The 133,160-nt window shown below is 37.8% G+C and overlaps 1 protein-coding gene and 1 non-coding gene across 3 annotated transcripts; one reads left to right on the forward strand and one right to left on the reverse strand.

The window, feature by feature from the left end:
* Positions 1-17,153: 17,153 nt before the first annotated feature.
* Positions 17,154-102,293, reverse strand: LOC114025897 (transmembrane protein 245-like). Of its 2 annotated transcripts, none has more exons than XM_027839411.1 (17): positions 101,583-102,293; positions 95,289-95,406; positions 94,178-94,279; positions 87,119-87,238; positions 82,182-82,400; positions 79,567-79,736; positions 71,634-71,738; positions 70,598-70,680; positions 68,663-68,753; positions 63,260-63,358; positions 58,563-58,694; positions 50,569-50,691; positions 47,348-47,493; positions 29,688-29,788; positions 24,262-24,436; positions 19,884-20,078; positions 17,154-17,648 (listed from the first exon to the last, which is right to left on the reverse strand). In XM_027839411.1, exons 1-17 carry the CDS (start codon positions 102,276-102,278, stop codon positions 17,615-17,617), a joined length of 2,709 nt encoding a protein of 902 aa, XP_027695212.1. In that variant the 5' UTR covers positions 102,279-102,293; the 3' UTR covers positions 17,154-17,614. The 2 variants fall into 2 exon arrangements, with proteins under 2 accessions (XP_027695212.1, XP_027695213.1); XM_027839412.1 differs by having other exon boundaries at positions 19,874-20,078.
* A 15,289-nt stretch (positions 102,294-117,582) lies between these two features.
* TRNAE-CUC lies at positions 117,583-117,655 on the forward strand. The gene has a single exon. It is a non-coding gene; the product is annotated as a tRNA-Glu (tRNA).
* The last annotated feature ends 15,505 nt before the right edge of the window (positions 117,656-133,160 follow it).

A 133,160-nucleotide genomic window follows, 5' to 3' on the forward strand; every position in this document is an offset into this window, starting at 1 on the left:
CTCTCTCTCTCTCTCTCTCTCTCTCTCTCTCTCTCTCTCTCTCTCTCGCCTCTCCTGTCCACTGACTTCTCTGCTGCCTTCAAACATGACCAAATGTTGCTCATCCTTAAAAAACCTTCATTGTGTCCTACCATCCCATATCTTTCCTCCTTTCATGGCTAAACTCCCAGAAAAAAAAAAAAGCTGTTTGCACTTGTTGCTTTTACTATCTTACCTCCCATTCATTTCCCAGCTCCTTACACCTTTCCACCTGACTTGCAGCTGAAACCTTCTATATGTGTTGTTTTCCCCTATTAGAATGTGAGTGCCTTAACAGTACGCATTGTGTTGCTTCTCTTTTGGTATACCCAACACTTAGCACAGCACTTTGTGCAGAGTAAGCACTTAATGAATGTTCATTCATTCCTTCCTTCCTACCCTGCAAGTGCCTCCACAAAACACTGAAGCTCATACACTGCACCTCCAGTTGGACCACAAACTAATGGGACATTGAAAGCTGTATGACATACTACTAAACCTCTATAACAATAAAGGTCTTGAATCAGTGTTCCCAAGTCTTGCTGCAACCATTAACAATTTATCAGAGATAATATTTCACTCATTTCCATTGTGGCTCTCTCACCACCCCAGTGATCCTGAATGAGGTTGATCTCTTCACCAAAATGGCACAAGAAACTCCAAAGAATCCAACACATGTATTGCTGCATGTGACTTTTACTTTCATGGGTCCTCTCAAGATATTCTTTCTAATCAAAGCCCACATTTACTTGGAGCTTCTGGAATAGGTGTTTATATATATCTATATATCTATCGATATCTGTAGATACATATATATACATATGCATACATATATACAGAATATACACACATGTGCACACATGTGTACATGCATATCATGTATGTGTGTATGTGTATATGTATATGTATTTGTCCAAAATATGCTAACCACAGGTGAGCAAATGGAGAGAGTAAATCAGATGCTCAAGGTTCCTGAAGGTATAGGCAGAATGACTGGTCTCTCAGAAATTTACATAATATTTCTCATTACCCTTCATAGCTCCCCTACCCCATTTACCTCCCTTTTGTGAACCACATGCTCCAAAGTATCATGTCTGATCTCACAGTATTGCTCATGTGGCAGAGCAAGGAAAGGTTGTGGCAAGCATGCTGGCTTACAGCCACAAACCTGTTAAAAGAACACTGCCTTGGGGAAGGAGGCTGTATCAGACAAAGCATTATTTCACCAACACCTACTGATTCCATATTAACTCCCCCAGCTTTAGACTACTGGTTTATGCCCTATTTCCTACCTTTTGGCTTGTCCATTAGATTAGGCATTTCCTGTGATCTCATATATCCTTTCATTTATCCTCTCTCAAATCATGGCTTGGACCACATCCCTTTTCCCCATAAGAGGATCTCTCCTTTGGTGCTGGTGATTGCTTCAGTCACTGTTGTTTTTTTTTTTACCTCATTTCTCTCTACTCAGCTAACTAGGAGTCAGGGATGAAATAGGCCTTTATAGAACAGGCCAGCTTGCAAACAAGGCTACAGTTTTCTTTGAGAAATGTGGTCTGGCTGTCTCCAGAAAGACAGTGAGGCAGAAACTCAAAATATGAATCTTGCCTATGACATCCTTGCCTACAACATCCCTTATTCCATTTGAAGATTCCTATAATAGGAAATTCAATATTCCATGAGGAAGACCATACTATTCTTGGACAACTATAATTGTTAGGACTTTTGTTTCCCTTTTGAGTCAGAGAGGAGTATCTCCCTGCAATTTCTACCAACTGTTCCTAGTTCTTTTTTCTGGATTCAAGAAGAATGAGTCTAATTCCTCTTCCAAAGAACAACACTTTAAATATTTGAATAAGCAACTATGTCCTCCTTTAGTCTTTTTTTAGCCTACCTATCCTCAACTAGTTGGTGCAGTGGCTACAGCTCTGGGCCTGAAGTCAGGAATACATGAATTAAAATATGGCCTCAGACACTTACTAGCTGTGTGACTTTGGGCAAGTCACTTAACCCTGTCTGCCTCAGTTTCCTTATCTGTAAAATGAGCTGGAAAAGGCGAACCACTCTAGTGTCTTTGCCAAGAAAACCCCAAATGGGGTAATGAAGAGTTGGACATGACTGAACAACAACCTATTCCCAGTGTCATTATAATTATTGTGAAAGTAGCCTTATCCATCTCTACAACATCTCTACTGATTCCATATGGTAGCTTGAACAAGGAAGCAAAGTAAACTTAAGCCTACACCTTTGGATGCCTCTGTGTTTCTTTGCCTGATTAATGGAGCATCTTTGCAGTCTGGGTTCTGACTTCATCATTCAACTGATGTTGGTCACTTCAAAATTAACAATGATCTTGGTTACACAGTCAATCAACCTCTTCTCACTGATTCTCTTCTCTCCAGGTTTACAGGGTCCTCACTGGGACCTGGACAAGCCAGGATTCAGAATGTTAACAAAAAGTACTCCAAGTAATTTTTGTGACTTTGTTGACTCAACTGAACAGTAATTCTAAAATGGATGTGTCCAGGCTTGAAGGCAGCCTTGTGAATTTGAGAGGCTGTGAGATCCTGGGTCCTCATTTGGTGATGGTTGCGCTGTAGCAGGCACCCTTTCTACATCCATTATAGTGCACATTGGAGGAGGTGGCATGAGAATGAGCCTAGCCCTTGGTTTAGCTTGCCTGAAGATACGGACCTAATGGGAACTATTTGGGTTGTGCAGAGGTGAGGTGAAATGTCAAGTTCTATTTCAGTAGTCCCACAAATGACTGTGTTTTTATGGTTTTAAGGTTTATAAATAATCACTGCTGCTTCTTTAAGGCATTTTTAGCAATGTGTGCTTATGAGTTTTTAGTATTTAGTGGGTTTTTTTGTGTAGAAGTAATAAACAATTATCCTCTGCTCAATTTACACTGAGCATATTTCTACTCCCCAATTTTGGGAAGATCACTGACATCAGCCAAATGTAAGTTTTAAGTAATTTTCCTAAGGCTTCGGATTGTAGAGTGTGAGAAAAGGAGCCCGATTTCTCTTTAGGGACTAGGACCCCAGGACTGAATTGAGCCTACTTGCAAATGCATGGGGCTGCTTACTGGAGAGGGAGAGAGTGACACTTAGGGCCCCTGGAGCCAGCAACCATTATAATGGTTAAACTAAGATATATAGGGCTGTAAGTATACTTGCTTTAGTGACTAATCCTTCTTTTATTTCAGTTGAATTTGGTTTCATGTTTTGTATTATTTTCACATTGGGAAATACACAGTTGATTAGATACCTTTGGGGTGCTTGCCACTGGCATGCTGTTTGCCCCAGGTGCCAAATTGCTACATTTGCTAGTTATAGCTCTGAGACACACAGATATATGTACACATAAACATATGCATACACACATACATTATTATCTATCTGTAATTTAAATAGATAAGTTTTTTTGCCCTAGATGTCAAGTTATGGCTCTGTGATATACATATATACATACATACATATATAGATATATACACACACAAAACTACAACCTTCTGGGATATTCACACATATTTATATTCACATGTTCATCTATATATAAATATAAACATCTCTAATCTCTATATCATTTAAATATGTGTATATGTATTTATATATGCCCACATTCTTATCCAAATAAATATAGATATATGGATGTGGAGGGAATTGGTTCCAGATTTCCTTATCTGGAAGTTCCCTATACCAATGCAATGACAGGTCCAGGTCCTATCCACATACCCATACTCCACTCCCAGCAACATACAACACACATAATATATGATTCACTATAGATAATATATCACACATGTATATATGTATATGCGTATATGTGTAGTATATATGGTGTTTATACATATACCTATACACATATAAATAGATCTGAACATGTGTGTGCCCCCTTCCCTCCCCATATATATGTGTGTGTACACATATACACAATATCATACGTACATATACATATACTTACATGTACACATGCATGTGTACTTCCAGATGAGGAAATGAAGAAATCTGGAACTAATTTAGATAAGCCCCAACCCTGCAACTTATTTGAGAACACTGAGTCAAGTTAAGAAGTCAACAAGCATTGATTAGGTACTTTCCAGGGTCACATAGCCAGTATGTGACAGAGGTAGGATTTGAAGCTAGAATGCTGGCTCCAAGGGCAGATTTCTGTTTACTGCTCCATTCTGCCTCTCTCTAGGGATACATACATATAAGTATTTACTTGTTTTGGGGCTGTGATATATAAATTGTGATTTGGTAGTCTTTGAGAGAAAGTTCTTCCCCACTGCCTTATGCCATTCAGATGTTAGACTGAATCTTGCTTCTGTCCATTAAGGTAAATATAGAGAAGATTAGCTTTTTTTCTCCCCCAACATCTTCTTTTGGTGTGCTCTTAGTGTCTAGATACTATTTACATGGAACCTGAATCACAGAGAGAACAAGTCTTGCAGAGGTCACAGGAGTTTGAGTTAGAAGCAAACTTAAAGATTTAGTCCAGCCCCCTCATTTTATATAGTTTATAAGTGTTCAAGAATTCAAGAGCTTGAAACAGTTAGAAATAACTGAACACATTTTCCCCCTCTTCAGAACAATTGTTAATTGTATGTCAGAAGAAATACTCTACAGAAGTGCTTCTAACAGCATTGAAAGAGGCATGTGGGAAGCTGGTCCCATTTTACTCATTAAAGGATTCTTTTACCAAGGCCAACTCTTAAAAATGACAAGCATTTAAAATAGAAAATATAGAACAGCAAAGGTGACACAACGAAGTCATTGTTGTAGCAGTGAAATTGGACTTAAAGTAAGGTTTTCAAATTCTAAAGGAGTCACATTTCCATTTTTAAGATGTAACTTTTCACCAAATAGCAAAGGCCCTCTGTAATTATATGTGAAAGCTGTTCTATTTTCCTTATGGTGTTCAACAGGAAAAGTAACGATGTTTCTAGGGCTAGGTTCCCTAGTGGGACTAGTTATCAGTAGTTTTAGGTTGCCAGTCAGGGTTACTGGAGGTAGATAGGCAAAAGTATAGGGAAAGGAGGTCCTTTGGACCTGGTCAGTCAGGGTCAAAAGAAAGTCAGTTAGCAGCAGGGTGGAGTAGTGTGGTTCCTATGGGTTGAATAACATGGCTACTTAGGTCCTTTCCGACTCTCAAACTTTGGGATTCTTCAAGGTTAGATAGGGACTTAGGGTGATGTAAAACAGCCTTGAACATCTGGCAGAAGAATTTGAACTTTAATTGGTAGAAAGCAAGGAGCCACTAAAAATTCTTGAACAGAGCAGTGACCAGGTTTATGTATGAAGATAGTTAATTCAGCAATATGAAGGATGGTTTGAAAAAGGGAGATAGTGAAGAGAAGATCTGTTATGAGGCTACTACAATTGCCCAGAGAGGTGATGAAGGCTTGTGCTAGACAGAAGGGAATATCTGTGAGGAAGATTATGAAGGAGAGTAAATTAGGGCTGTTTGTTGCAGCAGTTGGAATGAAGACTCCTTAAGTTTGAGTCTGGAAATGAAGACGCTTGATCAGTTTCTTTTATCCACTTTAATTTCTTTATTTGCAGCAAATGTTTCTCTGAAGAGGTCATCTATGTTGATGCTTGGGAGAGAAAAAGGAAACCCAAAAGACTTATGCATGAGTAATGTGTTAAATTTTTTTTTATTAAAATATATTATGTACAGCCAACCAAGGCCAGAGGAAGGATGGAGATGCGAATGGGATGCTATAGTCTTCACATTCATGTCTAAATTGGGGTGGTGACATGACGGTTTTAAAGATGGCTTCTCAGATTTCTCTTTTTAGTGTAGGAAAAGTCTCATCTCTGATGTATATTAGAAATGCTTCTTCCTTTTCAGGGTTCCCTGATGGTGACTGGTGGGGAGCAAGGTGTTATTTGCTGCCACTTCTTTCAGACCTATACTGGGATATTTGATGAACACAGTAGTTGTTTGAGAGGGATAAGAGTATAAGACTGGACCATTCCTTGATTTACTCAAGGCTGACTTACAAGGGAGATGTATAGGACCTTATTTGAACTTCCAGGTGTTATGATATCTATGATGTCATTATGAAAAGAAGAAGAGATCTTTGGTGATTTTAGGGGTGAAAACAAAAAAGCAAGGGATGATTAACACTTAAGGGACACAAGACAATTATCTATCAATTGCGAGGAGAATTGACTTGGCTTATTCTCTCAAGTGAGTAATCAAAGATTTTGTAGAGGTGCTTCTGGTCTCATTTCCTCCCCACATTCCATTTCTGCATTTGAAATGCTAATTCAGATTCCACTGGGGAGAGGGAGTAATCTTCAAATACACAAAGGGCCTAAAAAGGGAAAAATACCTTACTTATTAATATAGCTACATATAAATTTGTATAAGGATGTATATATCTAAAACAGATACTGCTCTTCTACAGTGTTTAAGTGTGGTATAGTATTCACAAGTTTATTCTAAGAGAGCCATCTGATACAGCAAGTCAGCTAACATATCCATGGTGTTCCTGGGGTATCCTGGGTCCCTTTACTTGTCAGGTCCTCGTAGGTCCCTAAGGGATCTGTTTTGTGTTTGAGGGGGAAAGTGGTTACAATTCAATAAACACTGGAATTTTACTTGTCTTTTTAAGGCTGTGGAAATAATGCGGGAATGATCAGTTCAAGACTTAATTTTTTAGGATATCTGTTTCACAAATGTAATGCAGGCATAAAGGATTTAGTAGCAGGGCTACCCTGGTTGACTATACCAATATTTTCTGACAGCTAATCATAGTGAGGCAGAACAAATTCTGTTCAAATCTTAACCCTTCTTTGAGGCTCTAAATGTGAGATTCTAATGCTTTTGACCATTTCTAAATTACAAGGCCCTAAGAGCTGACATTCATCTAGCATTTCACATACATTATTTCATTTGAGTCTTAAAATAACCTTCTGAGGTAAGTAACAGAAGTATTATCGGCCCCATTTTAAAGAAAACTGAGGCTCATAAAGGTTAAGCCTATGGTTTACTCAACTACTTTCAGAGGCAAGATTTGAAACCAAATCTTGCCTCCAAATCCAGCACTGTTATTGGATACCACTACAATCTCTGTGCTCCATTTTTAAATTTTTTTATTTTTAACATGTGTTTTTAAAACTTTGGGTTACAAATTTTCTCCCTTCCTCCCTCCCCACCCACCCTCATTGAAAAGGCAAGCATCTTGGTACAGGTTATAGATGTGTAGTCATGCAAAACACTTCCATAGTAGTCCTTTTGTGAAAAACTAAGTATATTTCCCTTCATACTATCCTACCCCCCATTTATTCTATTTTCTCTTTTGACCCTGTCCCTCCTCAAAAGTGTTGGTTTTTGTCAATCCCTATTTCTTGTCCACATTCTCTGAACTCAGTATATACATATATGTATGTATAATGTGTATGTATATGTATATATGTGTATATATGTGTATGTGTGTATGTATACATACACCTTCCCCCCTTTTTTTTGTCTATGCCCCAAAAATGTATGTCTAATTTTATACTCGGGTTCCATCATGTCTTTGGAACTATGGTGGGCCATTGCTTACTTCAGAGTTCTTAAGTTTTTCTTTATAAGTTTTTTTTCTTTAGTGTTTGACACTGTACAAATTATTCAACTGGTTCTGCTCACTTCACTGCATCCATTCATGTCTTCCCAGGTTTCTCTGAGACTATTCCTTTTATACTTTTTTACAGTATTATAATATTCCATTACATTCATATGCCACAATATGTTCCAGCTATTTTTCACTTGATGGGCATACTCTTAATTTCCAGTTTTTCACTATAGCAAAAAGAGCTGCTATATTTTTGTAAATATGGGTCCTTTTCCTCTTAATCTGATCTCTTTGGGATATAGGCCTAGTAGCAGTTATGGAGTATACATAATTTAGTGACTTTGGGGGCAGTTTTGTTTTTTAAAATTTAAATATTTTATTTTTTCCCAATTAAATTTAAAGGGATTTTTAACATTCATTAAATTTTTTTTAGTTACAAATTTTCTCTCCTCCCTCTTTCACCTCCCCCCTCCCTGAGACGGTAAGAAACTGGATATAGGTTATACAAGGGGGTGGGGATGGAGACAGTTTTAAATTGCCCTCTAGAAAGGCTGGACCAATTCATAGCTCGAACACTGTATCTATTTCCAAATCCTTCCAACACCTTTCATTTTCCTTTTCTGTCATCTTTGACAGTTTTATGACTGTGAAGTAGAACCTCAGAGTTGTTTTAAAGTGTATTTCTCTAATTCACAGTAATTTGAAACATTTTTTTTCATGTTGTTGATAGCTTGGACTTCTTCCTTTTGACAAATTGCCTGTTTAGAGCCTTTGACCATTTATTTAGCTATTGAGGAATGGCTGCCATTCTTATATATTTGAAAGAGTTGAATATCAGACCTCTATCAGAGAAACCTGGCACAAATATTGTCCCCAGTTAACTATTTCCTTTCTAATTTCAAATGCATTGATTTTGTTTATGCAAAAATGTTTCAAGTTTATGTAATAAAAATTATCCATTTTATCATTTATGTTGCACCCTATCTTTTGTCTGATCATGAACTCTTCCCTTACCCACAGTTCACAAAGGTAATTTTCCTCTAATTTGATTATGATGTGACCTTTTATATCTAGGCTCCATATCCATAGATATTATTATGGTATATGGTATGAGATCTTGGTCTAATAAACCTAATTCTGGCAGACTGTTTATCAGTGTTCCCAGCAGTTTTTGTCAATAAGAGGCCTTACCCCAGTAGTTGAAGTTTTTGGGTCTACTAAACACTATCTACCATGTTTGTTTGCTGTGGTGTGCTGTGTATCTAATTTGTTACACTGCTTGACTTTTTCTTTTTTTGTCAGTATAAATTGTTTTAATTATCATTGCTTCATAGTATAGTTTAAGACCTAGTACTGCCAGATGCCTTCATTTTAAATTTAGTGTCCTAGATCATGCCCTATATTTTCTCCCTTTATCTCCTGCGTTGCAGCACAATATACAAATGCAACCTGAGCAACAGGTGCTTCCTAACATAGTTACCATGTTGGGGAAATGTGGTTTGTCAGATTTCTGCCCTGAAATGCCTTCTCCCCTAATACCAATTGAAATCCTAACCATTCTTTAGTTCCTTCATGAACTGCTACCTGCTGATGAAGCTAGGGAACCAACCTGAGATTTCATCAAGGGGTTCCTTAATTCACTTCATTACTGGGTTGGCTTCAGGGTAATAGTTTGGCTGCAATTAATTTGTAGAGGAGGTACTGTCTTCACTGATATAGGGAGCAGACTTTGGTGAAATCATGACTTGAAATTTATCTTGTCTTCCTTTAACAGACTATGCTTTTGGATGGGGGAGGTGGGGAGGGTTAACACGTCTTATCTCCTCAGGTACTTAGTTATAGCATGGAGCTATATGTAGCCATGTAGTCACTCAAGAAATGTTTAAATGGAAAGCTTTCACTCGACTTCTCATCAGTTTCTTCCCTTCAAATACCCCAAACCCATCCCTACCACCACAAGGCTCCCCCCCCCCACATGGTCTCCACCAGAACCCTTGTACCACATGACTTCCTTACTCCTCATAACCACCTCCTCCAAAAGATTCTTATGTTAAAAAAAAAAGCCATTTCCAGTTACTAATATTATAGCAAGAGTATTGGTGGAACATGGAAGATGGACAAGAAGAGAAGCCAACGTGGGGCTAAACAAGACAGAAAGATGGATGCAATTGTTTAAGTTTTTCTTCATTAACTATATTAGAATGGAGCTCTTTTTTGGCCGCTTGAAACAGATGAGATTTCATTTAAATCATTGATCATATTTTAAACATTCAACATTGATAAATTTATTTCAAAATATAATTTTCATTTACAAAGAAGTGACACTGGCACCTTGTCAAAAGAAGTTGAAAGCTAAGAAATACCATTTGTGCAAAAAAGAGTGCTTTTGCTACCTTCATTCTGCTTTTGTTTCTAATTTCAGACCATGTCTTCTTTGTTTGAAATATGTTGACTCAGAGATGATATTTTCAAGTTGTTACATATGCAGTTACTGCTACATATCACGGTTTCAAAATCAAATGGTATTTGTGAACATGAAATACAAGGGTGTCATTGGAATGAACAACAAGAAGCATTTCTTCAAATTTGCTCAAAATAGACACAGGGACTCACACATATCCTTGGTCACTAAAAAATAGGGATCTCTGACAAACTAACTTCACTTGAGATTGAATTCCATGTCATTTGTGGGCCTTTTTTTTTTGAGCTGAACGAAAGAATAAAGTATGCTGGAAAGGTATCATGGTGCAGTGTAAGTAGGTCAAAATATTAAGTCAGACACTTGTGTTCCAATTAAATTCATTAGTTTAGTAACCTTGGACAAGTTATTTTACCATCCTTGTTTCTTCATCTGTAACATGAAGAAAATCATGCTTGAATCATTCTAACTCATGTGCTTGTTATGAGACTTAAATGAAACCATGTACATAAAAAATGCTCTGTAAACCATAAAAAGGTTATAGAAATGAATTATTCCTAAGCAATGAACACAAACCTATTCTGTTAAAAAGGGCTGAAGTTCTGAAAACTGTTCAAATATTTAGGAAATGAAAAATTTCTCCTAAAAAATGTCAACAGGAACAAACTGAAAAAGGACAGCTGGAAACAGAAATAAAATAGGTAGCACCCATACACAAGTGACCCTAAGCATAGCTTTCTCCTGGGCAAAGTTAAGAGAAATTCTGCCAATTATGGTTGTTGGTGGTGTAGGATTGTGTTTGGTTCTGTCACACTACTGCACAGGAAACATTCTCTGTCATCACTACTGACAGTATTCATATGGGTGGGCCTGTTTTCTAATCTGCTGTAAAGAGGTTGCATTAAGAGAATCTTTAAGAATGCCATAATGGCCTTCCCTGTAGTTCTAAAATACTATTCTATTAGTATTCTAATAGAATTTGTTCCTCTAAGATACATAAGGTTCTTTTATACTTATGAAAATCTGTAAAGTTATACTTCCAAACAAGGAATTCCCAGCCATTTTGAGGGGATCATAGACCCCTAGCAGTCTGATGAAGCCTATGGACCCCTTCTTAGAATAATTTTTTAAAATTCATAATTAAAAGATATTCTACATTTCACTTAGAGGTTAGTAAAAGTAAAGATATAATTTTTCCCCCTAAGTTCATGGACTCCCTGAAATCTATCAATGGAGATCCATGGACCTCAGGTTAAAAGTCCCTATTCTAAATATTTTTTTTCAAATGTGGAAACTTATGTCTAAATCTGATTCAGGTTTTCTGTTCGGACTATACAGAATATACAGTATATAGCTAAAGAAAGCTGTATACTGAGTTAACCAAATTTTAAAAATAAAATTCCATGTTAAAAATTGTTTGTAAACTTTCTTTTTTCCTTACTTTTAAAATTTATTCCAATTTGGTAGAGAGAGCTTCACCGGCATGCAACCATGCAATCAAACATCTATTAAATTTTTCCCCTCACAAAACAGCAATAAATAAGACTTAGTACATTTTCTTACTACACCATCTAAAATAAAAATCTGTTATCTCCCTAACTTGGAAGATAATTCAGATAAAGACCAAAGAGACAAAATCACTTACGTGGAAGACTTGTGTGAACTGAATAATTAGATGCCCTCTGGAGTTATGAATATGTTTCTTACTTTAAAATTACCATTAGGAATTCACATTGATGTCCTGTATGTTTTAGTTGCATTTTCAAAAGGAAAATGCAAACATTTTAAAAATGAAAATTGACTGTCAGAAGCAATCTTCAGCTTTAGTAATTTATGATGAGAAAAAATTCCATTAAATTTGGTGTTTTAGACATCACATTTCACCAAAACAATCAGTGATAATTTTACTCAAGAAAAAAAAACCCAGCAAGAAAAGCACAGAGGTCAGGGTGGTGGTAGGGGGAGAGGTAGAATGTCAGCTGTCCACAGATTAATAAGTGCTCTGCTAGACAAGGCAGCAGAAGAGTATAATGGGGAACAATACTGGACAAGGAGTCAAAAGAAAGACGCAGGCTTTGGTCCTAGCTCTGGCACTCAGACAAGTCGCAAACTCTGTAAGGAGAGATCAGATGGAGATAATGCTGCTTGCCTTACTTGTTATGAGGAACAAATGAGATAACTAATGTGTATAAAAAAGGATATGATAAGTTATCACAATGCTAGGACTATTATTACTGAAAAATCCCACAGTTCAATGAAATACCTTGCATATAATAAAGGAATTGTTCTTCATAACAGCTTAAGGATCTAACAACCAATATGAAAGTCTGAACTTAAACTACTGTTACCAGGAAAACCTATGAAATTTATTACAGGATTTCATAATATCACAGTAATGGATTCACTAAATCACATTTCCATTGTAGATATCTCACAAAAGCCTGATAAAGACTTACTTCAGATAGATACAAGGCATTAGGAAGTAGATGAAGTATTTTGGCTTAAAATAGTTTTGATTATTTTGAATAACTTAGGTAAAGAAAACATTTATTAAGTGCTTAGTATGTGCTAGGAAGTAGGTATCTTAATAGTTGGAAGGGGCCTCAGAGGTCATAATGGACAATGTGCTCCAAAGAGGATGCCATCCAGCTTTCTCATGAAAACCTACAGTGACAGGAAACCTACTATTAAATAAGGCAGCCCATTTCATGTTTGGGCAGTTCTAATGGTTAAGAAGTTGCCTCCTTAGAGATTCCTCTTATTGGTCTTAATTCTCCTCTCTGAGGCCAAAAAGACCATCTCATCTTTCCTCTAAACGGCAACCCTTCAGGATTTTTTTTAAAATTGTAAATACCCTAGTTATCCCTTGTTGCTTGGTTTTAAGCATCCTCACTATCTTAACTGCTGTCTCCTGGGTACTCTTTAGCTAAAATGTGATGTCTAGAATTGAATACAATACTCCAAATGTGGTCTGACTGTAGGAGAATTCAGGGAGGTACCTTTGTATACTAAACAAAGAAGATGCTTAGTGGTTTTAGATAGAATGTATGTTCAAATCATTAACTTCAAAAGATAAAACATTATTAAACCTAAATACATAATGACACGTTAAAAAAAATTAAAATGTTACTCCTCATTAGCTGTTACCTAAACTTAAAAGCACTGGCCAGAACTTTGGGTGCTTGAGAAAGTAACCTGCCCAGAAAATCAGAGGTGGAAGGCCATCTGAATCATCTTTGTTAGAATCTAATATTAAGGTGGTAGCTAGATGGTGTAGTGGATAGAGCACTGGCCCTGGAGTTAGGAGGACCTGAGTTCAAATCTCACCTCAGACACATAACACTCATTAGCTGTGAGACTCTGGGACTCAGAATCATAACACTCATTAGCTGTGTTACTTTGGACAAGTCACTTAATCCCAACTGCCTCACCAAAAGAAAAAAAGAAACAATCTAATATTAAGAACTAAGCACTGAACATGCTTCTTACAGGTAGGTAATTCTGTTTTGTTTTTTTGCTTTTTGGTGAGGCAATCAGGGTTAAGTGACTTGCCCAGGGTCATACAGCTAGTGTTAGGTGGGTAATTCTGAAGCTTGGTGTAAGAAAGGTGGAATTATTTTAAAGGTAATAACAGTGAATACAGGTACTTGGTAACATATTTTGGGTACTTCTGGATAGTCAAGAAACAATGACCATGTGAGTGAAACCACAGCAATAATAATAGCAGTAATAATAAATAATACTAATTCTACCTTATATCTGTACAGTGCTTTACAACTTATAAAGTGCTTTTACAAAGAGTCTTTCATTTGAGCCTCATGAAAATCCTGTAAGACAGGATAGGACTATCCTTAATTTGTAGATGAGGGATTTGAGGCTCAGAGTTTAAGTAATTTTGCCTAAGCTTGCAAAGCAAATGAAAGAACTGGGATGGGAACTCCATCTATGATTAATGATGCCTCACAATTATTCAACTCTCCTATAAGATGATTTAGGGATTTTTAATAGAAGCAAATAAAGGTCTTGTGAAAATAGTAACTATAGTTATATAATGTATAATATAGCAATTGAATATTAGAAGATGGGCCACATTTACTTAATATGGGGGTGAACACAAAGGTTATACATCATCTTCTTCCCCAATCTCTCATCTTGTTAGAACTTTCCTATCTGTTTATCTTGTTAGAACTTACATTACACTTCCTTGTGTACACACTTTTACCCTAGCCAGATTCAAAGCTCCTTCAGGGTAGGAACTGTGTTTTTTCATTTCTGAATCTAGCCCAACACTCAGTACAGTGGCCTACAGATATGTGGCAAGAACTCAATAAAAGGATTAGGGACTGGTTCTGTGATCTCACTGGTATAGAGATCTTCCAGGTAAGGAAACTACCTCTATCAAGTCAGGCTGATATGTTCATTGTAATTTATGGTCTCATCAAGTTGTGAAGAACACTAAGGTTAAGTGATTTGCTCAGGGTCCTTACAGGTATAATGCCAAAGGTAGAACATGAGCCCAGGTCTTCCAGGCTTCAAAGCTTGCTTTTTACTTACTGTGCCAGGCTGCTTCTTAATAAATGCTCAATTAATATAACCAATGTTGTGGGGACAGCTATTGCCATCTGTGTTTCTTATTCAATTTACAACTTGTTATGAAATTAAGTAATTCTTAAGAGTGGTAATAAAGAATGTTTTGTATGCCGTCTAGTAGTTCTATAGATGTACGTGTGTGTTAATTACCATTATAGAATCATCTGTAGTCACTGAACAAAATATTTGTATTTGAACCCTATTTATGTAGAATTAAAAATTTTGTCTTGAACAAAGGCCACTTTAAGATTAGAAACTCCTTGAGGGCAGTTACTTCCTTATTCATCTTTGTATCTTCCTTAGCCTAGAGGCTAAGAGCAGAGCTAAGGCCATGCACTCAGGTTGGAGCTCAGTAAATGAAGACTGAAGGGTGAAAGGTGGATAGACACTGAAAAGACCTTGGGCAGATCCCTTAAATTTACTCTTATATCATATCATTAGTGTAGAGATATGTGTGTGTGTGTGTGTGTGTGTGTGTGTGTGTGTGTGTGTGTGTATGTGCATGTATATACATATACACACGTACACGCACCCTGTCTACACACACAACACACACACACACACATTCAAAGTAAAAATACAAGAGCTGCATTTGGCATAGTATGTTATATGTACCAAGTAAACATCTGAAAAGTTCCAATTCATAGACCTCAGAAAAAGAGCACATTGGTAACTTCAGGCTATTTTAAAAAATTTAACAATTTCTTTTCTGCAGTAGCATAAAGGCATGTTTAACTGCTTCTTGGTGAGTTCTGATTTATCAGTACCAAACATGCCATCATTTTTATTTTTAAAAATTTTACAAGGAAATTCACGATACTTTTAAACCTGTTTTCTTTTCCTTGATATAAGAATATTGGAGACACGTATTTTGGACAACATATTAAGGTGAGAATAGTACCAACTGAAAAGCAAAGAATCATTGAATTGAGAACTAGGGAATCATCTAATTAATTAGATTACTTCACTTTACAGGTAAAAACGGAGGTCCACAGAGGTAATGTTACTTGCCTTAGGTCACACAGGCTGTAAATAGAAGAGGCATAAATAGAAAATGGGACTGCAGTCAGAAAGATCAGCCTGCTATTCTACAGTTGGGGACCTCTAGACAAGTCCTTAATGTAACAAATTTTCTATAGCCTAGTTTTGTGCAACTTTCAAGACAGCAAATGGAATATTTCTTTGAACAATTTTTATTTTGTCTGTCATTTATTTGATAACTTACCTGAAGTCTAAACAAACCCCTCATGACTGATGTACTAGAGTAGGATCACCTTTTGTAATTTTTGCACTCAACTGAGTATTATCTAGATGGAGAATTAAATTTAAAGGATCTAGTGTTTTGTGGAAGAAACTACAGAATGGCCATCTATTAAAATCTGGTTTAATGCTGATACCAACTGAGTAAATCATGAAGGAAGAAAAACAAAAACGCCATAGGCTTTTTAAACCAACTGAAAATATTATAAAAATGTCCGTTTTCTGAAATCCTCTTCCTATACTCCACTGTGGTAAGGAGATGACCCTGACTCTCAAAAGATATGCAAATGGAGTACAAGCCCTGGAAGGTTTTAGCCAACCAAAGACAAGCTCAACTAAATTCAGAGAGGCTCATCATCACCCGGAAGCTGGCTACTAGTTAATTAAAGTTTTATGGCCATAACACCTTATGAGACTCTTTTAATAAAGACTAAGATGTGGAAGTGTTATAAATTGGCAGGAAGTATCCATATTGATTAAATTATATATTCTGAAGCATTCACTAGGCAGTCAGTGTGTTATAGCAGAAAGTGTATCAGTTTTCTCTGTCAGAAGACCTGGATTCCAATGCCAACACCACTGCTTTACCACATATGAGAGGCTGGGCAATAACTATTCTGGGCCTCAGTTTTCTCATCTTTAAAACAAGGGGGTAGCATTTGATGACTGAGATCCCTTCCAGCCATAAAACGATGCATGCCCTTAATATTCTTATCTGTAAAATAGAGACAATAAATACCTGCTATACCTTATCTCAATCTGTGTGGATGAAAAATAGTAACAGTAATAACAATGCTCTAAAAAGTTATAAACTTAAGGCATTATTATTAAAAATAAATAAATAAAATAAACGATGTGAGCAGAATTTCAAATATGAAGAAAATCTGGATTTAGAAATCAAACCATTATTATACTTGAGATTCCCATTTAAAACATAGGGGAAAATGCATAATTGTACATTGTATTTTTAAAAATAATTGCAGGTCTAGCAAAAGCAGCCCAAAAAAGTACTTCATTTCAATATCAGGAATGTGGCTACATTTTTATCCTTGGGGAAATCTTTCTGGGTCACCTAGGAGTAAAAATTTAAATTCCAAGTCAGATGTTTTCATACCAGTTTGTTGTTTTTTAACAATGGTAAAGAGGAAGGGAAAGAAGATGGAAAGATTATCATCCTTCTTCTTCACACGGTTGAATGCTGTAAATCTCTTAAGTTTCTTGAAAGCACTCTTCATGGAAAAGTGGTTATTATAGAAATATTTTAAAACAAATTTCTTAAAGCAGAATAAATTAATTATGTTATATGCACTTTTAATAACAGGTACGTTAGAGCTCTTAAAATTACTGTAAGCACATATATCCTTCATTTCCCTTGACACTTCAGGAAAAAACAGCTATGATTTTGCTCTTTTCAAAGGCATTTGAACAAAACTGATTACCACAAAGGAAAACATCCATATTGGTTGTTCGAGCAGGTAACAGCCATGACTCCAGTGTATAACTTAAAAGCTTTCAAGGTCATTTTCTAAAAAATAAGTCATCAAATGAGTTTCTCTGTTGTAAAGTTGCATGTTAATAAACAAAGCCACCAGCAGCATCTGTTCTTTTTTGCAATAAGCCAGTACACACATTGTCTTTCCAAAATGCTTCTTCACTGGACCTTCCTTGATCATTACAGCTGGGAGGAAAGAAGTCCATTGCTGTTCTGAATTCAACTGAAGGAGAATTTCTTAAAGAAGTTGGTGCAAGTATCACTCTGATGATTTTGGATCTTCAGAAATTCTTCTGAAAGTAGTAACATAAGAAAATGTCTTTACTTCAAGGAAAATTGTTTAATTTTTTCTTTTTCAGGCAATTGGGGTTAAGTGACTTGCCCAGAGTCACATAGCTAATAACTGTCTGAGGGCAGATGTGAACTCAGGTCCTCCTGACTCCAGGCAGGTGCTCTGCGCCATCTAGTTGCCCCAACTGTTTATTTTTCAAGAGAAAATCTAACAGCAGGGAAAGAAACTCCTTTTTATATTACTATACTTATATTTACCTAAACCAAAACAGACAGTAAAGACCCAGTTTCCCCACCTATTAAAAAAAAAAACAACAGAGATGGGTTGGATGTCTCTTCCATCTCTGACAGATTATGAATCAATTAAAAATTTATAGTCCTTTTATACCTGTAATGAACATATCCAAAGGCTATTAAAATGGAAACTGTTAGGTGGGTGGGGGTGGAATTGCTTATGATGCACATGGCTTCTTTTGGCTTTAGGGAAGGCTGAGCTTGCCCTGGCAGACATTCTTGGTGAGGGAAAAGCACACTTGCTGCTACTTGTCTAATAGTCCCTAATGCCCTGCCAGGCATTCTCAGCATAGCTCCATCTCTTTGCCTATTTTCAGGTAGGGTGAATATACTAGGACTCAAGGACCACAGTGCTGAGAGATTTTGTGTTTATGGCCCTAAGAACCTTTCCTGAGTGAATTTTGTATCCCTACATATTTTTACATTCTGAAAAAAAAACAAAAACCTATTCATGTTTTAGGGAAAAAAATCATATTTAAACAGAGTTGTGTTTTTGCAACTAAAGGCAAATCTACTTATAAACTCTATCAGGCTTTTTGGGTACCATAGCTTTGGGTAGCTTAAATTAACACTTACTTGTATACCAGAACACTTGCTTATTAATGGCACTTCTAGATAAAAACACTTTTCAGGCACTCTTACCTTTGATGCCCTTTGAAAATACTAACGATATTTAACATAGGTAATTTTGAATTCACAGGTATTCCATCTAAGAGATACATAAAATATCCTGCTTGAGGTAAAGACGTAGGAAGAAGTTGATACAAAATATACAATATTTTAGGCCATTTGACAATCTTTTTGGAAATATTAATTATAGCTAAGGATAGGTGAATAAAACGTGGAATATTAAAGCTGGAAGGGGTTCATTTAGTTCAGCTCCTAAAGGGGAAATATATTTGGAGGAGGGAAGCATCTTCCTCAATATCATTCCTGGTAGAACCATGACAAAACCAGTTCAATACGATTTTTCCATCAATACTCATTCCAATATACTATACTACCTTTCACCCTTTTTCCAATACAGAAATTTGAAATCAAATTGAAGCAAACTGTGAAAGCAATCTGAAAAACCTCCTAGCTTCAAATTTATCACAGGGAGCTGAATATTCAGCCTAGTAACAGCCACCCCCCCCCATAACACTTATTTTTATGCAAATTAAAAGTACTTATCAGAGATACAAAAAAATGTGTGTGTAGGAGTAGTGCCTAATCCCTGAGAAGCAAGGACCTAACTAGATAGCAGAATTAATGAATTTTTAACTCTCTGGTTAGGTTACATGGGTAAGCTGGTCAAAATCTTTTGTAAAATTATTTTAATTTCAACCTACAACTTAGATAATGTTGTGTTAGATGTGCTTTTGGGATCTCACTTTTTTTGACCAAGGGAAAAAAGGCAGTGCCTTTTTATTTTATTAAATAAGGAATAGCCACATTTCATTTTATTATCGTTATCAAGAGGCAAAAGCAACAAAAGGGCCAGGTGTGAATTAAAAAAAAGCTTTTTGTACCTGAATACCTCTCTCTCCTTTTATTCTTTTTACAAAAACTTCATTTCTCTTTTCCTTTAGCCTATAAACTATGAGTTTAATGTAGACCCAGCTCTAAAACTCTAACTCACAGGGGATCTCTACACTCAATAATTTAATGAAGGATGCACAAACAGAACATAAATTTAAGAGGATTTTAAAACAGCCTCACAACAGATTTGTTGTTTGGCTTCAACTGAACAAGACGAACAAGACTATAAATTTCTCAAAAGCAGGGCTAGGCTACATATTTTTTTTTTTCACATTCTCTACAGCTCTGAATACAGTATAGACACTCAAGTATTTTATCTGCTGTTCGACTGACTAAATCAAATCTCATGGAAAAGAGCAAAAACATCAGTTATATTTCAATATTAGCACTCAGTTTAGAGATATTTCTCTACCTCAACTTACTGTTGTGTCTGTTGAGGACCCAGTGTCTGACTTGGGGTGGGCGTGGGGTTTGTAGGACTTAGTAACATGGCACTGTAGATATTAGAGGCAACTACGAGTATGCAGAGAAGTATAGGGCCAATGATCGCTCCTTCTAGGCCTAGGTAGTATGCTCCACCAGCCACTGCTAAACCCGTCAAGTAAGGATGGCCTCCTCTGGAATAATAACATAAACAGATTACATGTGAAAGGATATATCAGTTGGGCAAACATGGCTTTTAAAAACTTGACATCTAAAAACTAAGGAACTGTTAAAAAGTCAAAATGGCAATTTCTAGTCAAATAAATGGCCAAAGCATATGAAAAGAATTTTTTAAACAGGAAACAGACCATCCTGATAATCACTCAAAAAAAAACCCCCAAAAAACACAACTTTCCTAATAAACAGCGATGTAAATGAAAACTACTTTGAGGCATCACATCACTCATCAAATGAGCAAACATGATTAAAAGTAACTAAATGCAATGCTAGCAAGGCTGAGGAGGAACAGGTACATTTATCTATTGTTGGTCTAACTCTACATTTTAAATATCTTTCTGGAGAGAAATCTGACAATACATAGTACAAGTTACAAAATTAATCATATTTTTTTTTGAAATGGCTAATGTGGAAATATGTTTTGCATGTATAATGGGTATCATATTTCTTGACTTCTCAATGAGTGGGGGAGGGGATAAAGAGAGGGAGAGAATTTGGAACTGAAAATTAAAAAAAAAATTAAAAAAAAAATTACACTCTTTGACACAATAGTTCCATGGCTAGAAATATACCCTGAAAGTGTAATAAAAAACAAAAGAGCTATCTATAAAAAGATTTTCATAGCAATGTTATTTGTAAAAACAAAAACTGGAAGCAACATAAAAGTCCAAATGGAGTGCATTACACAGTAGATATTATAATGCAGTGGTTCTCAAATGGTGTACATTAAGTTTTAGCTAAGCGTGTTGGAATTGTGTAGAACTTATACTTACAATCTCATACATACTTAAATGTCTTGACTCTTTTATATTGTGCTGTGATTCCTATGGTCAGTTGATCAGTCAATAAGTACATATTAAACACCTACTATATGCCAAGCAGTGTACTAATCACTAGGGATACAAAGAAAGGGAAAAAAAATCCCTATGGGAATTAATACTGTGCTTTGAACAAAAAAATTTTTGAAAACCACTGCTATAATGTAATTAGGACTAACAGGTATGATATATACAGGGAAATCTGTTAAGATCTATACAAGGTAGTCTAAAAAAAATGAACCAGAAAAGTAAAATAAAAACTATCTACAACCCTAAGGGGAAAAGTAAATGAGAAAGAATGCTAAGGAGGTCACACAGGGAATTCCTGAAAAATCACTATAGTTTATGCACTGAAATTAATTTAAATGTCAATAATTACTAAGCAAGTTCAGCTGATTGTACTGTTGTTCAATATAAATTTACTTTTTAAGAAAACATTAAAAAAAAAACAACAAAAAATTCACGACAATTTGAAAACAAGCTATGTGATCTTATTCTACAAAAATAATGATATAAAAAGCATACATTTTAAGAGTAAATTTAAATCATGAATTCATTATAAAAACAGCATAGGAAATGTTTAATCCTCAGCACCACTATCTCTCCACTCCTTCCCCAATTAATGCAGTTAATTGAAATTTGAGAAGAAAGTAAGGAAATAAGATTGGAGTGGGGGGTGGGGAACTCATGGTGAATTTATAGGAGGACATGGGCAAGATTGGCACAGGATGGGACAACCAAGGATGAGTTGTGATATGCATTGTTGGAGAATTTTCCAAGTCAATGACATAACTGATTCATGTATGCATTTGAGAGCTGACTGTAATCAGGTTAATTTACAGAAGTTTCATGTCCATGAGGTCTGTGATTTTTATTATAACTTTATAAGTTTGAATGGGAAGATCAGTATTAGAGAAACTGATTATTTACTCCTAGGACATAACTTCTATGATTTGGATCATTGTTTCCAGTGGAACAGTGGTGTCTGAAGAATACAGTTGCATGGGTTAACAGGTCAGTATAACACAATTCCATTACGTTATTTTAATGGAAAAAGCCACAATAATGACCCACAATCCAGGCAAGTCTTCAAGGTTGTAAGCTGAAGAGCAGATATATTATTAGAGGGAGTTTATTCATTTGCAATTTCTTATGCAATTGAAATATGAATAAATAAATAAACAAATATGAAATTGCAGGCCCAGTCTCTCCAAAAAACAAACAAAAAAACCCACTTCCCACTTCTTTGATGATCAGACTTCTGGCAATTTGAACCATCCAGAATCAAGTAATGAAATTCAAGGTAAGTATGAAAAAGTCTTCAAAGCTGTAAATGACCACTACAAAGCTCAAGTGCTCTGAGACAGAAAGGTCAAAAGAGTATATTTCAATTATATAGAAAATTCACACATAAAATGCCTCATTCCCCAATGATGCCAGTCAAATACCATCCTCCTTTAAACATCTTATTAAAATAACAGAATAAATATTTATTATTTTCTAATTATAAGTAATATGATTCAAAATTAAGAGCAAGGTTTGAGGAAATATAATGCCAGGGTAAAAATGAAATATCCTTTTCCAGTATATTTTACCTGTTAAACAATCACTACTACAATTCTAGTTCTTTGTACTTTGAGAAACCTCTAACTTTCTTTTGCTTGTGCTCAATATATCAAAATTCCCCAGGCCTCGTGTGCTGCAAATCTGTGACCTATTCTCCTCCTCTGATTTTTCTTTAGAGCAATTTAGCAGCAAGAGTCTTTACTAGTCTATTTCCAACTTACCGGAGAGAAGTCAAGGCATTGATTTGCCTCTTTAGCTTTCCTAACCAGTTTAGAGCACTCTTAAATAATCATCTTTTTCTGTTCTTTATTTTAGGGGACAAGGATTCTTCCTGTGGTTTTCTCTGTTTCATTTTCCTTGGATGTAAGAAGGGTTACTATTGTGTGTGCACATACATAGGCAAGAAGCTGTGTAAGTCTCCAGATAAGAGCAAAACAATGTGGTGGTCTTTTTATAATCAAAGAGATGTTTCTCCTTGAACATTACATTGGTTCTAATCAACCTTCCCTCTCTGATTAATGCTCAATTAATATAGGAAATGTTTTCTTTGTTGTAGCAGGTTTCTAGCAGAATTTATAAACTATCATAGGCTTCTGACATAGACTACTTTTTAAAGTTTTCTGCCTTAAAAAAAATCCCCAAACTTTAACATTTACAAACACTTTAGAATAGAAAAAAAATATTTTTAAAAGAGAAATCCAGTTCTTTGTCCCCAGAAGGTACAATGTTATAAGAGAATATGGGCTGAAATGGAATTGCTACATGTCAGAATTAAATATTTATGTTGAAACCAAGAGATAGAGTAATGTAACAAATAAAAGGCTAGCCACGGAGTAAGGGAATGCCTGTGGCTTGCTTCTTTGACATGGGCAGGCCATTTAACCTCTGCTGCCCTGGGCAACTCTAAAACTGCAAGTTAAGTTGCTGATCTGCGTCAATGGAATTCCTATGTTTGGACTTCCTCACAGGTCAGGACCAAAATTAAACAACAACAAAACAGCTGAAATTATTAGATGGGACAAGGAAAATTATGTAAAGATGTGGATATTTGATTTTAAAAAGTTATTTTAATGGAAAGGTTCTGAAATAAAATATTGACTCTTCATTCTCGCATACACCTGGTAATATTTCTTTCTCCATAGAAAATACTACTAAAACATGAGTCTGCCGACAATTTTCACTTATTCTGACACTCAATTATATACTTTCTTACTTTAACTCTTCAATGGATCTGTGATCACACTGATGTGGGTAATTCACTCCAATGGTGCAGATTATAACTCATCCCCATTTTTTCAACCTGGCCAATTCACATCTGTATCTTCCTTTAAAGAATCTTTCTTGCATTCCCCCAACAAATAAGAAGTCTTCACATTTCAAGGGTAACTGCAGCACCCAATCTGTCTGTTATCTCTCACTCTTGGCACATGACTGGCTCATTTTACTTTCCAATTCAATGTCTAATACAATCCTTGGCACAGAACAGACATTTAATAAATGCTTGTTGATTCCTCATACATTCCTGAATGTTATTTTTTATGTCAACTTTTGCACATAATTCAGTATCACTGCAGTCTATTTATACACCAAATATGTTTCTTCAGTAACATAAATAGCCCTATTTTATGAAGTCAGTTTTCATTAAAATTTTACAATGGTAACAGAAACACAAGGGAGTAAAAAGAATTTTTATCAAGATGTGAAGACATTGATATAATTACAACTAATACTGCTTTCCCTTTTGTGAAATACTTACCCTGATATATCAGAGTAGATTGCAGTATCTACAAAGTAGGTTGGTAGGAGATGAAAAACCAGAAGCAAGACGGCTTTACATCCTTCTCCCTGAGTAAGCCACAGGTCCAGGACTGCCGGTATTGCTGCCCAATACGTTCCCAGAAATGGTACTGCTCCAAGGATTGCTGCTAATGCTAATAAAGTCAAAAGAAAATAAACTTCATACTACAGAAAAATAGTAAATAAAACTGTTAATTCTCTGCAATAGAACCCCCCCCCCAATTCACATACAGTAAAATAACCCAAATTCATTGGAATGTTCAAGGTATGTAGTGTACTGGATTAATGTATTTAAAAAATAAGTGAAGGTTAAACTGATTAACTGAAGTCAAGCTTCAGTGAACTTCCAGTTCACTGGAATAGTGTTTACTGAAGAATTCCCACACACAGAGCCTGCTGAAGTGGAAAGAACACTTGAAGTATGTTTTTGTCTCAGCCCTGCCACGCAAGTCATATCACTTCTCCAGGACTGAGTTTCTTCATCTATGAAATGGGGACAACATTCTCTGCCATGTCTATCTTAAAAGGCTTTTAAAAGAACCCAATGAGAGAAGCACTTGTGAGAGTTGTAACAAACAGGAGAGGCGCCAATCAATTAAATGCCAATAACAACTTTTCAGTAGCAGCAGGAACACCTTCCTTGCCAAACTGCTAATGACCAAGTTTCTTTCCCAGGCCTAGAAGCTGCCAACAAGGTATTTGGCACCGTTCTTTCACAAGTGACCCAAAACTTGTTTCTGACAAAGATGAAGATATATTCAGAATGTGGTAAGCTCCAGGTATCTCCTCGTGAAGGCGATCCCCATGGGCTACCTTACCTGGAGATGTAAGGGAGCAGAACCAGGGCCCTGTGTCAGTCTGAAGATTGCCTGTACCACTCTAAAACTGGGAAGGTGGAATGTGCTGGTTTTTTATAGTGCAAACTTTAAGCCAACCTGGAACTTAAAGTTCACAGGATTTAGAGGTGGAAGGGAATTTACAGCTCATCTAATCCAACTTTCTCATTCTACAAAGAAGAAAATGGAACGTCAGTGACATTATGTGACTTGAGTGAAGTTATACAGGTGACTCAGGAAATGAAGAAAGCTTGAACTAGACAAGAAGTCGACCTGGGCTACAAAGGATGAAGCACCTGACACCTGAAAACTAAACACCAATGTGTCATTTAACCTGTAGTGTTCCTACTCAACCTGCCATAGTCCCAAGCAGGAGATACTACCTTTGTTTTTGAAATGTTTGGTTCCATGAATCTAGTTACTGTCTCCTTGATCCTGTTTCCTTCATACTGGCTCCTCTCTTGGTAGCCACCTTTCCTCAACTATCACCTCTTATTCTCTCTAATCTTCAATCTCTCCTTATCTGTTGGAAACTTCACTGTTGCTTACACAGAAAAGCCCATCCTTATAAAATTCTTACTTAAAGCTACTGTCCCCTCATGTTATAATTCTTTTCCCTCCTTTTCACAGCCAAATCACCAGAAACACCCAGCTTCACTCACTGCCTCTTACTTCCTTTCTAAATTCCTTATAATCTACATTCTGACTTCATGACTCTCATCACCTCAAACTTCTTTTTCCAAAGTGACCAATGACATCAGTTGCCTCTTCTCAGTCTTCATTTTTCTTGACTTTTTTTGCATGAAGCACTTGACCCCAGTGACCACCCTCTCCTCCCAATTCATCTCCTCATACTCTTTCTTGTGTTTTCAAGATGGTTCTCCTGTGGTTCTCTTCCTACCTATCTGGTTGCTCCACCACTCCCTATGTGCATATGTAATCCCAAGGCTCTGTCTCCCAGATAACCCTCAAATCTATTTATATAATCTCAGCCTCTCTCCTGAACTCTAGTCTTTCACATCACCAGCTGACCACTGGACATTTCCAATTTGATGTCCTATAGGCATTTCAAATTTAATATGCCCCAAACTAAACTCATCTGCCTTCCTCCCCCCAACCCACGTCTCTTCTGACCTTTATTTATATCAAAAGCACTACTATCCTTCTAGTTCCCTAATTTCACAACTGTGGAGTCATTCTAGATTCCTAATTCTCCCTTCATGCCACATCTCCACTCATTCGTCAAATCCACAACCTCTCTTGCCATTAGTCTCTTTTTCTTTCCTTTCAAGGCTGTCAGCCTAGTTCAGGCCCTTATCACCTCTAGCTTAGGCTACTGCCACAGCCTCTTAATTGGTATCTCTTCCTCAAATCTTTCCCCATTATAATACAATCTCCTGAACTGAAGTGATATTTCTAAAGCCTAGGTTTGGCCATGTCACTCCCATGTTCAAACAAGCTCCAATGGCCCCCTATAATCTCTAGAATAAAATACAAACTCCTCTGCTTAGCAATGAAAGCCTTTTATAAATGTTGCAAAATTATAAATAACAAGTTTGGCTCTAAAGAAGAGATTTGAGAAGACATTCCCACCCTAACCCTCTGTAGAGCTGGGAGGTCCCCAAATGTTGTACATTGTATTTATTCTCAGACTTTTCCCAATGCGTTGCTGTTCTGCTGATTCCCCCCCCCCCTTTTTCTTTTTGTCTTTTATTTTATTTTTTTTCTTTTTGTCTTTTAAAAAATACTATTTGAAATAAGGGATGGCTCTCTGGGAGGGCAAGAGGGAGGAGTACTGAAGGAAACTATGGTGATGTCAAAAAAAGATATCAATAAAAACTTATTTTTTAAAAAAAGTAAGCCTTTTGTAATCTGACTCCGGCTTTTCTAGGAATATTGCACATTTCTCCCCGTCACACCCTATTTGGGTCAAATTGGCCTACTTGACACACGACATGCTGTATCATGTCCCCATGTATTTGTAGTCTGCCCTTCATGTCTGGACAGTACTCTTTCCTTTCATATCCTAAAATACCTAGCGTCCTTCAAAGCTCAGTTCAAGTGCCCCCTCCTACATGAGGCTCTTCTTGGTTCCCTTTGCTGCTAATGCCCCACTTGCCCCCCCACCCCCAACTTACTTTATATTTAATTATATGTATACAGATTATTTTCCTTAGTAGAATCTAAGTTCCTTGGTATGAAGAATGTTTTATTTTCATCTTTATATCCCTAACACTTAGCACATAGTGAGTACTTAATAAATGCTTATCGACTGATTCTTCTACTTCTCTAATCTTTTCTTTGGGGTCTTTGTCCATTTTCTGATCTCTAGATGTGGATGTTCCCCAAGGGTCTGTCTTTGGTCCTTTTCTACTTCTACATATTAAATCTATCCTTCCAGCCCTGACCTCTCTTTATGAGCCTCAGGTCAACATTTCTAGCTGCTTTCAGATTAACTGGACCTAGATATCCTACCAATACCTCAAGCGCAACATGTCTAGAGACTTTAAGCTTCTTTTCTTTCTAAACCTTGAAGTCATGAACCTGTTTGTAAAAAAGTATTCTGAAGACTACTTCAATATTGTTTTTCAGTTGTTCAGTTGTGTCCAGTTCTTCGTGATCCCATACAGAATTCTCCTGGCAAAGATATTGGAATGGTTTGCCATTTTCTTCTCCAGTGGATTAGGCAAACAGAGGTTAAGTGACTTGACCAGGGTCATGCAACTAGTGAGTGTCTGAGACCAGATTTGAACTCAGGTCTTCCTGACTCCAGGCCCAGTGCTCTACCCACTGAGCTACCTAGTTGCTTCCAAGGCAAACAGAGATTAAGGGACTTGTCCAGGGTCACAAAGTTAGTAAATATCTGAAGCTGGATGTGAACTCTGGTCTTCCAATACTCTATCCACAGAGCCATTTAACTACTTCAATATAGTTCTATGTGTTTCATGCATTTAAAAATATTATACTCAGAAGCAGTACACAGGCTTTACCAGACTGTCAAAAGGCTATTATATAAAATCCCCTGATTTAAACCTATTTTTTCATGTTTATAATCTTAGGGTGACCTTTGATTTCTGCTCCAGGTACTTTTTTGTGTTTCTGAACATAATCTTTACTATTTTTACTATTTCAGTAATGGAAATTATTTCTAGAAATGGTAATATTCCTAAACATTTATCATAGAATAAGAACATTTCTTTTTTAGCATAATATGATTATAATTTAAGGTAATGCCCCTATCGTTAAAGAGTAGTTTTTTTTGGGGGGGGGCTAGGCAATACGGTTAAATGACTTGCCCAGGGTCACACAGCTAGTAAGTGTTGAGTGTCTGAAGCCAGATTTGAACTAATGGTAAAGAGTATTAAAATCAGATTACTATGAAAAATAAAATTAATAACCCCTTTAAATTACAAAGAACTTTTGTATCTATACAATAAAATGGAATCCAAACGGTAGCCCCAAACAAAAGGTTTCTAGGTCAGGATCTCTCTTACAGGGTTAGAAGGCAAAGATCAGACAGAGCAGGATAATGAGAAAACTTGAAACCATGTCACAGGAAAAGGGAATGTTCAGCACACAGAAGAGAACACTTGGGAGTTAGACATGAAAACTGTTTTCAAGAAGAGAGTCCCTGAACCATGTGGCTTCTGAGGGAATAATCAGAATCAATGAATGGAAGTTAGGAAGAGGAAGATTCTGGTTTAATAAAAGAATTTCCTAACCATTAGGGCAGTCTGGAAATAGAAGGAACTGACTCATGAGGCAGTTGAGTTCTTAGTTCTATGTGCCATTTGGTTAAAATAGGGTGAGGTTAGGGTCACAAACACTGCAGAGCATGGATGAATGGAGAAAGAAGGTATTAGTGAAAGGTAGCTCTAGGTAAGGTCCCTTTAGGATGACAAATGTCTATAGAAAAGAAAAAAAATCTTTGAGAATTGAAGCCATTCTACACTGAGGAAAAAACTGGTGAGGGTAATATGGTATAATGGACAGAAACTCAACTGGGAAATCAAAAGAACAAGGTTGTGGTCTCAGTTCTTCCACTATCAGGCTGTGTGACCTTTGACAGTTACTTCATCCTTCTAAGTCTCAGTACCCTCATCTATAAAAATGAGGGGCCTGAGCCAGATCATCTCTAACTTTGTAACACACAGAATGAACTCGAAAGGAATTCAATTATAAAGAGGGTACTAGATGATCCCAGGAATTACCTGGAACTCAGATAAGATGTGTAGATAGCTCAAGTAGCAGTAGAGGAATAACGAATCTCGGCCCCCAGAAAATAGCAATAATAATAACAACATTCTGTAGGACATAATCACAAGGCTACTAAAATGTCTGCCGTTAGATAATCACCACAACAGTTTTAAAATATATGGCAAACCATACACCAAGTCTAACTCTCCAAAGATTTCTGAGACAGAATTAGAAAAAGTAATACTCCAAATCTGGGGAATAACACATGCCCCTAACCAAAATGTCAATTTTCTATAAAATGCTCTTAATATCTTTAAAAAGAACACAACTGAGTTTATGGTATGATGGTTACCTGATGGGATGAAGACAATATTGATTCCAAATACAGTGTGAGTCAACCATGTATACAATCCATAGAACCCAGCCATTTTCAGGGAAGCATCAAACACACCTCTAAAATGACCAAAAAGAAAACATAGGAGATAAAATTACTGTCACGCTGTTACTTGGAAAATTCAGTTACGATTTAGGTTAATGCCCTTATTGTTAAAGAGTATTAAAACCATGTTACTACAAAAAATAAAATAACTCCTTTTAATCAAAGAACTTTTATATCTATTTAATAAAATAGATTTTCTAGACATGGAGTTTCTAAACAACTTATTCCAAAACTAAAAATCTTAATTATTCCTCTTCTCATGTACCAAAGATTAATAATTCACATTGTTACCTAAATAATTGATACCATTTTCTCAAGTCCAAAGATTCATGTTCATTAGACTGTTGCTGCAATTTGTCTTTTGTCTTACTTTTTGGCTTCTTTATCTCATATGTGAGGTTAGTTCTTCTTAAACTTAGATGATGCCAGACATACAGATCTACCCTTTTGCATCTCTATGGTTCATTATTAATTTCATATAATATTTTCTTACAGACTAGGTCACATCCTTAGGATGAAATGAAAGAACAAAAACAAGGAAAGAACTCAACAGGGATTGGCAGTTAAGTAACTGCTTCTCTCTGATCACTGGTAGGCTAAATTTTTACAACTTCCCTGGAATCTTCTACCTTAAAAGGACCACTTGGATTAAATTACCTTTGAATTTTGAATTATTTTGTACTGAACCATTTGTATTTTTGTGCCTCAACATGAACATGGATAATCAAAAGTTGACCTAGAGAATCAGTGAAGGGATATAATATAGAAGATATAGTTTCTAATTTTAGCTTTACCATTAATTACCTGCTAAATAGCCATGGGCAAGTCATTTCCCATAGCTCTCTGGGCTTCCTTATTTATAAAATTCAGATTCCTCTAAATTTTTTTCTATGTTCTATAGTCTTAGATGATTTTGTTATAAAGTCTCTTTCAGCTCTAATAATCCATGATATAATGACAAGGAAACGCCAATTAAGTAAATATGTTACTTATTTACTTAAGTAATTCACTTACCTTGTTTTCATCCCAGCAGATATTTTATTGCCAAAACTATAATAAATTATTTTTATGTGGGTAACTTGACGCCGATGACACAGATGAACCCAAGGGATCCAAGCTGCAATATGTTACCCACAGCAAGTGAAAAAGTGAATGATACTTAATCATCTCTTCCTTTTATTATCTAACTTCTTCATCTCAATTAAGCTACAAAGCAATAAGCAATTGTCTACCAGGTATAAAAATCATGTGGAAAAAAAAAAGAATAGAGCCAAGGGAAAAATCTCATAAATTTAGTAGATTAACTGAAATCAGTCAGTCAATAAACATTTATTAAGCACTTACGATTTACCAGACAATCTGCTAAGTGCTAGGGATACAAGGAAAGATAAAAACATAGTCACTCCCCTCAAAGAAAGTGCACACTTCAATATGGAGATAATATGCAAACAACTAAATATGTACAAGATATAGAGTAGATGAAAGCTAATCTCACAAGGTTTGAGAAGGGACCAGGAAAGGCCCCTTGCCAAAGGTGGGTGAGTATTGAAGGAAACCAGAGAAGATGGGAAGGACAAGCGAGGAGGAAGAGCATTCTAGGAATGCAGTATAGCCAGTGAAAAGCCATGGAGTTGGGAGATTGATTTCTGTTTGGCAGGAACGGCTAGAAGGCCAATGTAGCTGAATTGTAGAGCAGGTAGAAGAGTAAAATGTAAGACTGCAAAGGAAGAAAAAGGTCACATTGTGAAGGGCTTTAAATGCCAATTATACCGAAGGTAATAGGGAGTCACTGGAGTTTATTGAGTAGGTGTGATATGGTCAGATCTAAACTTTAGGAAGGTCACTTTGGTAGCTAAGTGGAAGATGGACTAGAATGGGGACAGCCTTTAAGAACCCTATCCTGTAACACAGCAGGGGGTGGAGTCTGGTTTGGGCACAAAGCCTCAATTTATGAACTAAAGTTGGAGAGATCATTAAATCAAAGAAAACACTCAACAGTGTCAAAAACTAGTGCAAATTTAAAAATCCCCCACAAGAGTAACTATAACAACTGAAAACAGAGACTAAAGGAAAAATGGATTTTCATTGTTCAATTGTTTTGGTCATGTCCCACTCTTTGTGACTCCATTTGGGGTTTTCTTGGCAAAGGTACTAGAGCGGTTTGCCATTTCCTTCTCCAGCTCATTTTATTACAGATGAAGACCTGAGGCAAATAGGGTTAAGTAACTTGTCCAGGGTCACACAGCTGCTAAGTGTCTGAAGACAGATTTGAACCTGAGGAGATAAGTCTTTCTGACTCCAGGCCCAGCACTCTATCTACTGTGCCACCTAGCTGCCCCTCTATAAGGATTACACAAATACTTAAAAGAAATGGAGCAAGAGATAAAAAATGAGGGAAGAACTGGAAAGATAATAAAGAGCTTAAAAGAGAAAATGGTAAACCTAATCCAGTAATGGACTCCCTAATAACCAGAATAGACCAAACAAATCTAATGACTCCCTGGGACAGAATCTTTTCTTTCTTTTTTTTTTTTCTCTTTTCTTTCTTTTTTCTTTTTTTCTTTTTTTTTTTTTGGGTGAGGCAATCAGGGAAGTGACTTGCTCTGGATCACACAGCTAGGAAGTGTCCAGTGTCCGAGGCCGATTTGAACTAAGGTCCTCCAGACTCCAGGGCCAGTGCTCTATCCACCGCGCCATCTAACTGCTCCCAGAACCTTTTCTTTCAAGATCATAAATGAAAACATTTCAGATAGAGTAAAATATGAGGAAAAAGTAGAGATAGAAAAATTCCACCAATCACCATCTGAAAGGAACTCTAAAAGGAAAAGTCCCAGGGAAGTCAGTCAAAATCCAGAGGCTCCCACATGAAAGGAAAAAAAAAATTGCCAGCATCCAGAAAAAAGCATTTCAAACACCAAGGGATCGTAATTAGGAACACATAAGAATTGTAAGCTTCTACTAAAAATGAATGGAGATCTAGGAATACAATATTCCAAAGGCAAATGATATAGGCTTACAAACAAGAATAACTTACCCTGCACAATGTAGAGTATAACCTTACAGAAAAAAAAAATTATCTTTAATTGAATAGAGGACTTTCAAGTAATTTTGATAAAATGACCAGAGAACTTTGAAATGAAAACACCAGAGTCAGGAGAAACCTGGAAAAGTCAATGTATTTGAGAAATTGGTAGGAATTATGTGATGATATGGTACTAACATTCTAAGACATGAGAAGAAGAAACAAGTGTCCCTTTAGGATCTTAAATGTCTTCAAAGGATACTGAGGGAGTGAAATAAGAAAAATATGAGTTAAATGAAACAAAAAATCCCAGCGGGCACTTCCTGGGAATAAGAACTTGCCACAGTTAATTGTTTTCCTGTGACAGTGGCCAGAATAAGAAAAGTGACCTGAGCAACAGCTGCGCTTCAACAAAAGGAGCTTCAATGAAGACAGGCATCAACACAGGAGAAATGAAGTAATAATGGAAGGGAAAACAAGTCTGTCTAATATTCCTGGGCAGTGGGAAAGAAACAAACCAATCCCTAACCTTCTCCTCCAAATATAGGACACCAGCTTCTTAACTGCTTCATTAAGATTTACTCCCACCACATTCATTGATAAATACCTTCAAAGTATCATGGGGAATAACTTGGTATAAAGTTTAATTAAGCTTCACAACAGATCATGGGTCCCTCATATTTTCCTCATGAGGAACAATTTAAAGGAAGTACCATCATGTAATGAAAAGAACAGCAGATCTATAAAGTGACCTGGATTTTTGTCTGTTCATCTCTTTTGCCACTAACTGTGACCTTAGGCAAATAAGTTCATCTCGCTGGGCCTCAGCTTCTTCATTAGAAAAAGAGGATCAGACCAGATCAGAAGTCAGCAAACTACAGCCCTGGGCCAATCTGGCTCCCCACCAATACTTTTTACATTTCAAAATACTTTATTTATACTTTATAAGGTATTTATGCTGTATCTCATTTTAAAAGGTAAAAACCATTCTTAGCTTACAGTCTGTGAACTGAACTAGATGTTCTCTAATCTCTTTCAGCACCAAGACTTTATATATAATGTTCATCTACGGTTGACTTAAAGGTCTGTGACTGATAGCAGGACAGGGTGGGGTGATAGTGGTAGTGGCTGGAGTGGAGGTTAGAAGAATCTGTGTTAAGACTATAAACCCCTTATGAGAAATGTTCCACTTAATTTTAAAAAGTCGTGGTCTTTCTTAATAACAAACTATGAATAACAAGTCAACATGAACTGACTTTATTACTGCCATGTAAAAAAAAATACAACAATCCGAATTTGAACTATATGATGCTATGTATATTCACAGGACCGTAGAACTGGAAGAATCCTTGGAAGCAATCTAGTCCAACTTCTTACTCAATGAATTAATTCTCTTTATAATTTCCTTGAAAAACGATCCACAAATCATTGCTGCCCACTTCCAGACTTCGTTTGGACCTCAAAAACATCCCCTCCCCTCCTTTTCAGCTCCTTTTTGTTTGCTGTCTTCCTCCATTAGAATGTAAGCCTGTTGAGGGTAGGGACTGTTTTTCTTTCTGCTTGTATATGTATTCCCAGTGCTCAGCACATAGCCAACACTTAAACAAACAAAAGCATTTATTAAGCACTTATTATGTATCAGACATTGTTTTAAGTGCTGGGGATACAAAGACAAGAACAGTCCTTGCCCTTAAGACGCGCATGTTCTAATGGGGGAGACCACATATGAGTAATTTGGTATGCAAGATAAATATGGAGTGGATGGAAGGCAGTCTCAGAGGGGAAGGCACTAGCACCTATGGGGATGAAGAAGGACATACCAGGAAAGGCTTCCAGCAGAAGGTGGGATATTCTCTGATAGCTGGAAAATTCTTCCTTATACTGAATCAAAATCTGTCTCCTTGTAATAGGAAACCTACTACTTCATGAAGTACCCATTTCATCTGTAGATAGTTTTTTTTAGAAAGTTTTACCATATGTATGTTAAACTGAAGTCAATTTTACCATGATATTCCATTGTTCCTAGTTATGCCTTCCTGCTGTGGCATATTTGCAATGATGACTTCCTAGGAATGTGTATAAAAAACATTTTTCAGGAAATGGATTGTCAGAAAAGACTGGTCAAATAGTATAGGCTGAGAGATAATACATGGAAAAGCCAAATACTGCACATATACTCACAGAATGCTAAAAAACCTAAAGGAAGGTTCCTAGCACACTAGGCAGACCATCTACAGTAGATTTAAGGGAGAGCATGTAAAAGAAATGCACAATACAATATAGATAGGTTGTGATTTAAATTGTTGGAGGGACTACCCACATTAATGGGATGATGGAACTCAAGAATATTGAGTAATGAGACGGAAGACAAATTTATTTTCTTTAGAAAATATATTAACATTTTCTTATATTTTGATAGTCTATTTAAATTCTTTTAGCACCATCTTTAATCAAGTGGTTAAAAACCTATTATGTTTACTAATTTGATTATTTTAAAATAATTTCATTTCATTAATTTTCCTACATTGGTAAGATATTTGTACTATTCTGTCACTGCTAGAAGAGGTACTTGTTCCAATGAATTGGCATCTATTTCCTTGCTGCTTTAAACCTGCTGTTTACATTTCAATTTATGCAAACTTTACTCAGTAGATACTAAATTTCTTGAGTTTTTTTTAATGAAATTTTAATTTGTTCTAAACAGAAAGCAAAAAATCTTATTTCCTGGATAACTACCCTAAATGTATAATAAAAATTGAGCACTCTTGAGTTACCCACAAATGGAAAAAAAAAACCCCAAACAATAATTTCTCAAGTGGAAATGTTGTTTTAGCAACAAAACTTATGTTATGTAATATACATTTCTGTTAAGCTCTGAAAGGTACAGTGTAAATATTAACCAGGCTATTATACAATGCTTCAATTGGATTCATATAATGAAATTTCTCCCCCAACAAAAACCGAAAGCTATGATAAACTTTAAGCCACAGCCATACCCATGTGCATGCACTCATGTGAAAATATCACACATACTAAATTGCACTAAGGCCGTGACAACATGCAACTTAGTAATGTGCAATATCTCCACCAGAGCAAGCAGAATGAGAACATCAGGGAAGAAGGGTATGGTATGAACATTTAGGAGAATGACATGCTTCCAGGGGAAAGGAAAATGGCACAGGGAAAGATGTGCATGCCACTAACTCAGTGAGATTCATGAACTCAAAATCAAATCTCATCTTTATTCATTCAGCAAACTAACAATTAAAAAATTAGAATAAATTAAGATTCAAGATTCAATGAGGTTAGTGAGTATATAAAATAACTATGTACTCAGAATGGAAAACTTGAAGTATGGGGAAGCTTTCAATGTCTGGTCATGCAATTAACTCCCAATAATAATCTACTTCACTGAAATTATTATTGGGCTACAAATAATTCAAATTTTCTACTTTACTGAAGCATCAGGATTATTAATTGATTATGTACATCTGACATTATATTCTAAAGCCAAATGGTATAATGGAGAAATTACAATGGTAATTATCCACACGACATGTTTAAAGTCTTATTTCAACAGTTCCTCTTCCCCAACTTAAAATGATGCACCATGCAAACTTTCATGAAAGACAATTAGATTTCTCTTGAAAATGGATCTCCTTACTATCTTGGCCACAAAAGAGTTTTCAATGGTACGAGAGAAGATGCTTCAGTGGAATCCTCAATCTTCATGATATTGAAATTTTTCTAAATATATGTCTTCTATATAGCTAGTGAAAACATTAATCATAAAGTCTTAGGGACTGCTTAAATGATCTTTAATTACAATTCTGAGATTTATACAAACTCAGTCTCAAAAAAAAAATCTTAAAATTATCATCAGGACCCTCAAATTTTCCAGTGCTATGGCATGACACAGATGTATCTCATATAAATGAGCATCATTAATTTAAGAAAATATAGTTGATCATATTTTAAATGTTTATTAAAACTAATTGATCAAAGCATAAGAGGATTTTGCTTTGACATGATTTATGTCTTGGATTTATAGGCTAGCAGTGTTAAACTTCATACTTGGTGTATATAATTATATTATCAAGTTAGGGTATTTGGCTATTGATAATATTACTATATTAATTGGAAAAGAGATTGTCTAAAAAGCTTACTTGTCCCTTGTTCCTTACCTGAAGGGAAGTCTTTGGAAACACAGGTACACAATAAACATGAAATCCACCAGAGAACTTAAACTGGGAGATTTTGCACTAAAAAAACTACAGAGTTTCATTTTAAAGAATAATAAAAAAATTAAAACTTGGTTTTCTACTAGCACAGCATATGATATTTTTAATAAGCCAAAGTTTTAGTAATTGTCATTAATCATAAATTTCAGCTTAGTGAGTAGGAAAATCTTTGGTCTCCAAATTTTCAAGCTGATGCTTAAATATGCTATTTCATGTAACCAAAATGACCAAATATCTATCACAAATATAAAAAACAGAAAGCACTGTACATAATTAAAATCTTGCTTTAAAATTCTTATACAGAATATACATTTCAGTGACATTCAGTAAACCTGGTTTCTCTAAATATTTAATGTTTGTGATGTGCCCTATTTCCTCTGTTCTATTTATCTGAATCCTACCCTCTATGTTAAGGTCCATATGGAACCTTTTTCCATGAAAGTTTCACTCACAGTCTTTTCACTGAGATCACCCATTGAACGTCTACTCATCCTTTAAAGTACAATTCAAATTCTGCCTCCTATGTTAAGCCATCTGTAATTCTCCCCACTGGAAATGCTTTTCTTCTGGGAACTAGACATAGCACTTTTCTTCTGTTAGATACTCTAATGCATTCTTCCTGCATTATAACTTCTTATATGTATGTGGGCTATAGGGTCAATGGGGGTAGGGACTATATTTTATATAAATTTGCATTTCTTCCATAGCTTATCATAGTGTTCTGCAAACAGTAAGTGTTAATAAATGTTGGTTGAACGAATCTCTCACAATGACATCATTCATCTGAGAAAAAAATTATACAAGGTTTTGTACAGAATACAAAAATGCAAAGGACATAGTCTCTTGCCGCCTGGCAGCTTCCAATCTAGTGAGGGAGATAAGACACATGCACATATAATTATAATACAAAGCAACAAATAACCGTTTTATGAGAGCTACAGGTAATATATAGGTGTTCAGTACAGAGAAAGGTAACATCTGGATGAGGTGATCATGGAAAGCTTTATAGAGACATTATGTCATTGAAGCTGATTTTCAGTAGCTAGCAGAAGCAGACTGAGCAAAGGCAAGGAGGCAGGAAAGTTCCAAGCATGATCCAGTTTTGCTAGGCATGAGGACTCCTAACAAGGAATAATGGGAAATGAAGCTGGAAATATAGGTTAAGGTTAGACTATCAAGGGCTCTGACTGCCAGGGTAAGGAGTTTGGATTTTATCTGGTTCAATGGTTTTTTCTCTTTGTATAATAATGGCAGGCACAAGGTAGGAAAAAACAAACAAACCCCAAACCAGTACATTACCCCTTCATAACCACTAAGCACCCAGGTACTTGGGGAGGCCACTGTTGACACTCAGGCCCCTGCCCAGAAGTTTGCAATCCTATTTCTTCTTGGGGTCTACATGTGGACACTTGGTTGCTCAGGAACCTACTGCCACATGGAGAAGCATGATCTTTTTCACCCTATGTCACCAAACCATTGAATAACAATGTGTCAGCTCTCAATAAATGCTGAGTGTCCACATATAGACTTTTGCTGCCAAAGTCCCATCCAGGACCAAGAGTTGTACACCAGGTCCCAGCAGGAACAAAAAGTTTCTTTTCATCTTCCACTATTTTTGAGATAAGGCAAGAAACAAAACAAAACAAAACAAAATATGGCACTGAGTAAAAGTTCATTTAGGTCCTAGATGATCTGAACACCAAGTGCTTACCAAAACAGATGCAGGATCCCATGCCCTGTTGCCTCTAACCCTCCATTCATTTGTATTTAGAGAGAGGACAGCATTTCACTACTCTGCCATCACAGGTCGCTGGGGAATGGGATCCTCAGTCTTCTGGCTCATCTTATGACTAGCAAACTCCCACATTCTTTGTCCTTTATACTTGTTAACAGAGAGGAAAAATTATCTTCCCCCACTCCCACTCCCTGTGCTCTCTCTCTCACTCTCTCCCTTTCCTTATCGCTTGACCCTATCCTATCATTAACAAACTCCTCTTCATCATTTCTCTTCCTTTTGTATTCTTTCTCTCTTGCTTCTAAAAAATCTCTCTCTGGAAGCTACTGCATCTCTGGCTACCCCCTAAAGCACAAGATGTGCTCTCTTGTCACCTGACACACTGGAAAAAGAGGGAGAATAGTATGCTCCTTGCTATCAATTTCCAGAGCTCTTACTTCTATTACTATCATTTCTCTTTTGAGATTCATCAGTCTTTATCTCCCTGTTTGAATCCTTATTGGATCCTATTGGCCTCTAGGTCACTCCCTTCTTCCTCCCTGCCAAGTCTAGAATCTGGCTTACATTGTATCTTTCCACCCCAACCCCTTAAAGTTATATTTGGAGTCCTCAATATATACTAACATTCCCTAAAATACTTTGGTTTCCCAGTTTATTAACCATTCATCTGTGACCCTGAACTCTGAAATTGCACTCTCTGATCATAATCTCCTGTTCTCCTGTATCTCATTTCTTTTAAACCTATTCCTCATCCTTAACAAAATTTCTAGTCCCTTCATTCCTATACTCTCATTTCTCCTCCTCTTTGTCATAATAGAGGCTTACTTTCCTCTCTTCAGTCTCAACCCAGTAAACTATACACTGTTTCTTCCTACTCTTGAAACCCTACCTATGCAAGTATTCCAGAGTTCTTGTCCTGGGTCCTCTTTTCCCTCAATGCTCTCTCTCAGCAACCTAGTCAGCTCCTATGGGTTGAACTATCATCTCCAAGCAGATGACTCCTGAACTATTTATCTAGCCTCAGTTTCTCCCTGAAGCTTCAGTCCAATTGTCAATCGGGCATTTCAAAAAGGGATGTTCTGGGGACATCTTGAATTTAACATGTCTAAAACAACTCATTATCTTTCTTAGAATGTTATTTTTATTTATTTTTAAAGCACAGCAACTTTTTAAAAAATCTTTTTTTTTAGGGGCAGCTAGGTGGCACAGTGGATAGGGTACTGGCTCTGGAGTCAGGAGGACCTGAGTTCAAATCTGGCCTCAGACACTTGACACTTACTAGCTGTGTGACCCTGGGCAAGTCACTTAACCCCACTGCCTAGCAAGAAAAAAAACAACAAAAAACAAAAAAAAAATATTTTTTTAGTTCCAAATTCCCTCCCTTTCCCTACCCAACGAGAAGGCAAGAAAAACAAAACCTATTACAAATACTTAGTCATGCAAAATAATTTTCATTTTAGTCATGTCTCACAACATCCCTCACCACAAAAAAGGCAAAAAAAAAAAAAAATGCTTCAATCTGTACTCTGAATCCATCAGTTCTCTACCTCTTTCATCATGAGTCCTCTCAAACTGTGGTAGGTTATTATGTTGATAAGTTACCAAATCTTTCAAAGTTGATTATATTTACAATATTACTAATAGTGTGTAGACTGTTCTCCTGGTTCTGCTCACTTCACTTTGCATTAGTTTATAAAGGTCTTCTCAGGTTTTTCTGAAACCATCCCTTTCATTATTTCTTATACCACAGTAGTATTCTACCACAATCATATACCACAACTTCTTCTGCCTTTTCCCAACTGATGGGCATTCCCTCAGTTTCCAATTCTTTGCCACCAGAATAGCAGCTGCTATAAATATTTTTGTGCATATGGGTCCTTTTCCTCAATTTGCTCTCTTTGGGGAATAGCCCCAGTATGATACTGCTGGGGATGCACAGTTTAAATAGGCTTTTGGGCATATAAACTCATCATCCTTTCCCCAAAACCCTCTTTCAAACTTCCTTATGTCTCTTGAAAGCACCAATATCCTTCCAGTTTCTCAGGCTCATAAACTTGACATTATTTTTGACCCCCCACTCTCTCTTATTCCACATATCTCATCAGTTGCCAAATCTTGCCATTTCTACCTTTACAACATCTCTCACATCCAATTCCTTCTCTCTATTCACACGACTAGCTACCACCTTGGTTCAGGCCCTCCTCCCTTCCGGCCTAGATTATTACAGTAGCCTCTTGGCTCAAGTCTCTCTATTGTCTTCTACAGTCTTCTGCCAAAGTAATTTTCCACAAGCATAATTCTGACCATGTAACTCTCCCACTCAATCAACTCCAGGGGCTTCCTATTGCCTTTAAAATATAAACTCTTCTGATTAGTTTGCAAAGCACTAAACAACCAACCTACCCCATCTACCTTTCTAACCTCACTGGATATCATTGGCAGAACTTCAGTCTGCAACCCAGTCAAGCTGGCCTGTATTCGTCACTTACAACACTCCCATCTCTGGACTCTGCATCTTTGTACTGGGTATCCTCCATGCCTGGAATGCAATCCTTCCTTCCCTCTGACTCAGAGTCGCTTTCATCCTTTAAGATGTTACTCTGACACCATCTTCTGCATGAAGCTTTTCCCAATCCTTTGAACTGCTAGTGCTCCTTTCTCCCAAGGTATCTTTTACTTAGCTATTTGTATGTGTACAACATCTTTATTTATTAACTTTGTATTTATGCTACTTTTATTTATATGTAGTCAATCCATAAGCATTTATTAAACACCTACTATATGCCAGGTATTCTGCTAATAGCTAGGAGTACAAAGGAAGGCAAAAAGCAATCCTTGCCCTTGAGGAGCATATAGTTTAATGGGGTATTTCTAACTTGTTTCTTCCATTAGAAGTTAGCTCAATGTATGTAAAGATGGTTTCTTTTCTTTCTTTCTTTCTTTTTGGTACTTATATCCCTAGCAAAATGCCTACCATATAGTAGCTTCTTAATATATACTTGATTGACTGAATATTTTGTCTCCTTCTCCTATTAGCATTAACAACTTGTTAACCCGGAACTCTCAGTTACCCTCTCTACCGATTTTCTCTTATCCTGCTTTGTATGCTGCTAAATGGTGCTAGAAGAAGTCATGTAATGGCGCCAAATATTATAAATTTATGTGACCAAATCTCAAATGGGTTCTCACTGATGCATGACAATGTTTTATAATTAACTATTACATTCCCTTAAACAGCTCCTCCAAATCTTAACTCTGACTACTCCATTTTTATACCATCTCTCTCTCAACAGAAAGCCTTACCTATTATTTTTGTGAAAATAAAGACAATCTACTGAATACCCTCTTCTCAAACCTCAAAACTCTTCTGTATCATCCCCCATTCTTTCCTCTTTGAGTCTAGAAGACAGAGCTCCCATTGCATCTGGGGCCATCTCCGGTCTTCTTGATTTATATCTTACCACTCACTGAACCCATATGGCTCTGGAGAAGAAAGTGAGGCTGCTGACTTTGCATAGCCCTCCCTCACTTAAATCCAATTTACTTGCAAGTCATGGCATCAACTTCCTGATGCCACGGTCGTCTTTTGACAAGGACGTACGAACAGCAACAATAACAACAGAAGGCAGAGATAGTCCGTCCTACTTACCAAAGTTAACCACTTTTCTTCTGCCCTAGATCTCAACTCCTGCACTACCTCCACAGCATTTGAAATATCTGCCCCCTTAACTCCATTCACATAATCACTACCTATCATTAGTAGAATAATATGTAATGATCAAATGTCTAATGAAGCAATATTTCTTATAGCTTCTGAGCACTGAACAAAATTCAGTCCACCAATTCTTTTCTTTGCCTCTCTAAGAACTAAATACCTGTGAGTTCTACTTCCATTTAGCTGTCCTTCCTTGCTCTGGTATTGTTTATAGCAAGAATATCAACACCAATATTATTTACTTCTTTTGACAATGTCCATTCATTCATCATTGTCAAAGGACCTCACATTACTTGTATTTGGAGTACCAGAAGGCAAATTCAAATTTCTTGATCTGAAAACTGATTCTTGGCATCCTCCCACATTGCCAGAGTCATTATGGAAGTGAGTGACCCTAAAAAGCTGTCCACCAATACTTCACTGTAGTAAGGATGTGACGCTGAGTTCTTAGAATGTATTTCAGTGGAGTACAAGCTGAGGTTGGTCTTAAAAGGCTGGAAAGATTCAGAGTTTAGCCCTCATAACAAGTTTGTTTTTTGAGGGACAACAAGCTAATTACGAAAAGGTAGATACTTAATAAGCAGGGTGGTCACCTGGTAATAATTTTTTCTTTTTTTCCCCCATGGCAACTCATGCAACAAAGAAAAAAACAGTACAAAAATAACTGATATTGTTAATGATATACAAGAAATTTCTTCACTAAAACATACTTTTTCCCTAACTCTATAACATAACAATAGTTTAATGAATAGAGGAAACATTTCACTAAAATTTTTTGTGAAGCTCATCAAGTTTTGTGTTATAGAAATGTGCAAAATCAACTCAGAGGGAAGCAAAGTATCACCCTAAGGTTAGCATCTTTCTATGTTGGGTAGCTTACATTGGCTATGGGGGTAAGAGTGTCAAATTTAAGCATATGGGCTAAAGAGGCTTGTTTCAACTTCATCTGCAAGGATTAACAGAAAGAGTGACAACATCTAAAAGATTTACCTGAGCAGAATAACAACATAAAAGGATAATTTGCAAAGGATCAGTTAACAGTGTAAACAAAAAATTGAAAAAAGCTCTACTGAAGCTTGGCTCTGTCAACCCTGAGCCCTGACACTAGGCAATCAAGGGAGAAGTATTTACACCAACTTGTCTTCCCCCATACATTGTAAAAGAAAATCATGGTCAAATTACTAGTTCAAAACATATAGTAAAGCTATTTGAGCAGAGATTCGAGGTAACTGTATATACTTTAGTTGTTTAATAAATATTCCAGGGTAACTACAATGTGAAATGTGCCATATCGAAGATTTTTGTGATATAGTCTCTGTCACCTAAACGCTTGCTGCGTCACATATAAACTCGTTACAGAAAGATACTGGAGATGTGCAATTACTGAATAGGTTTGATAACTGTGCGACTTTTTCGTTCTATTCATAGTCTGGGAATTAGGTGTCATGAGCTTGTAAGGTTGTCCTAAGGGTTGCCAGAGAGGCTGGTGAAGAAATGAGATACCTTTTTCTTTCTGTATTTGATGCACCACTTTTGTAACCTTGCACTTCTTTCCAACCGATCCTCCCTTTTCTCTTGTGGGATATCATAATTAATAAGAGGGCAGAGTCAGGGGGAGATCGTAACACTTGCAGTTACTTTGAAAATCCTCCTCTTTCACAAAATGTTTCAAGAATGGCTTTAACCCTCCAGCTCCACCTAACTCCTACTCATCCTTTCATGAAAGGACCTCTGACTTTCTGACCTCTATTTACCCCAGGAAATGTCATCTCTTTCACAGCATTGTATTTTTATCTTTATTAATGAGCCTCCACATGGTACTGTACTACAACCACTGTGTAATCTTATCTCTCATACTAAATTGCAAATTCTTTGAGAGCAAGAACCATGTCTCTTCATCCTGTACTCCCCATAATGACCAGCACAGACTTAAGTGCTCAACCCCACTGTAGCTTAATTGTACACAAATACAAGCTTTTGAGTCCTGACCCCTACCTCCTCACCCCCTAGCCAGGATAGAACAGTCTACTCCACTTGACCTGATATTTTAATCTTTCTACAATGTGTACGTCCTCTATCTATCTCTTTAATGTGGCCTATTTCCCTACATGAAACTGCTACTTAGGCAAACTGGTCCATTTACCGCCCCCCAGCTACGCCACACGTTCCCACACCTCCATGCCTTGCTCATGGAGCTCCTCCAATCTGAAAAGATCTCTTGTCATCTTTGCTTATCTAAGCCCTACCTTTTCTCCAAGGCTTAATACAAATCCTAGTCTCTGCATGAAGCATTTCTTAATTACGCTTAAAGTCCAGAGTAGTCTCTCTTCTCTGAATTCCAATAGCGTTTATTAACTATACTATTCATTAGATATTTTGTATTGTATATCTCATATTGTTATTTCTCTTTTCTACCTATGTCTCATTTCCTCTACTCCTTGAGGACAGTGGATGTTGCACAAAAGTACTCAATAAATTATTTACTGTTGACACTGATACAGAAATCATGACCATTACATTCTCAGATGACACCATAATAAGAGGTTGCCTCTCCCTTGCATAATAAAATATGAATTTAAATTACCGTAAATGGAATAAATGATCAAAAATAAACATATTAAAAATGCTAGATGATTGTTTGTCTGGGCATAACTGAAAACAACCTGAGTTATAACAGAAACTGATCATTTTGTTACTGTATTTTTTAAAAAGCAAACTTGATAGTTTAACAAGGGGTCAAAATCTTACTGCAAATACCAATGTACAGTTCTGTGCTCCCATAACTTAAGAAGGATGTGGAAAATGTGGAGAGAACTTAAGGAGAGCAAAAAAGATAACCAAAGAACTGAAAAATAAACTAAGAAGGAATAAAAACAATCGAGGTTATTTAAGTTGAGGAAATTCTGAGAGGTGACTCAATAGTAAACACTATATAGAAGATGTGAGCTATCTGTTCACTTTCTATATATACAAAAAAAAAAAAGACACTACAGAAAGTGATTTAGATATTAGGAAGACATTTCTGACAGTAAGAGTAATAACAAAATGTCCTGATTTTTAAAAACGAGAATCTATCATATAAACTATTTGCCAGGTTGCTTGTCTTCTATTAGTGGCAAAATTTTAGAATGGATTATTTTCAAATTAATTTTTTATTGACCTTTTTTTAAAATTACACTTTGTTTTTTATATCACACTTATTTCCTACCTGAAGGTCTTTTGTGTTTTCCCTGTAAACAAGATGGAGAGGTGAAAGTGAGACAAAAAGTATGTTGGTAAGTTCAGAGCTGACTGAATGACCAGATTAAAAACAATAGAGATGAATGGGTGAAATGGGAAGTCTGTAAAAAAGCATCCTTGCCTCTGAACTAATCAACTTTTTCAAAATCAATGGTTTAGATAAGCATTAATGATGTATTTATCAAATATGCATAGCACATAAAATAAGGAGGTATAATTAATAAATTGTACGACAGAATAAGAATCCAAAATATTAAGAGCATAGAACATAGGGCTGAATCTGATGAAACTGAAGAGAAATAAATGTAAATTTCTTTAAATAGTTGAGTTCAAACAAATCATGTTAAAAATATCTGAGAATTTCAGTAAACTTCAAGCTCAGTATGACTCAAAAGTATAACATGGCAGCCAAAAATGCTAAAGCAATGTGATAATGCATTAAGAAAGGCATCATGTCCATAATAAGGGTGGTGATACTCTCATTCTTTGCTGCCCTGATCAGACCACAAGTGAAGTACTGTGTTTAGTTGTAGGCACCCCATTTTAGGAATAGTTTTATGAATTGGAGAGCCTCCGAAAGAGGAGAACCAGGATGGTGAAGGAGACCATGCTGCATGAGTACTGGGTGAAGGCACTGCAGATCTTTATCATGGAGAACAAAAGTCTTAAGGAGAAGAAAATCAGAGAAGAAAAGATTTAAGAAAAGTCTTAATGACAGTTTTCAAATAGTTGAAGATGAACTAAAATTGCTTTAGTTGGCTTTCGAAGGCACAGAGGAGAAAAGGGTGAAAGCAGCAGAGAGGAAGATTTGAGCTTAATATAAAGAAATTTTTCCTTAAAATTAGGGCTACTTGAAAGCATGATGGGCTGTCACTGGAAGTAATGAATTTCTCTTTTTCACAGATCTTCTAAGGAAGGATGGATGACTACTCAGTGGAGATATTGTATTAACGATTCTTGAAGTCCATTCCTAGTCTCAAGTTCCACGAAATGGGTTATTAAAGAACGTTATTGTGCTTTCTTTTTAGCAACTGTTTAAAGACAGGGCAGACTCTCATTTGTCTATGAGAGCTTAAGAGAAAAGGATATACTGTTTACATCCCCTAACCTAAGTTCCATGAAGGCAGGCACTGCTTTCCATTTTTGTCTTTCCACCTCAAGAAGCTAGGCATATTCTTGCCCTTGGTAGGTACTTATTGTTTGGTGAAATTAATTCTTACCTTGTGACAAGTTAAACAATGGGTTTCCCCCTATTAGGGTGCTATTAGCTTCTTGGAAATGTATTTTTATTTTCTCGCTAGACAAATGTTAGAAAAATGTAATATTCTTCGAATATATACAATGCTCCTCATTTTTTTCAGTATTCATGGCAGAAGCAGTTAATCCCATGACTAATTAATACCAGATCTAGGAGGAAAATGATTTGTGCCAAACTTTTTTTTTCTATTAAAGTTTGCATTTCTCATTGCACTGTTATATGAATGATTTTATAAATACAGCATGTAACTGCCTGTTGGGGGCCTCAATATGAGAGTATTAACAAGACAACAAAAGAAAATTAGTTTCAAATGATTAAATAGTTTTTGAATGTGATGAGAAAAGCAGATAATGCTTTCCTACCTTATGGCTTCTTCCACAGATTGACCAACTATGTTAGATGAAGGGCCTGGCTGAGACAGTGGTGTCAGACTAATTACCCACTTCACTGGTTTATAATATTCATCACTGGAACTTAATAAGTAAAACAGTGTGGTCAAGAAAATCACCTGTAAATCAAATCAGAGTTTATGAAGACGCTATGAAAATAATAACATGAAAATAAACACACTACCTAAGAGAGTCAGGAAATGTCTATGATGTAATAGCCATTTAAAATTATATGCTTCAAAAGATTTTTGAACCATTCTAATGAACTCCTTCATCCTTTCTTTCAGAGCTATTGAAGAAAAAAAATACAAAGTGCTTTCCAAATCTCAAATTTTATGATTCTGTGAAATTAAGACAATTATGGACATCATATCACACACCCATCAAATTGGCAAAGATGGAAATTGTTGATTTTGGAGGGGCTGTAGAAGAGAGGCACAATAACACATTGTTGCTGAAGCTGGTCTAATTACTCTAAAACACTATTTAGAATCATATAAGGAAAGTTACTAAACTCTTTCTATTGTTTGATCAAGTGATTCCACTACTAGGTATTACTTCCCAAGGTCAATCAAAAAAGAAAAGGTCTCACATATCTCAAATATTCACAGCAGTACTTCTTGTAGTGACAAAAAACTGGAAACAAAGTGGTATGTCTACTGATTAGCGAATGGCTGAAATGGTGGTATATGAATCATGAATGTAACAGGGGATAATTGTGCCTTAAAAAACACTAAGTATGAGGAACTTAGAGACACATTGGGAAGACCTACATAAACGATGCAGAATGAAGAAAGTAGAACCAAGAGCACATACGCAATCCCTTAAATAATACACATGAAGACAACAGTAAAGGATGACAGACTTCAGATCAAATAGTATAACCAAAATTTTAAAATATTTTTAATTGATGCCTTTTGTCTTTATATCATGGTCATTTTGGGAAACTACTCTCCCTTCACCATTCAATAAAACAAAAAAACAAAAAAAGAGAGAGAGAAAGGAAGGCAGAGGAAACTCTTTTTGTTGAGGCAATTTCATGGGTAGGCCCTAAACCCTGACTGACCAATTTTCAGATCGAGGCTTATAAACTACCCCAGCTATGGATCTTTTTTATTCTGGCTCTGATGTCACTCAAATAGGACATTTCTGAGTATTCTCAAGTAAGATGGCCCTACCCACTTGGAATTTTTCAAATACTCTACTTTTCTCTGACTCCTGGGGATATTAACTAGACCACTGTGTTGTTCCATGGTTTAGACTAGCAGCAAGCTTTCCTAATTTGGCCAGCAACTGTCACCAGCAGCTGCCCACTCATGCCTTTGTCTCCATGACCCCACACCAGACCCTGCAACACTGCCCTACCTACATAGTAGAGACAGGAGTATCCAGGTGCCAGAGTAATTTTCCTTCCCTTAGTCTGTACATTCAAGGACTTTGTTTTGCTGTACTTGCTACTACTAACCATACACTCTTTAAATTCTTTCTTCCCTAGGTTCCTATGACACTAGTGGAAAGAAAACTAGCCCTAGAGTCAGAACATGGAGGTTCAAGACTGAACTCTGATACTTACTAGGTATAGACTTTAGGCAAGTCCCTTAGCCTCTCTAAGCACCAGTTCCTCCATCTGCAAAATAGGAATAATAATTATACTACCTACTTCACACAAGTGTTGTGAGGAAAGTGCCTGGTAAACCTTACCTTTGTCTTCTAAAACTCCTAATTTGGGCCTCTCATTTGGACAAAAGTCTCCTAACAGCACTCCCTTCCAGCCAGCCTCTAGTCCTTCTCTCTCCTCTACAATACCACTGCCAGATTGATCCACTCCTGCTACTCCCTTGCCTCAAAACCCCAGTACCCAAAGAATGTGCTATTTACTTCCTGTGTGATGCTGGGCAAGTTTAATCCACTTCCCTTGACTGGAACTCCCTTGACTGGCTTTAGTTCCTTACCCGTAAAACGAGAGGTTTGGACTCTCTGGTCTCTAAGACCCCTCCTGGCTCTAAAGCTATGACCCTATAACACTCTTCAGCCTGACATCCAACGTTCTCTACAATATGGCTCTAGTTTTATTTCCTACTACTCCTTTAAAGTCTCAGCCAACCTGCCCTACTCATTATTCTCTGAATAAATCCTGTGCTGTCCAGCCTTTACTGATATTGTTCCTTCATTCTGTCAAAATCCTAAGCATTCTTGAATCCCAGCTCCAAACTGACCTTTCTTCACAAAGCCTTTCCTGAACCGGAAGGGATTTCTTCTCTCTTTGAAGCTGTAAATGATGTTACTTTGTAGATCTTCCATGACACTCATTATGATCTGCTTTGTATTATGCCTTTATTTGTCTATTTATTTTATTCTTAATAGATTATATAAGCTTTGAGGGAAAGGGCTCTGTATCCCTCACAACACTAGGTTATCTCTGTACTCAGCAAGTACTCAATGAATATTTACTAAATCAAGTCGCTGTTTGAGAGGTATAGTGGTAACCTCACTTGACTTAAGAGCTTAAAGTCCTGGACCATAGTCGCAAAAAGTTCTGACCCTTTTTAGCTCTATGATGATGGGCAGATAATGCAGACTTTCTGAGCCTTTTTCCCCATTTGTAAATTGATGATATTAATATCTGTACAATCCAACAAAGCCATAATGCAGAAAGTTCCTTGTAAACTATATAGGGGCATGTAAATGGGGGTTATGATAATGATAAGTTTCACTAATTAGTTCTATAGCATTTTTTTAAAAATTCAGATATTTCTAAATATTTGGATAATATCCTGAAAAATTATAGCAGATAATAGATTTTTTTTAAAGGCAATTGGGGTTAAGTGACTTGCCCAGGGTCACACAGCTAGTAAGTGTCAAGTGTTTGGTCTGAGGCCGCATTTGAACTCAGGTACTCCTGACTTCAGGGCTGGTGCTCTATCCACTACACCACCTAGCTGCCCCCCCGATAACAGATTTCAAAAGAAATTCTGAATGTCAAACCTTTGGTTAAATCTGCACTTTAATATTTCATACTAAAATTGAAATTAAACTTGATGGCCTCTTCCTTTTCAGATTTCAGTGAGGTGAAGAAGTAGAGAAAATGAAAAGAAAGTATCTTCTAAAAAATAAACAGATGTGTCTGGAAAGAAAAAGAAGGCTCATAAGAAAAACAGTGTAGACTGAAAAGGAGGCATTGGGAACGTACATACCAAAGATAGTACAAAATTGAGGAGGGCTGTCCCACTATAGAAAAGAATAGTCAGTAATGTTGTAACTGTGGTAAAAAGCAGGCTCACGTTGCGACTCATCACTATCCACAGAGATTCCAGGATCTAGAAAGAAGAGAATCAAACGTCTGAATTCGGTCAACAAGTTAATTAGTTAAGCATTTACCATGTACCAGGCACTGCGGATACACACAGAGTGCATGCATACACACATATGTGTATACATACATACATACATAGTAGAGCAAGGTAATCTGAGAGGGGAAGGCATTTACCAGCATGTTTTCATTGCTTTTAGCATAGCCTGCCAAATAATGTACAGAAAAAAGCAACATATAAGGAATGCTGTCAATCAAGAGCTTCATACCATGCAGAAATTAGCGCCCAAAAACCACTTTTAAATCATAATTTCAAGATCATCCTTAATTTATTAACCCCAGAGTTAAACAGAAATTAACCAATAAGGAGAAATCATTCTTTCAGAGAAATTTTAGCAAATAGGTAAACCCTTTATAAAATCAATTCATTACCATGTGAATCAGTATGTTTATTTATGTCACAAAGGCATTATCATACACAAAGAAGTGTATGCCATATATATACCAAAGCAAAAATGGGCAACAAGGTACAGCAGTGGATAGAGCTCTGGGCCTGGAGTCAGGAAGACCTGAGTTCAAATCTGGCCTCAGACACTTACTAGCTGTGTGACCCTGGGCAAGTCACTTACTACTGTTTGCTTCAACTTCCTCATCTGTAAGCAGGAGAAAGAAATGGCAAACCATTCCAGTATCTTTGCCAAGAAAACTCCAGATGGGGTCATGAAGAGTCAGGCATGACTGAAACAACCGAACACTGACAACAACCAAAGCAATAAAACGTCCTACAGGAACCAATATCACTACTTGCTGGCATTAATGGTCAGAAGGAAATTAAAAATTAAAACTTAAAAACAAATCTCTGGATATCAGCTTCCCAGAATCAGGATCTTGGTTTTGAGTATTCACCACCTAAAATTTAAAATGTGTTAAAGAACAATATTAAATACCATCAGCACTCTCTCTGCTACAACCAGAACAATTGAAAGAGCACAAAAAAGGGAGAGCTTATGATAAAAAATGAAAGCACTGAACAAGGGAAATGAATACTCTTCGATTGGTTTATTAAAGAGATTTCTAGAACCTACTGGCAGGTAACCTGTAGGTTGCAACATTCCAGAGTGACTTGTTCCAACAGATTTTCATTGGTTTCATAATAGCCTGGACCAAACAATATACAGAAAGAACAGTATATAAGGAATACTGCCTTAAAAGGACACAAAGCCAGGCTCAAGAGTTTAACACCATGGGCGGAGCCAAGATGGCAGAGGGAAAGCAGTGACTTGCTTGTGCTCTCCCTCAAAACCCTCCAAATACCTATAAAAAATGGCTCTAAACAAATTCTAAAGCAGCAGAACCCACAAAAAAAACAGAGTAAAACAAATTTCCAGCCCAAGACAACCTGGATGGCTGACTGGAAAGGTATACAGCACCGGCCGGGAAGAGGAGCGCAGTTCAGCATGGGCATGCAGGCTGCAGCAAACCTGGAGCAGGCCTCAGAGGACTGAATTGTGGGCAGCTGTGGCAGTTTCCAGACTTCTCAACCCACGAACGCCAAAGACAACTTAGAAGGTCAGTGGGAAAAGTCTGCGACTGCAGTGAGAGAAGAAGCTAGGTCTCAGCTGCCCGCAGGGCAGCGGCTGCCTCCTGAGCTTCCGAACCACAGACTGAGGGGGAATCAAGAGGCTGATCAGAGAGGGATTTCAGGGATCTCTTTGCCAGGGCTGAGGCAGGAATCTCTTGTTTTGCCCGTGCTTGGATCTGGGTCACAGTTCTGAGGGGCGGTCCTGGGGTGAGAAGTGGTTGGAGCTTGTTGTGGTGGTGGACAGGAAACACCTCACCCCTTATCATACCACCTTGGAAGAACTCAAAATTTTCAGGTCCCTAGAAGTATCTCTGAAAACAGCTGTACAAACTCCCGAAGCTTGGAACAGTACATTCTCCACACTGGAAGCAGACTCTTACCTTAACAAAGAGTTTAAAACTCAAGTAATTAGTTGGGATCATGAGCAAGCAGCGCAAAAAGGGTCAGACTATATTATCTTACTTTGGTGACAAAGAAAATCAAAACATACAACCAGAAGCAGCAAACAAAGTCAAAGCTCCTACATTCAAAGCCTCCAAGAAAAATATGAATCAGTCCCAGGCCTTAGAAGAGCTTAAAAGGGATTTTGAGAAGCAAGTAAGAGAAATAGAGGAAAAACTGGGAAGAGAAATGAGAGTGATGCAAGAAAATCATGAAAAGCATAGCTTGCTAAAGGAGACTCAAAAAAATACTGAAGAAAATAACACCTTAAAAAAAAAGTTTCACAGCATGCAGATCAGTTTGTGGAATATCAAAGACTTGAAAGGTTTGAAAAATGTACAGGTGTTTTCCAAAGCTCCTAATGAGTAAAAGACTCCTAGAAGAAAAAAGATAAAACATTTGTTTCTTAACCTTGTCTACAACTACACCACTAAAAATTTTATACTGTATGACTTTATATAGAAACTATGTAAAATCTTAGATTTATCTTAAAATACTTATGCTTTTTACAGTGAAATTTCATATAGATGTTATTTATCTATAACTACATATATATATATATTTATCTGTATCTATATATATCTATATATCTCTATATATCTATGGCAAGTTATGACAGTGCCAAAAAGCATATGTGGTGAAAACAATGCTTCTGGGTCTTAGCCACATATCTGCGTAAAGAAAACAAGTCATGGCTACCAAACTGATCAAACTTATCAGTTGCAGGTAACATAATTAATCAATTTTAAAAGGTTAATGAAAGCATCCTTCTATCAAATAGCCAAAAAGACACAAAAAAGTGTTTTCTTCATATGAGAAAACCATACCATTCCAGAAATGTCTAAAATTTTTTCTGCTGTGTTATGTTTATATTGTTCAAAAGGGAAAGGTTCAGCTCTTTAAAGGATAATCTCTAAAAATAACTCAGATTGAAGAACTATTAGACACTGTGAGGCTGGCTGTAAAATGTTAAAATTGAATGCAGAGAGGACAAAAATCCTATTCTACAGAAGAGGGCTTCTTGATGGTGAGGGAACAGAGAGGTAAGATGAAAGATTTTTCTATTCAATTCAGAAAAACATCTGTCTAAGTAACTGTTACATGTAATGCAACTATGCCAGGTAATGATGATACAAAGATGAAAAAAAAGTTTTTGATCTCAAGAATTTTACAGTTTAGTAAGGGTATAAACACACAAAAGCTCTATCAAATTTAGAATGCCATTAAGTGCACAAGACAGGTTAAACAGAGATGGATGAGAGGTAGGGAAGGAGTCATTTTTAGTCACTGATAAACCATATTTGTTTTTGATGGTGAAGCATTTGACAATTCCAAGGACTCTGGTGGTAATAACCGTTTCTTCTGGATCTTCAGGAGCAGTGGTTGCTAAGAAGTTAGGGGTTGCAGCACCTAAAGTTATAAACACCACGCTGTATAGTCAAAAGGGTTATTCTTTTGTATAAAAGGCTTAACTTGAAGTGGGACTAAGAGGGGATAGGAGAGGAGAGGAGAACCTGTGGCCTCGAGGTCCTCAAGTGTGGCCTCGAGGCCACAGGTAGCAGTTGGCCAGCAGTGCGGATGCAGGGTTGTTTCCCTGAACAATGTTCTACAGGAGTCAGGCTAGAAACATGGAAGCCACTATTCCCTGGGCTCTTGGGCACAAGGTCCTGGGTTATCTCCCACCCAATGGGTCTGAGGGGAGGTGATGGCAAAGGTGACAGCAGTAGTATGATTTCTCTTTCCTTCGGGATACCTTGCAGCAGCCTTGCAGCAGGCCTGCAAAACATACGGCCTGTGGGCTGTAGGGTGAGCAGGCTTGTTTTACATCTTCTATATTTTTCTTGGGCCACCCAAAATCCTTTGGCAGGCTGCAAGCAGCCCATAGGCAATATGTTGTGCGTGCCTGCCTTAATGGAAAATCGCATAGTCAGTTTTGCTGAGGGATTTGCATAAAGCAGGCCTGCACAACATATCATCCATGGGTCACTTTGGCAGGCCACATGCTGTGCAGGCTCGCCTTAGAGCCAGAAAGACCTGGGTTCAAATTCTGCCTCTGACACATAATTGTCTATGCCACTGCTCTGGTCAATTCTCTGAGACTCCTACTCACTGGAAGCATTTGCTCTGTTCTGAAAACTCCAAATTTGGGGCTGATTTTAAGGAAAACTAAGTTAAAAAGTACAGCCTCAAGACTGTACTTGAGATTACTTTTTATTTTTTAATTTTTTTGTCAGTTGGGGTTAAGTGATTTGCCCAGAGTCACACAGCTAGTAAGTGTCAAATGTTTGGTCTGAGGCCGGATTTGAACTCAGGTCCTCCTGACTTTAGGGCTGGTGCTCTATCCACTGTACCACCTAGCTGCCCCTGAGATTACTTTTAAAAGACAAATTAACTTCTTTGTAAAATGTAGAGTTTTAAAGCTACCTCAAAAATAAATAGTCTCCTATTACTGGAACCTAATACAAACAGGTATATCCTTATATACTACAGGATGAAATCATGTCCTACATGGAGAGTGCTACAGTAATAAATTGAGTAGCATTTGAGCTACAGGAAAGGATAAGGAAAGGAAGTAAATATCTGTTGTATGTGGCTAACTGAAAGAGTGACTCAGGGGGCATAATACAGGATGTCCCAAAAGTCTTAATGGCTTTTGTCTTTCGTCTTTCAAGCTTTAATGTCTTAAAATTGCACTAAGACTTATGAGACACCCTGTAACAGTCCCCATTAACATAAGGATGTATGTGTATCTAAGGAGAGAGGGTGAGAAGTGTCTGGTTTAAACAATCTGTCTTAATAGACATCATAGATGACAATTAAAAAAAGGCAGGCCTTCCTTGGAAAATGATGGGTTTAGTTTTTTGTAAATATGAACTTCCTTGAGCAATATTCAGTTTGTTAGAAATAGTTTTCTTCCATATCAACAATGAATGCTGTTTCCATTTGCCTATGTCTGAGTAATAAATTCAACCAGTCCTTCTGGAAATCTCTAAAAACAGGACTTCAAAGGCACCTTGGTCTCTCCTCTTCTCCTTTCAATGAGAATTTAAACACTTTGGCAAGAGTCATTGTCTAGAACCAGCATAAATGAGAAACTGTATCCTTATGGGAATTATGTAACTATTAAGTATTAAGGAAATCAACCCAGCTAGGGCTTGATTCTTTTACCCACTGAGTGGCTTTGATTGACAATTTAATTACTTACTTTCTATAGGTACCTCAATTACTCTGTCTGTAAAATGCATATATTTGTCATATTGCTTGTTGACAAGAGAGTTTAACCCTAACTGTTGGATGTGAAGACAAAAATTATATTCAAAGAAAAAAGAAAGTGGCTTAGTTCCGCCTTTGGTATTATCTCTGCAACTAAGCGCAGGGCCACCAGATGGTGGTGGTGTTTTATTAGCGTACCATAACCAAGCCACAAGGTTATTTTTTCAGAATTGATAACTGAAAACTTCAAAGACAAACCTCAAGATCCAATATTTTCTATCAAAATGACATTGTTTTAAATTTAAAATACATATCAAAATATTTAAAAACAGTATGATTACAACAGAACTTTCTAAGAGACAAAGCCAACATCCTTAAGAGCAAGAATTAGAGGAACTGAAATTATACTTGGGTACTCTTGGAGTACTTAATTATAAACAACTGCAATTTAATTACATTTTACTTTTGCTCACACTGGAAAACTATGCCTTTTCTTTCTTAAATTGTTATAAACTTAACAAATACCAAATGAGTGTTTCCACATATGAAGTAGGGCAAATAATGAAGAGTGTACAAGGAATTTTGAATCTCTATTCTGTGCAGTTTGCTTTTTCTCTTTTAAGTATATAATAAATTCAATGTTTTATTTTCAAAACTGTCCTGCTTGTCTGCTTCCTTCTATATTTCCTTCTCTTTTTTGACAATAATGAGGAAGGTAAAAAACAAAAAACCCTTGTAACAATTATGAATAGTCAAGCAAAATAAATCCACATATTCATTATGTCTAAAGATGTGTCTTATTCTGCACCTTAAGACTGTCACTTCCCTGTAAGGGGGCTGGTTCATGCTTCATCGCTGGAGTCATGGTTGATCATTTCATTCATCAAATTTCTTAAGTGTTTCAAAGACTTGTTTCTCTACAATATTGTCATTACTGTATAAATTACTGTCCGGGTTCTGTTTACTTCATTTTTTATCAATTCACACAATTCTTTCCAGGTTTCTCTGAAAAAAGTCCTTTTCATCATTTCTTACAGGGTGATAACATTATATATCATAATTTGCTCAGTCATTCTCCAACAAATGGGTATCCCTTTAGCTTCCAGTTCTTTGCTATAACAAACAGAGCTACCATAAATAATTTTTGTACCTATGGATCTTTTCTCTCTTTGGAGTACTGGCCTAGCAGTGGTATTGCTGGTGTGTTCATCATTTTTATTAGAACTTATCTTCCTCTGTCCTAAACTATCTTTCCTTCCTGAAAGGTAAAATCCCTTCATGGTCCGCCTTGATGGAGGGTAGCATGGTAAGAGGAAAAGTGCTGCATCTCAAGTCCGAGGACCTAGTTGCAAATCTTGTTTCTGAATACATTTCTGAATACATTCCCAATGTGGAATCTGATTTGCTTGACTATGCATATTTGTTACAAGGGTTTTTTCCTTCCTCCTCACAATTTTTTGGGGTAAAGATGAATAAGAAGAGAACTGGGGACAGGGTTCACTCTAAAAAAGTTTTGTTCTAAAAAAGAACAAACAGAATCAAAGATATGCAGGACGGCTTTGAAAGTTATATGTTGCATTTATTATATAGCATTTATATAGCACTTTGAGACCTGCAAATATGTACTTACATAAAAACACAAGCAATCTATACTTAATAAATGTCTAGTTCCATATGCAATCCTCTTTTCCTGTTCTTCAGAAATACTAATTTTATTTGGTATTTGTAAAGTTGAGAATTTAAAAAAATGAAAAAGAAAAACAAATACAATTCCTATCTGATATTCACCAAATTTGTGACCTTGGGCAAATCACTTACCCTCCCTAGGTCTCAGTTTCCTTATCTGTAAAATGAGGAGATTAGATAAGGTGACCTAGGAGGCCTCTTCCAACTCTAGCTCTGTGATTTTATGATCTCTTATTTTGACCTTGAGGGTCAAAATAGACTAATGTTCTTCTCTTCCCTTTTTTTTCTTATGGTACATGACTGAGGATAAAGCTTAAAGAACAACATCATCATTATCATCATCATCCATCTACCTACCCACCCATGCCGAACTGATCTTTTTAGAAAAAATTTTAAAAGGTGCCATTCCTTTTTTTTTTTGAATGTCAAATAAATGACCAAATAAACAGAATTCAGAAACTTTAAGTAGTTTTGTACTGATGATTCATTTCATTACAGGGAGATGGGTCCCTGAGATGTATTTGATGAGCACTACTATTCCCTGAACTGATCACTAAAATGGGGTCATCACTGACCCTCTAAAAGAATAAACAATTAGACCTACAAAAAAATCTGATTGCTCTTCAAGTGTTTACCAGGTACATTCTGATCAGTTTAGAGACATTTCAGTGCTCCAAATCTCTAGGGAACAACTAGGTTGTTATAAAGAACAGTGCTATGATGCATATGCTAGGATGACTCATGACGTTTCTGGGATCAGCTCAGCCAGCTGAGAAAGTGACAAAGGAATTACTTCCACAGCTTTTAAAAATGTGTGCCTTAGCAATAAAGGCATGCCCTATCCGAGATCAAGTATAACACAATGAGTAAAAACCTCTGCAAACAGAAACAAGTCAAAGGGTAGTTTTTACACTTTTCATTTATATGTATATGTTAGTATAAACAAAATTACTTACAGAAAGAAATGTCTCGATGTTTTCATGAACAAAGGAAGCAATATCCTGCCAATCCAGAATATCTCCAAGCCAGCTATTCTGACGAGTTATAGTCATCTTGTGACCTTTGTGCCTTCCTGAATGTGTTATATTCTACAAAGTAGAACAGAATGTGAATATTAAATCAAGTGTTTAAAAAAAGTAATGGATTTGATTGCACATGTATAAACTGTATCAGATTTCTTACCGTCTCAGGGAGAGATGAGTGGAGGGAAGAATAGAATTTGGAACTCAAAACTTTAAAAAAAAATTTTTTTTAATTGTTTTAACATGTAATTGGGGAAAAATATAATGTTAAAGTTTTAAAAAAAATAATGGATTTTTAGAAGCATATTTAAAAGTACTTAAATGAGCATTTAGACATAAAAAGCTTTGAATTATTATAAGAAGTGAAATAAATAGCCTACCACCTAAAAGACCAAAGATCTATTATATTTTTGTATTTTAATTCTCTTCATGTTGTTTGGCACAGAAAAGTCCTGTTTTACTCATATCTTAGTTTAAGAATCAACTGTGTCTCCTGACACACAAGAAACCTATCAACATTAATTTTATTGCTTGTGACAAAATAAGGAGGTATACTGGATAAAGCACTGGGCCTGGAGTCAGGAAGACATACATTCAGATCTTGCCATAGGTGCTTTCTAGTTGTATCATCTGAGGTAAGTCATTGGGGATGATAATAGCAGCCACCTTGCAGGGCTACTGTGAGCATCAGAGGAGGGAACATGTGAAATCCTCCGCAAACTCAGAAGAGCTATATAAATGCTAGTTATTATTACTGCTTATGCTTAACAACCACATTTTCTTCCTTTGATACTTTTCTAGTTTCTCCATTTTTTCTTACTTTCTACATCTCTTCCCTTCTCCATTTATCTTCCAGGTTTCTCTCTATTCCTTTTGGATTCAAGGAAGACAGAGGAAAACAAGACTGCTGGGCTACATTTCTTTACCTTCTCAGTAGTCAAACCACTGAACTGCAAAGAATGGACAGACGGACAGAACAACTCATATTCCTCATATTTTGGGTTTAATATACCTATTTTTACCCAAGAATTGTCAGGCCAGAAGCAACTATCTTAATACGGGTCATATAGAATGATATGGATTTTAGGTCCTCAGCATCACCATATGGAAGAAATGCTGCAGATGGCAGTTGCAGAGAGGTTTACTAGAGAAGTAAGGCCAAGAAGTCAAGGCCTAGAGGTGATAGAGTCAGGGAGAGAAGATGGTTATTCCTGTACCTGTGAAAAGATTAGCTACTTTCTCAGCCTCCATTATCCTCCATATTTTCCTGAAAGCCAGGATTCTAGGAGCTAGGCATGGTAATCAAGACCTATTAAGGCAGGAAGAAAGAAGTAATAGTCCTAAATCGGGAGGATGTGAACATGTGTATTTGCAAAATTTACAAATTTGAGTTCATGTGTATACACACACATGAAGACACACATATAGATAGAGATTATATTTCTGTTGTTTACTGAATTAAGTATAAGTTGATACTGGAATTTAAGGCCTTCCACAATTGGATTCAACCCTTCTATCCACTATTATTTCATACTCCTTCCCCTACAACAAATTTTACATTCTAGTCACATTGGACTGTTTTACCTTTTTTCATCTTGTTCTCTGTTTCTCTACCTTTCTTCATTCCACTCCCTATATCTGGAATTAACTACTCCTATCTGTTGAAGAGCATTCCTCCTTCAAGGCACCCACGTCAGATGCCAATTCCTCCAAAAATATGAAGCCTTCTGCAACAAAGCAGAAATGATTCCATCCCCTCACATTTCTCAAAGCATGCTGTCTATACTTCTCCTTTGAAATCATTACACTCTGAATCACAGTTGTTTGAATACTTGTTGAATTGAAGGCAAATTGCAACTACCAATTTTTACTTTGGGTGATCACATGCAAAGAAATTAGTAAAAGGCTGGGTTGGCAGGCATGAGGAATTTAAGAGATGTGTGACTAACTGAAAAGACAGGGCAACATAAAGGAAGGCAATGGGAATACCCATTTGTAGGGTGCCTACTATGTGCCAGGCACTTTGCTAAGCACTTCTCATACATCTCATTTAACCCTCACAAAAATCTTGTGAGTTAGGTACTGTTATTATCCCCATTTTACAGTTGAGGAAATTTAGGTGAAGAGAAGGCAAGTGACTTGTCCAGCATCACACAGCTAATAAGTTAAGTGCCTGAGGCTGGCTATGAACTTACATCTATCTCCCTGACTCCAGGCCTAGCACTCCATCCACTGCACCTCTTACGTGCCTCCAAAAAAAGATGAGAAGAAATTTACTCTGGCTAGAAGAAACCAAGATAACACCTAAAAGAAGTCCAGAGAATGACTACCATTAAAACCTACAATATTTACTGGCATAATTTCTGTCTTCGAATAACTTCTGACTATGTAAATTCCAATTCGGATGATGTAAAATGATTTCTCTGTCATTCACAATAAAGGTTAAAGATTTTAACTTTCTCTGTTCCTTACATACATCACTAGCTTTCCCTCACACTGAAAAATCCTTGTCTTGATTTTATTATCCTATAGAGTTCTTCTCTTTAACATCTAAACTCCTAGAACTGAAAGTGGTCTCTTCAAAGGTACTAGTGATCTCTCACTCACCAAATCACAATGCTTTTTGTCAATCCTCACTCTTCCTGACCCTGCCGGCCACTTTCTCTTCTCTGGGCTTTTAGGATATTGCTCTGCTCTTGATTCTTCTCTCTGACTGACCACCCCTTACTCTCTTTCTGGATCATCCTCCACTGCTCCTATGCCAAAGCTCTGTCCTGGGCATACTTCTGTTCTTTGTTCATATTCTCTTGGTTATCTCATCAGCTGCCATGAGTTTAGTTAGTATTTATATGCAAATGGCTTCCAGATCTATATATTCAGCCCTAGTCTCTCTTCTGAATTTTAGTTCCATATCTTCAACAAGCTTACTGGGTATTTCTAACTGGATTTCCTGTGTCCATCAGAATCCTGATGTCTACAAAACAAAACTCACAACCTTTTTTCCAAGGCCTACCTGTCTTCCAAACTTCCAAATATCAGTTAGAGGTACCACCAATCTTCCAGTCACCTAGGATTCCAACTTTGGGGTCATCATTGATTCCTCACTCTCTCTCTCACACCACCTATCTTATCAGGTGCCAAATCTTGTTGATTCTTCCTCCACAAGTATCTCACATCTGTCCTCATTTTTTCACTAAAATGACCACTCTAGTCCAGGCTCTCATCCCTTCTCAGGTAACTGTAACAGTTCTCATTGGAGCTCCTGCCCCAAGTCTTTCCCATCTCCAATTTCTCTTCCTCACAACGATCAAAGTGAATTTCTTAAAGCACAGGTCTGACCATGTCACATTCCAGCTCAATAAATTTCAATGGCTCCTTACTCTCTCTAGGGCCAAACTGGCCTTGTGTCTGTTCCCCACACATGATATGCGTCTCCCATTTCTGTGCTTTTGTGGTGCTGGTCTCTAGAGCCTAGAATGCACTCCCTCTTCACACCCACCTTGTGGAATCCTCAGTTTCCTTCAAAGCTCAGCTCATGTGAAAGCTTCTTCAGGATGCCCGTCCTGGTCTCCCCAGCTGCTAGTGTCTTCCTCCCCAGCATTACCTTGAGAATATTTATATATACTTATATATGAACATGTTGTTTCCTTCACTGCTCTCCTTGAGGGCAGGAATAGTTTCATTTTTGTCTTTCTATTTGTCTTTCTATTCCCAGCCTCTAGCTTAGTGCCTGGCAAATAGTTTGATGCTTAATAAATGCTCTCTGATTGATTGTTTAATCTGAAGTTCCAGTGAAGGAGGTAAAGCAAACAGTGAGAATACAGGCATATGTTATCCTGGTAAAGAGAAACAAAAGGGGCATTATAAAAATACCTATATAAAAAGTACTTGCAAATAAACATTCCTATTCTTCTCATTCCATATTTGTTTGGAAGAAAAAGCAGCAATAATGGCTTTATTAACTTCCTAGCCCATCAGTACATGAGATAAAAAGTATAACTTTCTACCCATGAGATCCCAGTTTCTCACCTTAGAGTTAGCTGGACCTAATATCAGCACCTCACTACTGCTCTCCAAACCCACTCTAGATAAATTGTCATTAAATCATAGCCAGGTCACTAAGACAAACAATGGCTTTCATTTACTGCTTCCTCTCTATCAACTTGATGAATTTACAAAAGCAGAGCTTCTGCTATCTCTACATAAGCACTAGGGAAAACTACTCCCTCTTCCATTCTGTGGTTCGTCCATAGCTCATAATTCCTGCTAAGTTCGCAGTAATTTGAGACCTTATACTCAACAAATGAAAATAACTTATTAATTAAACCAGTATCCCCCTATGTTAGCAGATTTTACAAAATAATTTACAGCTATCATAGAATCTTAAAGGTCAGAAGGTATCTTAGAGATCATCTAATCCAAATGCTATCTGAAGAATGAATACCCTCTACAACATCCCTGGCAAATGATCATACTGACTTGTTTGGAATGCTTCCAGGGATGTGGAACTCATAATTTTTTAGGTAGCATTTTTCATTTTTGGATCACTCTATTAGGATTTTTTTCCTTATAATGAGGTGAAATCTACCTTCCTAAAAATTCCATATCTTTGTAAGTTACACATTACTTACCTTTACAAACCAAGAGTGATACAGTCTGTCCCAGAGTTCTAGTACTTGCTTTTCAATCACAGCAGTATTGTTCACTTTATCTCCCAAAATCTTACGAAGCTACAATAGACACAAAGACAGGTTTAGTATTATAGAAAACAATGACATGAAAACAAAATTTATTGGCATTTGTTTACATGTTCCAAATAAACTTTGGCATCCCAGATTTTTTAAAAACCATATAAACAGTAAAAATTAACATCCCACAGTTCAAAACTCCAATGCAACACTTGTCTTTCCTTCTTTATTCTTCTGCTTATCCTTCTTTATTACTTCTGCTTGCTTAGTCAGCTTTATTTTAATGAATAAATGAAACATACTGCTAAAACAGTTAAGAGTAAGGAATCACAATGGACAATTAACTTTGCATAGAAAAATCCTGCTCCCATGGTGTGTTGGTGTTTGTCATCTGCAGTCATTCTAAGTGACCACATTATTACATAATCATGATTATTATTGTTAGAGTTTAAAAGTAATTCCTATGTAAGTTTTTGTAAACTTACTTCAAGAGTAATATTTTCAATGGCATTATAGACATAGGTGCTTGGATATCTGCATCTGAGCTGTCTGACTGTTTCTAACACAAAATAATTCTTCTTTGTGAACAAAAGCTAAAGTATTTGTATTAACAAATTTAATTTAATAAATGTTAATCAACAAATGAAATTAAGAACTATTTAGTGGAACAATTATATAAAATGTCAAAACTATCTTCTATTAACTCAGCCAGTTATTTCATTTATCTTTTGGCCTTGTTTTTTACGAAAAAAAAAAAAATGGTTTTTGTTATTCTGTACATCCCAAACACCAAACATGAGCATTTCCATATAAAGAAAAAAGAAAAAAATTGTTCATAAAACAACAAATCTATTAAATATAGCTTGTATTTTTAAAAGGACATTTTAAATTCAACATGTTCAACTAGTTATTTTAAAGATCACTTTTACTTTAATTATAATTTCATATTTAATCTTGTTAGATTTGGCTTATACAGGTTTCTTCCTGATTTGGAAGTTGCCCATGCCATCTAACATAGAAGTTTCTGTTTTTTTATGATTCAGAAATTTGATGACCAAGCCCTCTATATTGTAATCCAAATCACTTCAAAATACTGAAGACCTCCCTTTAGTTGCACAATAATTGATTATTCCGTATTTTGGGACAAAACTGCTCAACCTATTACAAATCTAAACAGTTTTACTTATAATTTGGCACTAGTCCATGACAAATTTTTTGCTGATTCACAAAAATTTTAATATCTAATCTTTATCTCTTAACACTTATAAATTTAAAAAACAAAACAAAAATAATTCTTCCTCCCTATATCCTGCTTTTTCTTTCTCCAGTATAACTGAGAATTATGAGACTGAGATGAAGTAGTTCACAGTTTAAAGGAAAAAAAATTCTTCAGTGTAGTTGGGAATACTGATCTAGTCTTTATTTTTCCATTCTGTCCACAAAGAAACTCTGACAAGGAATGTCAAGCATCTTGCTGAAATCCATATGTAAAACAATAACCAGTGCCTCTTTTCCACGTTATGTCCACTAATATTAGCTAAAGACTGGAGTCCAGAGAAGACATCTAAGAACAAACCATACTGAGTACCAATTCTCACCTCAAGCAACTGAAGTATTAGTCCAATTAGCCTGACTCTCACTAGGCCCATTATAATACGCATGAATACAAGTGGGGTCCTAAAAGGAATCCTACTCACCAGAGCACTCAGAAGAAAAGACGTGTTTTTCCTAGACCAGTTACAGCTACATCTAACCAAGTATAAACGCACTTGCAAACCCCAGAAGTCCAGGAATGATTGGCCATATATATTATTTAACAATGATAACTATTATTTATTATTATGATTACTATTAAAGATAGTAATAACAAGAAGAAAGGTAATGAACATTTATTAAGTGCCTCCTATGTGTTAGGTACTTTATAAATATTATTTCATTTGATCTTCACAACAATCTTGGGAGGAAGGTGTTATTATGATCCCCATTTTACAGCTGAGGAAACTGAGGCAGATGGAGGATAAATGACTTGCCAAGAGTCGCACAACTAGTAGTAATCCTAGTAGTAAAATGGTAGTTATACGCTACTACTTCAGTTTTTAAAAAAATTCATCCCTGTGGGTCTTTTGTGTTTAGCATTTCTTTTGTGTGGTTCATACTTTTTTTTTAAAGTCCAGTGGCATAATTTGTCTTACATCTCCACATTGTACATTATGTACCTCATTTCTTTCTTTTGGGGAGATCCCTGACATAAGCCAGATGTAAACTTCAAGTCATTTTCTCAATGGGTACAGGGTGAGGGCATAAAGAGCCAGGGACAGTGACTGTCTAACTTTCTCTCTGAATTCCTGGATCCCCCAATACTAAATCTAGACCACAAGCATGGGCCAATGGTCAGATGCGCCTCAGAGGTAGAGCTGGGCACCCTAGCATCCCTTGGCCCAGCAACAGTTCAGTGCTGTTACATTTGGAGGATGTTTCTACTTGCCTGGGATTAAAAGTCTCCTTTCTTTCAAGGCCTATCATTAATATCTCTGGACATTTCTATTCCTCTTCCCCCTCTTATCCATAGGGAGAGGTGTGAGCTGCTGCTGCCATTATAGAAAGACGCAGTTAGGAAAGAGCTGGGGTTGTAGTTGGCAGCCAGGGAGTTAGAGGTCCTGCTGCTGCCATCCCCGTCAGTTCTTTCTACTCCACCTTTTCAGCTGCTCTGCCTGTCTTCTCGTGAGTCCTCCAGTCGGATACCATGACCCTGTTCAAGAGCTACCCAATACCTACCCCTTACTTCCCACTCCATGTGGACTCACAGCTGCCATGGGCTGAGGGGAAAACCCCTTTCCTCACATTCTCATTCATCTCCACCCAGCTCAGCCCTGCCTCTCCTCAGTCCACTTTCTTCTGCCACACCATTCCAGCCAGTTTGCTGGCACCTACAATGTACCAGGCACTAGCAATACAAAGAAAGGCAAAAACAGTGACTGCCCTCAGAGTTCTGTCTAATGAAGGAGAAAACATGGTAACAACTCTGTACAAAGATATATACAGGATATGTTGAGGGTAGTCTCAGAGGGAAGGTCCTTAACAGGGCTAAGATGAAAGAGGCCTGGGAAAGGACCCTTGCAGAAAGTGGAACTTTAGCTGAGAAGGAAGCCAGGAGGCAGAGATGGGGAGGGAGAGAGCTCCAGGCAAAGGAAGCAGCCAGGAAAATGCTTTGAGTCGGGAGATGGAGTGTCTAGTATGTGGAAGGGCAGGAAGTCTAGGGTCACTGCACTGCAGGGAATGTGGATTAGGGATAAGGTATAAGAAAACTGGTAGGGTCGGAAGAGGTGAGGTAATAAAGGGACTTACAAGCCAAACAGAGATTTTATATTTGACTGTGGAGGTAAAAGGGAACCATAGGATTTTACTGAATAGGCAGATGACAGGGTCATTCCTTTTTTTTTTGGTTTGTTTTTTGGTGAGGCAATCGGGGTTAAGTGACTTGCCCAGGGCCACACAGTTAGTAAGGGTCAAGTGTCTGAGGTCACATTTGAACTCAGGTCCTCCTGACTCCAAGGCCAGAATTTTATCTACTGCACCACCTAGCTGCCCCAACAGGGTCATTCCTTTATTTTAAGAAGCCCTATTTGACAGCAAAGCAGAGGATGGCTTAAAATGAGGAGAGACTTGAGACAGGAAGACCAAGCAACAGGCTATCGTAATAGGCAAGGTGTGAGGCAATGAGGGCCTGCACTAGGCTGGCTACAGTATTAGAAAAGGGGCATATAGAAAAAATGTCCTGTAGGCAGAAATAACAGGACTTAACAAAAGACTGAGTATTAAGGGTAAGGATGACGCCTAGCTTGTGAGTCAGGGTGACTGGAAAGATGATGGCATCCTGGACAATAATGGGGAAGCTGGGAAGAGGTTTTGAGGGCAAGATAACGAGTTCAGTTTCGGACATGCTGAATTTAAGATGTCCATGGGTCACCCTACTAGAGATGTCTAGCAGGCAGCTGGAGATGCTAGGCTGTAAGTTAGGAGAGAGGTACGTGCTGAGATCTGAGTAGATATGAGAGTTATCTGCATAGAGAAGATAACTGAAACCATGGAAGCTGATGGGATCACCAGGTTAAACAGTATAGAGAAAAAACAGAAGAGAGTGAAGGGCAGAGTGCTTTAAGCCCTCTGGAAATCCTGCTCTACTGCTAAATTTCCCTTTATCCTAGGTTGCTAGACACAGCAGATAGGGAAAGGGACTTGGCATCAGGAAGACCTGAATTCAAATCTTGCCTAGATGCTTACTTCCTATGTGACCATGAGCAAGTCACTAAATCTCTTAGTCTCAGTTTCTTCATCTGTAAAAAAAAAAAAAGGGGGATAATATTAATAATATTAGCATCTATTTGACAAGGTTGTTGTAAGGATCAAATAAGAAAACATGTAAAGCACTTCCTAAACTTCAAGCATCATACAAATGTTAGTGATTCTTTCTTTCTTTCCTTTTTTTTTTTTTTGCGAGGCAATCAGGGTTAAGTGACTTGCCCAGGGTCACACAGTTGGTGAGTATCATGTGACTGAAGCTGCATTTGAACTCAGGTCTTCCTGACTCCAGGGCTGGTTCTCTATCCACTGCGTCACCAGCTGCCCCACTAGTGATTATTATTAGATCTCATCCTGTCACACTCAAGATACTCAACTTCCTTTGGAATATATTCCTATCATGTTCTCCAAGCCACAATTGTTTCTTGAAATGCATCCCCCTTCTTTTTGTCTCAGAAATAATCTGTGATGTATTGCCAGAATTTCCCTTTTAAGAACTTCCATCCGCATCGATCTTTTCCCTTAACTTTCTGCAATCCACAATATATTTAAATATGATTGGTTTTCTCCTCTTTGGCTACCTCAAACTCTACTGGGAGGCCACTTTTCTCCCGATGTTCATGCTACCTCTACTCTACCCATCAGTTCTTTAATCAAAATTAAGTGCTACCTAATAGTTTTTCTGATTCTTCAACCTAAGTGATGAAACCGTCAGCAAACAAAGCTAAAACTGATCATAATCTTGATGGTGGAAGTGGAAGTTTTTGGAGACAGAAAAGTAAAACTAAGAGTACAGAAGAAAGATCCATATAGAGAACTGAGGCAGCTTATGTGTGTGTATTCATGACTCATGTCTCATGTTCCTTAAACTAATGTTAAACTATCATCAATAACAACACTGAAACTTTAATTTCACAAGTTATTCTCTATTCTCTCCAAGAAGTTAGTAAAACTGTATCCTCCATTATTTGATAATAAAGCAAAGAGTTGCCAAAAACATAGCAAACAAAAAGGAAACAGAAAAAAAAGATATCTTTCCCACCTTACCTTATGTGTTATCCATTCTCGTCCATACTGATAGACATTATTAGCTGCAGAATTTAGAGCTCTTTGAACTACCTGAGCTTCAGGAAGCCAACTGAGGTTTAAAAAAAAAAAGGAAAAATATTAAAGTATATTTTTAATAAATAGCAGGTAATGAACACAAAGTTAGGAATACACACACATAAGCTGCCTCACTGGTGGAAATGAAGCTTTGTCCATTCTAACCCTGTCTCCTGGATCTGGCCTAAGTCCTCTATAAGGGTCTTTCTTCTGCATTCTAGGTTTTACTTTTCTCTCTTCAAAAGCTTTCACCTTAGTGGTCTTAGATTTCTCTAGGCTCATCTAGACTTATTTCGTTTTATTTACTGAGATAGAGTAAGGAGATAGAAATTCTGCCAGAGAATTCATTCAGAATAATAACCACCTGGGGATAAAGAATATAAAACACTGAATTTTTAATTTTTTTTCTTTTTCTTAAGAGACAACAAGACAGCATAGTGGATAGAGTGCTGGGCCTGGAATCAAGTGGCCTTGAGTTCAAATCGAGCCTCAGATACTTACCAACCGTGTGACCTTGGGCAAGTCACTTAACCTGTTTGCCTCAGTTTCCTCAATTGTTAGGGATAATAATAGTACCTACCTCCTGGAGTTGCTATGAAAATCAAATGAGATAATACTTATAAAGTACCTACTGGTACATGGTAGGTTCTATACAAAGTAAGCCATTATTAAAAAAAACTGGAAATTGTAGTTTATGAAATTTTAAAGATTGAAGGTATACGTAAACTGCTAAGCAATCTTTACTCTCCCAAATAATTTAAAAAAATAAAATCTTTTGTATATAACATTGGCTGTGATATCAAAGCATTACAATTACCCTACATTAATTGGTAAATACTACACACTTCAAAATGTGATAGAAAATGCCATTTCTGTGTCTGCAGTTTACTAACATTTGGATTTAGTGCCTTTTTTTTTTTTTTTCTAAATCAGTGGTTCTTTCTGTTGATGCCTGGGGCAGATGTTGGTAGATACTTCTTATTCTTCTAAATAGCCCTAAAAGAACTGAAAGTAGGGTAAACAAAGACAGGGGCATCTAAGGAGATTTAATTCCAATGATAAGTAACAGGAATCTTGCAACAAAGTGACTGTGTTAACTCGGAGTTCATTGTTTTTGCTTTGTGAGGGGCTGGGGGAGGGAGGAAGGATTGGACTTGTGATTTCAATGGTATGGGGAACTTCAAACGAGAAAACCCCCTCTACCAGTACATACTGGCACAAGTTCTGCACCCTACAGTCTCAGGGACAGTGATTTGCCCAGGGTCACAAAGCCCACAAGTTGTCAGGTGGAACTTGAACCCGGGTCTTGATAACACTGAAGGTACCCTCCAGTCACTATGCTTCTCCTGGTCCATTATAAAATCTGGTTAAATAATTATATTCAAGTGACCCTGTTGACAGCACATAGAGTATGGAAGGCCAGCTTTGGGGTGAAGAAGATCTAGGTTTCAGTTCCACCTTTGACATATCTATCTCCATGGGACCCCGGGCAAGTCACTTAACCTCAAAATGCTTTGGGCTCTAAGCATGAAGTTGCAAAGAAGGTGCCAACCGGCCTTAGTAGAAGGAGGTGAAATCTCAGGTCTAGGAACTGTTTCTATTCCTTCTGGACAAAGTGAAAACATGTTGAGAGGTCTTAAATAACCACTGGTGTTAGAATGGGTCACTTTTGACAAAGGAGGTGAAGATTTCCAAGGTCTTTGATATTTGGGGGAGATTATTTTTTGTCACTAAATCAGCATTCCTACATGAAACAGAGCCTATTCTATTCAGTTTTTTAAAAAAATTATAGTTTCCACATCAATGGAGGAATGCTGAACCTCATTCACCATTTCTACTACTCTGGTCAAATTTCAGACTTCAGGAAGGTGGCCTTACTTCGCCCATTCCGGGTGGTTGGCGACAGTCTCATTGATTAAACTGCTTGTGACTTGAATCATGTGTACACTCTCTTGATGCACCTGAATTAAAAAAGAAAGACTTTGAATGAAAAGCAAATAACGTTTAAACTTTTTAAAAAATTAACAACTACTAGCACAAAATGCTTAAACTTAAAATAGAGCTTGTAGCAACCATTCAACAAATAAAGGCAGCATGACATATGACACAGAGGGCTAGTCTTAGAGTCCGGAAGATCTCAAGTCAAATGCTGCGTCTGACACATTTGGGTGTGACAGCAAAGGCAAATCCTTTAATATCTCAGTGCCCTGGAAGCTCTCCAAGACTCAAAACTACAGAGAAGTTTTCCACCTGTGTGGTAAAGGAAGCTCAGCTTTATCTTTAATATGTCATGTCTAACCTTGTTGTTGGCAGAGTTGAGAAGAGAGTGTTCTGTTAATGTGCACAATCATTTAATAATATTTTCTAAATGTGAGCTGCAACCTAGAAACTCTCTCCCTTTAGAGGGGTGAGATAGGGATTCATGCGCCAAACACAACCCCCTGAGAGTAACGAAGAAGCGTGGCAGGACTAGTCCGCTAGTCTTAGGGGAGATTATGTCTCTTTTTAGCTCTGTTAATGAGAAGGGAATGCCGCAGAAGGGTCAGAAGCAGAAAAGATCAGTTTCTGGGAGCACTTTTTGCAGGGATTAGCATGCGGAAAAAAGCTAGACCACAGCTGAGTCTAACTGGATGACTAAAGACAGCAGGAAACAGAAAGCTATCTAACCAGTATAAGAAAAATCAGAAAGCATTTAAGCTATTATAAATGTGCTAATAATAAAGGTATTTAATGTATTAATACATAAATAAATTCAATTCAAACATTTACTAAATGTCTACTACTGTGCATTGATTACTTTTCTGGTTCAAACAAAAATAACATTTAGGAGTATACTGATAGCAGTATTTGTGCTAGCATAAATAGTAGCCATGTCTTCTGATGCTAATTCCAAATAAAATCTTAAGTACTATACCTTTGCTGTAAGTAGTAGGGCCAGAAGAAGGGTTCCTATTACTAGCAAAAATATGATGAAAATGCTGATTATTTTATCCAGCATTTTCTCCAACCACACAATCATCTGTGCAAAAAAAGGGTAGAAAACAGGATTTACAAAATGATATTCCATCAAATTTTGCTTATTTATCCAAAGGCATTCTTGGCATTACAAAAGTTGTTGTTGGAAAAAATGTTAAAATGTAAGCAAATCTGCAAATTAAATTACATGTATACACCACAGAACTTACATTATAAATCCCCCTGGAAATTCTCATATTAAAAAATGGCATCCAATTTAAACATCCTGTATATTTATTTGTCTTGAGTTCTTATTAGAAAGAATTTAGGAAGCATTCACAAAAAAATCTGGGAAAGTAGAGTTTGGTACATTTAATTTTCAAAGTTTAGTTTTTTATTAACACCTGTCAACACACACACACACACACACACACACACACACACAGGCAATTTAAAAATAAACCTGAATCATTGCCAAGTTTTACTAAAGTTTAATTTAAAGAAAATTATATTAAAGAAATATTTATAGTACTTAAATCACACCTAACCACTGAACAGTACAAAAATATTATCCACATCACCTGTAATACAGTTGTCTTACAGTAATACGAGGAAAATAAAAGCAATAGGGTCGATGTGAAAATAACTTTTTTTAGATCTCATGAAAAACAAGTCGGAAAATTTGATGTATTAAAAACACAGGAATTAATATATTAAAATGTCTGAAAAATGTTTATGAAAAAAGGCATTCACAAACTAACTGATCTTTCTTTTGGGTTAATTATAATCACTATCTCTCTAAACGCTACTCAATGTAAAAAGCAAAAAACATCCTTGTTTTCTGAAGTATGCACAATTAGATATATTATTTGTTAAATGGGTCTGAAAAATATAGCAATATCTTCTACACTGAAATTTCTGCTGCTATCCCACCTTTTTATAAACACTGAGATCTTAGCACTCATCTTCACTGTAAAGGTTATTCAACACTACCATTTTACTAGTGGTCACTGCTGAAAAGTAACACCGTATTCCATTCGGGGACTAATTTGTTGAATAATTTTGTAACTGAACTCTATATTTTCCTTCCTGAACAAAGGTATTTAATATTTGAGAAAGATAATTGTGCACAGAGAAAATGGAGTTATTTTTTCCTTTATTACTAATCATTCTGAGGAGAAAGATCACATGCTTCAGAATTCTAAACTGCCTTACTATTTACAAGTGAACCAAAGTGATTCCATTAGCAGGGATAGTAATGTGCTGCTTCTATAGACTTGTTATATTAGTAATATTTAAATTTGGTTTACTGACATGTATTTTGCCAGAAGGGCCAATATGCATACCACCTGAATTAATAAAACAAAATAATGATGAAAAAGTATCGTGAAAAGTTTTTCTAAAAATTTTTACCATGGAAAACCAGCAAAAAACCAAAAAATTTAATTACTATTAGAAGATTATTGACTAATAGGTTTCTAAGTTACCTTCCCCTATTTCTTCCATGTAATTATATACATAATTGAGGCTATTATCGCTAGATCAAAACTAGATTTATCCTAGAGAATAAAGCTTATCTTTAATATATTTTACTAAAATTAATGACAATAAATCATAAAGATTAATTTCTGGTGCATGCTGTCAAAATACCCAAGACAAAAGCAATTGGAGGATAATAAACAGACATTTAAGATATGGAAGGTCTTTTTAAGATATATCAAATTTTGAAATTAATAAAAAAGGAAGCTATACAAATTTATGTAAAATTAGAATTCTGAAATCGAAGATACTTATGCTATATGTCTATTCAATAAAACAATTCTATTTTCTATTTAAAATGTAGTAGGTTAGATATTCCTAGACAGTATTTTTAAAAATAAATTCCTTAGGAATTATAAATACTTATCTATATATCTACAGCAGAAAATAAATCATCTATAAACAGTATATATCTTAATTACAGATATTTTAAAATGTATACATTCAGAATATTTGTAAAAACTCAATTTTTTAATAATCTCCACTCATAGCCTAGCCGACCTTAGCATTTACACTGGGGATGAGGAAATTTTTTTTTCTCTTAAGTGCCACAGCCCTCTAGAAAGAAATCAACCAAGAGCTAGCAAAGTAAAAAAAGTAACTTAATTTGAGTTACTGTTGTTTTTAAGATTTAGAAAACATTTTATTTGTATGCTTCAAAACTTAAGGACAGGGCACATAAAACTCTATTCATTAAGTTTGTGATCAATAAGTTGGTCTTAGGCCACAGGATAGCTAGCTGAGGCCAGCAATGGAAAACTGAAGGGGAGGGTCAGACAGACAAGCAAAGGGAATCAAAGAAACAAAAACTAAATTAGACAGAACAAATCATAGAAGGTGAGAAATGAAAAGGACACAAAAAGATGGCTTCAGAAAAACCTGAGAAGACATATACTGATGTAGAGTGAATTGAGCAGAACCAGGAAAACAAGTTATGCTATAATGACATTGTAAAAATGAACAATTTTGAAAGATGTAAGATCTCTGATCTATGCAATGAATGCTACCCATCTCCTGAGAAGGAGATCATATTATCTCTAAGGTAGCCCTTCCAGTGCTAAATTCTACAATTCTATGAAAAACTAATGATTTTGTCCATGGTGAACAAGGTGTCACATCCATTCACAAGTATTTATTAGTTAAGTGTCTGCTATGTGCCAGGGTTATATACTTTAGAAATGATCTTGTCCAATCCCTTCATTTTTACAGAGAAAGAAACTGAGGCTCAGAGAGGTTAAAATGATTTGGGTGCAAAAGAATAAAAAGCAGGATTTGGAGTTAGAGACCTGGGTTCTATGAGTTAGTATTTGTGCTACACTAGGCTTTGGAAAAATCAAATTCACCTTTTGTCTATCTGGATACTACTAGAAATAAATTGTGGGGAAACAAAACAACTCAGCTGGGAGAAAGTGGAGAAGTGAAACTAACCAGGAAAAAGTAGGTTTAATGTGAGTGAAAACTACAGATTATGTTAACACAATGGGAACATAAACTTAAACTGAGTAAATTATGTTTAGTTCTACCTGGGTCCAATTAGACAAAAAAATTATTTTTATCCTTAAAGCTTAATACTACTTTTGTTAAGTATAGCCCATTTAGCTGCTCCTCTTGAATTTTATTATCCATTATTTCAGGCAGAGGATGATTTTGCCCTATAAATTTGCTTCCTGGTAAGGCTTTTGAACCCTCACACTACAGGGAGAGTAGTCATTTTGAACAGTTTTAAAAAATGTAATTTGGCAGCTACTCAGAAGTAACCATAAATAGCAGAACTGAATGTCACAACTTGTCAATGCAACTTAACTCATTTGAACTGTGATCTCCCTTCAGGACCACACAACTGTTACAATCAATTAAAAAAAAGAAAAATCCTTTGCTTTACAATCCTAGAAACAACTTCTCAGGTCATGCCATAAAGGCAACAGTTACGTTTTAAAAATACCATTTAGCTATATATAAGTATGTAAGGGATTTCCTACAACTTTTAGGAAAAAATACAACTTTAAAGTTTACTTAAGTTGGGAAAGACAAAGATTGCTGTTTTGGGTAGAGGAGGAAAATATAACCCTACAGATTTCAGGCAAGGGTCAACACTGCCAGAATTAATTATAAATTAAATATTTTTACTGCCTACCCAAAGTTCATAAGTTCAGGTGTTCGTGGTATCCTCGCTTTTCCTTCACTTTTTAAACCAAGTATATTCTTATCTTACAGTGAAAGAAATGCTTTTAGTGAGTAACATGCCTATCTTGGAACCTGATAGAGTATTTCCAAAAAGTGTGTTACAGTTAAACTCTGTTAATCTAGAATATTACCTCTCTGTATCTGTTTAAGGATCAGATAAAATTAAGTTTTGCATCACCAACTGCTTGTTGGCCATTTCAAATGGTGTACCTCACCTTCAACACATTCAAAACATCTCATTATTTCTCTCCAACCACAACCCCAGGGCATCTATCACTCTAACTCAATTAACCCTCCTTCTAAAACTCCTTATTTCTCTCAGAGGTATCACTCTTGAAGATACAATGGTACCTTCCAGTGACTCAGGTTTGCAACCTTGGAGACATCTTTGAATCCTCCTTCTCCCTTAGCCTACATAACTAACCAATCAGCAAACATTTATTGCCTACAATGTGCCCAGGGCTGTTCTAAGCACTGGGGATATAAAGAAAGGTAAGACAGTCCCTGTTCTCAAAGAGATTGCAGTCTAATGGGGGAAGATATGCAAACAACCAGGAACAAACACAATGTATACAGGATAAGATAGATTAAAAAGGATGAGAAAAGGCTTCTTGCCAAATGCGGAGTTTTAGCTGAGACTTGAAAGAAGCCAGAGAAGCCAGGTGGCAGAAATGAGGAGGGAGAGAACTCCAGGCAAGGAGAACAGCCAAGGAAAATGCCTCAAGTTGGGAGATGTCCACTGTGAGGAACAGGAAGGAGGCCAGGGTCACTAGACTGCAGAGTATGTGGAGGGGAGGAAAGTATAAAAAGACTGGAAAGGTAGGCAAGGGTGCTAAAAACAATTTTTAAGGTATAAAGGGCTTTTAAAAAGCCAAATAGAAGATTTTATGTTTGATCCCGGAGGTAACAGAGAGCTACACTCAACGAACTGGAATGATGACATGTACAAATATAAATACATACAGAATAAATACAAGACAGTTGGGGTGGGGAAGGCGGTTCTGGCAACTGGAGGTCTCATGAAAGGTCTTTGTAGAAAGTATAGTATGAGCTTTGATTTGAAGGGAAGAGAAAGATTCTATGAAGTGAGAGTAAGGCATTCCAGAGAGGGGGAGAGGGCTCCTGTGTAGGAAGAATAGAGAAGGCCAGTCTGGCTGAAGAGCAGATTGTGGGAATGGAAATAGCAAATGATGAGGCTAGAAAGGGAGGTTGTGAAGGTCTTTAAAAGCTAAACAATGAATTATGGTAAATGAATATATGGGATCTTATCATGCCACAAGAAATGATGACAGGGATGGTTTCAGAGAAAACTGGAGAGACTTGTATGAACTGAGACAGAGTGAAATGAACAGAACCAGATGGAAAAGACAAACAACTGTCCCCTTGCCTTTGCTCATGCCTGGAATGAACTCGCCTCTTGATTCCCTAATTTTTTTCAAGGTTCAGCTGAAACGTCACCTTCTACATGAAGCCTTTCCTGATGCCCTCTAGATATTGGTACCCTCCTCTTCACAACTTATATCTGTTTCATGTGGAGCAGAATTGCTGACTCTGGAACTAGAGGACCTGGATACAAAGCTGGTGTCTGATGCTAATTACCTGTTTAACCTTGGACAAATCATTAGACTTTCCCAGGCCTCAGTTTCCTTAACTGTGACATGAGTAGACTGAACTACATAGCCTCCAAGGACCTTTCTGAATCTAAATAGATGATCCTGTGACATATATAGGTTCCTGTTGCTTCCCCAATAGATTGTACACTCCTTGAGGGCAGAAACTTTTAATTTTTGTCTTTGCATACCCAGTGCTTGGCATAGTGCCTGGCACACAGCAGGCACTTAATAAAGCAATTATTTTATTAAGAAAAGAAATTAACACCAACAGAAGGGCTTGTGTGGTTTGTTTCCTTTTCAGTAAATGTTTAATACTTTTAATGTATTCCTAATTTGTGAACCATTATGCAGATGTGGGCTTCTGGCTGGCCATGACAAAGCACGGAATTTTTAAGGTCTTTAGGGATGGGGATTTCATCACATCTCTGATTTTAAACAAGTTATCATCAACACTATGGCAATTTTGGTATTTTATGACCTTCCATAGCTTACACAAAAAACTATGATGACAGTTGGGAATTCTGAAGGAAACAGACTTGAAAAGCAAGGTTAGGAAAACTCCCCCCAATGCGTTATTAGTAGCAACCGATATGTTTGTTTATTTACCTTCTTATTAAGCCAATGCCAGAGCTTGGAGATTGGGGTGGAAATGAGAAGAGAAGAACAGTAGAAGATTATTAGAGAATGCAATGAAGGGAAAAGATAAAGAAATCTGTCCAAAACATGAGAATAAAACTGTTCCTGAACAAAAAGAAACTAAGAAAGAATAAAAAAAAAAAGAGTAGAGAAACTTGTAATTCAGTATCTTCCTATCCTAAAATCCACCATATGCCACTAAGTGAATGTTGACAGTACAATTTTGCTAGTATAATTAACTAATTATAAAGGCACAAATGAAATGTTTGAAGAGTTTTCTTCTTACCAATTATACTAAAATCCCAAAGACTAGACTTACATTTGTGAAGGTCATTTTTACAAGCAGTAGATCAAATTAATCCAAGAAATTTATGAATTGATATCTACATTCTGTTTTTAAAGCATTCTTCTACAAGTATAGACATGCTTTAACCTACTATTCTATGTCATGAATAACTTCATGCATTTAAAAAACCTACATAGGAGATAAATCTAGATAATGCTACTTTGGTTCCCATAGGGCTGGCTGGGTGGTGGGGTGGGAAGGCATTTCGGGCATGCTTTTATAAAAAGTATGCAAATGAATATAATATAAGTTTCATTAATCTAAAATGTTATGATGCATATAGCATAAAACTTTTAAAAAAGTATCCTCAAAAGGTGTAGGAAGAAATCTGGACATTGTTAAGTTAGCTTCAAATTTGGAGTCAGGGGTCCTGGGTTTGAATGTCAGATCTTCAGGTTAAAAAGTAAAGTAAATAATGTACTGCGAGTGATTTGATAATCAAATATGTTAAGGGTTTTCAGTGTTGACTGAACTGAAAGTCATTTTAATCTTAAATGCATATATTTGACACTGAAGAAAAATATTAAAACTAGGTAAGTTAGTTTTAAATACTTTAAATTTCTATTGTATTTAGTGACAGACTTCCTCCTGATAAAGTAAAAACAACTCACAAATATCCACAATTAATTTATATATGGTTTAATTTCCAATTATCTGAATATCTGTTTTGATTTAAAAGACAATAATAAACTCCTTTAACTTTCTGCTGTAAATGAGGAATTAATAAAATAATAATATAAACATAGTATTTTCTTTCCTGTTTACAAATGCTGGCCTTATAACAACTCTGTCAGGAAGGTGTTGTATTATTATCCTCATTTTACAAATGTATAAAATGAGGTTTAAAAAGATTTAAGAGCATAAAATTAAGAGTCAGGAAACTTGGTTGTGAGTCTCAGCTATGCCATGACCGACCTGGGAATCAAAGTTCAGCACTCTCAGCCTCTGCTTCTTCCACTGTGTTTGAAAGTGAAAAATAATTAGGGAGTAGCATGAGATTATCTTTAACCTAGGAATATGAATCAACAATCTCTCCAGTGTCACAGAGGAGATGGAGGAATCAGGACAAGTTACATGACTCTAAGTCCCATCCTCTTTCCACTACACTTGACATAAAATTAAATCTCCTAAAAATGTGCAATATGGAGCTTTAAAAACGAATCCTATATCTATATCTGGGCTTTGAAGAATATGTATTAAGATTCTATCACAGAAACAAGACTGAACTTTTGTAAGAAAGAAGATTAAGTTAGGCCTTTTCTGGTTTGTGACTTATATAAAATGCTTCTCATGTAATCACATGTTCCTCTGTAATTACGAACATGAAACATTCAGATCACAACTCCATCTTGGTTTGGCTACTCCCTTGTAAAGAAGGAGTCCCTCAATATACACCTAGAAGATATTAAAAGTAAAATCACTGAATACAAGAAGGGAAACACTGATTCAACAAGAAACTCATTTATCAGTACTTCTGAAGTTGTCTTTCAAGTAACAAAATGCTTGCTATTTGAAATGTCTTAAAAACAATATACCACAGCAAAAAACACCCCCCCACACTTGAAATACTGTACCTTGCTATCAATTTTTAACATGAACTTTCCAAGCCCTACAATGGGCCATGGTGTGAGAGCTTCTTGCCGTTCCTTCAAAAATTTTTCCAGAACTTGCCACCATCCATAGCAATGTTCCTTTAAGAAGTTCACAACTCCAAAGTGTATAATAAGTTTTTTGAGTATCCAGACTGTAATCAATTTTAAAAAATGAAAAGGACAAAGATTAAAAAAAGCTATACTCTTAACTTTTATCCTAAAGATTCATGGAAAAGTACGTTCACGTACTTAACAGAATCCACTAAAATAATTTTATAGATTTCTAGAATGGTTTTAGAAGGAGAAACACCTCAGATCAGAGGCTGTAAAGCAAGGATCTGTGAATTTGTTTTTTAAATTGTGATAACTGCATGTAATTCTCTCTACAACAATTATGACAAGGGGTCTTCTGGGTTAGAGTTAAAGACTTCCAGTAATAGGGGAAGTCACTAGCTACCAAAGAAGTCCATTTCACTTTTGAATATTGTAATCCAAATTGGATTACTTCATATCCTATTAGATATGAAGTTTTTGCTTTAATCAAACTACAAATTTTTTATCTTTCTACAACTTTTATTCAAGGCCTCTGGTGACCTCTGGTCACAGGGCCACATAAAAGAAATCTAAGTCCTTTGCCACATGACAGTCCCTCATATGTAAGAAGATAGTCGTGAGCCTTGAAATGGTAAGCTTAGAAGTAATTAACTTGGTTTCTACTGTAATTAAGGCTTGATCTAGTTTTTATGGAACAATCCTAAAATCCATTATTTATTGAAGCCTTTTAAAATATATTTATACTTTTTTCTTATACTACCTCAAGGTACTAAGTTACATTCATTTATTATTACTTGTTATATGCAATTGTTTATTGAACAAACAAATGAATGCTGAATAAATGAACTGGTTATTTCCTATTTGCCCTAAATTTATACCATTCAAGATTTAAGAGCTGCCTTTCAGCTTGCTATAGTCCAGAATTACGTGAAAAACTTTATTTTCAAACATATCTCACAGCCTTCATCTTTCCAGAAGGAAGAATATGAATCTTCTTATTTGCCTTCAAATGGAGCCCCACAAAAACTTCATAATTTTAGTTGCTCTTTTCTGGACCTTCTCCAGCTCCTTTATATTTTGAAGTATATATCAACTAAAATAGCATATAGTATTCCAGATATGGATATGCCATGATTTCATACTACTGTAGAATATTTTTAGTTTTATATTTGGTGTACTCTTTTTTTTTTTTTTTTGGATAATTCCCTGTGTTCTATCCTCTACTCTCAGGACTCAGCAGAGAAGTATGCTGGTTACCCAAGTAGGGGTTTAGCAAGACTGAAGACATATAAGCCAAAAGTAGTTCAACTCTTAAGTAAGCCATGTCACTCGGTTCTGGTAATCTTGCCTAACCTAACTTACTCCTTAAAACTAGTACTGGATTGGTTCTCTATGGTCCTACACTAAGAAAAGGATTTCTGTTTTCCTGACCCAGGTTTGGAATCTTGAGTTGGTTTTCCTGCACTGAACCTTGACCTTTGAGTGGAGGAATTCCAATAAAGTTTTTCCTGTTTGAGCGTGAAAGAGGCTCCAGATTATTATAAACCCTAAGGCAAGTCTTACATAGTCTTCAGGATTGGCCCAAGTCTGATAAAGACCCTTTGGGTAACTACAATCCTTGGTAGGTTTCCTTTGATCATAACCTCTGTTCCTAACATCATCCCAAGGTCCCTACCACCGCCCTGCAATTTAGGGTGATGAATAAGCACCCTCAAAGTGTGGTTACTCTTGATAGACTAAATGAATAATAGGACCTCAAAGCAGCAACTGTATCTTTCATGTTTGTGCTGCCACATCACACTGCCTCCTGGGACCATTCAGGAAGATGATTTTAAAAACCACACTTTTTAAACCATAACCCCAAGTTCCAGATTCAACAAAGGGCTTTCTAGGGATTTCCTGAAATAATATGTGGGCATGGTGTATGTTCAATCTCTGCTATGCCTTGTACCTTTCCCTTTAAAGGATCAAGGCATTAAAGGTTTGACCAACAGCCATCAAGCTACTAAGGCAGAAAAGCCAATAACATTGGTATTACGTGTACTTAAGGATGCCTATGAAAAAGAATATACCTCAATGTATGTGTGTGTGAATACATTTAATTCAACACATTTCTCAGTTTCAAAAACTCAATTCTTAAACTGAAATTGTTATCTTATCCAATGAAAAAGATGTAATTTTTTTTTGGGGGGGGTGAGGCCATCGAGGTTAAGTGACTTACCCAGAGTCACACAGTTAGTAAGTGTTACGTGTCTGAGGCCGGATTTGAACTCAGGTCCTCTTGACTCCAGGGCCAGTGCTCTATCTACTGTACCCCATGATGTAACTTTTAAAAGTAAATAAAGGTTAGCTCTCATAACATATCAAACTAGGTTGTTTGTTCACTTTCCTTTTCCTTGTGCATATCATCACACTGTACATAAACACAAATAATCAGGCTTCTCTATGATCTCTAACAAATTGACTCTCCACTCAAATACTACTTGCAAACTCATAAAAGTTCAGCTGGAAATGGAAAAGAGAGCAATAAACTATGTAATGACCTGCAACAGGCACTGGAAGCAACTGGACAATCCACAAATTCAACCAGATCTGGACTATAATGATGGCCCATACAAGGGTAACAAAGTAGACATCACTGGTTTTCTTCTTTCTAAGAAATGTTCCAATCTCAGGCCTCTGTCTCCCCAAAGTGGGAGATGGGGAGGAGGCAGTGGAAGAAGAAGGAAATGTACAAATGGATTCTCCATCGTTTGCAGTTTCTGTAAGAACAAAAATTGTATACTCTATTAATTTCTGCTAAACACCATTAGTGGGCAACTGATCAACCTATTCCATTTTAAGTTTTGAAAGACACACACATTATTCAAATAGTAAAATACAAAGACTTCTGATATATGCTATATTAACCACAAAAAATAAATTTCTACTAGGTACAGTGGACTGGTATGGTATTAGCATTCATAAAAACCAAGCTTTTAACATTTGGTCTTGTCTTCACTTGATACGTTTTGTTTTGTCTTTTTGTTTGACGGACAATCTGGCATTTAGATCTGGTTATGCCACTAGCAATGAAACTTTAAGCAACTCACCATTTTCCTGGGTTTCGGTCTTCTCAGTAAATAAAAAGGGGGACAAAATTATTTCTAAGGTTCTAGCATTCTGTGATTCTAGTAAACAATTTAGAGTATACAAATTACTATACCTATAAAACATTTATTAATGGTTAAAAATGTCTGTCAATTTATCATATATAAATCCCAAGGTAGAGAAAGCTCTTCATAGATACTTATTTACAAACTGAACTTTCAGGAGGCTTATTCATTTCTTTACAAGATATGACTTTCTAAGTACGGTATATTGCCTTGTTTATTCTAGCCTTCCAAACATTAGTGATAGGGATGTTTCGCTGAAATAACAATTAGGAGTATGAACTTTTACAAATCTACCTCTGATACAAATGGCATCCCAAAAGACCCATAGTTTGCCATATAACATTATATAGTTTTTTTGCTTTTAAAATAAACAAAGTTTATTTTAATTGTATTTGATTTTAAGAGACAGGAACCATAAAAATTTAACATAAAATTTTAAAAGTGTTCTTAAATTTAGTACTTGTCATATCCCTTAGGACACAGAGTGAAATATAATTTAAAATTTTTAAAAGTCAGCATTATTTAAAAGCTTAATTGTTTCTGAAGAACACTGAATCCCATAGGAATATTAAATCCTTCCATGCTTTTGCATATGGGATCTCTAGTATCTGGAAATAACTGATTCCTCTATTTGTTATTACTTTCTCCCTTTTATAATGTCTTTATATCTGCTTACGTGTATTTACATTATATGTCCTTCTACTCTCAAGCAAAGTTGAAGCTCCATGAGGGCAGGGATTATTTCCATTTTATTTTTTATTCCCAGTAATACAATGCCTTACATATATAAAGGAGGGCTGAATTAAAAAGAAAAAAATCTGAAGTAAAAAAATTTGAATTTTTAAGTAGTTTAAGTGTAAGGATAGTAAATACAGAGTTACAAGTGAAAGTATCACAAGCATCATCAGTCCAAATAGATTCTCTCTGATCAGACATTCAACTAAAGCATGCAAATTAAAGTATGGTTTTAGTGCATGATCTAGAAAAGGAAATATTTTTGTAACAATGCTTTTTCCCTAAGAGAAAAAAATGACTAGTTCAAGTACCTATATAGTAGGTCTCAGTTCATATATAAATCACTTGCACTGACCTTGCCCACTCCTCTGACTCACTACTAACAGTTATCACAAACAACTCCTATTGAAACCATCCTTACTACTCTTGCCTAGCCCTGCTAACAACTTAACTGTATCCAAGCAGTTTTCTACTGGCCCAGCTATGTCCACAAAACCTTCTTAGAATAAAAGAGTGTGTTCTGGGGATAAGTACAAAAAATGGATTTCCACCAAACAAAAGAGTAGGTTAATTATCGGTCTATTGAAGGTACCCAGAAGGCCCCTGTTTCCTCTACTCCTTGAAGGGCTGTCATCACAGGAAGGAAAGCAAACAGCTGACCTTCAGGTGAGAGAATGAAACAGGTATAGCCAACACTGAAAACTTCTTGATGAAGTACACTGGCATCTTTGCCCTAATGGATCAACAATGAGATACTGCTATTACTGTCTTTAAAGAAACCTATGTCCTGTGGGTATAAAGTAGCTAAATATGAGGAAAGAGGGGGAAGAAACAATGGAGGACCCTTTGTTGCTATGAGAATAAGGCTGTGGCAGACTGGGATCCCTCATCTTTTCCTTTCTATTTGTACTAATGTCACTGACCTCAAGAACGTGACTAGGAAGATGTATTTTGTGTGTTTTTTTTGAGGGACATCTATGTCTATGACCATGATGAAATGGGACTTTGATGTCTAATCATATATAATACCACTAAAAAGTCAGTCTGAAGAGTTTGTGTCTCACACTCACCAAAAGTAACCTCTATGGCATAGGTTCCCAAAGTGGGCATTATTGCCCCCTGGGGGTGGTAGTAACCTCAGGTGCAACTGGAGGGAGTTGAATAAAAATAAGTGGATGGTGGAAACATAAGGAAAAAAGAGAAGATGAGAAAATTTGAAAAACTGTCTGTACATGTTTCATCTGTTGTGTAACAGAGTTAAAACTGTAGTGATTACATTATTTTCCAAATAAACACACAAAATTCAAGTTATAACCAATCAGTGGTCAAGTCTGCTGACAGTTCTTAACAAGCAAGTGTTGGCAGGGGAGCCCGTTGTGCATTGTTGGGAAGTCCAGCATGTATCATCAGGAATATGTAATGACTTATTTACAATATGACACTACACAGTTATATGATGCAATATTACATCAAAATTTCAATGCAGGAAAAAACCACAAAGTACAATAAATTATTAACTTTAAGATATATCATTTTTTAAATTATTTTTAAATTTTAAATTTAATTAAAAAAAAAAAGCCATTAAATATTAAAGAAAGTAGATTTCCAAGCAGAAGAAAACTTCTTGGGTACAGTTAAGTTGTTAGCAGGGCTAGGCAAGAATAGTAAGGATGGTTTCAATAGGAGTTGTTTGAGATAACTGTTAGTAGTGGGTCAGAGGAATGGGCAAGGTCAGTGCAGGTGATTTACATATGAACTAAGACCTACTATATAGGATAGTAAAAAAAAATTCCAGTAGATTTTTTTTTAAAGGGGCAGTAGGTCAAATAAGGTTGGGAATCTCTGCTCTATGGCAATACTTTGTGAGGCCACTCTTTTTCTTTCAGAGCAAATTCATGCTCAGTGGGGGCTAGGAACTTGTCAAAGCTCCCTCATACCATATTTCACCACATAATTGTCGCAGTCTGTTTTTCAGTCCAAAAATTGGTTTATAACCTTTCATCGTGTAATTGCTGCATGGCATAATTCTGTTCGTCACACCACTTAAAAGGTAAACAAAGCAGCAATGTATTCCCCAGTGGCATACAAATAATCTTTGTGCACTGAGAGCCACAAGCCTAGAATTCTCATTGCATGTGCATTGTCAGTATTCAATTTTAACATATATCATGAGTATTCCATGCATCCTTATCTTGCACCAAAGACAGTTTAGTAATAAATGATTTTTAAGTAATACCAGCACAATTTTTAAAGCTTCACATAATGGTCACACGCCACCTTTTTTGCAAAAATTTGCCATAAAATCTGTGCTGAATATGCAGTGAAATACTGTAAGTCTGCCAGAGGGAGTGAAGGGAAGTGGGATTACAAAATAGGGATCAGTGGGAAGGATCATAGGATCATGGTTTCTAAAAAGCCTCTAATCAAACCCTCTCCTTTTACAGATGAGAAAACTATGGACCAAGACCAAGAATTGTGCCCAGTCAAATGGGTGTCAGAAGATGGTTGGTGGATCAGGCAGACAACCTGAACTGGGAACAGCAATGGTGTTTCTTCTGCTATACTTACCACCCAAGGTACTTTCCCTTTACTCTATGTCTTTTAATGATGAACCTTTTCTTCTACCATCAAAGAGTCAGCTGTGTACACTCTGGGGTCAGAGCTGGCCTGGCCCTATACAGCCCTCAGGCAAGCACTTTCTGCTGGTGCTCTGATGGCCATAACCAGCTCTCCTACTGTCGCCAAACTCTAATCCCCATCATAAGTAGTTAGGCCTAGACTACAGAGAAAAATACAACAAGAAGAATAGGGAGAGTTCTGGACAGAAGAACTAGTATATGCCTGTCTAAGTTGAGGGAGCAGAAACTAAAGCCAGGTATTGGCAAAGCTCCTACTGAACCACTGGGGAAACTCACTGGAGTCAAGTATCAACCAAATCACTTGCTGCACAGAAGTATCAACAGTGAGATCCCCTTCTCCACTCTAAAAGAAAAACAGGGAAAAGGAAGACATCCATAAAAGATGATTAGAGTGAGTGGAGATGGAAGAAAGGGAAAAAATAAGGCAAAAAATCAAAAATAGATCAAAAGGAGTAAAGAAAAAAAAAGAAATGGGTTAAGGAAGGGAAAAAAGAGTAGAGGTACAGGGAATCCAAAGGAGATGAAGAATAATAGAACAGAATAGGAAAAAAAAATTACAGGTGAGAGGAAAAAAACCCTGAGACATAAAGAAGAAATCAAGAAAACTTCAGAAATAATTTATTTATTAAGTATCCTTTTAACAAGGCAAAATAAAAAGGGAAAAGAGCAAAGAAAAAAAAAGAAAAAGAGCAAAGGAGAAAAAAAGGAAAAGAAGGAAAAAAAAAAGGGAGGGTAGGCAACCAGATAAAAATGTAAACATAGAACAAAAGAAAAAGTATATAAGGTTAAAAAAAAATACACACACACACACACATAAGATTAGGACTAAGAAGAAAGGAGAAAATTTTTAAAATGGAGTAGTAACAAAAAAGTCAAGAAGTTTTATAAACCTCACATACATGATCATAAGATGTTATAATTTTATGTTATATTCTTACACAGTTCAGTCACCTGTGGGTTGTTGTGTTGAATTATGCTCTTCTTGTCCTAGCTCGTACCCTGTGATGGATATGGCAAATGTGGCCAGTGTAGAAGCAGCAATAGAAATCACCTGACCAGGTAATTCTGTTCCTATAAAATAAATACATTTCTTCAAAAAAAGGAAAGGTTGTTTTAAATTAGAAATACTTTCAATTTGTTTCTACAGCTTTAAATTAAACTTTACACCAAAACAATGGATATTATTAATATGTAAATTCCAATAGAGGGCTTTAAGATTTTACACATCACCAAAGTATTTATAAATAAGCAAAAAAAAAACCCCGTTGAAAATACAATAAAATATTGCTATGTTTTACTTTATGTGGATTTCACACTAAGATATATTGAACAAATGGCATCAAGTCTTAATGACATGCTATCCTATTAGGTGTTAACAACATTACTTCAGCCCATATCCCTCCTGGCTCAAAGTCTAGCATGATTTTGACCACAAGGCCAGAAACCAAGAGATGACCATCAAATTATAAAGTCAATCTCAGAGAAACGTCTGCACTCAAGTGATGGTGAAGCCATAAAGAAAACCAGTATATCAGAGATGGAAAGAGAAGCCAGCCCCCTGTTCCAGGCCCCATTTTGTCAGTGTTATCTAATTTGTACCTCTGTTACAAAAGCTTTACTGTGCTTTTTTTCTTAACATTCAACCCCATTCCTGCTCCCTTTGCTTCATTCATTCTCTCTCTTGATTTATTAATTGTATTTCACATTGCTGTTAGTACCACCACAGAGTTGTGAAATCTCACTGCAACCAAACCTTATCATAATGCCAAAAAAACTTTGCTGAATTCCTTTTAGTCAATCATCCAAGACACATTCCTGTCTAAAGTAAAGTCGTAAACAATCTTGCTTCACAACTGACTGGAAACAACAGAAGATCTCTTTGTTGAAAGGTTTCTCTAGACTATGAGTCTAGAAGCACACCATAACAGTGTCAGATGCCTCACCAGCAAGAATAGCATTCTTAGGGCATTCTAATCTAATTTATTCAATCAACAAACACTGGTTAAGGCTTACGGTGTGTCAGACACTCTCTCCTTCAAGGAACTTACTTTCTAATAGAGAGGCAACATATAAAGAGATACACACAACATACATAAAGAGAAACTGAGGAATAAAGTATAATTAGATTGTACAAATAAACTACATATAAGATAAACCAGAAACTATCAATAGAGGAAAGGCACTAGAATTAAGGATGATCAGGAAAGGTTTCTTTTAGGAGATGAGATTTTAATTAAGATTTCTGAAGCCTCTTTTTCTTTTGTCAGAACACCTGATGCATATAGTTTTTAACGAAAGACCAAAGGGCTCACATTCTCTCAGAATTCCATTTGGACTTAATTTAAGGGTATCTATTGTCTAGTTAACTTGGTATTACTGATACCTTAATGTTTGACTATTTATTTGTGTACATGTTAGTGACTGTGGGCATGTAAACGAATGGCTAAATGGAGCACCTTCCAACTGGGATTAAATGGTTTGGGGTCTTAAAAGAACAAAAATCATAACGAAGAATAAGGTTCGAGAGATTGAAGAAAAGCACTAGATTCAAAAATGACTAAAGATATAAACTTCTCTGGGATCTGGGCAAAAACATTCTGCTCAAAGAATAACCTAGATTTAAGAGGACTTGAAAAGTGTTGTCTAGAGTTGTCTTGGAGGCAGCATATCGTGTTAGAAAAAGAATTATTAGACTTGGAATCAGGAAGCCCTAGGTTCAAATCCTCCCTCTGACATCTACTACTTGTGGCCTTCTAAGTCCTGGGGTGTGGCCTTTGGACTGAATCCTAGTTTTACAGAACAAATCCTTTTATTAAGGGGAATTTATTCTGTGAAGTTTGGATTCAGTCAAAGGGTAACACCTGAGGACCTAGAGGGCCACATGTCTGTAGGACATCCTTTCTTGTTTCCTCATCTCTAAGACAGGATGATGCTTATAATGCCCATCCCACAGGGTGGTTATAAGCTCAAATGAGAATGTATTTAAAGCATGTGACATACCTTTTAAGTGACATATAAAGGTCTGTTATTAATAACATCATTGTTACAAAGCAGGGAATCAATAAACACCAAAAAGCTCAACTCTGCATTTGCTTTATGAAACTATAAATAGTTTACTTTAAAAAAACCTGTGCTTATTTATTACTACTCAGAATAAAATAATTACTGTGACAGTCAGGAGAACTGACTTAAGACTGATGGTTTGCTGATGATTTACCATGGCAGGGGAGTAATGTGAAATAAAGAAGCTTATATTCCTACACCTGTAACAATCGCCTAAGCTTTTTTGTGACAGCAGCAAAGGGATGTCACTAATAGTCATGGGACTGTGGTACTATCGAGTTTATAACTAGGAAATTATGGGTTAAGGAAAGAAAATTCAGACAGAGTATCAGAAAATCAGTCTCTAATTTTGCCATGCCAAAATAAACTGTATTTTCTGTTTACATACTTGTCCTGTTACCACTGTTTTTCTAATGACAGAAATTCTGGAATTTCAAAACTTTAAAAATAGCTTGCTGGGATTCTGGGAAGATGGCAGAGTAGGTCAAAAAACTTTTGGCTCACTAAATTTTTCCACAAAAAAAGACAGAACATCACCTCAGAAAGAATGTAGGGTAGCAGAAATAAACAAGTGGGGGTAAAGCAAATGTCCTCCTAAGACACTATGAGAAAACCCTAGCAAAGACCCAGGGGCTCCGGGGGCAGAGATTTGGTCTGAGTGAAGTGCAAACACCTCCAGGCATACTCTGCAGAACAAATAAGCTCTAGGGGCATCTAGGGTTGGGAGGCAGCCTCAGCCTTAGAAACATTCATCTCATAGACAGTATGTACACACAGTGTGTGTGGTGTTTGTAAGGGGTGTGGCGGAGGGCACTGTATGACAGCTGAGTAGAACACTGAAGGAACTTTCACTATGGAGAGACCCAAGCACAGCTGTGTTGACCAGACTTGTCCTAGGCCGTGGCTGTAGGGAGAAGGAGCTAGCACATACCAGGTGAGTACAGTAGTAGAGGAGTGGGGACCCTGCTGGCTGTGGGCACCTGCAGGAGAACAAAGTCCCTGGTTTCAGTTTCAGGGCAGAGAGGACAGCTGTAGTTTGAAGCCAACAGAGGAACCGCAGGGAGCAAGATCATTTGCTAGGCAATGTGGTTGAAGGTCCTAGCTATGGCTTAGGAGTAGAGACAGGTGCCCAAGGTTGGGCCCCAGGACAGACTTCAGAAAATAACAGTAAGAAGAATCCGAGGCTTGGGGCATCATTCCCCATACCTCAGGACTGGAACTTGATTATACCTACAGCTGCTAAGAACAAAATAAAACAAAAAATAAATAAATAAAAATAAGTAAACAGAGGAGAAAGAAACCAACCATAGATAGCTGGGGATACTATGGGGATAGAGAAGATCTGGGTTCATATTCGGAGGAAGATAACAGAGCTAAAAAAAGCCACTCCTTTTTCAATGAGATACATCAAATGGTCCCAAGCACAAAAAGAGTTCTTGGAAGAACTTAAAAAGGACTTTAAAAATCAAATAAGAGAGATTGAGGAAAAATTAGGAAAAAAATAATAGCAATCCAAGCAAATCATGAAAAGAAAGTCAACCAACTTGAAAGAGAGAATCAAAAACTTAAGGAGAAAATAATTCCTTGGGCAAGAGGAAGTTAATGACATTCTAAAACACCAAGAAAAAAACAAAACAAAATCAAAAGAATGAAAAAATAGAAGAGAAAGTAAAACATCTCATCAGAAAAACAACTGATCTGGAGAACACATTAAGGGGAAATAATGTAAGAATAGTTGGACTACCTGAAAATTATGATTAAAAAAAAGAATCTTGGTATAATATTACAAGAAATTATCAAGGAAAACTGCCCTGAAGTTCTTGAACAAGAATTCAAAGAAGAAATAGAAAAAAAAATCCACCAGTCTCCACCTGAAAGAGATCCCAGAAGGAAAAATGGGGAAAGAAAAAAAAAAAAGGACATTTAACGAACTGAGACTTTCAGGTTTTCATGACAAAAACCTCAGGACTTAAGGGAAAACTGACATATAACATCCAGGAGAAATACAAGGTAAACATCAAAAACCAATTATAAAATACTGTCAAATTGTTTACTTCTTGAATGTGAAAATATTAGCAGTATTCTTATGACTCATTATTATTTGGGTAGTTAGAAAGAAAAGTTTGGGATGAGCTGACAGGATGTTCTAAAAAAAGAAAATTGTAGGGAAAGATAAAAAGGAGTATATATCTCATACAAATGAGGCGTAAAAGGAAAACTTCACACAGAAGAAGCCAGAAGAGGGGAGGATGGGTAGTGCTGGAACCTTACTCTCATCTGGAATGGGTTAAAGCAGGAACAACAGACAGACACAGACACACACACAGACACACAGACACACACACACACAATGGTATAAAAGTCTTCTAAATTCAGAAAGAAACAAGAGGGCAAGGGGATAGGGTTGGGGGAGAGGATAAGAGAGGAACTTTTGGAGGGGTGGGTAGGTTAAGAAATAGGAGGGCAAGGTAGCGGGTAGAAATAAAGCAGAGGAGTGAGTAGGGATAGGACAAATAGGGTGAGAAGGATAGTGAAGAAAAATAGGAAGGAGAAAAACACACAAGTAATTGTAACTTAGAATGTGAATGGGATGAATTTACCCATAAAACGGTAACAGCAGATTAAAAATTTGAATTCAATATATTGCTTTCAGGAACCACTATAAAAATGAGAGATAACACACAAAGATAAAATAAAGCACAAGAGTAGAACTTATTAGGTAAAAATAACAAGAGTAGCAATCACGCTCTCAGACAAAGTTAAAGTTAAAAGAGATTTAATCAAAGGAAAAAAAAAGAGAAACTATACTATATGTCAGCAATATTACTCAATATTGTTTTACACCATTTAAAATAACTAGACAGTATAAAATACCTGAGCGTATACTTGCCAAAACAGACACAGGAATTATATGAACATAAACACAAAACACTTTATATAAATAAAGTCAGATCTAAATAACTGAAGTAACATTTATTGTTCATGGGTAGGTAAAGTCAATATAACTTTAAAAAAAACAATTTTACCTAACTATTTATTCAATGTCATCCCAATTAAATTACTAAAAAATTATCTGAGTTAGAAAAAAATAGTAACAAAGTTTATTTGGAAGAATAAAAGGTTAGGAACTTCAAAGAAATCAAGGAAAAAAGATGTAAAGGAAGTAGATTCAGCAGTATCAGATCTTAAACTATATTAGAAGGTAAGGGCATTGTTGAAGTGTAAAATGGATAATTTCGATTATTCTAAGTTAAAATTTTCTTGTATAAATAAAACCTATGTAGCTAAGAATAACAGGAATGCAGAAAATTAGGAAAAAACTTCCACAGACAATCTCTCAGATAGGATGGTACTGGGTTGGAATATTGCCGTGGAAATGATTAGCTGGTTGATTTAGAAAAACATGGAAAGACTTGGACTGATGAAGGAAGATGCTATCCACCTTCAGAGAAACAGATGACAAGTGGAAATAAGCATAGTATGGTCTTATATATGTGTATGAGTATATATGTATATATATATGTGTATGTTTATAGATATCTATGTATATGTATATATATCCATGCTTAACTGTAGTCTTCTTTAGGATAGGAGAGGGAGGGGAGGGAAAAAGTAAAAAGTATACAGCACAGAACAAAAGAAAATCTACAAGGACGAAAGAAAAGCTGGGCAGCTTTGAAAATAATGTGCAGTATTTGTTATACAGGTTTTCTTGAAATGGAAATTTATTGTATTATAGTGAATTCTCTCTTATGTTCTGCTGTGTATATGGCAATAGTTTTCTTTTCTTATTTTGTATTTCAGTCTAAAATAAATAAATTTGCAAAAAAAAAAAAAAGTTTGCTGCTTCATTTTAGCTATCTAGCCCAATCCCTTGGTCACAGTAGGCCTTTTTCTGAATTGCATCTTATATCCAATAAATTTTTTTCTGTATAATTATTTAGGTCAGGACATAGAGTAAATAAAGCGTATGGATTTTATGACAACTATTCACTGGTTAAGTACCTAAAAAGTCTATTTCTGGTCCAAGATCTAAAGAAAGGTCTCATATATATGAAAATATTTATGGCAGTACTTTTTGTAATATTAAGGAATTAGAAACAAAACAGATATGTGTTAACTGGGGAATGGCTAAACAAATTTGTAGTTCATGAATGTAATGGAATATGGCTACTCCATAAAAAATAATGAATATGAAGACTACAGAGAAAGTGAGAAAGATTTAAATTACTTGATGCAAAGCAAGTAAGGAGAACCAGGAAAACAATATACACAATGACAAGACCAAAAATGCCCTTGAAATTGAATAATGTGTAATTCTAATGATCAAGGTTAGTCCCACAGAAACAATGAGAAAATGATGGCTTCTGAAGTCCCTTCTATGATTCTATGACCTCTCTCTTTCCCTTCCTTGCTGAACTGGGAGACTGTCAGTGTAGAGCACTGCACACATACTGTCAGACTCAGTTGATCAGTGGGTGGGTTTTGATGAATGGTTTTTCCCCTTTTTTCATTTGTTACATGGGATTGCTGTCCTTGGGGGGAAGGGATATACTCCCTCATAAAAGTGACATAAACATCAAAGATGGCAATAAATTTTAAAAATTAAACTAAATTAAAACTTGTTTCAGAGATCATAGTTAGCTGCATTCCAAATGGTTTGTTGTAAGTCTGAACTCCAAAGTAAAAGTATTTCTGACCCTTCATAAATGGTTGCTCTTCCTAGCAAGCACAACTTTTATGAACACAGATAGAATGCTTTAGAAAGATAATTCTTTAAACCTAATTCCTCAAAGAACTTGTATCATTACCAATATAAAACTTTTAAAAATATAATTTTTGAACAGAAAATAGGGCAAGTTTTTTTTGTTTTACTACAATTTGTTTGGCATTTAATCTCCAGGATACTTCTTGGAATACTACTATTAATAAAATAAAAGTTCTTACCGGAGGAGACTTTTTCATTCTGCTTTTCATAAAGAGTACCCACAGACATCAGAAAAACTATGACAAGGAATACTGGAATCTTCCAGGAGCCAGCCAGAGATGCTGAAAATAAATGGTAAACAAGTCTAAGCCCTCTAAAACAATGTAACGACTTGAATGCACAGTTATTATATGTGTGTGTGTGCTGTGTGTGTATATAATTGAAACATTTAAAACTCTACACTATAGACTAGGTTTTGGAGGGAAAAAAAGTAAACAGTGTGCTTCTGTGTGAAATACTCTCATCCAGCTCTGGAAATGCAGATCCAAGCCAGAGCTTTCCCAAGCTGCTGGTCACGACTCTAGGAGACTCTGACTGAGCAAACCCAGAAGAGGTTACCCCCTAGTACATTTTAAAGGATTCTAATCCTTCGGTGATAAAAAGCCTTTCTATGTCAGGGCCAAAATGCTAACCATCTGTGTCAAAGCTTCTATTTGTCCCTTCAAAGATGGGGCCTGGCTGGATTTCCTAGGACTTCAGATGAGCTCACAATATTCTGAATTTCCAGAAAAGGGTGAGGGCATAGATAATAAACTAGAATATTCCTCTCTTTAATGTATAAAGTTTAGATACTAAGGGGTTGCCAGGGTACAGATCTGTTTCTTCTCCTCAATCTCCCAAATTCAACATGGTCAAATAAAAAACCAAAGGGCTACTGGAATAAATTCTCCAAGAAATAAGCAAGAACACGGAAGTCATACTTTGAAGATTATGGGGTGAGAGTAGGAAAGGTAATCTTGAACACTATTAAAAAACACTGACCAAAGGTGTCTCACAGAAAAACAGAAAAAATGACCTGGTAAAGCAATATATTTTTCTAAAAAATATTTTAAATATTGTGCTGTTTTAGGTTATATGACTTTGTTTTTCAATTGCAAAAAAACAAAATTCTAAAAGCAAACATCTAACAAAATGAAAAGATGAAAAACTGAACATGTAGCATTTAGTCAGAAGTTAAAGTTTCTAAAAATCTAATAGGATTTTTAATAAATCTAAATTTTTAAATAAATCTAGAAATATCTACTTTACTTTACATGGCACACCTCTTCGTATCAAAAACAAGTGACCCACCTAAATGGAAAAGTAATATAATCCAGACAGGAATTGAAACTGCTCTCAAGTAGCGTTCAGTACTTGGATTCCACTTGAATAAAACAGCCAACACATAGCCAACTACCAACGTCCAGATCTTTAGGAATAAATGAACAGAAAATATAAGGTTGAAAAAACATGGATATGTAAATAAACACAAACATACCTTCATTATACAAAACTTCCAAGCATTTGTATTTTAAAACCGCTATTGTAGTAGTTCTCTACTATACATATTAGGTTGTTAAGATGAAGAAAGCAGTTTTAGGAAAGTTCTTACATCTTCTCTTATTTTAAAAAAAATAAAAAATCATCCTTTTGGTTGAAAATTGTCAGATGTTCAAAAATGTAAATTTAGCAGCTTCACATTAAAGGCGGTGAGGGTTTGGAATATGATATAGCAAAGGAGCTACAATTACAACCAAGAATCACCTACACAACAAAACTAAGTGTATAATCCTTCAAGTGAAAAAACTATATATTTAGTAAAATAGAGGACTTTCAAACACTCCTAATGAAAAGACCAGCACTTGGCAAAGAATTGGAAATTGAGAGGATGCCCATCAATTGGGGAATGGCTGAGCAAGTTGTGGTATATGAATGTGATGGAATATGATTGTGCTATAAGAAATGACGAACAGGCTGACTTCAGAAAAACCTGGAAAGACTTGTATGGTCTGATGCTGAGTGAAGTGAGCAGAAACAAGAGAACGCTGTACACAATAACAGCCACGTTGCATGATGACTAATATTGATAAACTTAACCCTTACTGGCAATACAAGGATCTAAGACATCTCCAGAGGCCTTGTGATGGAAAATGCTATCCACACCTAAAGAAAGAACTATGGAAGCCGAATTGCTAATTTTTTTCTCTTCTGTTGAGTTGTGTTTCCTCTTTCTCATGGTTCTTCCTATTGGTTTTAATTTCTACTTACAACATCACTAATGTGAAAATATGTTTAATATGAATGTAAATGTATAGCCTATATCAGATTATGTGCCATCTTGGGGAGGGTGGTGGGGAGGAAGGGGGAGAAAAATTTTAAACTCAAAAGCATATGGAAGTGATTATTGATAAATCAAAATAAATTAATTTAAAAAGTTAAAAAAAAAGACCAGCACTGAATAAAAAAATTGACACTCAGACAACTCAAGAAAAGCAGAAAATGATAAATGTGAAAGAATAACCATAAGGGACTCAATAAAGTTATTTTTTTATATGCCTATATGTGGGGATGATATATACAATTCCTAAGAACTTTATCATTATTACGGCAGTTAAAAAGGAGTTTACATAGAACAAAGCATGGGTATGAGTCAATTTTGTGGGAATGATCTCCAAAAAAAATGAAGGGGTAAGAAAGAGGGATGCACTGGGAGAAGAGGTGGGGAAAATTTTCTCACCTAAAAGAGATGTGCAAGGAAGAGCTTTTACAGAGAAAGAGAAAATGGGGGAAGCAGGTAGGCAATGCTCAAATCATACTCTCACAGGAATGTGTTCAAAGAAAAAAGACTATATTTACACATAGAAATGTAACTTACCCAACAGGGAAATAGAAGGGGAAGAGGATAAGAGGAAGAAGGGGATGATAAGAGAGGGCAAATTAAGGGAGGCAGTGATTAGAAGTAAAACAGAGTTTTGAGGATGGATGAGAGAGAGAAAGAGAGAAAGAAAGAAAGAAAGAGAGAGAGACAGAAGATAACGGGATGGAGGGAAATATATAGTTAGTAATCATAACTGTGAATGTGGATGGGATGAGTTCACCCATATAACAGAAAGGGACAGCAGAATGGATTAGAAATCAGAATCCAACAATTGGTTGTTTATAAGAGACACACTTGAAACAGAAAGACACACACAGAATTAAAATGAAGGGCTGGAACAAAATTTAATATGCTTCAGCTTGGGTAAAAAAGGCAGGGGTAGAAATCATAACCTCAGACAAAGAAAAAGCAAAAATAGACATAATTAGTAGAGATAATCAGGGAAACTATAAGATGCTAAAAGGTACCATAGATAATGAAGTAATATCAAAAAATTTTCCAGCAAGTTTCTCTGATAAACGCCTCATTTCTCAAATATTTAGGAGACTGAGTCAAATTTATAAAAATAGTAGCCACTCCACAATTGATAAACAGTCAAGGGATATGAACAAACAGTTTTCAGAAGAAGAACTCATAGCTATCTATAGTCATAGGAAAAAATGCTCTAAATCACTACTCCTTAGAGAAAGGCAAATTAAAACACAACTATCAGAAATGATAGAAATGCTGAAGGGGATGAGGGAAAAACAGGTACATTAATGAACTGCTAGTTGAGTAGTAAAATAGAGAAACCATGTACAAAAGTATTTGTGGCAGCTCTTTTTGTGGTGGCAAAGAATTGGAAATCAAGGGGATGTCAATCGATTGGGGGATGGCTGAACAAGTTGTGGTATGTGATTGTGATGGAGTATTACTGTGTTATTAGAAATGAGAAGGGGGGTGGTTTCAGAAAAAACATGGGAACACCTATATGAACAAAGTAAAGTGAGAAGAACTGGGAGATCACTGTGTACAGTAATAGCAATATTGTAACGATGATCAACTGTGAAAGACTTGGCTGCTCTGATTAATACAATGATCCAAGACAATTTCAAAGGATTCATGATGAAAAAATGCTATTGACCTTCAGAGAAAGAACTAATGAATTCTGAGTGCAAACAATATAATTTTCTTAACTTTCTTTATTTTTCTTGCTTTTTGGGGGAAATACGGCTAATATGGAAATATGTTTGACATGATATCACATATATAATCGACAGTATATTGCTTGTCTTCTCAGTGAGTATGAGAGGGAGGCAGAGAATTTGAAACTCAAAATTTAAAAACAAAAGAATGCAAAAAATAAATAATAATTATTATTTTTTAAAGCAAGAGGTCTTTAAGTGATCAAAAAGTTCTAGGCAAAAAGTCAACTTCTATACAGATCTCCATGGTAGACTATCAAAATTCTAAATGAAAAAGGACTCTGTGGTACAGAATAATATGATTAGGGCAAAAGAAAGATAAAAAATCCTGGCGTTCAAAGCCTGATTAAAATTTAACTACCTATCTTTCGCTTTAGTTCTACTGTATCTACTTACAATCTACCTCCAAGTTTCACTCAGTTTATCCTGGCCATCCAAAGCAGTTGACCTATCTGATCTTAGTGTTTCTAATTCTCATCCCACTTACGAATAGCATCTCAATTCTGGTTCTTTTGAGACACTGAGTACCTTCAACGAAAATCTGCATACTGACTTATTTCTAGTTTTTCCTACTAACATCTCACAAATGCTTCTATCCAGGTCTCTACCTAACTCCCTTTGGGGATACTGACATTGATTGTTTAACTGATCTCATTTCAAGATATATATGTGGGATGCTACTGCTAACAAGAATACATTCAAGAGTTCATATACAAGGAGGAAAGGGCTTGTTCTCCCGACATTCTTGAGTTATTCTTCTCTACCAAGTGTCTGACACTACTCATATGAATGCTCTCATTTTTTATTAAACATTCACACATTTATTAAATTTATTTTTACAATGAACAGAGCCATTTGTGTTATCTTTTCTGTTATTTCTAGGTTTGGTGTCATTCACTTGAAAACCACATTCAGAGGCCAGAGGAAGGGCTTCTAAATGAATTGTACATAGTTATCTTCCTTAAACACACTACCATAAGTCTGACACAGAAACTATTTTTCTGCCCATTTCCTCTGATTCCTAATTCCAAATGCTGAGAATTTTTATTAGATATTATATGGTGGTATCCTAGGCCACTTCACAGGGAGTAAGCAACCTTACAGTCCAAGTTTATTAAGCTTTCCCCCCAACTTTAGGTCCCCATCAACACCTTAGAAATACAAATTTACTTAATAATTTAGTACTAGATATGTGAAAAGGTATAGGAATTTGGAAAGAATCTAGGATGTTCCTAAAAGTTAGTGGGGTTAAAAAATAGATTCTTTGATACACATATATTCTATCATCATTAGCCTCTGTTTCCTAGAAGTAGGGAAAAGGCAAAAAAAATCTGGTTTATCAAGGGTTTTCTGTATTGACGATTTATTTCAGAATTTCTCTGCCAGAAGAACTTTAATCACTGACTTTCAGATTATGTTAAGAGTGGATATATTTTGAAACCTCTTTCCCAGTTACTCTATGGCAAATTTTAAAAAATAATGTAAACTCTTTAGTTTTTTTGTTTTTGTTGTTGTTCAGTTGTGACCAACCTTTCATGACCCCATTTGAAATTTTCTTGGCAAAGATACCGGAATTGTTTGCCATTTTCCTCTCCAGCTCATTTTACATATGAGGAAATGGAGGCAAACAAAGGTGAGTTGCCTAGGTTCACACAGCTACTAAGTATCTGAGGCCAGTCAGATCTTTCTGACTTCAGGCCCTGTGCTCTATCCACTGCACCACCTAGCTGCCCAAACTCTTAAGTATTACTAGTTTATTTAATGAATATTCTCAATTCATAAATTTCATTCTAAGTCTAACTGACCTATGAAATATGTAATTTTAAAAATTCCAAGGAGATTTAGGCAAGATTAATGTACTTAGAATTTTGTCAGACAGCCGAGTGAAAGCCTCCTATATCACACATTTAACAACCAGCAATAATTCAACAGTAATTTTAAAATGATGTTAATGCTTAAGTCCCTCTCCCAACTTCATCCCCACTTCCACCTCTTGGAATTCCTGGCTTCCCTCAAATGCATAGCTCAGGTACCACCTCCTATACCAGAATGTTCCAATATCCCCAGAGGAAATTACTGTATTCTGTATATACTTCCTAGTTACTTTTATGTTTTTCTTTCTCTTTGCCCTCCTCAACAACCCCCCTTTCCCAATAGAATGGAAACTCCATGCAAGAGGAGGCTGTTAAGTTTTGCCTCTGTATCCCCTAAATGTCTGTAATAACACTCAATGAAATTCTATAATTAGGGGGAAGAAAAATAAGTACAATTATTAACATTAACACACACAAGTGTGAAGAGGAAAACTTGGACCAAGATAACTAGATTCACCCCTCCCCCTCATCCTCACATGTCAAGATCTGAGATCACCATCGGAGAAGATCATTGACCGAGTGCTGGAAAGGTCCTCAGAAGCCACCAATTCCAACCCCTTATTTTACAGATGAGAAAACTGAGGCTCAAGGAGGTTCAGTAGCCTATCTAAAGTCACATAGATGGTTTAACTGTTATTATATATTTTTATCAATGATTCAGATAAAGGCTCAGATGGTATGGTCATCAAATTTACCCATGCTAAAAGCTGAGGAGAATAGAAAACCCAATGGATGACAGAGTCAGGATCCAAAAGGATCTTGACAGGCTACGCAGCTGCGGCTTTGAGGCCACATGTGGCCTTAGGTTCTTGGGTACAACCTTTTGACTGAATACAAGTTTTACAGAAGAAATCCTTTTATTAAGGGGATTTGTTCTGTGAAGTTTGGATTTGGTCAAAGGGACACACTTGAGAACCTAGAGGGCCACATCTGGCCTCATGGCTGCAGGTTCCCCACTCCAGGGCTACAGTATTGGGTCGAACCTAACAGATGAAATTCAATAGAGATTAATTTAAATTCTTGCCAAGAAAAGAATAAAAACAAAACAAAACAAAAATTTCACAAATATGAGATGGGGTAAGTTGGACAGCAATTGTTCAGATAGCTGTCTTCAAATATCTTAAGGATTGTCACACGAAGGAGGGATTAGGTTGTTTTAGCGGCGCCCCGCCCCGTGACAGAAGCAGGAGCAATGAGAAATGAGCAACAGGTGGGAGTTCAAAAGATGTAATTTCAGCTTCAAAGTCCGATGAGAAAAAAAACAAAAACTTTCCTAGGAATTAGAACTGTCCAAAAGCGGAATAGGCCTTCATAAGAGGCAGTCTAAAGATGTGAGTTCTAATCCAATATCAGACACTAGCAATTCAGACGCTGTCGGCCTCAGTTTCCTCATCTGCAAAATGGGGATAATAGGATAATTTTACAGGATAATAGGATAATAACCACGCAGCGTTGTCGTGATGATCAAATGAGCTCACACAAGTAAAAGTGCTTTGCAAACCTTTGAGTATTATCTAGCTATTATTATAAATTGGTCTTCCTTTGGAATCTGAAGCATGTTTTTTGAGGAGGGACTGCCAAAGAGGTCCAAAAGGTTTAAGAACCCTGTAGATCGGGGAGGGGACGGGGCGTGCCTCGACGTGCCTCGGCGGGCGCCCGGCGCACTCACCCACAGCGTGTTGAAGTAGTCCAGCCCCTGGCGGATGAGGGCGCAGGCGTAGGCCAGCAGCACCTGCACGCCCAGGTAGCTGCCCAGGTGGTAGAGGGCGTAGAGCAGGGGCGCGCCCGCGCCCAGCAGCAGCAGCAGGCGGCGGCGCCGCAGCACCTGCTCGCCCAGCGCCTCCACGCCGTAGTTGGCGAAGCAGAGCGGCAGCAGCAGGGCGGCCAGCACGATGGGTGTGTGCGCGCGGTGCAGGCGGCGCAGCCAGCGGCGGCCCAGGCGCGTCAGAGAGCTCTTGAAGGGATGCAGGAAAGTGCCGCACAGCACGGCCCACAGCAGCGGTCGCAGGAAAGCCTCGAGGATGAAGTACACGAGCACGGCGGCGCCGCAGCACAGGCACACGAACAGCACGGCGCCCGTGTTGTAGAAGGCCTGCTTGATGGGCTTGTCGAAACGCAGCGCCAGCCCGACCGGGGGGACCCCGCCCCCCGCCTCCCCAGGCGGGGGCGCGGGCGCCCTCGTTGGACCTTCCCGCAGCGGCAACGGTAGCGGCGGCGGATCCCGGGCCACTGCCCCTCGGCCCGCACCTCCGGGAGCCGGAGCTACGGCCGCCCCCGCCTCGCTGTCCTCTCCCCGCGGCGACAGCCGGGCAGGACTGGAAGAGCCCGAGGTCGCTCTTCCCACAGCGCCCAGGCTGTCAGCCATGGTGGCGCCGCCTCGCTCGCCGGCGGGGGAGCTATGAGGGGGTGCAGGAAACGGTATTGGCCGGACCACGGAGGGCGCGGGGGTTCATGGGACTTGTAGTTCTCCGGGCGCTGGGATTCTTGAGTGGGCCGGAATGAAACTACACCTCCCTAAAGGCACCTTGTATCTTGTGCCCTGGGGCTCCTTACCATCCTGCCTGCTGTCAGCTATTTACCCAGGGCAGCTGCCTTGCAAACATTGTGGAAGATCTAGTCTGCTGGTCTACCCTGGGGTCGCGATGAAAATACGGGCTGTGTGTTAATCCCGAGTAAATGACCTTTCACCCATTTTCTAAAATGAACAGTCGAATAGGTCGAGAATAACTGATTAGGCAACAGTTAAAAAGTAACAAAAATTTAAATTACGAATCCTTAAACAAAGGCAAAAATTAAAATTGAGGGTTTGTAAGCAAAGACTTCAGAAAGCACCGGTGTGGGAGTCGGAGGCTTGGCTAAGCCACTTAACAAACTTTTGTGACCTTCGACTAGTTGGTTCACCTTCTGGACTTCATTGCCCTCATTTATGAAATAAGAGGTTTGGAAAACAGGACTTAGAAGGTTCCAGCTCTGGAACTCACCAGCTTTTGATTCTAAAGCAAAACCAACAGCAACCGTGAACCCCAAATTCCTGACTGCCATGTTTAGGTATGAAATAAAATAATAGGTCTCTTAGACTGAGCCTCACTTCTCTCACTTCAGGGTCTACTCTGGTAAAGCTTCCTATGAGAAGACCAAAAGTAAACATCTGGCAGGGCAGCTAACTGCCTCATTCCTAGTCCTACTTGTTTTTACACATTCCAACACCAGAGGTCCCATAGTAAATCTTTACTCAAAGCAACAGCAGACTGCCCTGTCAATTGGTTTCTTTACTTTCTCTTTTCATAAATATACATATTATTCAAACAGCCTTTGTAGTGGGATGGGGATCCAGGAAAGGACTGCTGTGTTTGCAATTTTTTTTGCATATAATCATGACAAGATTTTTGAGGGGAAAATGAAGCTGTTTAGGGCCTCTCTAGGACTGTTTGTTCCACTAATTGTGCCTAAAGGAGGAGGAAGCAGGCATACAATGTTGTAAAGGGAATGTTGTAAAGGAAATAGAAGTCTAGGAAGAGTTAAGTGGGAGGAAACTCATTCTCTGAGTAGAATCTTGGAAGGTTCCAAGTATATCAGTAGAAAAGCTCTCTTCAAGGCTCAGATCAAATGCCTGTTCTGATTCTCCCCAGTTGTTAGTACCCTCCCTACCTTCCCAAAACTACTTAGCAGTTACTTGTGTATATTTTACATCCACCTCTCTGTGTACCTACCTGTGTGTGCATAGCACAGTGCCTGGCTGTGCATGTTGACTAGTTCACATGCTATTTTTACTCCCAATAAAATGTAAACTCCTTGAGGGTCAGAATGCCTTCGTACTTAACAAATGGTAGCGATGATATAGCACTTTTAGGTTTTCAAAGCTCTGTGTGTAGGCTGGCTCATTTGATCCTTACAACTACCCTATTTCCCATTTTACAGATAAAGAAACTGAGGCTGAGATAATGTTAAGTGGCTTGCTCAGGGTCATACAGCTAGTAAATGTCTGAGTTGGGATTTGAATTCAGGTCTTCCAAACTCAAGTTGAATTGTTGTTGAAAATTAGGATAATTTTATTTTTGTCCTCTTGAACTTTAATTTAAACTACTAGGAAACTTGGGGGGGAGGGAAGAAAATCAGAGGCAGTTTGGTATAGTGGAAAAAGTTCTGGCCTTGGACTCAAGACCAAGGGTTTGAATCTCAGCATTGATCTAATCAGAATCTGTATCTAATGATATAATGCAGATGTTTTGGGCCAGGCACTTCATACATTGTTTTCCAATTTGAATTAAGTGCTATTTGTTCATGGATCACCTTGGCCAAATAAACCTTCCTAATGGCCATCTTGTTGACAGTGAGCCACCCCATATTTAATGAGCCATAGCTATTACCACATTTGTAGCTTTATCGGGTTTTGTGGGGCCATTCAAAACTTGTGCTTCATTGGCATGAGAACCCAGGATCGCCTGCACATTCACAGTAAAGTACTGGAGTAGGATTTTTGTCACCCTGAATTGCCCGACATAATCAGTGTCTAGAGTATGAAGTTTTTTTCTTGTCCAGATGGATTAGAGACTTGTAGAAGATCCATACCAACTAATTTCCAACCATGCTACAAGCAAAGCAGAGCAACTATTTTTTATCCTTGGAATAAAAAGAAATATTTTATCAGTACTCTTAATACAGTGGACTGCAGGTAGATGGGTGCAGCATCCTGGGCATCTGTGGAATGACATTGTCATCATCATAGCCACCATTTATATAGCACTTTATGGTTTTCAAAGTGCTTTACAAATATTATCTCATTTTATCTTCCCAGCAACCCTGAGAGATGGACACTATTATTATTCCCATTTGACAGCTGAGAAAATAGAGGCAGACAGAACTCAAATGATATGCCCAGGGCCACACAGCTAGTAATTATCTGATTTGAATTCAGTTCTTACAGACTCCAGGTCCAGTCCTCTACCTGTTGTACCACCTATTTGCCTCATCAATGTCTTCATGACTCACGTGATCAATCAGTGTGGGAAGATGAATCAAAGACTACTCTATGAGAGCCAATCATGAGGTTTGTCTCCAACACAACCACACCAACTTAAAAAAATTAAAATTAATCAAATTTAATTAAAATTAAATAGCAAATAAAAGGGGTATTTCTATACACACACACACACAGTAGAATAGAAAAAGAAGATTGAACAAATGAAATGATATTTAAGTAAGCCACTTGGCACAGTGCCTGGCACATAGTAGGTACTTAATAAATGCTCGTTCCCTTCCCCTTCCCTCTACTTGGAAGTGTGAATCATGTATCACACACACACACACACACACACAATTAAACAATTTTTTTAAAAGCTATCCTGTTTGTCTGTTGTGATTGTATAAACTGGTTTCCTGATTCTGTTCACTCAACTCAAAATTAGTCCCCACATACTTATTCTTCACTATTTACAGCCTAACCTCGGAGGAAGCTCCCAACTTTATTTTTTCTGTGCCAATGATTGGTCAATTGGCATATTTCTAACCCTAACACAATTCAGACACCCACAGCCGTGACAATGTAGGTGCCATTGTGAAAATTACCTCCCCTCCCAGCATGCCCATTGAGAAAAAAAAAATAGTGATAGAAGTGCATGATCAAAAAAAGTTTGGAGAGAATTTCTATAAAGTTGCTCTAAAGGTCTCTAAAAGTATTCTGAAAGATCAGACATCCCCTTCACCAACACAAATCTAAACATCTCCACGACTAAGTAAGTGATCTGGAGAGCTGCTGTGGCCAAGGTATTAATTACCTGCTGCCCTCCTGAGCTCTAAACTTAGCTAGGCTGGCTCTCAAACCAGTGAGAGGCAGTCTTTCACTCTACTTGTACTAAAAACCTTTCTTGCTTGGTAGAACTTGCCAAAGCCCATATGTGCCTAACACGGTTTTTGAGAACCCAATGTCACCTCCCTACCACTATGAGACATTGGAGTAGGACGTTAATGGAGAACAGGGAGATAGGGGAAATATGAGAGCCTTCCCAGTGACACAGATTCAGAGAAGTGAGAAAGAAGAGAGCATTCATTTAATTTCAACAAACATTCGTTAAGTACTTCCTATGTGCAAGGAACCATTGTGGATGTTAAATATACAAGATAGATATGACAGCATTTACTATCAAGAAGTTTGCCATCTAAGAAGGTTGAAAAAATGTGCACACAAGAATTTTTTTGCTTAACTGTACATGTTTATAATGGGCTTCATTTTTCTTGCTTTCTTCAATTGGGTAGGCATAGTGGGAGGGAAAGAATGTGAAATAGAAAATAAAAATAAAATTTAATTTTAAAAAAATAGAAAAAGGAAAATAGAAGTCCAGGCAAAGTGCTATGGAAAATTTAAGGAAGAATATATTACTTTTATTTGGGAAAGAGGAAGAAACAGGAATAGTTTCATGAAGAAAATAGCTTCTGGAAAGTTTTATTGAGATAGCTTCTAAACTGGGCCATAAAGCAAGAAAAAGAACTAAGAACAGTGGCTTTAAAGCTGGAAAGAATATTAATGATCGCCTAGTCTAAGCTGCTGATTGTGCAGATGAACAAATTGTGGTCAACAGAGAGGAAGTAACTCACAGCTGGGATTCCAACCCACTTCCTCTGACTCTAGTTGCTGTATTCATTCTATTACACTGTAATAATAATAATAATCTCTTAATAAAAAGATTTGTTCTGTGAAATTTGGATTCCGTCAAAGGGGCTGCACTTGAGGACCTAGAGGACCACATGTGGCCTCGAGGCCACAGGTTCCCCACCCCTGGTATAGACTTCAATAGGGAGGTTTCTTCTGGGTAAGGGAGGCAGTGAGAGCAAGATGTGGAGATGGGAGAGGTCAGGGCAAGAATGGGAAATGGAGTCCCTAAGTTAGAATGATTGGAATAGGGAACAACTCTGCATGGAGTAGAGAGGATGAGCTCAGTCCGGAAAGATAAATTGTAGCCAGACTGGGGAGTAGGAATGCCCAAATCAGGAGTTTATGTCAATTAAATTTAAAAAAAAACATTTTAGAGCCTAGTGAAGGAGGCACAGAGTTTAGGTAAGACATTGTGCTTGCAATTATGGAGATTACAACATAGTAAGAAAGAAGTAGTGTGGCATCATGGCTAAATAGTGGACTTAGTCTCAGGAATCCTGCTCAGACATTTACTATTTAGGCGATCGTGGGTTAAGTTTATAGTGTCCAAGGTTATAGTGATAACTTCTCTGAAACTCAGTTTTCTCATTTATAAAATGTGATGATCAGATTAGATGATCTTTAAAATCTCTTCCAACTCTAGACTTTAAGGATACACTTTAAGGCTGTATGTTTTCATTTCCTCAAGGATTTAGGCTTTTAAATTTGTCATGGGTCTCTTTCTATAATATGTAATATCTTATCTTTTCCGTCAATTACATGTTCAAACAATTTTAAAACTTTGAGTTCCAGATCCTCTCCTCTCCCTTTCTCTTTCTCCTCCTTACCCTGAAACCTTCCCTGAAATGGTAAGCAATCAGATATAGGTTATACATGTGCAATCATGTAAAACATTTCCATATTAGTCATTTTTGTACATGAGGACTCGAATAAAAAAAAGGATGAAAGAAAGTGAAAAATAGCATGTTTGTATTCAGACAATATCAGTTCTTTCTCTGTAGGCAGGTAGTATGCTTCATCATTAGTCCTTTGGGATTGTCTTGGATCATTACATTGCTGAGAATAGCTAAGTCACTCACAGTTAATCATCATAAAATATTGCTGTTGCTGTGTACAATGTTCTGGTTCTGCTCACTTCACTTTGTATCAGTTCATATAAGTCTTTCCAGGTTAGGGGTTCTTAATCTGAGGTCTGTGAACTTCTTTTTAAAAAAATATTTTGATACCTATTTCAATAGGTTTCCTTTTTAATCCTATGTATTTTATTTTATGCATTTAAAAACTTTATTCTGAGAAGGGGTCCATAGCCTCCACCAGACTGCCAAAAGGATCAAGACAGAAAAAACTTGAGAAGTCTTGCTTAAGAAGGAGCTCATGTTTCCGGTGGGGTGATAGTTTGGGTTCTGAATTCTGAGGGATTGAGGGGAGTAGGACAGCAAGTGGTTAATTGTGGGAATTGAGTGAACTACACTGACTCCATCTTGGGACTCAGTTCTGGAGCTAGCTCAGTTGCTTTCTATTCAATTATGGGTCTAGTTCAACTTCTGTCTTGTGGGAAGACTTTGTTCCATTGTGGGAAGGCCTTGTTGCATTGTTTGAATCTAGCCCTGTGTTGCTGGGAAGGTGGACCACCTGTACCTGCTGTTTAGAGACCCTTAACTAAGGACCTAAGTTATATTAACCAGAAACTCAGTCAGATCCAAAGATTGATGCTAGGAGTTTTCTCACAGTTGTACATCTCAAGAAACTCATGTGTCTTAACTGAAAACTGACACCATACTGATCAATCAGTTATTGTTTCCATGTTCCTTTGATTGTTCACAGACACTTGGGGGGAGTGGGACACCCCATTTTCCAAATTCAGAGAATGATACCTGTTTGCTCTCCCCCTCCCAACTTGGAAAGTCCCTAATATTTCATCCAATTTGAAATCAGATCACCTAACATTATATTATTTCCTTTTAATTAATTGGTCTTGTTTGATTAATTGTTTTTAATGTATAAAAATTTGTCTCTCCTGGTATTTGGGGTCTAGCCCTAAGCTGAGGAAAGGGCTTGGTCCTGATGTTTTTAGGCAATTGACATGCGTTGCTTAATAAATTAATATGGTTGGAAGATCAAATCTTTGTTTCCTCAGTCATTTCATGTTTCACCTGCCACAGTTTCTCCTCTTGGTTTTCTTCTCCTGCATCTTAAAAATGAATGAATGAATGAATGAATGAATGAATGAAATGTTTATCCAGCACTTGCTATGAGGCAAAAAAAAAGCACTATGCTAAGGGCTGGGGATACAAATAGAAAAATAAGACAGTTCCTCTCCTCAGGCAATTCTTCTAATGGGAGAAGACAACATACAAGCAACTAAGTATGTACAAGATGCATATAGTGTAAATGGGAAGTAATCTCAGAGAAAAGGTGTGGGGTCATAGATCTGGGACTGGGGGTTACATTAGAGGCCATCTCATTCATCTCCTCTTCATTTTACCGATGAGGACTACAGAGATGAAGTATCACCCAAGGTCACACAGTTAGCAAATAGCACTCAGATCCTCTGGCTCCCAATTCAGGGCGCGCTCCGTTGAAACACATTGCCTCTCCTTATTCCTGAGGAAGAAGCCTGAAGAAAAGAATTAGAGCGAACACAACTGAGGTTTGTAAAAAGCTGAAGGGCTGTCATGTGGAAGAGGGGTTAGGTCTCAAATTGCCTTTCAGCATGCATTAATAAAATGTCAGAGATCAAAACAATCTGTTTGCCTTTTGATGTTATCTCAGTGTCTCAGAAGATTGGTTTGGGGCTGTGGTAAATTAGCTGAATAAAGTACTATACTTACAGGAGAAAAAGCATGATTGTAATAGCATCTACTGGCTGTTCTGTTTTTTAAGCAGTTTCTAAATCACCTAGTAGTCATTTAGAATCATGGAATGGTGTTAGATGGTAATAATGCCTCCTTTTGAAGGCTATTGGTGTTGCTTTAGTTTTTAAAGCTAGGTGCAGCTATTCCAGGAATGAAACATGTTCTGGGATTATTTAATTAGTACCACGTTGTATTGAATTTTTGTGTGAAAGAAACTGTATCTCTGATCATTAGAGCAGTGCATTGTTGATTAAACTATTAGAAGCCAAATGATGTTGTTTTCATAAGCAGCTGATCTCATTTTTTCACTTCTGGGCATAATTCCTGTAAATATGCTTATTTTACTCTGTATTTTTCTAGCAATGTGTTTATGTTTTTATTAAATCTTACTTTAAAGTCTTCGATTAAATAGTGCTGAGGTAGGGTGGCCAAGTCCCACAGACACAAATTAACCATAATACAGAATGCAACTTGATATAGGCTTGGAAGAGGTAGAGACTATATGGCAGTCAAGGGCCAAAGAAGGAAAGCTCATTTCTGGGGGAGGTGGGTCAGGGAAGGCTTCATGGAGGAAGAGGCATTTGACTTGGATTGGTAGAATTCCAACAGATGGGGCAGGGGAGGGGGAGGATTATTCCAGTTGTAGTGAATTACACAAGCAAAAGCAAGAAAGCTTAGAACATATGTAGGCAATTAGTTTGTCTAGAACATAAGGAATGCTGTAAGACAAGGCTTAGGGAGTAGTTAGAACCAGATTATGATAGACTTTGAAAACCAGGTGAAAATTTTGACACTACTGAGTAGGAAATGAGGAAGCCTTTAGTACTTTGAACAGAAGAGTGATGTGATTAGTATTGTGCAGTAGGAATATTTAGGCTGAGGTAGGACAGACTTTTAAGAATGAAGGTATGAGAGCAGAGCCAAGATGTCAGAGTAAAAGCAGTGACTTGCTTGAGCTCTCTCCCAAACCCCTCCAAATACCTATAAAAATGGCTCTAAACAAATTCTAAAGCAACAGAACCCACAAAAAGACAGAGTGAAATAAATTTCCAGCCCAAGACAGCTTGGATGGTTGATCAGAAAGGTATATTACTCCAGGCTGGGAGAAGAATGCAGTTCAGTGCAGGCACACAGGCAAAACAGGCCGCAGTGAACCTGGAATAGGCCTCAGAGGACTGAATCACAGGCAGCTGTGGCAGTTTCCAGACTTCTCAACCCATGAACTCCAAAGACAACTTAGAAGGTCAGTAGAAAAAGTCTGTGTCTGCGGTGGTGAGAGAGAAGCTTGGTCGCAACCCCCTTCCCTAAGCATGGCCCCTGGGTGGTGGCTGCTTCTGGAGCTTCTGGCCCACAGGCTGAGAAGGAATCAAGTGGCTGATCAGAGGGAGATTGCAGGGATCTCTTTGCTGGTGCAGGATTCTCTTGCTTTGCCCATACTTGGATCTGGGTCACAGTTCTGGGTGGTGGTTCTGGGGCAAGGAGGAGTGCTGGCATGGTGGAGCTTGTAGTGGCTGTGGAGAGGAAATCCTTCTCACAGTTCCGAGACAGAAAAGAGTGCTTGTGGTCACTCATAGACCAGAGCACAGTCCAGGAAAGGAGTAAACACCTTGCCCTTGATTGTACTACCTTGGAAGAACAGAAAATTTACAGGTGTCTAGAAATATCTCTGAAAACAGCTGCACACAACCCCTGAAACTTGGGACAGTACATTCTCCACACTGGAAGCAGACTCCTACCTTAACAAAGAGTTCATAACTCAAGTAATTGGCTGGGATCATTAGCAAGCAGTGCAAAAAGACTCAGACCATAGAATCTTACTTTGATGACAAAGAAGATCAAAACATATAACCACAAGAAGACAACAAAGTCAAAGCTTCTACATCCAAAGCCTCCAAGAAAAATATGAATTGGTCCCAGGCCAGGGAAGAGCTCAAAAAGGATTTTGAGAAGCAAGCAAGAGAAGTAGAGGAAAAACTGGGGAGGGAAATGAGAGTGATGCAAGAAAATCATGATAAACAAGTCAACAGCTTGCTAAAGGAGACCCAAAAAAATACTGAAAAAAATAACACCTTAAAAAATAGCCTAACCCAAATAGCAAAAGAAGTCCAAAAAACCAGTGAGGAGAAGAATGCCTTAGAAAGCAGAACTGGCCAAATGGAAAAGGAAGTCCAGAAGCTTACTATGGAAAATACTTCCTTAAAAATTGGAATGGAACAATTGGAAGCTAGTGACTTTATGAGAAATCAACACAATGTAAAACAAATTCAAAAGAATGAAAAAATAGAAAACAATGTGAAATATCTCACTGGAAAAACCACAGACCTGGAAAATAGATCCAGGAGAGAGAATTTAAAAATTATTGGACTATCTGAAAGCCATGATCAAAAAAAGAGCCTAGACATCATCTTCCAAGAAATTATCAAAGAAAACTGCCCTGATTTTTAGAACCAGAGGGCAAAATAGAAATGGAAAGAATCCACCGATCACCTCCTGAAAGAGATCCCCAAAGTAAAACTCCTAGGAATAGTATAGCCAAATTCCAGAGTTCTCAGGTCAAGGAGAAAATATTGCAAGCAGCCAGAAAGAAACAATTCGAGTATTGTGGAAACACAATCAGGGTAACACAAGATTTAGCAGTTTCTAAATTAAGGGACTGGAGGGCTTGGAATATAATAGTCCAGAGGGCAAAGGAGATAGGATTACAACCAAGAATCACCTACCCAGCAAAACTGAGTATAATCCTTCAGGAGAAAAAATGGACATTCAATGAAATAGAGGACTTTCAAGTATTCTTGATGAAAAGACCAGAGCTGAATAGAAAATTTGACTTTCAGATACAAGACTCAAGTGAAACATGAAGAGGTAAACAGGAAAGAGAAATCACTAGAGACTTATTAAGGTTGAACTGTTTCCATTCTGCATGGAAAGATGATATCTGTAACCCATGAGTCCTTTGTCAGTATTGGAGTAGTGTGTATGTGTATAGATATAGATAGATAGATAGACAGATAGATAGATAGATAGATGGATAGGTAGAGGGCACAGAATAAGTTGAAGATGAAGGGGTGACATCGGGAGAATAAAAGTAAGGGGTTAGAGAGGATTATACTGGGAGAAGGAGAAAGGGAGAGGTAGAAGGGGGTAAATTATCTCACATAAAACAGACAAGAAAAGGCTTTTACAGTGGAGGGGATATGGGGGAAGTTGAGAGGGAATGAATGAATCTTATTCTCATAGGGTATATACAATAAATGTTATGAAGGCAGGCTTGATAGGGCTTGGCAACAGATTGGATATGGTGGGGGGGAGTTGAGAGTGAGGAGAAGAGGATAACATCTAGGTTGTGAACCTGAGTGAATGGGAGACTTGTGGTACCCTCAACAGTAAGAGAGAAGTTAGGAAGAGAGGAAGATTTTTGGGGAAAGATAACATACACACCCAATTGGGTATGGAAATCTATCTTACCCTACAGAAAAATAGGGGGGTAGGGGACAAGACAGCAGGAGGATGATAGAGGGGAGGGCAGGTTTGGGGAGGGGGTAATCAGAAGCAAACACTTCTAAGGAGGGACAGTGTCAAAATTCAGAATAGAATAAATGGGGGGCAGTGTGCCGGCCGCGCCGTGCACTCTCCTCCTATAAGGAGCAGGCTGCCAGAGTCATACTTACCAGTCTTTGGAGCCTACCCGGATAAACACACAGAGATGAGCCGACCAGGAGGTGCCAACACCCAAGCTTTATTCAGAGGCCATCACAGCAAAGCCAAGCAGGAAGGCCAGAGCAAGAGAGCAGGAGCAAAGAGAGAGTGAGCTCCGACCACTACCGTTCCTTAAGTACCTACTTAGCCCCTCCTCCTCAGCCCGCCTACTAGTCATTGATTGTAGGATCAGATACCCGGAAGGGGATGTCTGAGTTTAGTGCACAAAGGGAAAGTACGTGACCCAGGAAGTCAGGAAGGACACAGGAAGGAGGCATCTGGGGTTAGCGTTGTACCTAGGGAGGGGGATAGACAAAGGAACTCGTTTTCTGCCATCCCACTCCCACGTGGCACAGCCCCCTGCCTCAGGAGCACATGCTCCGGCTATTTCCTTGTATTCTGTTCCTTCCCCAGCTTATCACAGCTCCACATAGCACTGCCCACTGCCTCAGGAGCGTGAGCTCCGGTTACTTCTCTGTATCCAGTTCCCATCCCAGTTCACCACAACTCTGCCTAGCACAGTCCCTGCCTGGGGAGCGTGAGCTCCGGTTACTTCCTAATATCTTGTTCCTTCCCCATCTTGCCACAACCCTTACTTGGCAGTAGTCAACATCAGACAGTCCCTCACAATTCCCCCTTTTTGTTTAATTGAGGGGGCGGAGACAGGGTCTCAATACTAGGCCTTTGGTTCTGAGTGCCTCTATAGAACCTCTAAGAATCCTAAGGAAACCTCCTAATATAGTGGGTAGTAACAATAAATGTATAAATGCAAAAAGAGCTATAAATGCCCAATGGGTTACAAGGGAGGGGATGGGGAAGGAGGTATGCTTAATCCAATCGCTAAGGTGATGAACAATATCATCAGTCTCGTGCTGGTGCCAAGTGTCAGATATGTTCCGCGCCAGTGTAATTAACACCCATAAAGCCTGGAGTACAGAGGAAAGATTTGTAGCCTGGATCTGGGAAAGGGCACGGGTATCATTACACCAAATAGAAAAGAAAGGGAGAGTGTCATTTATGCTTTGTGAAAGGGCGTCGCAAGTGGCGTTATGGTTTAAGGGTGTTACACAAATGGATCAATATCAGCCATCGCATGGCAACTGCTGTCTCAATTCCAGCCACATAAGTTCATTCCCAATGTCCTGGGTAGCCAATGCTATTTTTTGAATCTGCTCCTCCAGCTGCTGATCAATATCAGCCTGCACTTGGAGGGCTTGGGAGAATTTATTGGCCAGTTCCTCTATTTTTGAGGCAAGCAATTGCTGTCCACTATATAAGTCCTGTATCTGGAACTCCTCGAAGATGGATGCTGCCAACGCCAAGTGCCCCCAGCCATTCTCTCTTGTGTCCCAGGGCACTGGAGCTGACGCAACCTGTGGCAAAGTCCTGATCGCGCAAAAAGTGAAAACAGTTTACTCAGTTTGGTCATCCTAACTGTCTTTTCTTTCTGCTCTCTCTGAATTTTCTGTTGACTGTGTTTCTTCTCCCATCCTTGTTGTCTCTCCCGGGGCTTCTTCAACTCATTTTGTTCTTCTTTCTGGTACCCAGCGGCTCTGGCCATCAGGATCTGTAAGACATAAATACCCCGGCCCACTCCACAACACTACAGATGGGCCTTGCCAGTTTCCCTCATCGTCCTTCCAGAGGACTTTCTGGTTAAGGGATGGTGCATGTAGTGCTGTTTTTAAGGGGCCAGATGAATTACAAGTGGGTGGTGTTATTAGCTGTAGCATGCTAGGGGATAGGCCCGTGTCTCTATCTAGACAGAGAAAATTGTATGTATATAAAGCTTTATCCACGTCTGCTTGGGTAGGCCACCGCCCTGAGCCCTGACCTCCTACTCCCCCTTTTTGTTTACTGAGGGTAGCTTTCAAGGTATGATGGGCTCGCTCAACAATAGCCTGACCTGTGGGGTTATAGGGGATCCCTGTAACATGCTTAATGCCAAAGGATGTAAAGAAGGCAGTCATTTGTGTAGATAAATAGGCAGGCCCGTTGTCAGTTTTAATGACGTGAGGGATCCCCACAGAGGCGAAGCAATGGTACAGATGCTTAATAACTGATGGGGTGTTCTCCTTACTGGATACAGTGACCATCATAATTTTGGAAAAAATATCAGTGCAGACATGGATAGTGACACGGCCAAGGTGAGTAACATCCATTTGCCACAAGTCATTGGGAAAAAGACCTCGTGGGTTAATCCCCTTTCTGGGTGGAGGGGGGAGAAAAGGAACACAGCGCACACATCGCCTCACAATTTGTCTAGCCGGTTCACGAGTTAAACCATACAGGGGTCTCAGGGAGCTCGCTGGTAGGTGTAAAAATCATGGGCTTGTTCAGGAGGGGTGAGGACTGGCAGTAGGGAGCACTGTAAAGCACGATCTGCTACATCATTGCCCTCAAAAATGCCTCCTGAGGTGGACTGATGAGAATAAACATGGAGCAAGCATGGAGGATGGCAAAGAGCTCATTTTTCTGGGTAGAGTCATAGGGGGTTTCTAATACTGTTATTTCCTTAGAGGCCTCATGATAAATAGAGGTCTTTCGGTTTTTTGTAGCATCAGTGAAAACATTTGGGCCTTGAACAGGTTCTCCCATAACCTTTCATTGGGGGGGGTACTAAGGTTATTTGCTCTAGCATAGGGAGGAGCAGGCAGGAGGAATGAGGACTCACCTCGGCCCTTTGGGAACAACATGCCCAAGACCAATAGATTTGCATAATGGTTTCTTGGTGTCCAGGTTCAAAAATCGAGTAAAGTAAAGGTCGCTGCCCAGACAAGTGGACAGCCCTTTGTACTGCAGCTAAGGCTAGTTCCCCTAACATCTCATAATAATTTGGCAGCACCTTGTGAGTCTTCTTTGCATATACAAATTCTAACAATTTGGGACCTTGGTGTATAACACAAAAAGGGCTCTGTTGATTGACCAAGGAGACCTCTATTCTACCTTTGGGGTCCCATCTGGCGGTCTGGGCCTGGGCAGCAAGTGAGAATATTTGGGACACTGCTGCCTTAGCAGCAGGAGTCCATGCCTGAGGGGAGTTCAAATCTGAATTTCCTTTTAATATATCATATAAAGGCTGCATTACAGCAGGAGGAATGGGTGTGCGGGCCCTGAGCCATTGGATCTGTCCCACTAACTTTTGGAAGTGATTCAAGGTGGTTATCTTATCAAGCCCTAGTTCAGGAATTTGATTGATAATAGAAACAGCCTCCATACGAAGGCCAAGGTATGTGAGTGGGTAATTTTGTTGGACTTTGTCAGGGGCCACCACCAAACCATAATGAGCAAGAGCAGAGACGGTTTCTTTTACCAATCTTGCTAGTTTCTCATTAGTGCTAGTGGCTAATAAAATATCGTCCATATAATGAAGTATTGTGGCTTTAGGCCATTTGTCCCTGATAGGGTCCAGCACTCTCCCCACATAAGCCTGACATAAGGTGGGACTGCAGCACATTCCTTGGGGCAGGACCTTCCACTGATATCTTAAATCTGGTCCTGCATTATTAGTAGTGGGTATGGTAAAGGCAAATCTCTTTCTATCCTCTGGGGATAATGGGATAGAGAAAAAACAATCTTGGATGTCTATGACTGTCACAGGCCATCCAGAAGGCACTAAATTAGGGGAGGGGAGGCCAGGCTGTAGGGTTCCCATGGGCTCTAGGGTGGTGTTAACCGCCCTGAGATCTATTAACATTCGAAATTTCCCTGATTTCTTTTTTATTACAAACACTGGGCTGTTCCAGGGGCTGGACGTGGGCTCAATGTGCCCCACCTGTAACTGGTGCTGCACTATATCATGTAAAGCCTGGGCTTTCTCTGCAGGGAGGGGCCATTGGGGTACCCAGACTGGGTTATTAGATCTCCATGTTAGAGGAGTGGGTCTGATACAAGAAAATTTCTCTTGTTGCCCAACGGCCCCAATTAAAAATCCTGCAGGGGTGGTATATAAACAGATGCCCCACAAGCCTTCAAAATATCCCTTCCCCATAAATTGTATCTCAAACCAGCAACCACCGGGGTCGATTTGGAAATTTCCTTTGCTGTAAAGGGGAAGTCCAAACCACTGGGTAGAAGTCGGAGATATTCCTGATGCAGCCCCGAGGGCGCATTCTGAGGGGGTGGAGCTTCCATCTGGTAAGCTTGTTGAGGGGCCCTCGAGGGGCCCCTTGCCCCATTTCCCTAGTTTCTTGCGGCATTCCTTAGCATAATGGCCAGATTTGTTACAATTGTAACAAATTACCTCGGGGCAGGCTCCACCAGGTTTCTGGCGGCATTGTGCCTTGAAATGACCGGCTTTGCTGCATAGATAGCACAATTTAGTCTCTTTTGTTTTCAGCACTTCTGATAGTCCTCTCGAAACAGCCGCCTGTAGGCGGACCATGAAATCCAGGAAGGGTTTATCAGGACCTTTTTTAATCTTTGTCATGGAGGGCCTTTGTTTCCCCAAAGCCTGAATCCTACTAAAAGCCCGGCTAGCTCAGTCGGTAGAGCATAAGACTCTCAATCTCAGGGTTGTGGGTTCAAGCCCCATGTTGGGTGCCACTTGTGCCGGCTGCACCGTGCACTCTCCTCCTATAAGGAGCAGGCTGCCAGAGTCATATTTACCAGTCTTCGGAGCCTACCCAGATAAACACACAGAGACGAGCCGACCAGGAGGTGCCAACACCCGAGCTTTATTCAGAGGCCATTACAGCAAGGCCAAGCAGGAAGGCCAGAGCAAGAGAGCAGGAGCAAAGAGAGAGTGAGCTCCGACCACTACCGTTCCTTAAGTACCTACTTAGCCCCTCCTCCTCAGCCCGCCTACTAGTCATTGATTGTAGGATCAGATACCCGGAAGGGGATGTCTGAGTTTAGCGCACAAAGGGAAAGTACGTGACCCAGGAAGTCAGGAAGGACACAGGAAGGAGGCATCTGGGGTTAGCGTTGTACCTAGGGAGGGGGATAGACAAAGGAACTCGTTTTCTGCCGTCCCACTCCCACGTGGCACAGCCCCCTGCCTCAGGAGCACATGCTCCGGCTATTTCCTTGTATTCTGTTCCTTCCCCAGCTTATCACAGCTCCACATAGCACTGCCCACTGCCTCAGGAGCGTGAGCTCCGGTTACTTCTCTGTATCCAGTTCCCATCCCAGTTCACCACAACTCTGCCTAGCACAGCCCCTGCCTGGGGAGCGTGAGCTCTGGTTACTTCCTAATATCTTGTTCCTTCCCCATCTTGCCACAACCCTTACTTGGCAGTAGCCAACATCAGACAGTCCCTCACAGGGCAGGATAGGATTAAGGGAATTATACTTAGTTTTTCACAACATGACTACTATGGAGGTGTTTTGCATGACTACACATCTATAACCTGTATCAAGTTCCTTGCCTTTCAATGAGGGTGGGTAAGGAGGGAGGAAGGGGGAAAATTTGGAACCCAAAGTTTTAAAAAGAGAAGTTAAAAAAATTGTTTCCACATGCAACTGGGAAATAAGATACAGGAAATGGGGCATAGAAATCTATACTGCCCTACAGGAAAATTGAAGGGGAAGGAGATAAGAGAAGGGGGGGAGAGATAGAAGGGAGGGCAGATTATGGGAAGGGGTATACAGAATACATGCCATTTTGGCGTAGAGGGAGGGATGAAATGGGGAGGAAATTTGGAACTCAAAATTTGTGAAAGTGAATGTTGAAAACTAAAAATAAATTAATTAGAAAATTTAAAAATTTAAAAAAAAGAATGAAGGTATGGTCAGCAATATCAGAGATTGAAGAAAAATCATGGAGAATGAGGATTAAGAAAATTAGAATGGACTACCTTGGGAGATATAGGAGAGGAGCTAAGTCAGCAAACATTTATTAAATACCAATTATATGTCAGGCTCTGTGCTAAGTACTCAGGAACTAAGTGCTTCAAGGAACTTGAAGTCTAATGGGAGAGATAACATGCAAACCACTATGTCCAAGATATATACAGGATAAATTGGGGATAATCAGGTGGGGAAAGGTACTAGTATTAAGGGATATTGAGAAAGACTTCTTGTAGGAGGTGGGATTTTAGCTGGAACCAGAAGGAAATCAAGGAAACCAGGAGTTGGAGATGAGGAGGAAAAGAACTCCAGGTTTGGGGGACAGCCAGTGAAAGTGCATAGAGTTGGAGGTGGAATGTCTTGTGTCAGGAACATCTATGAGGCCTGTGTCAGTGCATCACAGAGTTGGTGGAAAGGAGTAGGTGTAAAAAGACCAAAGGATTTTATGTTTGAGCCTGGAGGTAATAGGAAGCCACTGGAATTTATTGAATAGAGGGGTGATATGGTCAGACCTGTACTTTAGGAAGGTCAGCCTTCCCTGATAATTAAGTGGAGGATGGACGGGGTGGGCAGAAACTTGAGACAAGAAGATCAAACAGAAGGCTGTGAAATAATGCAGGCCTGAGGCAGTGAGGGCCTGGACCAAGGTGGTCAGAAGAGAAATCAGGGTATATACAATAAATGTTATGAAGGCAGGCTTGATAGGGCTTGGCAACAGATTGGATATGGGGGGGGGGAGTTGAGAGTGAAGAGAAGAGGATAACATCTCGGTTGTGAACCTGAGTGAATGGGAGACTTGTGGTACCCTCAACAGTAAGAGAGAAGTTAGGAAGAGAGGAAGATTTTTGGGGAAAGATAATGAGTTTAGTTTTGGATGTATCTAGTTTAAGATATCTGTGGGACATATAGTTTGAGATGTTTAATAGGTAGTTGAAAATGTGAGACTGGAAGTCAGTAGAGTGATTAGGGCTGGATAAATAGATCTGGGAATCATCTACATAAAAATCATAGTTGAATCCATGGGAGCTGATGAGGTCACCAAATGAAATAGTGTAGGAGAAGAGAAGAAGGACAAGGAAAGAGGTCTGGGTGATACTAACTGTTATCAGGCATAACTTGGATGAAGATCTAGAAAAGGAGGTTTGAGAAGGAGCAGTCAGACAAGTAGGAGGTGGAGAACCTAGAAAGAAGAGTAACTAGAAGAGGGCAATCAAGAGTGTCAAAGGCTGCAGAGGTGTCAAGAAAATTAGGGTTGAAGAAGACTATTAGATTCAGCAATTAAGAAATCAGTGATAACTTTAGAGAGAAATTTGTTTTAGCTGAATGATGAGGTTGGAAGCCAGATTACAGACAGTTGAAAAGAGTGAGAAGAAAGGAAATGAAGGCTCTGATTGTTAACAGCCTTGTCAAGGAGTTTAGCCATGAAAGGGATGAAAGAAATAGCTAGTGGAAATTGATGGATCAAGTATGGATTTTTGAGAAAGGGGAAGATGAGCATATTTGTAGGTAGTAAGGAAGTGACCAGTGAAGAAGGTGAAATTAAAGGTTAGTGAGAGTGAGAATGATGGATAGAGCAATCTGTTAGAGAAGATTGTGTGCAAAGGGATAATTTGTGCGAGTAGAAGGATTTATGTTGGCAAGGAGAAGGGCTTCATCTTCTTGTGAGACTGGGGTGAAGAAATAGATAGTGATAAAAGAATCTGAGTAATGTGAGATGGGGAGGAAGAGGGGATATGAGGGAGTTTTTTGGTGAATGGCCTCCATTTTTCAGTGGAATATAAGGCAAGGCTCTTAGCTAAAAGCATGGGGGCAGGAGAAGACATGTGAGTTTTGAGGAGGGATGGAAAAGTTCAGAAAAGGCATTCTGGTGAATGGGATCATGAATTAATTAGGAAGATATAAAATCATTACCTGGCCTCAGTGAGAAACCAGTTGGAATTATGTAACATAAATTTACAGTGGACCCAGTCAGCATGATTTTGTGATTTTTTCCAGCATTATTCAGTAGGTCGTGAGTAGAAGCAAGGAAGTGGATGGTGGGAGTAATCCAAGACCTAGGATTTACAGGGCAAAATCATGAGAATAATAAGGGGGCAAAAGGCTTGAGAAAAGAGGACAGTATAGAGTTGAACTGGTTCACCAAGAAGTCAAGAGACACATAGAGCAAGAGTTGGAGGCCTGAGAAAAAATTGAGACATGGAGAGATTGGAGGTCATAGTGAGGATAAAGAACAGGGTTAGGAGTTAAAAGACAGAGGGAGGTAGAATATCAGCAGATTATGATCATATAGAGGAATTTTTTTAGTGTTCAAGAACATAGAAGTATAACACTTTGGGTATGGCAAGGTCAAGAGAATATCCATCTTTGTGTGAAGCTGAGTTTGATTGGAGGAGTAGGTCATGGGAAGGGAGTAAGTTGAGGAACCAAGAAACTAGAATGTTTGAGGGATCATCAATATATAATTATATATGTTGAAGTTCCCTAGTATGGGGGCAGGAATTGGGGAAGAGAGAAAGCAAATCACTGAACTCACTGAGGAAGGAAGGAGGGGTTCTGGAGGTCAGTAGATAACAGTCTCTAGAATCTTGATCGGATAATTGATATGGATTGAATTAACCTCAAAGGAGGAAGGGTTGTAGCAGGAGAGCAGGGAATATTCCATTTACTTTACCATGGCTAGTGGGTGGGGGAAAGGGCAAAGAATGAGTGAAAGTGCAACCAAGTGCTGGAAGAGATAGCCAAGCAAGCTGTGTCATCAAAAGGGAGGGAAGTCTTAGTGAGTCCAAGAAGATCAAAGGAGCAAAATAGGAAAAAGCTTAATATAGAACTACAGAAAAAAGTAGGACAATAGCTAGGGGTGGGTAACAGAATTAAGGCAAGGATCGTTATACTCTAAATATTTTAATTTTTTTCCAATAATACATAAAAACAACTTTAACATTCTTTTTTTAAATATTGAGTTCCAAGTTTTCTTCCTCCCTCCCCTACCCCCTCATTGAGAAGGCAAGAATTTGATAAAGATTATACATGTGTAGTCATGCAAAACATATTTCCTTAAAAGTTATGTTGCAAAAGAAAATACAGACAAAAAAATCCAAGAAAAATAAAGAAAAAAAAGTATGCTTTGATCTGCATTCAGACTCCATCAGTTCTTTCTCTGAAGGTGGATAGCATTTTTCATCATAGGTCCATTGGAATTACTTGAATCATTGTCATGACCAGAATAGTTAAATCATTCACAGTTGATCATTGTACAATATTGCTGTTACTGTGTACAGTGTTCTCCTGGTTCTGCTCATTTCACTTTTCATCAGTTCATGTAAGTCTTTCCAGTTTTTTTTTCTGGAAGCATCCTGCTCATCATTTCTAATAGCACAATCGTATTCTATCACAATCATAAACCACAACTTGTTTCAGTCATTGCCTGATTGATGGGCATCCCCTCAACTTCTAATTCTTTGCGACCACAAAAAGAGCTCCTATAAATATTTTTGCACATATATGTTCTTTTCCTTCCCTCCCACCAGATTTCTTTGGGATACAGACCTAGTACTGGTATTGCTCGGTCAAAGGGTATACACAGTTTTATAGCCCTTTGGGCATAGTTCCAAATAGGCAAGGATCTTTAAAAGGTAGGGAAGCCTGAACATGTTTGCCACTTGACGGGAAGGAAGGATCTGTGTGTGTGTGTGTGTGTGTGTGTGTGTGTGTGTGTATGTATGTGAAAGAGAGAGAGAGAATATGATTATTGAAGCAAGTCATAGAAGAAAAAGGAGGGAATTGTACCAAGGGTACAAATAAATCACTTAGCCCTTGCAAAGAAAAGAACCATCTCATCCTCTAATAATGAAGGGGATAGGGTGGAGGATTTGAAGACATAAAGAAGTTTTGAGATGAAAGAAATCCTGCAGGATGACCTTAATCTTTCCTGTGAAGTAGAAGGTGAAATCTTATATTGAGGGTAGATTTGGGGATATGAAGAAAAGAGGTTAGAATTGCTGCTGTGGAGAATGTGAGAAGGAGCCAATGAGAGGTGAAGAGAAGACTTGCCAGACAGTACTGAGGTCCACTTTAGTAAGGGCCATTTTGACTTAGAAAGCATGAATATCATTGATCCAGTCAACATAGTTTCATACCGCAGGAATAGAAGCCAGCTGAATGGTCAGAAGGACCCAGGGTTTGGCATTTTCAGGGCAAGAACAGAGTAAGGACAGAAGAACTACAGATCTAAGGGTAAAGAAGAGTGCACTGTTGAAATGGCTGACTGTAGCATAAGGGAGGAAATAAAGGAGGACTGGAAATTTTGATTAGTGAAGGGAATTTCACAGTTTGAGATCTGAAAGAGGCCCAGTTTTGTGTGATAGCAGATACCCATGTGATGGCTGATATAGAATGGAAATGGAGGTTACAACAGTTGAAGACAAACTGGTAGGGTACTAGAAGACATACAGAAAGATAGATGTATAGATAGAAGGATATAGAGCATTTATTAAGTACTAACTATGGACCAACAATGGTACTAAGCGCTAGGTATGCAAATACAAGCAATTAAGGCAGTTTCCATGCACTAAGAGCAAACATTCTAATGGGGGAAGACCACCACACATAAAGGGGAATTAAAAAGGAAAGGAGCAGAATGCACAGCAATATAGTGTGAAGATGGGACAGAAATGATCTGGAGACCTGATTCCAAGCAAGATAGGGCAAGATCTCACTCATCAGACCCTAGGGGTATGGAGGAACAGTCTAAAGTTGTGAAGGGAGGAAGATGAGGATGATGGCTGGAATGTAGGTATAATGGTGAGGAAATTATTGGAAAAGATTATGTGTGTATATTGAAGCCACCAAGGACAATAGCAGGGGTTGAATTGGAGAGAAAGATTGTAAAACTAATAATGAAGTCATTGAAGAAGGTAGGCAAATGTCCTGGTAGGTGGTATGACAAGGATTGTGGCAGGGTCATTTGGTCAGAGGATTTAGAGCTGGGAGAGACCCTAGAGATTATCTAATCCAACTTCACTCAGTTTATAGCTGAGGAAACTATGGCCTGGAAAGGGAGAAGTAGTAAGTACAACATTGCAAAGGTAGTAAGTACATAGCAGAGCTGCAACTTGACTCCCTATGCTCTGAATCCAAAACCAGTAGTCTTTTCATTGCCCAACATTAACAATATAATTGGATAATATGAACTACAAAAGAAGTGAGTGAGATTACTGAGTCATAGAGTCTACACAGCACAAGTCTGTAAGTAGCAGTGCGGGAAAAGAGTTATACAAAGTCTTCTTTCTGGTCCTGTGAATCAACAGATGTTAGAAAAGGAGTAGCAGGCACTAGAGAGGGTGATAACTCAGCAGTGGTGTGTTGGAGCCAGCTCTTACAAGATTTCAAGAGCTCATTGTTAAATTGAACATTTACACCTTGAAAATCAACAGACATTACAAAGCAGGGCTTGGTTTGTGGTTTTATTAATTGTATAGACTTGAGAAAATGGTAATAATGCAGATTAAACTTAAAAGTGCATTATATGTACATTTTTTTTCAGAGAGTTGGTCATTGAACATTTACCAGCTCACCTTTGGTAGTAAGCGACATGGAGTTTTCAAGAGAAAGCCAAATTTTCATTAGACCTAGAAAGTGGAAGAACTTTAAGAGGAAAAGATTCAGGAATGAACTCTAGAACTCCTTTATTTTTCCCATGTGTATTTGTGTTATTAAATTTATATTATCCCAAGTACAAAACTTATCATTTATTCTTCCAAAATTTCACATCTTATTAGTTTTAGTATACCATTCCTGTCTTAGGAAATTTTTTTAGATCCTGATTCAGGATGCATTTGTTATCTCTTAGCATTGTGTCATCTGCAGATCTGAAAAATGATATACGTTTTTATCCAAGTGATTGAAAAAAATACTAACCATATCCCAGGCAAAGACAGGCCAAATCATAGGATTTCCAACCTTTGTTTCCTAAGAATTAAATTCCTTTATTTTCCAATAGTGAAATCTATTTGATGGTGGTAAAGTAAATTATTTTCTTTTAAGAAATGGATGTTCCATTAAAGTCCCACTCTGATGCTCCATCATGGTATGGAAATGACCTTGAGTTTTTGAATGCTATACTAATGGAGTATAAGCACTGGAAGGTCCTTTCAAGTATGGCTTGGTGATGGACTCCATGTCAATAATTTGAGGCTTAGCCTAGCTAAGTTCTTAGAGGTTTATCACTAGATTGGTGATTTATTGGTGATTAATCTTTTGGCCAAAGTATTTCCTTTTTTTGAGATTCAGTCCCCTTATCTTGCCCAGGCTAGAAGTACAATGACCACTCATGGGTCCCATCCCTATACTGCTCCATATGTTGAAGCTTTGACCTCCTCTGCTTTCAACTTAGTTTAGCTCACTCTCCTTAAACAACTTGGTGGTCATTTCCCCACCTCACAATCCATCCTAGTGATAGACTTGGTGGAGACACCTAGTTGGTATTAGCTCTGCTGCAGTTCAGAGCCACTAAGCTCAAGTGCTCCACCAGCCTCAACCTCACCAATATTAGACATTAGAGCATGTACCATCATGCCCAGCTAGCAATTTTTTCTAAGAATAATTTTTTATTGGTATCTTTTGTTTTTACACACCTCCCAATGCATCCATCTCCTCTGACCCACCCAGAGAAGCACACCTTATGACAAGGAATTTTTAAAAAAGAGAGAAAAAAGTTCAGCAAAATTAACCAATATTTGGAAAAAAGTCTGACATATACAGTGTTACAATCCCATAGTGCACACCTCTCCAAAGAAATGGGGTGGGGATAGGACATGAGGGAAAGTGTCTTTTTATATCTTCTCTTTTGGACCACTCATGGGCATTATAGTTTCATAGCATTCAATTTAAATTGTATTGATGTTATTGTGGTTTTTATCATTGTATATATTATTTTCTTGGTACTGGTCTTTTCACTTTGCATCAGTTCATATAAATCTTCCTATCCTTCTCTGTATTTATCATAGTTTTAATTTCTTACTGCACAGTAATAGCCTGTTATATTCATCTGTCATAATTTGTTTAGCCATTCACCAGGGGGCATGTACTTTGTTTCTAGTTCTTTCTTGCAACAAAAAATATACCACAGTAATTCCTAAAGACCTTCTACTAAATCATCTTACTAAGAGGAGTTATATTCTTTACTGGTGTTCAGCACAGGTGAAATAATAGTTGTTGATGTATGCATTGTAAGGAGTCAATAGAGCAGAAGGAAGTGTTTGTCTTTGGGTTGTTTGGGGTCAGAGGAAAATGCCTGGTTTGATAGATCAATTATCTTCTTACTGTTAGATACCCAGTGACCCTGTCAATGTGGAGATGTCCTTCTCCATCAATGAGAACTTGCAGCAAGCTCTGCTGATGGAATTCAGATAAACTGTACTAGAGTGGATATGATATTTCAGCTTTAATTTAAATGTATTCCCTGTATAGATAAACACTGCGTGGAGGGGTTTGGCAGCTACATGAAGCATACCACAGAGTGATACCAAACACCAATAACACCCCACACATCAAAATCACTGGGCAGGGGAAGAGACCCAACCCAGGATGCCATTGCCAGGCCTCTCCTGCTTCTTTCTTGGACTCACTTGATCTCACTACTTTATTTTCTCTCTCTGTTTTGGTAACACACTCTCTCTAATGAATCACTCTTCATTCAAATAATAATAACTTACCCTATCAAATCTACTACACTAGCCCCCTTCCTACTTTTTTGGCACCCCCAAATATTTCTGAGAGTTGTAAAGGGCCCTGTAAACTTAAAACACTGTATAAATACAAGCTATAATTATCATCCTCCCCACCCCCAAGCTATGCCATTATCATTTCCATATAGACTTGAACAGAATTTTCACGCCTCTCCCTCCCACAGCCTTGGGCTTCTGATGCCTTTTTCTTCCTGGCCTATTACTGATATTTAAAAGTAGGATAAATTAACAAAAAAAATCCATACGTAAGTTTTGAGAAATGATTCTTTATTTGAAAACACTGAAGTCAATAAGATGGAATGAGAGGATGATATCTTAGCAGATGACTCAAAGCAGCCTGATAGGGAAAACAACACAAGAACTTCAAGGTCTAAGTCGCAGATTAAAGTCTAGACTAAAAGCAAAAGCAATCTAATAATGAAAACAACAGCCTAAAACAACCCAAAGTCACTCGCTGTAGGAAATCTTTAAGATACAAATTGCAATTTTAGGACAGTAAAACTAAGACCGTAAGTCTTACGGACAATAGTCTTCAGGACAGTAAAACTAAGACACAAGAAGGCAATCTTAAAAGTGTTAAGAGCAAAATGGCAAGATTTAAAACACTAAAAGCAGTCTTAAAATACTGAAACCAGTTTGGCATAATAAAAAGAATCCTAAAAGTAGTCTAGATTTACTAAAAGCATAATAAAAATGATAAAGATAAAACAGTAAAGTTCTTACAATACTGTAGGTGATAGAATAATAAAACTAATATAATAGAAATAGTTCATAATAACAATGGCTTATGTTTCTACAGCTTCACAGTTTACAAAGCGCTTCCCTCACAACAACCCTGTGAGGTAGGTAAAGTATTTTTATTCCCAACTGACAGATGAGGAAACTGAGGCTCACAGAAGTTAAATGACCTGCTGAGCATCACATAGATAGTAAGGAGCAGAGGGAGAATTGTAACCAATGTCTGGAGTTCTTTCCAAGATTTTACACTGATTCTTTCCATTTAGAGCCAGGACAGTGGTATGGGGTCTACGAATTTATGGCGTCTATGAATGTGAATAGCCCTCACCAAGAAGTTTATGATATATTCCTAGATCTGCAGCTGGGAGGGTCCTTAGTGATCATCTCTAGTCCACGCCTTCATTTTACAGATGAGGGCACTGAGGTCTAGAGAGGCTAAGCTTCTTGTCCAAAGCCAACCAGATCATAAATGGCAGAGGAAAGACAGCAGAGCAGAACTCAGGGCTTTGAACTTCAAATCCAATGCTCCTTACATTGCACTATGCTGCCTCTTAATGCTAATAACTCACATTTCTGTAAGAGCTTTAAACATTTCCCCCAAGCACTTCCCCCACAACAACCCTGTGAGGTAGGTAGAAGACGTATTATCATCCCCATTTTGCAGATGAGGAGACTGAAGCCCAAGGAGGTTGAGGGATTTGCCCATGGTCACACTATTAGTGACTGTTGGAACTAGGACATGACCCCAGATCTCCTGGCTCCAAGGACAGCTGTCATTCCACTACCTCACTTTGTAGTCCTCTGTTCTTTAGAGGCAGGTTCTTCAAGTAAGGGAGCTTCTCATCTAGAAGGGCTTAGTCACTCTCTAGCCCCTAGCCTAGCACCCTACACAGAGAAGTTATTTGATAAATGTTGGTTGATGAAAATGATGATTACTGTCCTCAGGCTGAAAGAGCCCCTTAGCTCTCATGCCCTGGCCAAGAATGGGGGCATTGCCTTTTACACCTAGGTAGAACAGGAATTCAAACAGCTGAAGGCAGGTTCCCATTTATTGTAGCATACTCTCCGTTCTCAGACTCCGTATTTATTTACAAATAAATCTATACTTTGTAGCTATTCAGACATCATTTGAACAAATTATTCTCTTATTTTATTAAAGGCAAGGACCATTTCCCTAGAAATGTATATTAAGATTTACCCACTAAAGAAAATAAAGAAACATTGCCTAATTGTCTACAAGTTAGAATTGGGATAAAGCCCAAATGCTGGACTCAAGCAAATTAGTCTGAATCATTCAGTCAAGGTCTGAACTGACTGTCTTGGCAGAGGGGTTAAGTTGCTAAATATGCTGGGAATTGTAGTTTTCTCCAGTTTAGGAAAAGACAAAAGTACTATGAGATTAGAAGTGGAAGGCTGAGTTTTTCAGCTGCAGTGATAATCCAGAGAGCCAAAGAGAGTGAATGGGGGAGATAAAGAGAGAAGAATGGTGGAGAATGTGGCAGCAATAGCAAGAGGAGGATGCTTTATAGGAGACTGACTCTTAAGACCCGTAGTAGCTGGAACCTTTTCATTTTCATTTCCCTGGCCTACTTTCTAGATGACCTTCACTTAACATTCACTTGCTGTGACGACTTACTGTCCCCTCTTCTTCCCAAAGACCCCTTATTCAAAATGACTTGTTAGCTGAGAAATAATGAAATTACTCATGAGGGTTTTAGTCTAGGGCAGAGGTTCTTAACATTGGGTCCGTGAACATGGTTTTTATTTTTAATAGTTTGATAATGATTTCAATGTATTTCCTTTGTATTCCTAGATATTTTATTTCATATGTTTAAAAACATTATTTTGAGAAAGGGTCAATAAGGCCTTATCTGCTACTAAAGGAGTTTATAACACAAAAAGTTTAGGAACCTCTGGTTTAGAGTATGGGTCCCAATTCCACATGGGCTTCTTTTTTCTGCAATGTTAGAAGTCTTAAAATACGTATTATTAGCAAAAGTCACAAATCTCTGGGCCACTAGGCAATCCTTTGATTACCAAACTGGAAATATGGTGTTCCAGCCAGTTGTATTTGAGTAGTTATCAGTACTATCCATTCCACAGAAGTGAGAATAGGGGAGAAATAGTCTTCAGCCAGACATTTTGCTGGGTATCACTAATAAGGGGAGCACCTTACCAGTAGGAACTATTAACACTTACTAGAGAGGTAGGGTATGGGAACCAACCTCAATATGGATCAATTTTGAATTTCAAAGTCTGCCATAAAATCATGAAACATGTTTCTATCACTTTCCCTCTGGAACTAGTTTCCTCCTGTAATGTTGTCTACCCTAAAATTGTGTTTTCCTACAACAATAATAATTCACATCTCAATCACATTCTGCAATTTACAAAATAATGGTCTCATTACCCTGGAAAAGGTATTAGAAATTTTAGTTGGGGTATACCTGGCTAAAATTTACTATGGTGCTAAGGGCTAAGAATTAGAAGGAATTATAGAGTAGGGTAATTAATAGGGTCAAGCTAGTGATCTGTTTAGTCATGGCATCTAGGACTGTAGATCCCAAGGATTATGTTACTAGTCAATGTCAAGATTCTGGGTTCCTATAATTCAAAGGTTTTGTGTAGAACAAAATCTCCAGTAAATCAAGTGAGATTCCATTCAAATTCAAAAGCATAAAATTACTTGTACCCAGAATGGGACTGTAACATTTGTAACTTAGATAATTTGCTCAAATAAAATTCACTCTTGCAATTCTTCTCATTAAGCAGCTATTTGAATACTCTAACAGTTTTTGCTAAGTCCATTTCTATCAAGACCAAGATATTGAAGAGATGACCATGAGACATTTTGAGGGGGGAGATGAGTATAGAGGAAGGATGCAGCAGAGATGAACAATCATCCTAATCTCTTCTCTTTTACAGCAGGGCTTTGAATAACTCAATGCTCATTCTTTTCCTGTTAAAATAATTACATTTTTCTCTGCGGCTAGACACTGTATGTCGTGGAAAGAACAGTGAGTCCTAGCTCTTCCACTTACTAGGTGTGTGACAACAGGGAAATAACTTAACCTCTCTGAGTTTCATTGTCTTCATTTGTTAAACAAGGATGATGGGACATCAACTATGTCCTTCACAGAGATGTTGTGAGGAAAGTACTTTTATAAAAATAAACCACTATTAAAGAATAATCATTGTGAATTTTATGTTTCCTTTCTCTGTTTCAGCCTGTGGAGGATGAATGGAAAGATGTGGACAAAAGATACACGAGAGGGTAGGAATAAGTTGTGATCCTCAGTGTCAGAAGAAGTACCCCCATCCATGACATCACAGATCCATTGAAATAATAATAACTAACATTTATATAATGCTTTACAGTTTGCAAAGTGCTTTGCTTACACTACCTTATTAGGTTCTCATAACTAATCTACTCCTGGCTTTGTCAATGTCCGTGCAGAGTAACGTACCACTGAATGGGAGGTCAGACTTCCACCAACCTCAATAATTGTGAGCACCTCTCTGACTCCAGAAAAAGGTCTCTGATTTCCTGAAGTAGCTGGTACAAAGCTCTTACCATTAAAGTCACATGTTGTATTCCTTAAACAGTCATTCAAGCATCCTGTTGTAAAGGAATGGCAGATAGTCTTCCTAGCAACAGGCAAAATTACAGAAGAAGTGACTGTTGATTAGCCAAAATTTAGAGAAGAGACATGAAAAATTAAAGTAAATGTAGCAAGCATGCACAGAATTTATCCTGAAGGAATCTGAGTAGTTTCAAGGCAACCCCTCAGAGAGAAAAGACTTAGAGAACATGTGTTCACACACACACACACACACACACACACACACACAGTGGTTGTAGGGGTTTCTAGGGAAATAAGAACTACAAGAAAGAAGTGGTTTCCACATTGTAGTGGTGAGAGGGGGGAAAAGGAGGCGGTAGTGACAAAGGCAGTGGCTATGTGGTATCCTTGAGGATTCTTGAGAAATTGTAGATGCCTCGGTAACTGGATAGTATTTTTCAGAGTTTTTGGGAGCATATATTGGGTGAGATGTGATGTAGACTAGGGGAAGATGCTGGAATGAGAGATTTTGAGAGAGAATGAGAGAAAAGTTGAGAATAAAGAGAGAAGCAGGCTGATACTGTTTTTAAATAAGGTATTTACGCTAAAGGAGGGGAAAGACTACTGAAGAAGAAAGAAGGGGACTTGAGTACATGAATTAAAGGAGGAGAAAGAAGAACAGGGGACCTTGAGCTGAAAAAGAAGCACAAGTGACTCAGAGAAAGAGGAAGAGAAAGATGTGGGAAGCGAAAGAAAGTTGGGTAGAGCACGCTAAGTGTAAGGAGTCAGTGACACTTGTTGTACTGGAAGGAACAGAAAACAAAAGTTTCCAGTTTCACCTCAATCCCTCCAGTGTGGATAATCTGAATGGGCCAGCTGCTCAATGTCAGAGGAATGATGGGAGGTAAAAAGAATTCAGTTAAGATTATCTAACTTAATAGTGAGGGCTGAAGGCCTTTCCTTGGGGCGGGTTTGGGTGGAGAGGGAAAAAATTAAGAAGGACAAGGTATTGACAGCTGTCTGAGTATTAGCCAAATGTGGTATGCGGTGACTATTAAAAGTTATAAAAATGTGTTGATTAGCTCCCAGGCATGTTGGCCTGGAGCAGTTTCACAAAAAGTTGTTAATACTCTTTCCAAGGAAAGAAAAAGCCACAGAGGCGGATAGAAAATGATAGCAGCAAGTCAGTAGAGTAGCAGCTGCAGATGACGGCTCTAGCAGATGACAGCTTAGGAGAGTAGCAGCAGTGGATGACAGCTTCAGCAGGTGACAAGAGCAGCTTGGCGGAGTAGGTAACAGCTCCAGGAGACGGCAGTAGCCCCTTAGTAGAGGAGCAGCAGTGGTTGATACTACAGCACATGGCTATAGCACTTTGGCAGAGAATAAGCAACAGATGGCGGCAGCAGCTAAGTAGAAGGAGTTGATAGCTTAAGAAGATGGCAGTAGCAGTTTGGCAGACAAGCAGCAGAAGATGGTGGCAGCAGCTAAGCAGAGAAGCAATAATAGATGGCAGCAGCAACTAGGGAGAGAAACAGCAGCAGATGATAGCTCCAGAAGATGGCAGCAACATCTTAGTGGAGATACAAAAGGGGATGGCAATAGTAGTTTAATGAAGAAGTAATAGCAGATGATAGTGGCAGCTAAGCAGAGAAACACCAGCAGATGGTGATAGCAGCTAAGCAGAAAAGCAATAGTAGAAGGCGGCAGCAGGTAAGCAGAGAAGCAGCAGCAGCAGATGATGGCAGAAGCTAAGCAGTGAAGCAGCAGCAGATGATGGCAGCAGCTAAGCAGAGAAGCAACAGCAGATGGCAGCAGAAGCTAAGCAGAGAGGCAGCAGCAGATGGCAAAAGCAGCTAAGCAGAGAAGCAGCAGCAGATGGTGGCAGCAACTAAGCAGAGAAGCAGAAGCAGAAGCAGAAGCTGATGGCAGAAGCAGCTAAGCAGAGAAGCAGCAGCAGATGATGGCAGCAGCTAGGCAGAGAAGCGGCAGAAGATGGCAGAAAGCAGCTAAGCAGAGAAGCAGCAGCAGATGGACTAAGCAGAGAAGCAGCAGCAGATGGCAGAAGCAGCTAAGCACAGAAGCAGCAGCAGATGGTGGCAGCAGCTAGGCAGAGAAGCGGCAGAAGATGGACTAAGCAGAGAAGCAGAAGCAGATGGCAGAAGCAGCTAAGCAGAGAAGCAGCAGCAGATGGTGGCAGCAGCTAAGCAGAGA

Source organism: Vombatus ursinus, unplaced genomic scaffold (assembly GCF_900497805.2).
Source record: "Vombatus ursinus unplaced genomic scaffold, bare-nosed wombat genome assembly UNPS02014832.1, whole genome shotgun sequence".
NCBI classification, from domain to species: domain Eukaryota; kingdom Metazoa; phylum Chordata; class Mammalia; order Diprotodontia; family Vombatidae; genus Vombatus; species Vombatus ursinus.

Bases quoted from the DNA above. Each gene is read 5' to 3' on its own strand.
- LOC114025897 (XM_027839411.1), bottom strand. From the start codon at position 102,278: ATGGCTGACAGCCTGGGCGCTGTGGGAAGAGCGACCTCGGGCTCTTCC. The intron at 82,401-87,118 runs GTGACTGAACTG...TTGTTCTTACAG, and splicing joins TTCAACACAACAACCCACAG to AAACTGCAAACGATGGAGAA. The intron at 50,692-58,562 runs GTAAGTAATTTT...TCTTCTTTCTAG, and splicing joins ACATCGAGACATTTCTTTCT to ATCCTGGAATCTCTGTGGAT.